Genomic DNA, 132,500 nt, shown 5'->3' on the forward strand with positions numbered 1-132,500 from the left:
CACATTTAGCGCCCAGGAAACCCTTCTGCCAAGTCTGGGGTTTAGGTAGTGATAAGCACATAAGATAACATCATAGAATAGACATGAAATAAAAGGATCAAATTGCAAATAAAAACAAAATATCAATTATCTTATGCTTCATAAGACAGATAACAGATACGGCCAGCGTCAGAACATGGTTAAATAGTTTAATAGTTAAAATGATATCTAGTATATTGAAAAAGCATTCAAATATTACCTCCGGCAAGTAATTTATGTTTTTGTTTACAATGTATTTATTTCAGCTCAGCCTTGGCTTTGAGCAATTCAACACGGACGATTTGACGCATTTGATTATTTTTTGACACCACTGCCCAAACCATCCGAGGCCAGACTAATGCCAATCAGTCACGCCTCAACACATCTGACATCTGCAGCCCAGTTAAATACGACACGCCATGTGATTGTCTTCCATGCGGAGCGTGTAAAAACAGCCCAACACCTGGGCACAACCTTGTGTCATGAACCAATTTTCACCGTCTCTGCACTTGACAGAGCTACGCAGACATCTGATACAGTCCATGGCACTCACAATCATGCGACTACTACATTTGTGTGTCACGATATCAGTCTCCATGTCAAGCCGTGTTTGTGTCTATATCAGTGTCTTTTGCTTTCTCCTGCGACTCAAAGCTATAGTCAGAAAACATGTTACGCAACAGGTGCCCTTTCGCTAAACACTCACAGCAACGGGGTCACGTGAGATATGTGAGGGGTCACGGTTAATGAGACTCTGCCTGAGGTCTTTAAGGGGCACTTTAACTGGGGTGGGTTGGCGTCACGCGGGGCGAGGAATGTCCATCTCTGGCGCTGATTTACGCACCTTTTACAAGGACCTTGGGGACTTTGGTGTGGCTGGCGCAGAAGGCGCTGTAGATCTTGAAGCGGTCGGCGTAGTAGAGGAAGGAGCCTCCCAGCGAGAAAAGGATTTTCTGAGAAAAGGGAGAAAAAGAAGAGGATAGGAGAGAGGGTGGGGGGAAAAGGGAGAAGAGAGAACAAGTTTAAAGGAGGAGTTCCATCTGCCAAAGGGTTGAGTAACACAGAACATATCCAGATGTCCACAACAGTGTCCCAATGTGATGCTCTGTTGTTCTGGACGGCATTTTCCGGTCTGTGGGTCATGTCGCGGGATTTGCGGTTACCTTGAACTGGTCTACCCGCTCCAGCTTCTCCAGGTCTGGGACCAGTCGGGTTCCGTCCTCCAAGGTTTTCAGGAACTCCACCTGGAACTCGATCATCTCGAGCAGGTTTCCAAAGAGCACATCCAGCTGTACAACAAAAAAAGGCAGAGACGTTTTAACCAGAGCAAGAATCCAGCAACCCACACTAGGAGGATGCATTTGTCATCCAGAATGTTGGATGACAAAGAGGAAATAATAGCTCTGTCAGTCTAGCCATGGATCCCTTCAAATCATCAATCATCAGTTTATTAATATATCAGCCAGGCAGAGAAATGAGTACATCGGCACATTGTTTGGAAATCCATCTCAATTACTAAAGCTAATGCCTTCACCACTACCATACACACACGCATTCAGACAGACACACACACCAGACACACACACTCACACACACACACACACACACACACACACACACACACACACACACACACACACACTCACACACCCAGTCATGCACACACCGACACACTAAAACCAACATCCACAGTGCCAGTGGCCAAAGAACAATACATGGCATGACTTTAAATAGAAGCCTCCTCTTGTGTGAATAATAAACATATTGTTCAGTGTGTGTGTGTGTGTGTGTGTCCGTGTGTTATAGCTGGCGCTGGTGCTAGTTTGATTTGCGGTGTGGGAGCCTCTCCTCTCCTCTGTGCGAACATGAAAGAGCTCCATCAGAAGAGTGCATGGAAACATCTGTCTTTTATTACAGCCATGCCTCTCGAGCGGCAGAGCTGGACACTCAACAGCTCTTTCCTCCCACACACACACGCACACACATGCGCGCGCGCACACACACACACACACACACACACACACACACACACGCGCACGCACGCACGCACACACACGCGCACACACACACACACACACATACATACACTCACATAAGCACACACATAAACAGCCTCCCTGACACACACACATGTATAAGCACCCATATACTTACTCACACATACACACACAGTTGCCTGCGTGCTCACACACACACACATACATACATACACACATACACACACACACACACACACACACACAGTCTATTCTGCCTTGGCACCTGATGCTCTATTATGCAATGCAGTTTCACACAGAAAAGGGATGAGCGTTCAGAACAATGCTGCAATTTCATTTGTTCCGCCCTCCCTCGTTCTGTCATGGCCTCCCTCACTCTCTCTCTCCCTCCCTCTCTTCCTTCATCCCTCCATCCCCCACCTGGACTCAAAGGCTTAGAGAGCAAGAATGATATTTGACATACCTCATCCTGCGTAAGGAAGGTCTCTTTCTGCAGCGGGGTTAAGTACCTCCCGATGAGACAATTAAGATCCTGGAGGATAAGAGCAGGGCAGAATGGTGTCACAGCATTGACAGTTTACACAGAGCAGAGGCAAACATCACGCGCGCACACACACACACACACACACACACACACACACACACACACACACAGAAAGAACCACACACACACACACACACACACAGTGAGACACGAATCCAATCGCCCCCACAGCAGTGTGGAGTCTTGGCATTAGTGCTTATTACCATGTCAGCTCCCAAGCATTTGGGCTGAGAGCAATAAGCAAGTTTGAGAGGCATTTAGACGATGATGAGATGGATGTTGCCTTTACATGAAATGTTTAAGCTTGAATTTCAGTAGAAGATTCAGTACTCACTTTGAAAAGAAGGCATCAATAATAGAATATTTTGAGGAGCTGAATAGTTGTCACATGTAACCCATTTTTACCCACTGATTTGAGGAATTGAAGCCTTAGAGACATTCAAAGAATAACTGTCACACACAAGCTAGTTTTAGTGTCATCGCTTGCCTGACAGTGGCAGGCCTTTTAATTATTGACCTCAACTCTCCTGCCTCTGTGGAATCAGCTCCTTCTGGGACCTTCTGTGTGCACTATTGTAGTCACAGTGAGTTTGTGTTTGTGGGTGTGTGAGCCCCAGTTCGGAGAGATTCACTGGGGGCCTTGATAAAGTTTGGGCACCCCAATGGCGCGCATGTGGCCTGTGCATATACCTAACCGTACACACACACACACACACACACACACAGCCTAATTCCATCCCACAGACCACAAGAGTAAACTAATACACGACGAGAGAGTTTACGTAAAGGTGGAGCAGCCACAAACAGATACACACTGTTGGGGGACAGACACAGAAACTGGACACAGGCCACGCAGAGACAGGCGGAGATAGGGCTACTTACTTTGACGTAGGTGCGCTCCGTCTCCACCAGCTCGCAGATGACCTTTCGGAGTTTGTCAGCATCGGAGAGTTGGCGGGCTGTGGCACTGGCGTTGGCACCGGGCGCCGGGCACAGCGCATCCGGGCTGGGCGAGGAGGAGGTGGCGGCACACTCGGACGGATTCATGTCATGGAGACTGCGGCAGAAAGCGGCGACTTGTTCCGTACTCTATGATGAGGAAGGACAGAAGGAGAAAAATGACAGCGAGAGATTAGACAGAGAGCAAGAAAACAAGCAGGACGACAGGAGAGAGGAGAAGAGAAGTCGAGGGAGAGAGAGCCGTCAACGAGAGTTCGTCATCACTTTTTCATGCCAGCGGATGAGAGGAGAAAAGAGAGAAACAGAGACAAGAGGAGAAGAGTGAGATTAATTAGGACAGCGGCATCTGCTCGGAAGAGTCAGCTCTCCCCCTTCAGCGTGAAACCGGAGGTGACTTACTGCACCACACACCCCGGCTGGCTCTCCTCTTCTCTCCTCTCCCTTCCTCTGCTTCTGGTTCGGCTTGATGGGGATTAATAAGCCAGGCTTCTAATGTCAGAGCCCCTCCAGCATCAGGACGGGGAGCGCTCGGAGGGAGATCTGAGCCAGAGCCATTTGCACTCACTTCTGCTATTCTGAGCTTCTGACAAATCACTCACTTCTCTCTTCACTTTTTCTTTTACTCTCTCACATTCCAACTGTCTTGCGCTCTCTCTCTCTCTCTCTCTCTCTATCTCTCCTTCCCTTCCACCTGCCGGGTGTTTTACCCAACTGTGACAGCTGGGAGGTGTACTGATCTGTTCGTCCATCTCTTTGCTCAGTTTCACATCAAAACATGAGGACTTGTCCGTGGTAAAGTGTTGCCTTGGAAACAGCAGAAGCAATTGACAGATCTGTTGTTGTTTCCAAAGCATTAACTGTCAAAACAGTGTATGACCATTGGGTCTGTGTGTATGGAGGGGGGGCTGCTTTGAAGCCACCTTCTCCTGGCTGGTTGAATCAGGAGGGCTCATCATGTTGTGATGGTTAATCTGGAAACCTCTCTGAAAGACGCTTTCAAGTACTTGGGAAACTCAGATTACAGTCCCCCTACAGTTGGGAACAGTCAGGTGCTTCAGCAGCCAGACTTGCTATTTTCATCTCCCCCAAGACAAATGATGAAAAACAAGAGAGCGGTTTAAGAGGTATCCCGTTTCTCAGTACACCAGGAGGACAAACAAACCGTACAAAAAATGAGAACACAATTAAAAGGGCTGAACGGACATGCTAGTTGTGTTGTTTTTAAATCTAAGGCTGTGGTTGGATAGACCAAAACCATGTTAATTCCAAACCACTTGACTGACTGCACTTACACTAAGCTACGTAATTATTGGACGGCAGATGTTATTGATGTGGGTCTTTAAATGTTGCTTGACACAAGCAATTGTTGGACAGCATTATGTCCTTTATCTCCAAAAGGATGGTTCGGTGTACCCTATATGCTCAAGGAGATAGAAAATAGAGGTATTAAGGCACCTTAGCTTAGCATTTAGAGAATTCATCCAGCTCTTGTCATGGCTGCCACTTAGATACTTCCAGGTCATTTCACTCAGTTAGGAACCTCCCAAAACAAAAAAGTCCATCTGACTGCAGTCTAAGACTCACTGATTTATAAATCTAATTAAGATGCCTAAACTGTTCCGCTTACTATGTGAGACCAACAACGTGTGAACAATACCACTGCAGTCATTAGATTTGGCTGTCTTCAAGAATATGCCAGAAGTCACTTCCCTTCCCACAGAAACTTCATAATCATGAGAGCGAGAAACAGTCCTCTCTCACTCTCTCTCTTGCATCAACGCTAAAGCCTTGAGCAAAGTCGGGGAGAAAGTCTAAAGAAAGAGAGAGAGTGAGAGCGAGGGAGGGAGAGGGAGAGGGGGAGAGAGAGAGAGAGAGAGAGAGGGAAAAGGGATGGATCACATAAAGAGAGACTCAGATCAAGGTAACAGTAGCCATCCTACACAAACAGCCTATAAATAGACCACAGCACTAGCCTGCCTGTCTGTTTTTCTTTCTTAGTGGAGGAGTCAGATTGAAATGCCCAATTTCACTGAGCAAAAACTGCAGTGGGAAGAACTGAAGAAGAAAGGAAAGCGCCTGAATGGCCAGACCACTTCATCACATTAAAAGTGAATAAGTCTTTTTGCCCACGTCTCTTTTAAATGAAGCCGTGAACAATACATGGAGGGGCACTTTCCCTTTTTCATTCATCTCAGGTTCAAAAGGACGTGTTGTTCGTTCGAGGCTGATTTCAGGGTGTGTTTCCTTGTTCCTTGCTCTTCCAGAAGTATACGCTTGAAGAGATTTAGAAGAAGTGAAAATAATAACTTTTTGTTGATTAATCAGTATTAGACAAAGAAGCTGCCAGTCAGCACTCTAGACGGCAATTCATCTGAAATGTTTCTAACTGGGCCACTGAATGTTTTTCTGAAATGTTTCTAATAAGGCCACTGAATGGTTTCAAATTATTGTCGCTCTCTGTGATTGTCAGCATAACGAAGTGACAAAAATACACATTATGGTGATAAGACAGTGATAAAAGTGATATGCCAGAGTCTTAGGAAACAGCTAGGGATTTCCACCAGTTACACAATCAACAGCCCAAGGGCTAAAAAATTAATATAGATTCGGAGTCCATGGTAAGAGTGTGGTGCACAACATGTGCACAACATGTGCACACACACATACACACACACACACACACACAGACACAGACACACACATTTGCACACGCACGCACACACGCACACACCCAAACAAACAAATATAAACACACACACACACACACACTTGTACATGCATCTACATACACACATACATATGCATCTGCATGCACACACCCACACAACACACAAAACGCAAACATTTCATCACACATTACGCATTCCTGGCACATACCTTTGTTTGCAATGGACTATAAATATTTGCTGAGATATTGATCTGAATTGACCTGATGACACAACAATTACATGACTGATGGACAGGGTTCTCTGACCACCACGCTGCTGCTAGTGTGCCCTACAGTAGCCTAGCATCACAAACACACACTCCCGGAACAGAGCAACTTCACACCACTGTCAGAGAGAAAGACACAAAGCAGAGCTCCACGACAGCCAAATGAGCTTAAAGTCTCAGCAGTTCAGAAGAGTCAGAGAGAGAGAAAGGGAGGGATAGTGAGAAACAGAGAGAGAGAGAGAGAGAGAGAGAGAGAAAGAGAGGCTCACCAAGTGCAGCATGTCATAGATGGACTCAGAGGAGCGCTTGCTGTGCCTGCTTCTCTTCAGGACGGACATGGCTTACTGACTACAGGAACGGCGGACGGAAGAAGAGTGAAGGGTGTGTGTATGTGTGTGTGTGTGAGAGAGAGAAAGAGAGATAGAGAGAGAGAGAGAAAGAGAAAAGAGGAAGACAGAGGAGGAGGAGGACAGGAGTCAACAGATAAAGTGGAAGAGCCAGCAGAGACTGATGAGGATGCGAATCGAGAAAGAAAAAAAAGGAAGAACCGCTGCCGTCTGCATTGAGCGCAGTCTCCACAGTTGTCACGCAGGAAGGAAGGAAAGCAGAAGGAATACAAAAAAGGCAAATCAAGCAGCCAACAGTCGTGACAAGGTATGGCAGCCAGCAGAAGTGGATAAGCCTCTTTTTCTCTCTCTCTCTCTCTTTCTCTCTCTGTTCGCCCACAACCACTTCCAACCCATCCAACTCCGTCTTCAGATGGGTTGAGAGACGCTATCGCTCTCTGCCTCCCTCCCTCGCTCCATCTCTCCTTCCCTCCCCTCTCCCTCTCTCCCTCCCTCCCTCACTGGCTGAGGGGCTGATGCTAGGTGCTGATGAGAGAGCGTGGGGGTGGCAGAGTCCAGCAGCGACTATAAACAAGGCATGAGAGAGAGAGAGCAAGAGAGAGAGAGAGAGGGAGGGAAGGAGAGAGGGGGGGGAAACAGAGAGAGAGAGAGAGAATGACAGACAGGGACCACAAACACACTAAGTGAACGAAGGGATGAAGAGAGGAAGACAGTGAGAGCAGAGAGAAACAGGGAGGAGAGGAAAGCATCCAGCAAGAGAGTGAGAGGCAGAGGGAGAGGGGGAGAGAAAAGGAGAGGGGGGTGGAGACTCCTCTCCTTTCCTTTCCTCTTCCTTCCACACACAAGGTTGCTGCTGCTGCTGTGTGCGACTGGCCGGGGTGAGGCACTCTGCAGCGGAATATCAATGCAGCCTTTGGAGGAGAGGAGGGGAGGAGAGGAGGAGAGAGAGAGGCTGCAGTAGTGGTGGGGGGAGATGGAGTGAAGTGGACAGGGGGGGTCTGCACAACACTGCAAAGCGGTGCCGAGGAAACGCATGAACTCCAAAACCGAGAGCTTAAACACGAGACTAGCGTAAACAACACCGGCCATCGCATCACTTTCTGCTTCTCAGCTTGCCCCACTTTTCACCCCCCCACCCCCCCGGCCCACACCTCTTCTCTCCCTCCTGGGGCATTCAGAAATGTGATCACAAGCTTTGAGTGAGCAGGTATCTCAGGCTGAAAACTCTCTGTGTTTCTGCTCAGTGCCCTAACAGACACGGCCCTATCTGGAGCCATGAGGGGTTCAATCCGGCGTCAGCTGGACGGGAGGCCCCCCGACAAACGGCTGCAAAGCCGATCCATAAGCTGTGAGCTGACATGCGAGGAATGCTTGAACCGTCCTCCAGACTGCTTGGGTCCTGTCCAGCCCTCAGGCCTCCATGCTGTGGATTCATGGCACTAAGAGCCTCCTTTGACAGTAAGGTGGTTACCAAGTGAGGTCATGGTTCAGTCATTTCCCCATTCATTGAAAATACAGACGTACAAGAACTAAAGAACTACGAGAACTAAATTGAGCTGTTAAGGCAAGATTAAATCCTGCTGACAGGCGCCTTCTTGTGTTCCCACAAGTTCTGTTCTAAATCTAATATTCCCTTTCTTGCAGCATAAGTCATAAATCTTCTCAAAGACAGCCACAGGATTGCTTTAGATCTCAAATCTAGATTTAACACAAAGTGGTGATACAAAATGTACACGGATAGGTTGAGAGGAGACACACACACACACACACGCATGCGCGCACAAACACACACACACAAGCACACACACACACTCGTGTCTCTGCACACAATGTCAAAACTAATGAAACGCTCTCCATCAGAGACCAGTTTTAACATGCAGCATTTTTACTGGCATGATGGCATTCAGGGATTACAGCCCTCCTCAAAAAACCATAACCGCACAAGCACACACACACACACACACACACACAATGAGAGCTGACAGGACAGCTTTGAAGGCATAACAAGCTCTTCACCAGCTTCCCACTCACCAGCATGTTCATTAGTGCATTTGTGTGGTCTGATATGAGCATTGCTCTCCGCTTCTACAGTCCACATAGTCCGTCCACTGACCCCGGCGCTGATCCTGGCCCTGTTGACTGTCACTCAAAGCAGCTGCATTTTAGGAAAGCTACACCTCTTTGACTAACTCCAGTCAGTGGTAAAGGCGCACACCGAGGGGAACAAAAGAGGCAGCTCTAATCTCACGGCAGTCTAATCTCACTAAAGTCACTGCATCGGCCTTTGGGGTTGAGCGAGGGCCTTTCTACGAATGCCAGCGAGACAGATCTGTGGCGGGTCAGACCTAAATCCCATTAGCTGCTGGATGGCGTGACATGTTATGTCAGAAGAGTAGAAGACTAAATGTTTGGTTGTTGCGCTGCATCTTTCTAAACGCGCTCCTAGCCGAGGGCTAGCTGTCGAGGTTCTAAGTCCGTGTAAAATTATCTCTCTCCAAAAGCCTGTCGCAGAAGCAAAACGACACATTTCTGAAATAAACATGTCACAGACACTTCGGTTAAAGGGAGCAGTGCACAGCTGAGGGTGAATTTTTATTTCATTAAAAAAAAATCCTTTTAAGAATCAGAATCTGGTCAGACAGTTGCTGCGCTTTTTTTTAATGTGTGGATGGTGCCACCGGCCCAGGGCAAGCTGCCCACCCCAGGGCTGACTGGGCATTCTGCACAAGACTCTGGCTGCTCTCCACATCTCTGACACAGCCTCCCTCCCCTCCCCTCCCCTCTTCTCTTCTCTTCTCTTCTCTTCTCTTCTCTTCTCTTCTCTTCTCTTCTCTTCTCTCCTCTCCTCTCCTCTCCTCTCCTCTCCTCTCCTCTCATCTCATCTCATCTCATCTCCTCTCCTCTTCTCTCTTCTCTTCTCTTCTCTTCTCTTCTCTATTCTCCTCTCCTCTCCTCTCCTCTCCTCTCCTCACCCTCTCTCCTCACCCTCTCTCCTCTCCTCTCCTCTCCTCCCCCCTCCTGTCCTCTCTCCTCTCCCTCTCTCCTCCCCCCTCCTGTCCTCTCCTCTCCTCTCCTCTCCTCTCCTCTCCTCTCCTGTCCTCTCTCCTCTCCTCTCCTCTCCTCTCCTCCCTCTCCTCCCCCCTCCTGTCCTCTCTACCCTCCTCCATTCCCTCAGACTACATGATTAGAGGGAAGGAAAGAGACAGCAGGTCTGCGGATGAGAGTGGGAACGTGTATGCCAATAATCAATCCTGTCCTACCCTAGGAGCTTGGAGTGCCCCATCTGTCCGATGACTGGCCCCAGCTCAGGCCCCAGACCTGGGTTGACGGACTGCCAATGGTTGGGAGAAGCGACCCTTGCCAGCTGTAATCTTGTTTAGCACATTGGTCCTCCCAGGGCCTTGTCATAGAGGGAGTCGAGAGATCAGTCAACTCCCCATTATCTGCAGACCCCGATCGGCCATTTTAACCAGCACACACATGTGGTTCTCAGTTACAGTTTGTGGTTGTTTCCGAAACACTTTTCTTTTTCTTTCTGATGTGCTCAAATCTGTTGAACCTCACATCTCCAGTCTCAACTCAACAATATGCATTTTACTCAGATGAATGAACACAATATCCATATTCTTCTCGATGTTATTTCATCACAGCGGTCTCTGGCCGGTCCAAAATATTCCTTTAGTGTCCGTTGGGGTCAGAGCAAACATCTGTCTAGATGACAATCTTAATTACCACATATTATCAACCAATAAGTAGACAGGCCTAATCAAAGTGGCAAGCAATTATTTTAGCTGATTGCTTCAAACTCTGTCATTATCCTGTTCTCTCTCCCCCCCTCGGTTTTGATATGAAGTGCTCAGACAGATGCAACGTGTGCCGCAGTCTCCGACTCCTGCCAATGCAGAGCCTGCTGCGGAGAGATGCGACTGAAGATGAGACCGAGCGAGCGAGACGCACAGAGGCTCACTGTGCTCTGAGACACTCGGAAATCGAGATTGTCAACACGAGGCGTTCCGCTCCGCTCTGCCAATATGCCAACATGCGCTTGGCAGATGGCATGATTCCTGGAGGGCAGAGCAGAGGGGTTGAAGGAGGAGGGGAAGATGGTGGCACCCTAGACCCTGTGAAAACCCCAACAACCGGAGTCGTTCCAAGCTTGGGATTCAGATGAGGTGACGTGCTCGGAAATTCCTTACCTTTCCAAAGTCGTCGGATTCGCTGAAGATCTCGGAGTCGTCGTCCAGGCTGTCTCCGGAGGTCTCTAGAATAAGGCCGACTCCATCGTCGAGGATTTCCTCTGCGAGAGGCAAACAAAAAGGAGTGAGTGAAAAAATATCGAGCCGTGATCTCTTAAAACCCTCTTCAAACAGCACATAAGACCCCATAAACCACTGCTGTCATCCCAACTCTAACACTGTGCGTCAGGCTGTGTTTCAGCACATGAAACAATAAACCCAAAATATGTAAAAGGGGGTCAATTTACTGATGTAGGAGTCATTTAAATATTTTGGCAGGCACATTCAACTCAAGTCAGAAGAGATGGTGGGTGGACAATGAACCCTCTCTCAAACCTATCATTTAGAATATGATCTAAATTGATATAGTTAAACTCTCCTTAACTAAAGACCATGGGCCTGATGGAGGATTGTCAGTGGGGAGAGGTTTCATTCAGATTTATATAAATCTTCCAACCACAAAATGAATGGTTATTATGATAATCAGCCAATTAACATCTGACTGGGTGGGTCAAATTTAGGGATTTAGATGTTATTCAAAAGATCCAACTCGGACTCACTGCTATGACAGAGGCAGCTTAGCGGGCAATTTGACAAACCTCAGAAATGGACCTCAGACCTGAGCTCCAAGCACTGTATTCTACTCGTACTACTTAACGGCCATATTGTGGTATACCAGAGCATTTTCATAAAACATAGTCTCTAGGCACCACTAGACCAGCTCCCTTTCGCCCATGGCGTCAGACTCACCCTGGCTCTGCGAGAAGATGTCGGTGTAGAGTTCCTCGGCAGCATCGGAGCGCCGTGGCGGCAGGTAGCAGAGCTGTCGGCGCTCCACGGGGGGCAGGGCGCTGACAGTCAGCGCCAGTGAGGCCTGCGAGAAGGCCACCTTCATGTCGGCGAAGGTCAGGCTGCTGGAGGGCTTCCCGTTCAGCTGCAGGATCTCATCTCCCGCATTCAGACCTGCAGCGGGGAGCGAGGGAAGATGCATGAGGATCCACACAAGGTCATACCCAGCATAGAGGAAGCATAGCAAGCATTGCTTAAAAGAAATAACCAAATACAGTTCATCCAAGTAGGACTGTCTCAAAAGACCAAACTAAATCCTGACAAGAATGTGGATCATTATGAGTCTATGAGTAAACTTCCACCAACGCTTTGGAGGGCAAACAGCCCTTTCAAATCTCTAGGAAAACCTCTGAGGTTTCTTTCTAAGGTCTAAATAGACTAATAATGGATGCTGTATGCTTTGTGAGCTGTCACAACATGCTAGCACAGCCTCGATAAGGTACTGAGGTGATTAAATGAAGCATAAAGCAGTCCTTTAATATATAATACAATATGGGAATCGATAAAACAGAATACTAAAACTTAATATGGTACACAAACCTTTTCAATAGCTAGTGAGACTATACTAGTTATATTAGTAGTAGGACGTCAGAATGTGACGTTGATATGTGTACATTTGAAAAGCAAATGATGTCATTTTTAAGGTGAAAGTAAAGTTAAACGTCTCAGAGACCTAGCAGCAATTGAAAAAGGTCCTTGACTAGAAATGGAATAGCAGCAGATCAATTTTTCTCTTTTTATTCTCCCCCCTCCACCCCTCTCTCTCTTTTTCTTATTAATCTTTCATCAAACCCACTGTTTCTCCCTTGCTTTGGGGCGATCGTCAAATCTTTCTCATCAGTCAGAATCGCAGAGGCCTGCGCATCAATTCTAACCCAATTAGAGCGCCGTCAGACACCAAAGCAAAACATCACCAGGAACGTGACCTTGCGCTGAACCGAATACTGCGCACACACACACACACACACACACACACACACACACACACACACACAGACACACACAGACACACACAGACACACACACACACACACAAACACACACACACACACACACACACACACACACACAAACACACACACACACAACACACACACACACACACACACACACACACACACACACACACACACACACACACACACACACACACACTCCACTGCTGCAGCCCACCTTCTGCCTCACTGCTGCTCACATCACAGCAGAAAGCATGCAGGCAACACTCACAGGCCTCGGCCCCCCCTGCGAAATGGCAAGCATGGCGAGGGTGGCATCGCGTGGCCTCACGCTTGCCAGCAAATCACATCGGCCAGCGCCACCGTGCATACAATTTGAGGATTTTGGCAGCTGGGCCAACATCTTATGGCAGGCAAACTCAATGTGCAGGGGTTGACCACTTGGAAGAGCACGTATGGCAACATGGGCATGAACAAGCGGGTGCCTCGTACGGCAGGGCTGTTGAGCAACACCAGTGGCTCTAAGGAACACAAAGCAGAATGCTAGCCGTGCCGGGCCCCTCCAGCATCACACACACTACCGGAAGACAGAAGGCCCGGTTCTCCAGTGGTGTCTCCCTCGTTTCCCAGCCCTCTCCGCCTCTCTGGTCCTCTCTCCTTCCGCTGCTCCTGCCTCCACAGTTCAGCATTAGTCACCGCGCCTTTCTAATTCCAGACTCCAGGAAGGCACTGCAGGGGCGCCTCGCTCAGCTCAGCTCAGCTGTTGTGTAACACGGAGCTGGGAAGCAGGCAGCACCACAAATAACTGGAGGGGGGAGCCGCCTAATAGATGGGAGCCTGATTCTGTCTCCTGCAGCGCTTTACACTTCAGAAGAAAAAAGGGGGGAAGAAACGAGAGAGAGAGAAAGGGATGGAGGGAGACTTTCAAGGGCTAATAGAGAAGGAGCCTTAGATGGACTTTTCCTTCCCACCTTACTACACAGAGAGAGGAAGAAAGAGACTGAGAGAGAGAGAGAGAGAGAGAGAGAGAGAGAGAGAGAGAAAAAATGTCATTAAGAGGAGGCTAATTAGACAGGTGGGAGAGGTAATATACCTTTGGCAAATGCTAATCCTCCCGCCCTCACATCAGTGATATAGAGCTGCTGCACGCCGTCCTCCTCCACCACAGAGATAGAGAAACCTGGTGGAGAGAGAGAGAGAGGGAGAGGGGGGGAGGACGACAGGAGATAGAGAGACAGTGAGATGGAAGTGAAATGTGAGAAAGGAATAAGGTACAGAGGTTAGTAATTGTGGGTGAGGAAATGGAGAGATATGGAGAATGGCAAACGTAAGACAGCAGTCAGAGTTGAGCCAAAAGAAAGGATGCATTCGATTTTAGATGAAGAAACTCAACAGGAATTCAAGAGAAATACACTTATTGTAAAATATAAAGCCAGTTATGAATTTGGAGCTCACCATAGCCGATCATGCAGGACTCGTCACGGTCAAACTGCACAACCTTTTTGATTTTGGAGCAGAGCTCAATCTCCTTGTAGAGCTGTGGATGGATATATGAAATCATTCAATGATAATTCGTTCACACACCAAACAGAAAGTAAGACTCATTTATATTCTAGCAAGGAGGCTACTGACAGTCTGAACCAAGCCTTTGATTTCTCTGCATTCAAAACATGCAAACTGGAGGATGACCTCAAAACATTTCGAAAGCAAGGCAATTACCACTGAGTAGCTCTGGCTGAATAACCCAAGTCTGTTTTAATTTTGCTAATTAAAACAGCACAAGATGAGCCCTAACGAATGAAGATATGTAACATACGTACCAGACCGAGTTAAAAAACACAGTTTGGTTTATCAGTCAGCTCACTAATCAGACCCTGTAAATGGCTCATAAAGCATACTAAAAGACCACTTAGTCATAGCACTGGAGGTTAAAATGTGTCCTCGAACTGAGAATCACACTCGGCTCTTAAGAAAAAAGTGATGTAAGGGACTGAACGTGTTGGCACGATGCTCGCTAGCCGGAATAGAGAGGCAGATCTTTGAGCGTGTGAAAATGCAGCTCGAAGCTCAAAGCTGACAGTTAGGAATTGGGTTAAGGAGCACAGTAGGGGGGAGCATCGAAGGAGAGATCAGCCAGGGCGGTTTCCCAAAAAATCTGGTCTCACACTCACCAGGTCGTACACGTCCTCCTCTGGTTTGGGAATGTAGAACTGCACTTGGTTCTCTATTAGGAACTTGAGGCGCAGATAATGCTTGGTGGCATCCAGCTGGTGGGCCTATGGTGGTGACAAAGAGAGATGGAGAGAGGTTTAGGAGTTCTCATCCGAACTTCCATCAAACCAGACGGATATGATTTAAGATTTACAACTTTTCAAAACATGCAATCATACGCCTTATTACGTCAACCTCTTAAGATTAATAAGAGGGCGCCGCGTGCATTTTAAAGTTTTGGTCTGATCCTTAAAGCATCCTGAAACTTCCTTGCCTTACTTAATGCCCTTTAACTCAGTCTCAAAGCACATTTCATGTGAGCAGAAAGCAAAAAAGTGTTTGACTGTCAGCTGTAATGTAGGAGCAGTTCTGGTAGCTGCCTCCAGCTTGCAGTATTACCTTGCAGATGGATTCGAGGGCATCCAGGACGGACTCGCCCGGCTGGATGATGGCTAGCACCGGCTGGTCGTTTGGCAGGCAGACCCAGGAGGGCGTGAGGTGGTCTGAGGCCCAGATGTCATGCTCTGTGTTGTGCCTCGGAAGGCTCTTCGCAGGTACCTCATCATCCTTCTGCGGGATACAACAGACAGGAAATGAGACATAGTACTGGAGGAAAAAGGACTATTTCATCATGTCTTTCTGTTCTGAAGTTCTGAAGAATAATTCTTAATATGGCAAAAAGGGACCCTTTTGAGTTTGACATATAAGTACCGTCTGTGCATTCAAACTCCTGAATGGCCAAGCCTGAAACTATCATTAACTTTATGGTCCAGTTAATAGGAAGGGAAATCCAACCCGCATATATTACTTTTTATATTCTCTGACATTTTATTGGCACAAAGGGAACTATAATTAGCCAAATATGGCCAATAAATGCCATGACATTTATAGCCAGCCTCTGGGTAGCCTATGGGGGGGTGGGACAGAGTGGTGGGGTTTCTGTACGCTTTTTCTTGGGGTTGCATGTTACGAGGAAAACCAACTGTTTCTCTTCTCTTTATAATTTTAGGGGCTGCTCAACAGGTGAAAGCGTCCATGATGATTTGTCCTACGCGTTACATCACAATTCTCTACAACAGAGAGGACCCGCTATTCCAATATGGCCATGTGCCCATTTAATCTATTCTAATCACTAAGCCAACCCCAGCGGCAGGTAAATGTGAAACGAGTCCGGCCCTTATCTGGCACTGATGAACCGCATCCATGCCACGTAAGGGCCAGACCCGTGCCACGGGCTGCTGCTCTCTTTAGGGAAATCACCCTCCCAGATGCCAACAAAACAAAGCCCCATTCCATTAATCCAGAGCTTGGGTACCACCCCTGATCGGAGCAGCTATTTCTGCCGCCGAGACCGCCTCACGCCCTCATCCTGTGATGGATGCATGGGTGACTGTTTTACGGGTGGAAAGATTGATCGCCTCCCACTTACCGCGGCCTCCCGCACTGCGTCCTCAAACATGCCGTCCAGAGGCTTCTTAGCTGGCTCCTCTCCATCTGCAAACACCTGCCAAAGGGAAGGAAGATAAATAGACTGCACTCGCTTAAATATCTGGGCTTCCACACAGCTTGTGGGCAGCTCAGGCGTTCGGCAGTTACACCGAATAAAAATAAGTACGACAAAATTGAATACGTTCGAAAAGAACATCGCAACTGATGGCAGGGCACAAGACAGTTTTTTTTCATGGAAGTTGTATATTTATTGCAAAAGGATTTGTGGCCTGCTAAATGTTTCAGTAAATCACATCGTCTGGACTCAAGTTTTAAAAAAGATATAAGGGATATTCTGTGATTATGTCCTTAAAACTAAATGTAGTGAATAGTCTCTGTCAGGTGTGGCTGGCTGTCTTCGTATGGAAACCCAAAACAAACAGTAGCATGGCTGGAAGCTCTGTCTCAACTCCGAGACCCATTCAGCAGCAGTGGTGTTTCTGTCTGTTTGTTTTTTGCTTGATCTTTTGTCTTTCATATTTTTTCTTTTGTGTTGTTTGCTTGCCTTCTGTAAAGCCTCTTTGGGTACTACAAAAAGTGCTATAGAAATTCGAATTATTATCATTATTAGTAACAGTAGCAGACCTGGTTGATGCTGGGGTGTCCTTTTGTCTTCTTCTTTGAGGTGGTGTCCAGGCCCCAGAGGGAGGAGAACCTGCTCTTGCGCTTACTGGCCGAGCGCGACATGGCGTTGGTGCGTCTCCTCACACCGCTCTCTGTGCGAGCTGCGACCTATAGGAACCAAAACACACCAAAACTGAGAACTGAGGGGAAAAAAGGGTGGCTTAATAGTTCTGTTTCTACTGAAAGCAGAAGGGGTCCCTAGGCTGATAAAATGGTTCTCAGTGGAATGGATCCTCTATGATTTCAGAGTTCATGTCCCCAGCCCGACCATAGGGAGCTGGATGTTCTGGAGCGTTTTAATTTAGTTAACGTGTAGCCCGGCGTAATACGCATTAGTGCAAGTGACATGGGGGTGTTTACAGCTGCAGTGGCTCTTTCAGGCATGAAGCAACCTTGCAAGATGAAACGCTGTGGCAAGAAAACGACATAAACACATTTTGTAAACTTAATTATAAATCACACTATGCATCTATCAAACATCTTCAATCAGCCGAGGCAACACACATTCAAGGCGCTCCAAATGATATAAATTAGAGCAGGCTGGTAATGCCATTCAGATGAGCTCGGCAGAAATGAAAACACAGGGCAATAAATACAAAACGCAGTATGGCTGCTGCCCTGTCACTCTCACACTGCATAACGCCTGCAGATGTTAATAGACTCTGGCAGCTCTAGGCTACCACTCAAACGAGTGCAAAGAGGCCCTTTCCTCTCGATCAGATAGCGTCTTGGCCCGTATTTGAAGGCATACAGTGTTGTTGCGAAACTGAGTGCATTAGGCGACGGCACTTAAGGGAGCACAGACAGGGACAGACCTGTCCAAATAAGAGTCCTCCAGTTCACTGAGAGAGAGCTCTGCTTCAGTCTCTCCCTTCCTGCTGATTTTACTAAAGCACCCTCATTTTCTTTAATTTTATGAGAGGGAGGGAGAGCGGGGGGTGGAGAGAGAGAGAGAGAGAGAGGGGGAGAAAGAGAGGGAGAGGGAGGGAGTGCACAAAAGGGAGGGAGAGAGAGAAAGAGAAAGAAAGGGAAATTGTTCGAGATAGAGACTGAGTAGAGATCAGACAAAGACAGAAAATTAAAAAGCAGAGATAGAGAGAGAAAGAGGGATTAACAGAGAGAGACATACAGAGAAAGGCAATGACTAATGGAATCATTTAAATGGCAAATTCAGAGAGAACCTAAAAAGCTGCTTGTGGTTGCTTTTCAGTAGGCGAGTCCAATCCAGCATCCTCAAATGCCCACGCCGGCAGAAGCCTACGCATGTGCCCTCCTTCATAAATATACAACTCCTATTGATCCGTGAACGAAATATATCCTGGCAACCAACGCTTCAGGACTCAGAATCAATTATCTAATCTGTCTAGAGGCTGCCAAACCTGACTGGGCGTAAAGCAACAGGTGTCCTCAGATAGCAAGAGTTTAAAAATAGACAAAATATCTGCTGACCTACTTTGGTGAAGACTTAATACATGCTTCACTTATTTTCTAGAGATGGATCTATATGATGCAGAGTCTGTCTATGTCTATCTACATGATGCCAGTGTATGTAGTGTCATGATCATGGCTAGTACATGCTACGGTATAATAATTTGGTGACATGTCTTACCAGGGCGTGGAAGGAGGACACGGAGAAGATGCCCAGGCGGCCCATGGCCAGTTTGGTGGGACGGGAGGCGAAGGCCAGCAGGCGTTTGGGGTTGGGAAGCTCGCCGCCCTGCAGGCTGGCCAGGTAACAGCGGAAGCGGAACAGGTCCATGTGGAACTGCTCCAGGTTCTGTTCCCACAGGAAGATCTGCACGGAGAGAGGAAGAAGAATGGTGAGTGTGTATGAGATAGAAGGTGGGAGACAGAGAGCGAGAGGAGAGACAGAATTAGAGAAACAGCCACTGCCAAAGTCCACACAGCAGGCACTAAGGGGGGGTGGGGGGGGGGGGGTTACACAGGGTTTGCTCTGCCAAGTGTGATAACATTGTATGGGGCCACACAACCCTCCAGGAACAATGTTGTTTGTTTGGGGTTTTAAGGGCAGAGGGACAGAGGCCAGGCCTTTTGTATCCATCCTTCTCTTTCTCACACTCACTCTCTCTTTCTTTCTTTCTGTCTTTGTCTTTCTTTTTTTCTCCTCTGCTCACTCTAGAAACCCTCAGCTCCACTTCCCAGTAGACGCTGGCGACCGGCTCTCCACCTGTCCTGCATGTTCTTCAGGGGCAGTGGGGCAGAGGCACCACGCAGCCAGTCACTGGGCCTCCTTCCCTCCCCTCCCTACGTCCTCCTCCTCCTCCTCCTCTTTCCCTCTCTCTTACTCCCTCCATCCCTCCCCTCCCTACGTCCTCGTCCTCCTCCTCTTTCCCACTCCCTTACTCCCTCCATCCACCTCTCCCCTCCCCTCTGCCCTACACCACATTTTATTTTTTTCCTCCTTTTCGAAAGGAACCAGAGGGGCAAGCTCCCGTCGCCTGTTGCCAAGAAGCCCAGAGAAGAGGAGGTGAGGGGAGTGGGGTGTGGGGTGTGGGGGGACGAGGACAATGGCACGGCATTCCTCTTGGCCGTGCCGCGCTGGGAGTGCCGAGGCTTGCTCTAGCTAGCGAGGTGAAAGAGAGAGAGAGAGAGAGCGCCAGAGAGCCACCAGCGCCCCCCCCCCCCCACCCCCACCCCCACCTCTAGGTCCCATTCAGCGGCGGCACAATGTGAAACCCGAGACTGTCAAACACACTGGGGCCGCCGAGCTGCCACTACCTTCCAGCGCCACAAACAAAGGCCATTTGATCGGCCTTTCATGTAAACAGCCATTAACCAGAATATGAACTTCGCAATTAATTATGGCGGCAGGGAGGAGAAATAAAGGGAGCCTCCATCAGCGCCGGCAAACACAAGCAGCGCCCGAGACAATGAAAAGAGACAAGAGACTGTGCAGAAACAGGACAGAATTACAATTTCAAATATGGGGAAGGTATTGAAATCTTCTAAAGCGCCCTGCATGCTCTGCTGGTTCATTAGCATCCATACTACATGGCTGGGAAAGGCAATCAAATGGAGAATGGACAAACACACATACACACACATAGATACACAAAAACTCACGTGCACACACACACACACACACACACAGACATAGATACACAAAAACCCCCGTGCGCACACACACACACATAGATACTCAAAAACTCACGTGCACAGACACACACACACACACACAAACAAACCCACGTGCGCACACACACACACATAGATACTCAAAAACTCACGTGCACACACACTACTAAAATTCATTTAGATTAGCTTATTGTACTACATATGCTCACACACCACACACACACACATACACATACACATACACACACACAGACACACTAACACACACAAACACACTCACACACTAACACAAAAAGAAATACACGCACACACACACACATCCTCCACAAATACTTCTTTCACAGTAACCACACCATTATGATTCCAGTTATCATCATTGTCCCTCACCTGTTCCAGGATGGTCTTCCTCTTCTTGGTGTCGGAGACAGCGGACAGCTGCATCTCACCCATCTTCTTCATCTTCTCGTCCATGTCGATCTTCTGCTCCAGCTTCTTGATCTCGGCGCGCAGCAGGCGCACCGTGTCCTCGCGGTGGTGCTGCCGGGCCACGGCGGTGGCGCAGGCCGAGTGGATGGCCGTGATCCAGTTCTCCAGCTCGGTCTGGCTGCTCGTCTGCAAAAGGGGAGGACAGGTCAAGGGGTCGAAGGTCACGAGAGAGGTCAAGAGCCCTGTGGTGGCTGGTCACCTGTACGTGACCCTTTCTCAGCTAAACTCATGTTATGGCTGGTGAGGACAGTGGATACCCTCAGCAGGACACACATGACAGCGTGATTTGTGAATTCTAGCCCTGAGGAATGATGAAAATCTTTGTTACGAATGAGCTAAACTGACATGGGGATACTAATCTGGCCAAAACAAAGCCAAAGAAGTCCACCTGAGATCACTGAGCTGCAAGTGTGTAAGTGCATACGACGTGAGTGCATACTTCAGGCCTCTGGCATTCCTGATTACAATGAAAATACTAAGAATACGACGAGAGAGAGAGAGAGAGAGAGAGGGAGGGAGAGAGAGAGAGAGAGAGAGAGAGAAAGAGAGAGAGAGAGAGAAAGAGAGATAGGGGGAAACAAGATACTTTAAAAGTAGGGCAAAATCTGGCCCACATGCATGAGTGGTTCAGGAGAAGAGGCCCAGTGCTCCCAGTGTTTCCACTCACCTGGAACAGAAAGGAGTCTCCGAGGGAGTTGCTGAGGCAGAAGACAAAGTCCTTCTTTGGGTGTTCGGGCACGGCCTGCACGATGCTGCTCTCCGCCCACACGGCGTGCTTTGGGATGCTGTTGTGGTCGATCCCGGAACGGCCGTCCGTCTCATAGAAGAACAGCGTGCATCCTGGGAAAGTTTAAACAACGACAAAGGAAATCAGGCAGGCCTGAATCGAAACTTCACTGGTTGTAAACTTTTACTATGAAAGATTTAAACTGCTCTCACAGGTGTAATTTGAATCATTTTCACTGTATGTAGTGGAGTAGAATGGATATGGCCTTTAGGGCCACACAGCCAAAACATTTACACAGCAATGCACACTGGGTAAATGAATGAGTGCCATGTCCGCTTTAAGCGTAAAGCATTATTGAGCAACATGTCCACTTTATTTGAATTGATACGGTCCACCTGCGCTAGATCTGCGGGGAATAATTTCTCTGCATTATGGCACAAATAAAATAAATAAACAGTTTTATTGATTTCACTCTGCTCTCCAGTGGCCATCATTAAGAAGTGCAGGTCTGCATACCCAATGAGAAGCGCTGGTGCCAGACTACTGATTCGATTACAAAGCCCTATCAAGTGGAATTAGTGGTGATACATAGCACTCAAAATTCGATTACCAACCCTACACTAGCTGGATTTTACTATTTCAAAAGCAGCGTTTGCAACAGATCGGGAACAGACAGACTAGTGATTCTACAGAGCTGGGAAAATGAAAGCAGGCTTAAAAAAAAATGGCTAATTCAGAGGGTTAAAATCTATTTTAAGACACTAAATGTCCTAAAAGTAGATCTAATAAGAGAAATAATCTGAATAATTTCATGGGTGGGAAAGACGTATGCAAAGTCTTCCTGAACTCTCTTACTATGCCATTGAATTACGTTATCTGAAGAGAGTTCTAATCCTCAACCTCTTGAAAGTCTTCCTGATATCTGAATATTCTAACTAAGATTTTGACTACCGAGCCCAAAAACACACCGACCAGCTCCAAGGCGTCTTCACTCACCTTTGAGGGAGACCCAGTAGCTCTTCCACTTGCGGCGGGTGGCCGGCTCCACCTTCTTGTTCTTCTTGTGGACCAGGAAGTTCTTGACAGCGAGCCGCCCGGCCTTGCGCACGGTACCCTGGGCGACAGCGAGCAGCGGGTCGACCTGGTAGGCGGAGCCTATGGTGCCGCTGCTCTGCTCGTCGCTGAGGGCCGAGGCCGCCTCCTCGGGGCCGTCGCCCTGGCAACGGTTCATCTCCAGCTCCTGACGGAAGTTCTCGTAAACGCCCTGGGCGCCGCCGCCCATGCTCCTGCCCCTGCTCCTGCAGCCGCTGCTCCCGCCTGTGTCCCCTCCCGGACCCCCGCTGCCACCGCCGCTGCTGGAGCTGGCGCTGTCGCTCCCGGCGAAAGCACTGCGGCCCGGCACGGAGTACAGGGAGAAGGAGGCCGACATGGTCTTGTAGCGGCGAGACTGGTGCTGGTGCTGCTGCTGCTCTGGGTCGGCCGTCACCGTGTCGATGCCGCTGTCATCGTACTCGCTTCCCTCCCCTGTAACATCCTGGAATGGAGTGTGTGTGTGTGTGTGTGTGTGTGTGTGTGTGTGTGTGAGTGGGTAAACAAGATACACAAAAGACAAAAGTCAAACACACGCTCAGAATCTATGTTTCAACTCACAGCAACTCACCTCTAGGTACCCTCCTACCTGAGAAGACAACACCATCTTTAAACGACACAGCGGTGTAGATCTGAAGATCAATCTACCCAAAACATGGCAGGGCTCCTCTGTCCATGTTATGGGAGTTGTATGAAGCCCCTAAGAGGAAACAACCCATGGGTCCAGCCTGAAGCAGGTCTGTGGGCCTGATGTACCGCAGTGGCTCACTGGGAGTGCGTGATTGAGCTCGTACAATGCCACTCTGTATCCCTGGCATGATCCTACTAACATGGGTAGTGTGGGGGTGGGGTGGGGTGAGGGGCTGATGGGGTGGGAGATTAAGGAGGTCCCATCACAGGGGGGGGATCTACGGCAGCCCGGTCACATGACAGCACCGGGGCGCCCCAGCGTTCCATTCATCAGCCCTGATGGCGCTTCACAGGGAGAGGGCCCATTCTCTCTCTCTCTCTCTCTCTCTCTCTCTCTCTCTCTCTCTCTCTCTCTCTCTCTCTCTCTGTCACACACACGCAAGGGAATGCAAATACACACACAAGCATACTGTCACAGAGGCACACAGGCAGCCATGGAGACACAAAAACATTCTCACACACATATACACGTTAAAATGTCCCTTTCCCTTATTGTCTCTCTCTTTCTCACACATACATACACACACACACACACAAACACACACACACTCACACAAACACTCACACACACACACACACACACACACACACACACACACACACACACACACACACACACACACACACACACACACACACAAACACACACACTCTCCCAAGTGTCACACACATACACAAATCTCCCATTTTTCCAAGCAGAAACTGACACACAGACATACAAACACGTATCCCATTCCCAGAGTTCTCCACACACACACACACACACACACACACACACACACACACACACACACACACACACACACACACACACACACACACACACACACAAACTCCTCTTTTCGGCTCCATCTCATTATCACAACAAAAGAGCTCCACATTTCACGCTGTGGATGACTTTAGAGCATGTAAATCCCTCCAGCATTAAAAACATCACACACACACACACACATGGCTATGAGGAAAAGCCTTGCAACAACACAACCAGCGCCTGTCACCAGCTTTCCTTCCATTGCTCCCCCTTATTGATATGCCAATGACATCGCATTAGCGGGGGCAAGGCTCCACAGGTACTGTAGATCAATAATTCACCACCTTCATCCAGAACGTAAAGCCTTGGACCTCATTATAGAGTGTGGGGGGATTTTTTCTTTGTATTCAAAGGTCTTTGCTGTGCTCCTAACCCAGGAGTTCCAGGAAAGAGGCACTAGAGGGTAGGCAAGCCAGATCTGTGTCCTGTGTGGCATTCACAACACATATGCATAGGCAGGGCCGCTCACATCTCCATGCAGAGGAGAGAATGGAAAATGCGCTGTGGGTGGTGCAACAGCCACAGAGGAAAAACTGAGTGAATAAATGTATTAATTTGTTTTGGTTCGGGGGGGGAGAAATGCAGCACTGTGGATGGGAGCTCTGTTCATCTAAAAAGAAAAGCACATTCTCAGCAGCTTCACTGTTTCTGATTTGAATAGTGGGAGGGGTTCTTTGGTAGCGATTGTTTTTGTTTTGTAGAAGTGAACTTCCTGATTATGCAGTGATGTTTCAGCAGCAACACACTGAGAAACTCTCAAGGGGTATCTATAATTTACATAAAACAAGCTTATATAATAGTTCACACACAAGAAAATCAAACTTAACTTTCAACTTTAACTTCAAGGCCACAGCTACATAGACCAATAGCTTTACAGGTTTAAAAGGTAAGCTAAACAAACGCTAATTGAAGTAGCATTTGTATAACATTACTAGACTAAGTAGTCACCCCTCTTACCTGTATGGTTTGTGCTCTGCGTCTAGCAGACATAGCCGCCTGGTGACTGGTCAGTCCTTCAGACAGGCAGTGTGAGCGTCGACACGGCAGGGTGTAGGCGCCGTAGGCACTCCCATCATCCTCGGCAGGCGAGATCATCTTATCGTCCTCGCTTTCGCCGCCAGGTGTCACGGCGACCTTGTGCCACTTGGCGAAGCGCCTGCTTGTCTGCCGGCAGCCAGGGCTCTTGGGCCCGTAGAGCTCGTCTAGCGAGTTGGCGCGGTCGGCAGGATCCAGCAGTTCCAGGCCGCGAGGGCTGGACTGGAGCCGATCATCACAGTGAGTGAAGTCCCTCTCGTCAGCCGTGTCCACGATCTCCTCTGTGCTGGTCAGGTGCGCCTGGCTGAGGTCAGACAGCGAGAGCTCCAGGCTGTCCTCCCGCCACATGTCCGCAGACTTGGAGCGCCGCTTCTTGAAAGTGGCCGCCCCTGACTCCCGAGGTCCGTCCCGGGTCCTCAGGACGTAGGTGGGTGCATCGGCCTCCCCGCCTCCCCCCTGAAAGGGGCCTCCAGCCGGGCTGCTCGCCTCACCGCCTCCCCCGTACTCTGTGGGGCTGGCTAGGTCGTTGTGGAAGGACATGGGCCTGAGGTTCATGGCCACGCGGTCCACCCATATGGAGCTGCTGAAGTCGGAGAGCGCGTTGGTGTCGTTGAAAGGCTCCAGGCCGTTCTCGGCCAGCGACTGCGGGATGCTGGGCGTGCTGCTGGAGCGCGTGCTCGTCTCGGAGTTGCGGTGCTCCATCTTGCCCGAGCAGGGGTGGTGGGGGTGGCGTGATTGCTTGTTAGAGATGCGCAAAGAGCGGGACATGTGCTTGCGGGACAAGTGGCCGTGTCCGCCCCTGTAGTAAGCATGGTCCCCGTTTTGGCTTTCAACATTCCCCATGATTCAGCATCTACACCGGCAGAGAGGAAGAAAAGAAGAAACAACACAGTGTGAGACCACACACAATGTTCTGAATAAAAATGAAAAATGAATGGCCTTAACTGGATAAAGGCGGAACTGGCACCACTGCATTCATGTTAGGACAGCAACGTTGACAGGACAGGAAATTATTTTTTAGGCGCAAGGCTTTCATCAGTTGTCTGTTTGTCTAAAGATATTCTTTACTGCCAGCAGAGATGTAAAGCTGCCTATTGTAGCATTACCAAATAAAAGGTAAACAAACAAGTCAGCAAAGTAAAATAACAACACACACACACCAATCAATGGCACATGGAGCTCCCACTGGAATCAAACAAACACTGAAATACACTTGAATCACATGTACACACAACATCAATGAATAGCTGTTCATTTGAAATACTACTGAAAGCTGACAAATCTTTTTTCTTCTCCACCTCACAAAGGACAAATCTGAAGATGGAGATTTTTTCTGAGTCAGTATGCCTTATGTCTGATTGTAGGCTGGAATAAATCTGTCTGATTATTCAGAAGGAATATTTAAATGGCACATTAATATGCATCTCAGCTGTAAATGTTATTTACGTACAAACCAGCAGAAAAGCAATGAGGTCACTGGCATGTCGAATCAAGCTGAAGATGAGTCCACTGAAAAGACATGGCACAGGGGCTGTGGGGTTGAATGGACTGCAAAGCTCTAGAGGAGACAGAGAGAGAGAAAGAAAAAGAGAGAGAGAGAGAGAGAGAGAGAGAGAGAAAAAAAGAGAGAAAATCATGTTACTTTTGAGGAAACCCAAAACACTGGGGCAATAACTCCAAGCGGATTCAGTGAATATGTCTTGTTAAAACGCACTCAGGCGTGCACTATTTCTATGCACATAATTACCATGAGGTCTACTCTGGGATGAATGCAAAATCAGAAATGTGTGTGTGCGTGTCAGTGTGTGTGTGTGTGTGTGTGTGTGTGTGTGTGTGTGTCTAGAGGGTGGCGCTGTAGTCGTCCTTAGAAAGAATTAAGAACACTTTGTAGCAAACTGAAAGATTAAAGAGCTGAGCGTGGAGCTGTGGCGAGGACCACACACATGAAGGAGCCCTGAGCTCCTTAACCCAATGAAACATGATGGTGCCAGCTTACCCAAACCCTCCCACAAGGCCCTGTGTCAGCCAGAGCGCGGTTTCCAATATGGAGATCTGTGGTTACTACAACTCAGAACACACACACCCACAGACACACACACACACACACACAGACATACTCAGACACACAGACACACACACACACACACACTACTACTCAGAACACACACACACACAAAGACATACTACTACTCAGAACACACACACCCACAGACACAGACACACACACACACACACACACACACACTACTACTCAAAACACACACACACACACACACACACACCCAAAGCAACAATTGGAACCACATGTTGCCTTTGCAACTTTCCTTCCACTCACTGGTGTGATGAGCTTCAGTGGTTGCACAGCATAGATGTCAATGGCGTTCATCTGATACATGCACCCGGCTAATGTCACTCCTGACAACGCGTCACTAATAAGGTCAGAGAATCTTCCGGAGCAGAAGCGCTCTGTCCCGACTCCACAGTAACACTGCAGTACGAGTTCAGTTTAATCAGCTTTGCTGTATAAAATGCCATAATGCAGCACCCTTCTTTATCTTAATCCTATTATGTTGTACGCATCCATTGGCATTCCTTCAGAGATAGGGGGAGAGTGAGTGAGGGCGAGAGAGAGAGAGATAGGGTAGACTGAGTGAGAGAGAGAGAGCGCAAGAGAGTGAGAGATAGGGGGAGAGTGAGTGAAAGAGAGAGTAAGAGAGAGAGAGCGAGAGATAGGGGGAGAGTGAGTGAGAGAGAGCGGGGGCCGAGTGAGAGAGAGACGGGGGGAAGTACAGAGAGAAGATTCTTTTCTGTAAGGCAGCTAGAAGACTGAGAAGAAGAGCGTAGTGTGATCATGACAAGTGTTAGGTTCATTCGGTCACAGCCGTCTATGCCTCGTTCCCTCTGAGCATGCCCAACCCCCAACCCCCCCCCTTCTCCCCGGTGTCAGTGGTAAATGGTCAGCATGGAGGGCGTGTAGTGAATGCAGTGGCCACGCTGGGGCCTCCGTCACAGGCCTGCTCCTGTCACTCCAGCTCTCCAACCAGCCAGGCCTGATTAGGGCTCGCAGATAAACAGGCCCTTTGCTTCTGACAGGGCAAGCAGCCTCTCAGCAGGGAGTAGGTATGGAGACAGGGAGAGGAGCTGCACAAGTGTCAGGCTATGGAGGATGTCAAAATGTGAGTGTATGTGTGTGAGTGTGTGTGTGTGTTTGTGTGTTTGTGTGTTTGTGTGTTTGTGTGTTTGTGTGTGTGTGTGTGTGTGTGTGTGTGTGTGTGTGTGTGTGTGTGTGTGAGAGAGAGAGAGAGATGCTTTTTTCCGTGTTGCCTGTAACAATAGCATCTTACCCAGATGTTTTTACATGGATACAGTGCTGCATTGCTTGCATTAAGGACAAGGTCAGGGTTCTGCCTCCCACACGCTGTCTGCCTTGTGACACACTTTGAAATCATCTAAAAATGGGTCATATTTTGCTGAGTGAGCAGAAACAAATGCAAAAACAGCGAGCTCCACTACAAGAGCGATGACTTGCGTGCTAAAGAGAAATGGGCTCTTTGGTCAAGTTAGTGCCATGGTGAGCATTTGGGTTACCCCCAGGCTCTGCAAGCTCTGCTTTTCTCTCAAGATCTCACAAATCGTACGCTGCTCCTCTGGGCAATGCCAACCACAGCACAGCTGGAATCTGATTGGTCCAGATGATGGAGTGGCAATGATGCAGTGGATGTTTCATTCTGTCTCTTGTCTTTCTTGTTTCATGCGGATGGTTTGTTTCTATTTTTCAGGGACAGGCCCTCGGGAGCATTGTCTGTCTCTGCGTGTAGCCGAGGCGGGATGAGAGAGCAAGAGACAGAAAGAGAGAGAGAGAGAGGGAGAGCAATAGAACGAGAGAGAGAGAGAAAAAGAGAAAGAGGGAGAGCGAGAGAGAAAGAGAGAGAGGAAGAGAGAGAGAGAGGAAGACTGAGAGAAAGAGAGAGAGAGAGCGAGAGAGAGAGAGAGAGAGAGAGAGAGAGAGAGAGAGAGAGAGAGAGAGTGAGAGGGAGAGCAGGAGCGGGAGCGAGAGAGAGAGAGAGAGAGTGGGAGCAGGGTCCTGCTCTTCTGCATATGCACTCAAGCTTGCATTGAAGTGGGGAGCTGTTATGTAAGCCCCAAGAGCTGACCCGTTTTTTTTTCCCCCCTTCACTCCCTGCTTCGCCTCTCTGAGGGCCAGTCATTCCACAACAACCTCTCCCCAGCACTACCACCATCACAACCTCTCCCCAGCACTACCACCATCACAACCTCTCCCCAGCACTACCACCATCACAACCTCTCCCCAGCACTACCACCATCACAACCACCCCCAAGCCCCTCCAGGTACCGCAGCACTAAAACTTTAATGTTGAACCAGGTCCACTTCACTCCACCCACAGAGGGTATTTTTTTTTCTTCTGGCACTAAGACAAAACTAAAAAAGGGTTTGGGCACCACTGCACTCACATACCAGTGCAATCATTTACAAACATGTCAAATTGGCCCACAGTCATTGGGGGGAGAAGTCATGCTTACTAAAAGGGAGGCAGGCAGAGAGACAGAGAGAGGCAGCGGAACCGAACTGACTTGGAGTAAAAGGGACCACCTGCACCTACTGTCCCTTGGGGGACAATGACTTCATTTATGGTTTCCTTGTCTGCTCACGTGACTCTTTTTGTCTCCGAGAATGGGGAGTACTGTCCTTCGCTGGAAGAGAAACAGTAAAGGGTGTGTGTGTGTGTGTGTGTGTGTGTGTATGGTTGGGGCTACATGGACCTGCAGGAATTTAAGAAAAGTGCAAATACAGAGAAATTCTCAAATGGTTGCCTGGGCAACAAGGCAAACTCTTTTGTGGGACAGGGGGTGATGAACAGCAAGTGGAAGCGCAGTGGTGGGAAAAGAGGAGCCACAGAAAGAGAGAGTGAGAGCGGGAGAGAGAGAGAGAGAGAGAGGGAGTAGGGAGAGAGAGAGCTGTGAGGGGTGAAAAGGTGGTCAAGATGAGGCGTGGTTCTTGGGAGAAAAAAAAAGCGGTCAGCCATTTAGAGGTTTGGGAGGAAACTGACACTCTTTCCCAGTTATGGCGGGTGACAGCCTGAGAGCGACCCACTGTGCTGAGCAGCTGGCTTTCATTTCAGAAGAGCTGGTGTGCTCAAGCTGTGTTGACTGTAATAACCCCTCTCTATCGCTCTCTCTCTCTCTCTCTCTCTCTGTCTCTCTCTCTCTCTCTCTCTCTCTCTCTCTCTCTATCTATCTCTCTCTCTCTCTCTCTCTCTGTCTCTCTCTCTCTCTCTCTCTCTCTCTCTCTCTCTGTCTTTCTCCCTTTCTCTTGCGTGTACGCACGTGCCATTTCTCCACCATTATCTCCTTTCTATCAATAAATGAAACAAGAAAGTTCACATAGCGCGAGAGAAAATTCTGCGGTGAATTTAATCGGTTTGACCTACCTCAAGCGATGCAAAGTATCATTCTAAGCACACCATCCTAGATTATTCAAAATGGCTGAAAATCTGCAAAGTCACTCTCTCTGGCTCTCTCTCCAAATAAGAACAGCCACGCTCGAGGCATGTGAAAGAGGAGGATAATGGTCCCAATCATACGGCATAATACTGAGATAAGAGGCCTTTTCATTAGCTAATCTTTTATCTCCTGAACCTTCTCCTGAACCTTAGGGGCATAGAAAAAAAATGGCCACCAGCCTATGTGATTCTTACTGCAAGCAGGAGGCTTCAGCTAATGACATTACCAACCAGGGGAGCATTCCTGCCACCCACTCCTGCAGGGGAAGAATGGGCTTTTTGTGGGCCGGTGGAGACCACATTGTGGCATCATGGTGACAGTTGGCATTCAGGAGATGCCACCAGACCATTTATGCCACCCCTAAGTGGGGTCGTAAAACACGCGGGGGTCGCCCTTACAGGGCCAGTCAAACCATACAGCCCTTGTGGATGGAAAACAAACTACCATCAATGTGCCAAATGACTGCCATACATTACAAGGACCCTGCAACAATGCCCCCATTTTATGTGGCGGCTGAAAAATGCGTTGGCCGAGACCTGATGGAAATAATAAATGATTTGAGAGGTAGAACAGAGCGGTGCTGCATGCGCTCGTTTGAATGAGCGCCTCTGAAGTGCACTGTGGGACAGATGAGTGTTGTTTTCCGCCCAGGGTCTCCTCTCAAGTGTCTCGCCCTCTCTATCACTCTCTTTCATGCGCTCTCTTTCTCTCTCTCTCTCTCTCTCTCTCTCTCCGCCCGAGGCGCGTGTGAGGACGGGACGTGGCGGCAGTGGAACACAAGCTCTCGTGGAGAACAGCTGCGGGGGAAGAGAGCGAGGGAGGCAGCTGGGCTCCTGCCTCACCATCCCACGGATCATCTGCTAAGCACCGCAAGACATTTTAGCAAGGGTTGCTCTTTTCGCACTTTACCCTTCACAAAACATGTTTCTTTTTTTTTAATCTCCGGCACTTCTACCTGGTTTTCCTTTCCTTTCTTTTCTGCATGCAAGGGTTGAATGACAAACCAACTTGCATCGGAATGCCTTGCCATGATTTTAAAATAGGCGTGTAAAGTTGTAGAGTTGTACAGTTGTAGAAGAAGAAAAACAACCTTAAAAAAACCTCCATGAGATCCACGGTGAAACACTGAATGTAGGGCACGCTTTCCTGAAAGAGGAACAAGAAAACATGGACTCCCCTGTGGATGGCAAAGGCGTCAGGTGGTGCTTTGGTGATTTCGCTGTGTTTTCATGCAGGTTTCCACGACACCCCAGTCGTCCTTGTTCATACATTTTGCTCTAAAAACCAGACCGCACGCCACAAGATGAGATGTTTGCACCACGGTATTTATGTGGTCATCCACAAAGAAATCTCTGAAGGGGTGAGCAGAGCTGTGTTATTAGGGGGCTCAACACGCTCTCTGTCTCTATTTGACGAATACCTGGGCCTGCTGGAACACGAAAGGGAGACTCAAGTGGCCCCAGGGCTGCGACCTGCCTCCCCCTCCCTGCCCCCCTCCCCCAGATCTCCAAGGACAAGGAATGTCAAGATGAGGCTACAGTTTGAGGAGAGGAAAATTAACACTTTGGCCCACCAGCCAAAACCTCACTTATGGATTTTCGGTGAAAGAGCTTACCGACAACACAAACCACCTGGAAAATCATTCCAGAAAGTGTGTTATGAGGTTTTTTTTGTGAGAGTAGAGACAATAGAATCTTTTTCCCACTCTTGAGAAACCTGCATTATAAATAGTTGCACTGAAATGCCAAACTAAATAACCATATGTGCAGAAATGTCTGCAAGACTCTTGTGAATGTCTGAAAATATAATGGCAGCCAAACAGCACGTCATGAGTATATCCCCCTAAAGTGACTTCACAAACATGACAAAATGATTCATTTTTGTGTCATACAGGATTAAAAATATGAAAACAACATGAGTAATTAATGATGAAAAGAAGTCTAATTATGCATGGAAAACGGCTCCTAGCCTTAAATGCATGTTCCTTGTAAACTTTTTCCACTTCTTCCTCACTATGGCACAGGAACTTATCCCAGTGGAAATAAAAGTTAACAGCCTTACAGTAGGTATTCCTCTTTGGTGCTTTCTGACTTTAAAAACGTTGCTTGGTGTATTTTTTTTTACGACGAATGCAACGCCCACAGTTATGTAATGCTAGGAGCTTTTTGTCCTTTCACAAGAATGGGATTAATTCATCCTTGGAGAAGATAATTGTGCACATCCTGTTATTTTTGCCTCAATTCCAGTTGTACCCATAGAGGCGGAATAAAAGGAAGAAGTGTTCACCACTCAGAAGGCCCAGAATGAGCAAAGAGTGAGCCTTGGCTCCGAGGACACACAAGCCCTGCTCAAGTTAGTTAACACCTTGGAGGCAGCATGTCTAATACAAGTTGAAGCTTTGATTCACTTGAGTTACTAAACATTTAAACAGTGTCTGGTAAAAAAACTAAAGGTCAATGAAAGTCATTCAAACTGACTGCAGATCAGACCAAGACAAATTCCTCCTTTCTCTGCCTCTCTTTTCAAATCACAGCATATGACATTGCCCTGGCAGGAGACGCCAGCCGATGTGAGAAGGACGTGACAACAGCTGCGTTTGGGGAGCTTGTCATGCCAGCATATTTGCATGAGACAACACCGGCAGTGCAGGGACCCAGGTCGAGGACGGTCCCCTGCGTGCAAATGAACCTGGCCAAGACGGGCTTGAAATTTGCCTTTATTTTTGCTTTTCTCGATCCATCATGCAATCCTTTACAAAGCATTCCAAAGCGTCCCGGTCCGGCTACCTCTGTGGTGCGGCTTTCTCTCTCTTTTTCCCTGTTTACGGAAGGGGGGTGATCTGCCTTCTAAATTTGATCCGTAACCCTAGAAACCTTGAATGACAAACAGCTGGGGGCTTTCGGTGATGGTGAAAACGGCACAAGTTGACTATTAAGGTGCCTGCAGGAGAAGGCAAAATGAAAGGAGAGGGACCCACTGGCACTGCAGTTACGGCTGCTTCAGCTACTGCTGCAGTCACTGGAGCATCCTGGCCCCATGCAAATCCATTTGGCTCAATTCATAATTCATCTCCAGCAGCATCGGGAAAGTAATGTGGTTTAAATACTGACAGCCTGACTGCTTGCATGCTGGGAGTTTGGCTTCTCCCTAAAGCGTATCAATTATATCACCATTTGAAATGGCTCCCTCAGAAGACATTTTTTGAATTGTGCTGCTGACTTATGGCTAAGGTTTCATGTCTTCTTTCTCCCCCTGATATTCGGAAGGCTTGTCATTTCTAAAGCCATTTCACTGACCTGAAAAGGATGTGAGCACAAATAACACGAGGATGTGAGCAGAGCAAAACATGAACCAAAGCTAAGGTTTATTTGAGACGTCCGTAACAAAGCCTGATTGACGATGGGTCACCATTATCAGCTGGAGTTCTGTTTGTGAGGTGCTAATGCCCCTCCATGTAGAAGGAGTCCTCCATAAAAACCTGTCTGAAAAGACAAAGGCACCTCAGGAGGCTTCCAGTCATGTTTCCTCCAACACCCCACCTACAGCTCAATTGGACATGCTTGTTATCAGCTCCACCACCCCCTCTCCCCTCCCCCGTAAATAACTGAACACAGCTCATTCAAGGCCCTAGAAGAAACATATATTCACTTCACACCTTCACCCTTGTAACCTTCTGAAATGACCTAGTCTTGTACCACCCAGGCAATGTTCACACATGGAGGAACACGATTGAGATCTCTGGATGGTGGTCCACTGGCCTTGCTGACCTCATCTCAGTGTTCCCAGGTGGCTGCAGAAAGTCACTGTTTACTGAAGCAACAACCCAGTGCCCAGCCTTGACCTGCCAACCTTATATCCCATAACGACCACCACCACACATATCACATAATGTCAACCTGACTGCTCTGCTTGGGTGTAGCTGTGAAACTTTGCGCTAGCAGGGATTAGGTTGATGACCAGTGGCGTAGAGAAGGGGGGGGGTTGTCTTCCAATCATCTCAATGCAATCACAAGTGCACACCAGCTAGTTTACTGAGCTGAGGCTGACTGCCTGGTCTTTGAAGTCCTTAAAAAGACACTAATGGGACGTGCAGACAAGCCCAAGCACCTCCTGGGAAACAACAGGGGGATGGAAAGTGCTTTCATGCCCCCCCTTCCCCTCTTCCTCTCCCCCCCTCCCCAAAATGTGAGTATAGGGCTTGGGGAAGTGAAGTGAAGAGAGGAGAAGTGAAGGGGGGCTGGGGGAGAAGTGGACCGAAGAATGAGAAGCGGCTCACAGTGTGGTTGAGGGGGAGGGGGTTGGGCTGGGTAGGGAAGTTCCACACCTGGGACAACAACACAATGGCTCCCTGACAACAAGGGGGACCTCCAAGACGATGCATCAGTTTTCATTTAATGCTAGGCAGACAGGACTCCGCTGTCAGACAAGAATGTCCCACTCGAGCGACCGAACGCACTCAGATTAAAGCATGGCTGACAGGTACCCCCGCCCTTCCAACGGTTTGGGGAAGTTTTTGTTTAATTCACAGTGCTCCACTCATCACGGAGTTGAAGAGATAAGTAGAGCCTTTGTAGCACAAGAATGACAGCGAAAAACACTTTTGTCACAACTTATGCGTTAATTATCCTTATGTCTGGTTTTTATTTCCTCTTGTATATTAGTCTAGCCTAATCGCCACAACCATACACAAACTGGCTTGTTTTGCCTCCATATGTGAAGTGTTCCTACATCAGTTGTATAATTCAATTACCTTGCTCATCTGGCAGCATAAATAACTGAGTGCAAGACTTCATACTGTGAGGCCACCAAAGTCTGCAGTGAATAAGGAAATGAAGGGTCAACAGCTCGAGCTAAGAAAAACAAGAGTGGAGAGCAAAAACAACAACGCCATGATCTATGCCTAAACTTTCTCCTTGTCTTTCAGGGTCTTACAGATAACGCTTTTCAATAAGGAGACTATAATACAAAATTAAACAAAAACAAACCAAATTGAATTACACAGCAGCAACCATTAGGCCACCAGTGTAACTTCCAGCTGCCATTCAACTACTAGCTACCAGAGTGGATATGGCAACATGAAGTCACCCACTACCATATACAGTATGTGTTGGCTATACAGATCACAGGAATGACTTAGCAAACACTGTACTATACTATACTATACTTCACACTAAATTGCATGATCTAGCTAATGAAAGTGACACATTGGATCCAAAGCAGTAAATGCTGAGGGGAAAAAAAAGTTTCATTTAGTAATAATGTGTTTTCACTGATGTGAGTGTGCAGGGCTTCCCAGTCCCAGGGATCCGTTGCTTCCAGGTCAGTGAGTAGGGAATATCCAGCCGACCCCATCTGTGTACTGCTGTGACAAACGGCGGTTATTTTACGCAACCATTTGCAGGAACCACCATAGAGATAATGCACATCTGGGTCAAATTTAAGTACACCTTTAAACAACAAAAACAAGTATTTCCAACTTGGATGGTCATGTTATGGATTCACGCTAACATAAGGGATAACACAATGCAAGTGTTTAGTTAATATTGCTTAACAAAAAAATGTGAGAATTATCACTACCACATTCTCCCAACTCAAAAAAAACGTAATTACACCATAATTAAAGGGGCACTTGATATGTTAGGGCATCCTTTTCATCTGAACACAGTCTCAAAGTAGCATGCATGCCTTCTTAGAAGAGAGACTACATCATCTCTTCTTTCTACTCTCAAATTGCTATGATTTAAAGCACAGGAAGTTATGGGCACAAAACAAATCTTCAAGCGTGCGTTGCCAAGTTTCCTAGCCTGACAACAACTTCTCTCTTTAAGTGTGTGTGTGTGTGTGTGTGTGTGTGTGTGTGTGTGTGTGTGTTTCACTCCAGAGCACGAGCACACCGTCTCTGTGGTAACATCTGCTGTTTTTATTACCTGCATGATGGAAGGGGAAGCAAACTAAAGAGATTAGGTAAATCAAATACCCAGAAAGAACCCACCAAATTCACAGAGACTTCCCCTGCGCAACCTCCAAGCACGCTAACCCGAGGGAGCTCCCCCAGTTCTCCAAGACGGGGGGTGTGCAGCAAGGCGTGACCAGGCTGGGTCTCTGCACACATGACTACACAAAGCCGCGTGGAAATGTGTCTGAGCGCTCCGAACAGCCCTGATCACAGCCTTCTTGGAGCAGCACAGCCTCTCATATCCACTGCCCCCAGCCCTGGCACAATGACACCCCCTGTTCTCTCTCTGATATAAAGTCACACTGCCCTAAAGCAACACCTTGCATCATCCTCTTTAGCTGAAATCCGCCATTGGAAACATTCTGTAGATGTCAACATGCATGTGTGTGTGTGTATGTGTATTCTTTGTCACATAGCATTGGAATTGAGATACACAACAAAAAAAAGGATTTGGAGAGAGAAATGAAGATTGGCAGAGGCAATTATTTGCTGAAGTGGAAGTCTGGCCTGGAAAACACAGCCTTTGTTTCTGTTTTCTACATCAAATTTTCATCAAGTCCAACCAGAGTATAATAGAGGAGACCGCTGAGGAAGAAGGGGGAAAAAAAACAAGTGAAAACAAACACGAGCGCATCGTGTGGTTATCCGTGCACCTCAGCGCCTCCTCACCACAGCTGGAGTGTTAACACATCACTCACAGCTGTTGACAAGCAAATATGCCAGGAATGGCCACACGGTCATAAAACTTCAAGTAAGATAAGTAAGGAAGGAGCCAACTGAAAAACAATAGGGAGGGCAAAGACAGGGACTGGGGGGGTTTGGAACAATGCAGGTTTTCACTCGTCACAATAGCTGGTGCTAACTAGTTGCTACCGCTGTAATGGCGTTACACTATTAGCTGGGAAGAGAAAAAGACTGAGGCATTGTTTACAGGAATACAGAACTGATTTAGTCAAGAAGAGGAAGGACACACACAGAGATAGGCCGAGTCCAAGACAGACATGGGCCACATCCAGCGGCTATCTGGCCCCAACTTATAAAGTAAATCCCAGAAAGTTTTATCATGAACTTTCTGACTGTCTTATTCATCTTTAAATAACTTATCTTATCAACCACGCTCCTGGCCCCTGGAAGCTTTGTGTTTCTGATTATACACACTTAAGCGTTTTACAAAAATAGTGAATCACAAGTGAAGCATTGTGGATGTGATTATTCTTCTTTCTAATTAGATCAAGATTAAGAAGAGGGCAACCAGGGGCAGGTTGCATTTAAACCAAGTATCTTTCTTTCTGTCAAAGAAGTCATTGTGTCAGGAAAATAACAGTGAAAATCGCCTGCCTGTTGTTTGGCAACAACCATACTTGTTTTTAGCTTCTGGATTTCAAAATCTGACCTCTTACCCAAGAGCACTGTGGTTCTCCCCCTCCGCTTGCTTATTATAAGAACCACGCAGCTGAGGCCACAGGCTCTAACCCTGTGGCCTGCTAAGCCACGGATGGCCGGGACATTTCCATGACTATGGAACCACCAGATGATCAAATTCTACAGCCCCCCAGCCCCCCACACACACCTCCCCAACCCCATCTTCACAGCCCATTCACACCAATACAACCATCAGACGTAGAGAATTAATTCCACCCCTCCCTCCTCCTTCTCCTCCATTTGTAAAGTCTTTCACCCCCCTCCCCCTCACCCATTCTCTCCCACCAGGACATGCTTTAGGGATTCTCCTTGACTTTGACCATCTCGCTTATTTGCAATTCATCATCCCTCTCCCATGGCTCCACAATGGCCCCACACTCCTGGCACATTGTCATTACAACGACACACACTCACACACATGCACACACACAAGCTGTGTTTGCACCGTCTGACACAATGCGAGCACTGATACACATGAATCATTCTGCATACCCATCATTAACTGTCTACCATTAAGACAAACAAAAAAAAAAAAAAAGTACTATGTGCCTACTTGCCGTGTTAAATAAAACCTCCACAGGCACCTCAATGTAAACTTGAGCATGACCAGAGCATTGCCATAAACTGATGAGCCTTGAAAGCCTCACAAACTTTCATAGATAGCAGTCAGATTAAACAGCGTGCTAAAGGACACTGAATGCATCCATATATAAGCAAGAAAAAAGCTAAAGATCTTATAGAGGCAGAGAGGAAATCACAGCTGCTGTGAAAAACCTCTTTTATCTTGTCTTGTCTCTTAACACCTCCTTGGAGAATGAGGGGTTTTGAAGCCAAGGAGCCATTTGTTTCCGACAAGCACTGACACACACACACACAGAGACTCTGACACAGGAAATCATCCAGCAGAAGCATGAAACAGGCTGATAAACAGATGAAAACAATGCACGCAGTGACACAGAGAGAGCGGGAGCCTTACCTTTCTAGCAGAGGTGCGTGGTGCTTTCCATGGTGCTATGAGAGAAATCCAAAGGTGGGTGAACGGTAGATCTCAAGCCCCATACTGGTCTGAGGCAGCAGCAGCAGCAGACCACAGTCCTCTCCCTCACACAACTCTACCGCACACTGACTCCGGCGAGAGAGGGAGGATGAGTTCAGGAACTGAGGGAGAGAGGGGGGTGTGCCTGTTAGTGATCTCTCTCTCTCTCTCTTTCTCTGAGTCGCTCCCTGTTTCTCTCTCTCTCCTTCTCTCTCTCACTGCACACCTCCCTGTATCCCTTCGTCTTCCCTGTCTGATTCAACCTCCTTCAACAGAGGAATAATACAAAAATCTTGAAAAAGTGACCGCCAACAGGAATGTCTACTCCTCTGCTCCTCTGAACACCAGGACCTTCTGCCCGTATGCCATTTAATTGCCTCAACACTCCCCGGTGGGAAGGAGCTTTGCATTTGCACAAAACAAAAAAACCTTCCTTGTTACCCTCCCAGTTTACACACCTATGAGGAAGCCCAGCCCCCTGATACACACACACACAAACACACACACACACACACACACACACACACACACACACACACACTGCTTGTAAGTTTCTTTTATATATTATTGTTATAACTATTTGTATTTGCTACCAATAAGATTCAACCAAATTAACCAACCCCCTTATACAGGTCTGCATTATATTACATGTCATGTGTGCGTTGTTGCCTTCATGTTTAGGTTCTGCATGAAATCACAGCAACTATAGGGTTAAATCACACTCTGCAGGTAGTCTAGTCACCTTATGAGAAAGCAAGGAGGATAGCCACTCAAACAGAGCAGCAGCATGTTTTTAAGGCAGAATTTACTCTCTACCTATTTGCAGCTTCGTGCAAAAAGCTCTAAAAAAGGAACTGTGAATGGAGATGAGGCTGAAGCATTGTTGTCATAGCACCAGTGATGTCGGCGGAGACCTACGTCAATGATGACAGGTCTGGCCAGATCATTTCGAGAGACGCGCAAAAAAAGAGCACAGAAACAGAGCGCTGGAGACAGCGCACAAGACAGAGAGGGGCGTGCTCCAAGTCTGCTTGCCTTGATTCCGCCGCTCAGATCATGTGTTCCGCACAGGCAGCTTTGCATACATACCAATGTTAAAAAAACGCCCCGAGGCTAGAATGGGATTGGACTCTCCCTGATAAGTAAGCAGCCTGCGCTATGTCTGTGACGGAGAATGAAGAAAAAGAGCGCGTTCCACACTCCACGTCTAGACTTTATGAGTAAGGCAGCCCTAAAATAAGACCATCGGTATGGCGGTTGCACTGGCTGCATCCCCGACAGCCTGCATCACTTGCCAAGGTTGTGACCTGAAACGCTGTTGATTCAGTGGCTGCATTTTCGCATGGCGATACAGGGATTTGAGAGACTACACATGAGAGAGGAAGGACTAAAACTGTATTGAGTCACTGTACTGTAGCAACAGTTTTATTCAATTATTATTGAGGCGCAAGACGACCCCTTTACTTCCGTTCAGAGCCCCCAAGCATGTGTATCTTTGTTTTGCAAGTGGAAATGTGAGGAAATTGCATTCTAAACAGAACAGCATGTGTTATAAATCCCAGTAAGTGGCAATGACGACTGTGTGTCTCTCCACAACCACAAATATTTCTGTAAGGAGACTCAAATGCGCTGCGTTATATGAATTATCATCGCTTGCCAGTGACAGAAACAGCCTACATGGAAGAACGTTGCCATATCAACATCCACTTCAGCCTATATTAATGTCAAACAAGAGGCTACAATGCTTGAAATAATTTTACAGCACAGCCAGTTTTCCCTTGAGCCTCCATTACACGCTCACCTTTCCAACATTCAAGGTATGACACCAATAACCACATTTGAGACAGTCTGCATCTCAGTAGGCTGTCTATTTTCTCCAGTCTCAATATTGAACCCTATTCAACCCAGTGCCCTCAGTGCTACAGCTGTTCCACTGCAGTTCAATAACCCAGTGTTATTATAGCATTACCCATCACTGACAGTGATGTCGGAGCCGAGACGGAGAGTAAACAGCACACTCATGGAATGCAAGCTCTGCATGTTCCACACAAAAAAACAGCTCTCCACGTGCCTGCGCTCCAAATGACCATCTCCACTTGTTTAGCCCGGGTCTTAAGGAAATCTACTCATCGCAAAATGCAATAAAGCCATCGCCAGCTGAGTAAAGAGATGCACATTACATTGAATGCAGTGCCAGCTGGGGCGATCCAGTGTGTGTTGCAGTCAGCGGCACTCTTGTGTGTCCTTGGGTGTTATTAAATTCAATATTCAGTCAGGCCTGTAGCTCTCAGGGATCACTCATAGGGGGGCTGGCTTTTCTGGGGGAATAGCCAGAATCTCCACCTGACAGAGAATTCTATGGCATAATGCCAACCAGTTGTAATATGGACAGAGTCCATTACAGGGTTTGTTGCCATATATACCTGTAAAGTATATGCAGTGTGATTGCACAAATCCCCAAACCCGTGAGACATTGTGAGCACCACTTCCTGTCTATATAACATGGATGTGTGTGTGTGTGTGTGTGGGGGGGGGGGGTTGCAAATGCAATTGATCTCTCAAAGTCAGAAGGGTTAAATGAGTGCGAATGGGGCAATTGACAGTGTATACTCTCCTTGGTCCAACTGTAATATCTGTCTCCATTTACATGATGATTGGAGACTGCCCCTGCCACCTCCCATCCCCACCCTTTGACAAACAACCCTAATTACCTGGACATGGCTTTGTGCAAGCATGAAGTGGCACTGGCTGCAATTTGATCTCATTCTGCTGCTCCGTCTGCATGCAGAGTATCACATATGAACATACGGCAAATACAGCGAGCTCTTCATATCACAGCACAAAAGAACCGGAGAAAATAGACGGCTCTAGTTCTCTCTTTTGTGCGCAAGACACTGAAGAGCGAAAACATGCAGGCATGGCACTGAGGATGAAAGCTGTAGTCGTTGCTGGGGATCATTAGTGTGGAGCATCGGAGGTCTCTCTCTGCGCCGAGGCCTCTCCAAAGTCTCCATTCAACAACCTGTACAGCCAGAATGTCCACATGAAAGAGTAAGGAGGGAATCTTGTTAGTTGTAGGGATTTGATGTGCTGTGTTGTTGCGCTGGCAACGGAACCCTACACTAGCTAGATGTTTCTCTTTCATATATGATAACACATCAGGTTGGCAATATTATTGTGCAGCTGAAATTTCTTTTGAATCTCATCTCACATCAATTATTGATTATACCTCCTCGAGTATTATTACACGGAGGCTGTGAGGGATTTTATTAAGAGAAAATAAATGTGTATTATTGAAGTGCTTCATAGTTCATCTCTTAGAGGTCTTAGATATATAGGCATATTATATCATTAAGCACCAAAATAAGGTTTTGTAGACGGTTTCAGCTGACTGTTGTATCTCCCACAAGGCCTTCCCTCACCAGTGCAGGCCTTGAGTTCTATTCTACAAAATGTATTTATAATCAAGGAGTCCCCAAGACACACATAACTTGACTCAGGATTCAAAAATCCCAAGCACCCCCTTTAAAAATCTTTGCAGGTATTCAAGGACATCACTGAGTTCAGGACATGTAGTCATGCCCTTATCTTCAGACTTCACCGCCACAAAAAAACTCCAATCAATGAGTCACTTTTTTTCCCTGTGATTTTGTGATGCAGTTTTCTATTTTGATTGAGGCTCTTGGCCTAGTGATAGCTAACACACTTTCACCACTCCCTGGGCCACTTCGCTCTTTATATCCAAATTGCAACTTCAGCATCATGGAGCACAGGCGAAACACTCACTCACCACCCTCATAACTAGAACACACACACACACTCACCTTAACACATATTCAAGGCCATTTTGAAGCTGGACCACAGCAAACTTCACTAGTGTTTCCCTCAGCAACTTTGAGCACTTAACCATCTATAATTTATCTTTAACACCAAAGCTCTGGCAGTCTTGCCAATGCAAAGATCCCCACTTTCACTGACAGCTGGGCATGAAGTTCTGTTGGCTCGCCACTTACAGTTGGTCTCTCACGTGCTTTTATCCTCACTAAATGTCATTGCTTTCCTTTTTTCCCCAGCAAACACTCTCCTGGACACTATGGGGTAAAAGCAATGGCGGACCGTGGATCAAGCAGCCACTTTGAATGTGTGGTGTCCTTTCAAAGAGACACAGCTAAGAGAGTGGGGGAACTGGATCTCCATCTTTGAAGAATTCATCTTCCCTTTGAAACCAAAGGCAGCACTTAAGATTCATTAGAACTCTTTTGCTTCACAGCAAACTTTTTAATCACATTTCTCATGTCATCATGATGGTGATTAAATGTGTCATGAAACATTACTCCACGAAAAAAAAAAAAAAAAACGTTCTCACAGACAGCCCATCTGAGCTATGTGGACTGCTGTGTCAGAGCGAACTGAGCCAAAAAGACGCAGTGTAACAGTTAAGTGGGTCATTCTTCTGCCCCAAGTTATCTGGGACAAGCTGCCCAGAACATGAGTTTGAAATCTAACTCTGTGCTATTTAGACACAGGCGTAGAATGAAAGATTTATTGAAAGTGCACTATGGCAGCCAGCTCTCAAGGCACCTGCTTCAGGATATGATTTTTTCCACGTGTTTGAATTATCAGTTGTGACTCTCATTGTGCAAATTATTCATGGCATCATTCTCTTTAAGGACTGCTGGTATATGTAAAGAAGATGCAGGCCCACAGGATATGGCCTATATTACACTGAGTTCAGATCGTGAAGGGTTAAAGGAGGCAATGAATCATCAGGACCTGAGGGTTTGGCCTCCTCCCTCCATTAAAAACTGCTCTCAGGCGAGATAACGCCCCTGCAGAGATTGGATGATATGAAGACTACATGTCACCATTCCGATACCCAAAATGATGATTATTTACATTATAATAGTGGTGCTTTCTGAAAAACAGTGGTGATATAGTGGTATAAATCAATAGTGATAATAGAGTGAAATGTTTAAGAAATAATTTATTTATAAATGAGTTATTACATAAATAGACATTTGTTTCATCCACATATCAAAACGATCAGTACAATGGAGATAAATATGAAATCATTAATACTGCTGTGACTGAGCAATCGTGCATGGAACAACCACATCAGCCACACATGCAACCTATCTTTGAAGGTGACTGCTAACACGCTGTTTCGCTTAAACTCCAACAGACACTAATCATTTGTGATTATCGTAATTAATACAATTTGAAATGGAATGATTATCATATTGTTATTGTAGTACATTATAGTCAGTAACTGTCCCATGCCTGCACCGCATAAGTGGAGTGAAAATCAAGAATTCCTCTTCATGTTTGTACTTCATCAGCATAAAAATGCAGAGATGTTTCAGATTTGAATCTTGCCAGATAAGTTTGTGCATCTTTCAGAAGCTATGTGGAATCAGGAAATGAACAGCTGTGAGTCTTGCTGTCCAACAAATCGAATCATATTGATATGGATTGGTGCCCTTTAGAGGGTGTGTAGTCTGTTTCTTGGTATGTAAAAGGAGATGTGTTTTTTCTCTCTAGTCAAGTAAGATTTTGTCTGTGCTGGAGACCGAACAAATCTGCCTAGGAGCCAACAGCACACGGCTGAGCCACAAAATCAGCATCCTAAGTAATATCACACCAAAACGGCAACAAAGCAATTACATTACGTATTTTGTTTCATATGCTTGAGGGGAAATCCCCCCACGCCATACAAACAAATCACCAGATTACCCGACATATATTTTGTTAAGGGGAGTGCAACAACGATTAAATAAACCAACTTGTTGCATGGCGAGCCAGTGAGGATACTGTACACTTTGTTCTTGCATGGCAGTGAGAGAAGAAAGAATGCCTTGTTCTCCATGGCAGACTAGATCATTCTCACAAGACAAACCTGGATATCAGCCAGCCCAGCGTGCAGACAACACCAGTGTCTGGACCAAGTATGCTCTTTACCATTTCAAGAAAAGTGAAAATGGACCAAACTCTTACGTAACTTGGCTCTATGACACAGGTTTTATTAAGTTCCAATCTGCTGGTTTCTACTTGAGCTGTAAATCCCAGTGTATAACAATTGAAGTGTTGGCTACAGCTATAAATCTAATGATGAGGAGGAATTGGACCACACATTTAAAATGAATGTAATAATATACTTGAACAGTATAATTTTATTATTGAATGCAAATTATTTGAAAAAAGCAGAAGTTTATTCCTGAAATTCAAATGTAGACCGTCTGCTTAAGACAAAGACAGAAAAAGAACGATGCATGTAGGACAAAAAAACAAATCTTCCTTTCATCAGAACTGTGTCAAACTAATAACACGGCAGTAATTACAGGAGAACAGGCACCAAAGCTTTACTTCAACACCACAGAGCAAATGAATCCTCACAACTCTGCTGAAAAATGAACACCGCTGTGGAGCTCTTGAAGCTCTGGAAGCTCTGGAGAAGAGGATAAACTTTGATTCCATTATAGAGGGAGAGGAGAAAATACAAGCCACTGCGTAAACAGTACACCATTTACAGGATCCCATCTGAGAGCTGAATGCAGCATTATGTGAATGTGGGTTAAAAAAATGAATAATTCACATTGGGCACTTAAAAGATTCAAAATATGCGCATTTTGAGCCATCGTCTGAGCCTCAAATGACAAGGTCCTTTTTTTATAACGCACCAACTTAGAAACACAAGTCAAGCACTGTACAAACAGTCCCAGCAATTATCATTTGAATCTGCCTACATCGCTACATGCACGGCTGGGAAAGTTTTGAAGACATGCCTCCCCCCCTCCGACTAGCATGGCAAGGCAGGCTTAAGAGATCCCATCAGTCAGTCACCTGATTCGGGTGGACCGTGAGGTCATGGGCCCATGCTTCCTCGAGGTTATCAGTCACCCAGGAGCCCGTAGAGGCCCATGCAGATCCAAGCCAGGGAGAGAGACAGAGGCAGAGACCGAGACCAAAAGAACCTCCCTCCCACCCCAGAAGAGCACTCAGATGATATCAGCTTTCCAGCCCCAGGGACACACTACATCTGCCTTCAAAAGCCCCCCAGCAAAAAAACACTGAAGATGGTGCTCTGACGACATGTCTAACTTTTGGCCTCGGATAGACTGGCAGACAAGAGCTCGGCTCAGCATTCTCAGGCCAGCATAAAGAAATCAATAGGCCCAGCTGAGGCTTCCAGAGAACAGAAGTAAAGTTCAGGGCCCCAGGCAGGAGGCTATAATGTAGGAATTTAGGCCAACCAGTTTGGTTTTGTGTTTTTGTCTTCCAAAAGTGATCGCTGCTTAGTAACGGAATACCAAATGCAGTAGGAAGACTGAAATTAAATATACTGGGCTTCTTTTTTCATTCCACCGAGAGCAAGAAAAATATGCATATCGTGAAATACTTGTACAACTCAAGGGATTCTATTAAAAGCACACCCTTTTTAAGAATCAGCATTTTTTTTTACAGCCTTGATGTTATTCTGCTTCATAGAGGACATACCAATGTGTAATTACAACAAGATTATAGACCCAGCTTTGAGCAAAGATGAGTGATCAAATTTAAGTTTAATTCATGTTTAAGGGAGGGAATATCATTCCCATCGTAAATTTCTGAACCGTACCATCTGAGTGATGACCTGTCAGATCCAGCTATCTGAGACACCAACGTTCGGTTACAAATCTATGCCCCTGTGACAGGGGATTACCTCCAACCAGTTCACCTCCTGGGAACTGTGCAGACACATCATATCTAATGACAGAATACCTTGAAATCTATGGCCACAGGCAACAAAATGAAAAACCATGAACATGCAATGCCACTGGCTGAAAGGGACTCAGCTGACCTTTCTGTCTTTGAAAAGGTCTGAAAGCGTGTCAAGTAGAATAAGCTCATTCCCAAGGAGGTTTCAACTGTCTGGGGGAGGGGTATTTGGATATTTTGAGGATGCAGTACAGTACAAACATCTGTTTATATATCATCTGTATATGAATACTATGAAGCAATTGATCTAATAACCAATACTGGTTATAAAACACAAATTTCCAGTTCATCATTCAAATACCAACTCACACAGTGTTGCATCTATGGTATATTTATCAGGATCCGTCTTAGTCTGCTACAGATGTATACAGAAGGCTAACATCACTAGACAAATTAATTAATTACCATACATCAGTGAGAACGCCTGACTGCAATAACAGGAAACTGCGATGAACAATCAGTTTGTTTGTTTTTGAGTATGAAACCTATTCCGATTACTCAATAGGAGTCATAAGATTGTCTGACAAGAATAAGGACAGACTAGGTGAAGCCCTCGCCATGATCGGAATGAAGCTACTGACCGGTGAATGATAAACTGGACAGCTCGACAGACGGACAATCAATACGAAGGTCGGGTGGTATAGCACGTCGTCAGAGCAAGTTCGACTTTATTTTTGCCTGTGCAGGTGACCAAATAGGAAATCCAATAAAATGTGGGGCTATGGTCTAAATCGATTTAAAATTGACCCCATGTAAAACAGATGGGAGGTTATGCAAGCAACGACACAAAAAGCATGCTGTCATATCTATCTCAACTACCATATGTAAAACAAAATACAATTTGTGACCAAATAAACATACAACGTAAGTGCACTGCATCAAATGACACGCAGATTGTGCTTCCAACTTACGGTTTTAGGTGACGGTCACAGGTATTCCATACGGTCACTAGGACCTGGGGGAGACGTCTTCTCGCGTCTAATCAAGCTAATTCATTTGCACATGATGGTACCAAAACCAAAATAACGGTATTGTCACATGAAACCAGTAATTCGTGGTTATCAGTTTCTATCGCGGTCAACCTATTGATAAGCCATGTTCTATTACACTCCCGAAAATGATAGCCTCTGCATTGCTGGCACTACACAGACGATGCATAGGCGCTACCATGTTGTTTCTACACTGCTGTGAAGGGAGGAGCACACAGCCCTTGGAGACGGAGCGGGAGTGGACCGCAAGAGTGCCACTAACTCCGTATACGAGCCAATCCCAGCCTTCACACTTGTAGACACTTTTGTAACTGGGAGAGAAGCCAAAAACGATGCTGCCAGATATAAACCTACTACTGCCTCTCCATCCTCTCTCATTCATGTCTGTCACGTAGCCTACGTGAAGGTGAAACACTGAATAAAAAAAAAAAACATGGGTAATGTCATGAACAACTGAAGCGTATGTAACCGATCTGAAATCACATTTGCCAGGAGACTTGAATCTGAATAGCTTAATTTGTACTCAGACTTAAATGCCGAACAATTTAAGCACATTATTCTTGTGCATCATAGGGACTGGTGTATGCAGAGCTCGCGCTAGTTATATGACGATGTAAGAAACAGGCCTAGTGTTAGAAACATTATAACACAGTGTAATTTAAACACACAAGCTTACAAAGACACATTTTTAGGCAAATAACCAAATATATAGCTTGCCCTTGGCTAGCATTGATTTTCAATGGAACCCACTCTTGATTTCATTGGGTCCTAATTTTGATAAAAACTCTAATATAGCGCCCTCTATCGCAATAAAGTTGGAATATGATGTGATTCCACAGCACAAATAAGATGCGCATCTGAACTAACTATCTGCCATCTACATTTGATACAAGTCTTCCATTGATGTACATCTGAAAATGACTGACCCATGACAAAACTGATACAAAAATAGTTTACTAAAAACAGATGCCAAAGATGAAAAGTACTGTGCAACACATCTTCATGTTTGTACCTTACTGTTCAATAAAAATGTCATCGCTCTTCAGGTCAAAACCGAGAAAGAAAGAAAAAAAACCTACATCTGGGCACACACTCTTCAAAGGGTTTTACAACAACCTCCTGCTCTGACAGAAACATAGTACAGTCTGAACAAAGTTCTATTTCAAAATATACAAAAGGATTGAGCAGTGTGTTTATATGTACAGAAACGTTTTCCTATCTCTTTTTAGACAATACTCAAGCTTACATAATGGAAAAAGCACAGTGGTTTCAACGGACAGGCGAACTCAGGTTCGCTCCTTCATACAAGCAATGTGTTAGTGTTCCTCAGGCTGGAAGGAATTTGGGGAAATCTAAAGTTAGAAGGCCTGGTGATATCTTTTTTTTTTAATATATTCTGGGGATATCTGGTGATCATCACTGAACTGTTGGCACTGATTTAATCTATGATGTCACCCTGTAGTAACGTCTTCCAAAAATATAGTCCCACTATTCCCCACACGTTCAAAATAATACGTGGTTCAGTGTCCCAACAGTTACACTAATGAGCCTAGGCTCAGTATGCTAGTCAAACCCTTCATGGCGATTCATGAAGCGTCCCGGACCCCCGGGCCCTGGTCTGTCCCGTCCCCAACCACGCCTGCCCCTCCCCCTGTGCGGGGGCTGATCCCTGTACCAGCCTGGCTCCCTGTGCCAATCGTTGCCGAACGGCGGCGGTGGACCCTCCCAGTCATCCATGTCCTCAGGACCCATGTGCGGCCCGTGAGGAGGTGGGAAGTCGTCCATCTGCGGGGGGAAATCTTCTGGGGGTGGGTGGAAGTCGTCTCTTGGGGGATGGGGCATCGGCATTCGGAACCGCCCAGGTGGAGGCTCCCGGTACATCATGGGGTTTGGGCCCCGGGGCATCATGGGAGGATGCATGGGAGGCATGTTTGGGGGGGGCATATCGTGGGGGAAATGGGGCATGAACGGGGGCGGTCCTGGAGGACGCTGCAGGGGCATCATGCCGGGCCTGGCCCCGAGGAGGCCTACTGTTGGTGGGGGACTCATGGACTCATGGATTCCTAGAGCATCGGACGGAGTATTCTCTGAAGCCATCTTGTCTTTCAGTGGCTTCTCCACAGAATTTCCTGGTACTGACACTAAGTGACGGGAGAAGCAAAACAAAATAATCAATAACATTTTATTGATAAGGGCCAGCACTATGTGGAAAATGTAGTCGAATTGTGAAGTTATTAGACATGGTATTACATTTAAACATGTTGAGATAATTAAAACGAGATGAAAGATTGTGCTTACATAAAAGTATAATTAATTTCGATTCAAAAGGTAGCCAAGTATTCGTTTGTTCATCTAGCTCTGATAAAAAGACAAAGAAAAAGGCAACAAAAGATCAAGCTAAAGTACTTACTTGGTGGCCTGTTCATCGGAGGGCCAGCTGGCATAGGTCCAGTAGCAGGCATAGCACCAGGCAGAGGAAATCCTGAATGAAACAAACCACACAAAAACTGTAAGGATCACCACAACATGTTGAAACACACAGTGTGCAGTCCATGTATGCTCACAGAGATAGGGCATGATATAGGGAAGGAACCGTTCTTTCTTAGCGAATGTATGATGGGCACAAAGCGCTAGTGGCTTACCTGGGGGAATCTGGCCAGGGTCAAAGCCTGGAGGTAAGAAGGGAGGAGGGGGACCCCCTGGCATCATGGCTGGAGGTGGAAGACCCATGGGTGGGTGGAAAGAAGGATTCCCTGCTGAGGCTACGGGCGGGGTAGGCGGCACCTAACAGAAACACACAAACAAACAGCACGTTTCAAAACACATGCTTCAACAAGTCTTTCCTTGGAGTTCTCATGAGTATAGATGCTTTGCTGTGCTGTGAAGCACAAATCAAATTAGAGCTGCAAATCAATTTGTCTCTGCTAAGGTGACTTTAGCATGCTAAAAAGCAACTTGCCATCTACAATTACTTTTGAAATCACAGCAAAAATCAAACATATTACAACTGATGTGCACTGAGGCTCCTCATTTGTAGTTTAAAACATAGCTTTTAGGCACTGAAGCTTTTCATATCAACATTAAATGATATATGCATGTGTGACATAGAAACATGCAAGTGTGGACATATGATTTCCATCATATTCCATACATCATCTTAAATTCATTTTCATTGGTCTGTATTATCCAGTCTTCATTCATTCTTTCATCTTCAAATATATGGTCATACACACATGGTCACACACTGTACTTGTTTCTAATTGTAGAATTTAAAAACATAGTTGGTCGAATACTGATCAAGGCCTCCTGGTAGTTAGGGGTCAAGTGTTGACCCATTTTGTTCTTATTATGTACAGTGCCCTCCACAATTATTGGCACCCTTAATGAATATGGGTAAAACAGGCTATGAAAAAATGTTTCTTTGCTGTTTATCTTCTTGGTCTTTCACTCAAAATCACAAAATTATTACCTTTTTCATTAAGTAAAATTATTGAAAGAATATATATTTTTTTTACATTATATAAAATATATTTCTCCAACACATTGGTGCCACAATTATTGGTACCCTTAGAAAATCTTATAATTAAAATCTAACTGAAGTATATTACTAGTCATGTTTTACATTTTTAAGTTCTCCTGTTTGTTTAGGAACTATTGAGCGGTCAACCATGACTTCCTGTTTCACTCGGGTGTAAATATGAGGTGACACAGGGCGAATGCCCTAAGTCATTCATCAAGATGGGAAAGACAAAAGAACAAAGTAACGAAGTGCGACCAAAAGTTGTTGAGCTGCAGATATCTGGAGAAGGTTAAAAGAAAATATCCAAACAGTTGAAAATACTTATTTTCACAATCAGGGCAATAGTTAAGCAGTTCAAAGCGACAGGAGATGTAAGGAATCAGCCTGGAAGAGGACCTGTCTGTAACTTGACCCCACGCACCGTGAGAAGGATGGTTTGACTGGCAAAAGAATCTCCAAGGATCACAGCTGGAGAATTATAGAGGTAAATTGAGTCCTGGGGTCAGAAAGTCTCCAGAACTACCATCAGACGCCACCTACATCACCACCAACCTAACAGCCCCCTCTAGAAAGCTTAAAATGGGCCGTGGTTGGACCTTCCAGCAGGACAGTGATCTGAAGCACACCTCAAAATCAACACGAAAATTGTCACTGACCGCGGAATAAAGGTTGACATGGCCATCACAGTCCCCCGACCCAAACCCCATAGAAAATCTGTGGAAAGAGCTGAAGCCGAGTATACAAGTGTTCACCTAAGAATCTGAAGGATCTGGAGAGATACTGTATGTAGGAATGCTCTCATATCCCGTGCCATGTGTTCACCAACCTCATCACGCAGTAAAGGAGAAGACTCAGAGCTGTTATCTTGGCAAAGGAAGGCTGCACAAAACATTTAATTAAGGGGTGCCAATAAATGTGGCACACCTGTTTTGGAGAATAATATTTATTTAAATGCTAAAACATTTTTTTTTTACTTTCAATAATTTTACTTCAATGAAAAGGTTAGCTTTTTGTGAATATTTTGAGTGAAAAACCCTAAAGGATGAACAGCAAAGACATATTTTTTTCATAGCACTGTACTTGACATAATTCAAACATGTTCTACAACTCACTTAGTTCCACCAACTTTCAGGTAATGGCATTTGCCTTGTATCTTTCAAGGGGCGGGAACCCCATATGCATTGATGACTCATGTGAAAACTTGATATTGAATGAATAAGGGCAAATACTAATCCATCAGCTGTCCTTAAATGACAGGTAACGATTCAGTGATGTGTGGGTACGTTTATTGTCCGTGTACAGATACACAGTTTGGGCTCTCTATTCAACGCAGTATGCCTCTTCATATAATGTAGAGAGATTTTTTCCCCGTTTTAGTTGATCATCATTATTTGAATTTCCAGAGGTGCATGAATGTCATACTTCTTCTACTACAATAGTGTGTGCCGTGATCTGAAGCACACCTCAAAATCAACACGAAAATTGTCAGTGACCGCGGAATAAAGGTTTTGACATGGCCATCACAGTCCCCCGACCTAAACCCCATAGAAAATCTGTGGAAAGAGCTGAAGCCGAGTCTACAAGTGTTGACCTAAGAATCTGAAGGATCTGGAGAGATACTGTATGTAGGAATGCTCTCATATCCCGTGCCATGTGTTCACCAACCTCATCACGCAGTAAAGGAGAAGACTCAGAGCTGTTATCTTGTCAAAGGGTGGCTGCACAAAACATTAAATTAAGGGGTGCCAATAAATGTTGCACACCTGTTTTGGAGAATAATATTTATTTAAATGCTAACATTTTTATTTTACTTTAAATAATTTTACTTAAATGAAAAGGTAAGCTTTTTGTGAATATTTTGAGTGAACAACCAAAAGGATATACAGCAAAGACAATTTTTTTTCATAGCACTGTACTTGACATAATTCAAACATGTTCTACAACTCACTCCACCAACTTTCAAGTAATGGCATTTGCCTTGTATCTTTCAAGGGGCGGGAACCCCATATGCATTGATGAATGTGAAAACTTGATATTGAATGAATAAGGGCAAATACTAATCCATCAGCTGTCCTTAAATGACAGGCAACGATTAAGTGATGTGTGGGTAACATTTTATTGTCTGTGTAGTTACACAGTTTGGGCTCTCTATTCAACGCAGTATGCCTCTTCATATAATGTAGAGAGATTGTTTCCCCGTTTTAGTTTTTATGCATGAATGTCATACTTATTCTACTACAATAGTGTGTGCCATGAAAGTCTAGGAGAACACACCATAGATAGAGCCATATATAAGTGGCTGTAAAAATAACTGAAGCACTGGTCACTTATCAGAAACTTCTTTTGCATGGCAGTTGGCTACAGTACATGACAACCTCTAGTCTTTTACATCCTTACCTTCTGGCATTTGAAACAAAGGAAACCTACTAGTCAAATGTATGTGGCTCTCAGAAAAAATGGAGAGTATCACAGACTAGTATGAATATTTAAGTGATCACTTCACATCTTGATAAACATGTCATCACACTTAGGTGTATTTTGTTCAGGGCTAATTCCTATGTAGTCTTATATTTCCCACATCGCTGCTATTGAAGCAAAACTTAATTGATTAGATAGGTGTTATAATGACACGTCCATTGCTGTTGAATGCATAGTGCAAGTTCTTTTAAAATGTGTTCAAAATGGATAACAAATATATTGTGAAAAGCCCGGCATAGTGTCTACCTGAACCAGGTTTGAGTATGTGAAGTTGTGATCAAAATAATACTCCACTGACAGTACAAGCTTGGTAGCAATAATGTAGAGAATGTCATTATATCTTAATGTAGGAGTAATACACAGGTGCAAATGTATAATTGATAGATACATTTAATACATTGTAATTCTATTTTAATCTGAATGCTTATACTGTTTTACTGAGGCATACAACCTGTTTTTACTGATAGTCATACATACTGTCTTCTTTCAAGGACATGTTTAAGAGCACTTCTGTAGTGATCTGAAACAGACATATTAACATCCTGGGACAGAATAACGCCCTGTGTCTGCTCAAGAAACATGTTTTTTACACTCATATATAGGCTGGCTGCACCCAGCTCATCTTTGGAGTTTGTTCATGATATTTGGTTGTGACAGTCTCCCTCTATTGCAAAAGATAAAGCGCTGATATAATTCTGATGGCTGGTCTCTGTCTCATTTATATTGTCATCTTTACATTAATTTATGTAACAATAATACAATATATAATGAAAATAATATATACTATAATAAAGACTCAAGAAATGGTACATCATGTGGTGCCAACTTATAGTGTTTAGACTTTTGAGGGCCTATAAAAGAGTCGGTAGGACATATTTTTTAAACAAAAGATGTTAGGTATATGAGAGCACCAACACATAATACCACTACTGGTAGTCAAAAAGGCTTGGTCATATGCTCACATCTCCCATATAATGTCTCACTGTTTAATGTGTAAAACAAGCTAGATGTTTGATGGATTTAGCCTTAGTAGCGTGGGGACCAAGGACTTTGTAAACATTGAACAGACAATCAATATTTAGTCAAAAGAAATATAGTGACTGACCAGGCGCTTGCAGGTCCGCTCAATATAGTCAGAAAGTTGCTGAGTATTAGTAAATAGTGTTAACATTAAAACTGATTTGTGATTTGGTGGAAAAGGAAAAGCTGCTGACTCCAAAACCAACTGGTAAGCTTAGTGAAACATGGAAATACACATAGTGACAGTGAGAAACAAGAAACCTGTGACAGAGAGAGGGGAAAACACCATGATTCAGAAGAAACCATTTGTAGACAAAGGAAATTTGAAAGGTTTATAACAGCACCTCACTTTAGTGGTAGCCTGAGAGATCCTCAATGTCCACACTCATACGAAAATGACGCAATACTCCTCAATATGTGAGCTTTATTTGAGGAAGACACTGATGCAATACGTGGACACCATTTGAACTGAGGCATCTGTGGGGCTGCATTTGGAGGAAGCAGAACTCAACCTCTTAGGATGATCTGTCAACAAACTGAGAACAAGTTCTAACTTTTCTCTATATGAAATGTCCTGAATTGCAGTCAGTTTATAATTACCTACAACACTATAGTACATTACCCTCTGCAGTACATTGTATACCTATTTTGGGATTAGAATTTTGCTTTGTCTTAGTGGCCTGTTCTTACATGTGTTTACACTAGTAAAAAAAGAGGCAGCAATCATTTCCTAACTTGAGCACAATGGACTATAGAGGTTATTACAACAGCTGGGGAGTGAACTCATTAACAATTTGAGCATTCCATTTTATAGTCTCAGGGATTATAAACATTAGGCAATTATTTTGATTGTCAGTATCTCTGTTATGTTGACTTTAGTATAACAGTATTTATCTGCCCTGTTACACATTTCCTATTGTCATAGGATTTATTTTCTTTGCGAGGTAAGGTTCCCCTAAATTAGCATTGCAGATAAATGTGGGCTTCATTCTTTAAACATACTCTGTTCATTGTGATTTTTTGTTTTGCTAAAGTGCTTTAAGACAGATTAAATATAATGTCTAATACAGTTTTACCACTATCAATAATGAAAATGTCTTTAGTGGACACATTTCATACTGTGAATGTGATCAATCTGAGATGAGAAATCTTGCATTTGCAATACAAAGTGCAATATGGGAATAGCATGCTTTCTGTGGGGTAATACTACTAAATGTAACATTTGCAGGTAAATGCCCTGTGATTACTATCATCATTGTGATTGATTGCCTGAATGACCTCTAAAATACTAGGTGTAAGTTAGATGCTAGTTAGTATTTTTGGGACTTCATTTTCCAAATTAACTGTAGCATTTAATTCACTTTTCAGGAACACGTGTGTAAATTGCACAGAAAGGCATTTTCATCTAAATGACTTTCAACAGAAATAACAGACAATAACAAAAGGCTACACTTACCCCTCCTAATGTACCTATCCACTCCACGAGGGTCCATGCCTTAACCAGGCCTCTCTAAGTTCAAAACCCTTTACTTAACCATCTGCTAAATCAGCCTGCTTACGTCCAGTTTCACATTTTGATATTGTGAACATCTACTTTCATTTAGGACCCATAGAGATCATTTCACTCATGCTGCCAAAACTGAAAAGGTTCTGGAATGAACACCAGATAGTATACAGTTAAATAAATCACCTTCTAGACTCAGTTTGACAGTGGTAAATATTCCAATATAGGATTCTGGATGATCAGACATGCCAGCCATCATAAAAAGTTTCTAAATTCCAAATCGCTAAGCATATCGGATTTTAGTGTTCAAAGTGCAAATTTCGTTTGAAATCAAAACATAGCTAATAACATTTTCAATGTTCACATATCTTTGCTACCAATTATTTGTACAGGTATGTGTGAGTACATATGTATCACAATACACATGCTGTCTCTCTCCACTAGATGGCATTCATCAGCAACAAACCTCATATTTAGTGCTTAAACACTTGTCAATTCAGTAGAATGTAGGTGCATTTACTATGTACCACCATAACGATGACCTCTACTGCCTGCCTTTTTCAATTGTTTCCAGATGGACTCTGGATTCTCAGTATAGGCGGGGTGATGTCTACTCTTACCCTCACCTCTGCATCCAACCTGGAACAAGGGGCAGTAGATCCAGAGCAGACATATATAAAGGTGGTCCTGCCAGCAGTGAAGCCCAAGCAAAGCCTATTGGCTGCTTCCTGGGTGTTGGATGGGGGGGCTCACAGATCAAGTGTTCCATTTCCTCCACTATGCAGTGTGCACATTTTTGAAATACGCCAGAATGACTGTATCTGGTAGTCAGGTAACTTTCTGCCCAGATGGGTTCAAATTCAAATTATGAGCTTTTCAAACACAGATTGCATAAAACAAGACACAAACCCTTTCTAACTTGAATTTTAAACCACCACTGCAGACTAGCAGATTGTGTACTAAATGAGATTTCCTCTAAATAACTGCTGACAGTGTGTCATCTACTAAAACCTAATGCATTCAACACAACACAATTGCCTGACACAACTATAAACTAAATAAATAAATGCCTTAGTATATAAAAGTTTGCTCTACACCTCAGATGCACCAATGCAAAATGTCTGTGCCAATGTTGAGGGTGACCCCAGTTGAATTCGGATTTCATCAGAGCTATTCATCGATTACCTCTTGAACACTGAAGTTTGCCAGCGATTCCAAAGTGAGGACACATCCGATATCCACGCGCCATAACATCCACAATGACTCACCTTGGTGAGGCCCTGGCGGATTCTCACGCCCACGTTCTAGAATCTCACTCCTGGAAATGGTCAGGCCAATGACAGCTAAGGGAGTTTTAGTCTGGTGTATGAAATCTGTACTTTGTCATTAAACTTTTTTTTAAATATATAATACACGGTCACATTCTGTCAAGGAAATCTACCACAATCTTTGTGGCTTGTAAATTTTTTTTTTCCAAACAATTTGAGTCATTTATTTGCACTTGTGTTGCGATTTGTGAACAAGGAAGCACTTTCCTTCAGGGTATGCATAAACATTTAGGATTTTTAAGAAAATATTGGTCATTTTGCTTTTACGTGCATATATTTACATTTTAAATCCTATCCTCTGTTTACCGAAACTTAAAAGTTCAAAACAGAAAGTCCTCGGAAGTGACACTGGTACAAACAGGAAAGGAGAGTTTTAAAGCTCTACATTCATAGCATATATTGTGCCATAATTAAACTGGAACGCATCATACCGCTAGTAAATTGCAAGTTTAAGTCAAGAATGTATATGCATGTCCATTTTAATTTGCAGGCGTGTTTTCTTGTATCAGAGTCCTGGAGTGACATCTTAATAAAAAGTAGATAATGCTTCACGATGGAAGAGTATTAACAATAAGGGTGGATCCCTTCCCAGATTATGAGTATTATATAAACGGGTCATTAAATTCGAACCATCACATTCCAGTCAAGCGGTGTGTGTTTTATCAGTTTTCATCATGACATCTACTTTGTGAATGGAATGTTGACCAAAGTCAGTGAGTTATTCACACCGCTTCCACATACAGACGTAAAGATGGCACCTTACACTTCCCCCAGGATATGCATGCAATTAATGCAGCCACACAGGAATGGAATTTGAGCAGTTTTGAAAAAGGGAGGAAAGGGAGGAAATGACTAACAAAATCAGTTTTCTCTGTTTCTGAATTAGTTTTTTTAGAAACCATTTAAATACTCGTCGATCGAGTACATCATTTTTTTTCTTGGAGTCGTCTTAATTAATGCCTGATCAGCCGCACAGAGGCAATGAAAGACCACACTAAACACCAACATCATGGACTGGCCTAAAAATGCATAAATGCCATAATTAAACTGGAACGCATCATACCACGGGTTTACGCAATAATTCAAATCGCCAGTTTGAGCCAAGAATGTATATGCATGTCCATTTTAATTTGCTGGCAGGTTTTCTTGTATCAGAGTCCTGGAGTGACATCTTAAAAGTGGATAATGCTTCACGATGGAAGAGTATTAACAATAAGGGTGGATGCCTTCCCAGATTGTGAGTATTATGTAAACGGTCATTAAGTTCGAACCATCACATTCCAGTCAAGCGGTGTGTGTTTTATCAGTTTTCATCATGACATCTACTTTGTGAATGGAATGTTGATCAAAGTCAGTGAGTTATTCACACCGCTTCCACATACAGACGTAAAGATGGCACCTTACACTTCCCCCTGGATATGCATGCAATTAATGCAGCCACACAGGAATGGAATTTGAGCAGTTTTGAAAAAGGGAGGAAATAACTAACAAAATCAGTTTTCTCTGTTTCTGAACTAGTCAAGAAATCATTTAAATACTTGTCGATCGAGTACATAATCTTTTTTCTTGGAGTCGTCTTAATTAATGCCTGATCAGCGACACAGAGGCAATGAAAGAGCACACTAAACACCAACATCATGGACTGGCCTAAAAATGTACTCTTAAAACCCATCACACCCAACACAACTCACCGATCTCATTAAGCGTCCACAAAGAGGAAGAGACACATCCATGTGTACTCACACAGACAGATTAAGGTTTTCCGTTTCTCAGTCGTCTTCTCACATTTCAGCCAAGGGACAATCACATCCACGATTTTCATTTGTGTTCCAGAACACCATTGCACGGCACTGGAAAAAACGTTACCCCCATGCCTACGACGCTCGTCACCATCTCAAACTGTTATTCTGGTCGATGAATGGGACTGAAGAACGCATATCTCACGTGCGCAATAGACGTAAAGATCTCGTAAATTAACAAGGTAATTGGCATGTTAAATGATTACTGTGATGTTTTTTTTTCCAAATGAAATTACACAATTGTTATTTTTGTGAGAAGCCAAGAACATTCTGTACTATGTTCCGAACAATATTTAAGGATATTTGACACATGTTCTCTCTAATAGTATGTATTCTGTCAATCTGATGTGAAACTGATACTTGTGGATAAGTCAAAGTACTTCAGGTAGATTTGGCCGCTACACACTGGGATGATCACAAATAGCATTCTTTTGGTGGTTTTGTAAAAGGCTATGCATTAGTAGTCAGCTTTTACCCAGCAAGTTTTACAAACTCAATATGAAAATTGACAAGGGGATATCAATACCTACATTGAAGGTACATAAATTATTTTTGTTTGGGTGTCCAATTACACGGACACGTGCCGTTTTAAAGTTGCCTACTTAAAAAAAAAAAAAAAAACATTGGAGTTCCATTGGTAGGTGGCTTGTGCATCACCCAAGACTTCTTAAACTGATGTATGCACTAAAATTCAAAATAGCATCTGTTCTTATACAGACTTTACACTTCAAACAGTTTGGTAGCCTTTAGCTTTTCTGGAATATCTACCAACACAAATAAATTGTCTTGCAATAGATGAAACTAGTTCACCAGATGTATCAGTGTTTAGTTTTGGAGAAGAGTAGTTGTATGCTTCTTGCTGGCTGCATTTTTTTTTTTAAATTTAAGACAGTAAACTATGTTTCTAATGCAATCTAATTTCTTTGTTCTTCTGCTCAAAATGTCTCTGTAGCAACTGTTCTGTTGCATTAAATGCAGAGAGGCACAGATGCTGTGCACCACTTAACTGATGTGCAAAGGGAACAGTTGTGGACTAAAACATCGACTAAATAGAACTAACTGGCCTTTTTTTATAGTTTCCTCAACCTAAGGTATAAGCAACAAGTAAACGTATTTGTAATGTCAGATAAATTAAATTACCAGTTAAGCCAGTTCAAGCTAATAAAACCTTGTTCGTCTGACTACACTAGCCAATAACCGTCCAAAATGTTAATATACAACTGGCTACAAGCTGCTTATGGCCATCTCCAGACATAGGTTGTGTATATCCATAGGGTAAAAATGTCTATACCTAATGACAGTCAACGGAAACCTAGAAAAGCATAGCATCAAAGGGAATGCTCCTTACCATCACCAAAGGGCCTTCAAGTGCATTGCACCGGTGGAGCAAAAGATCCTCAAATGTCCTTCAAGTGTCCACCTGACACCATTCAGTGTCTGAAGATATCCTCTGCTCTTACTTTACCCAGCAGACGCTTTTTTTCCACATTCATGAGCCATCGATAATATTCCAGTATGTGGAGCCACGCCCAGATTGGTATCTTCCCTCTTGTGTCCTACCTGATGTTGAGGACTCCAACCGTACATCTCGTTACTGTTAGTACAAGCCTGAAGTCGCAAAAGTGTGTCCAAAAAGATGTCCAGCAGCGCATATGGCGTGCAAAATGTGCACGTTCCTATTGCAACATGTCACCAAAGGCCCGAGATAGGTGTGGTCAGGCAGAAAACCAGCGTTTCCAGACACTCATGATCACTGCGTTTGTTTTCTTCTTTTGGTTGACAGGTTGGTGTGCGATAATCGTTTCTTAAGTTTCACCAACACATAATTAACCAGTTAAATCTGTGTATCTGTGTATAGCAGTCTGTGTGGTGCTAAGGTACCGTTTCACTGACCCTCCTCCAGCATTACACAGGTGACACAAAATGCAGAGAGAACGTGTTTCACTGGCAGACAGTCGGAGGACCAATTATCCAAACTCAGTTAAAAACTTTATTGGAATTTTTATGCCACGTTCCTCACCCCCCCCAGGCCTCATCATAAAAACAAAAGATAGATACAAAACTGACTTTGCTCATGATGATTAAAGTGCATAAAGGCTTCAAAAGTGGCTTTAGGATTCGACGGTTGTCTATTCAGAGAGTTCTCACTGTCTCTGGCATAGGACTTAACTGCCTGACAGGATTTAAAGAACACATGATACATCAAGCAAATACATAGATGTCCTGCAAGAGTTGTGTGCGCTTGTCTTACCAGCAGTTCTAATTGAAACTGAGAAATTGACACCAAAGTATCATCCCTCCGTTGAATAGTACAGCAGCTGTGGTCTAAATTGTTGAAACGATTTAACCCCCCCCCCCCCTTTTTTTTTAAATCATCTAATTTCCTAGTTCAACTACTTCAATTGGTGTATTTTTATTGCAGCTGTTGTGTTGTTAGACAACAAACAAAGTAAGTAGGAGGAAAGACTTCCGCTTTAATAAATCCTGAGGACGCAACTCACAGCCATGGCATAGTACCTTCAAACAAACTTCAAGTGCCACACACAAAAGATGAGAAAGAACTAGACAGTAAATAAGGACAAAACATTGACAATTCCTGAGGAGTTCCATTTGAAACCCGCCAGCTTTTACCTGTACCGTAGACATTGAGTGGTCCTCTGACCGGCGTCCTTCCTGACCCCCACTTCCTGCTCCAGGCTTCACCAGGTCCTTCACAGAGCCTTCCCAGTCTAAACACAGCCAAGCCAGGTAACACACATTACTATCCAATGACCCTCTTACAACTACATATTTTGAATAGTGACAGTTGGTAAAATCATATTAAAGGCAACATAACTACTAACAATCACACATTTGAGGTGATCATTTCTTGAAATAAATAAATAAACGACTGCTTTGTCAATTGTAGGACAACCTCTGGTGTTTACCTGGACAAAGAGTCTCAGCGTCCAGCATGCCTCCTTCCCGATAGGTCTCCAGGACCTCCACTTTGACCTTGCTCCAGGGGATGTATGTGACCCCACGCTCCACATCCCACAGCTTCTTCATATCGGGCTTTATGCCCTTGTTCAACGCCCAAGCAATCTATCCAAGAGGGTGTCAGTCACAGCCCAACCAGGTTCAAAACTTACAAGGCATCTCTTAAAAACTTAGCTCAAAAGTCATAAACTAAACCCCTAGTCAGTTTTAACTACTTATAATTCAGATCCCCTTTTGCTGTATACTCATTTATTAAAGTAACTTTTGGTGGAGCATCATAAAACATCAAAACGTGCCTTTAAGCTTGAGACTTCATTTTTTGTGGATGGTGACACACATCATTTGGACACAGGGAGCATACCTTGATGGGCTTCTGGTTGACCTTGACTGTGCCCCTGCTGAGGCTGGTGAGGGCCCTGTAGGCATCCTGCCTGTGCACCATGACGATGTAGGCACAGCCCCTGGGGGGAATCATCTGATGAGGCACGGTAGCGACAGGGAGAGAGAGAGAGAGAATGATAAATGGTTATCAAGCCTTATTTAAAACAACTCTCAAGAAACAAAACAACGGTTGTTATTCTTCTGGTTAGCACTGTTAGCGAGAAGGAAGTTGGCATTGCTAGGGACGCTAGGGATAATACTGGCACACCATCAGGTGTCAGCTGATGAAGGCTTAAAAATTATTTTTCGGCATTGGCCTGATATGAATGTTCCTGCTGATGAAAATGTCTGCTTGTCTGATGAGATGCTGCATTCATTATGTAAATGTTGACGAGTGTGTGCAACAAGATTGGTTATGGCGGCTATGTGAAAGTACTTTATGCAACACCGATAGCAAATGTATTTAAAGATAAAGCATTAATCATGTGAGGGGTATATGCAATCTCCTTTAACACAAGAAAGGACAAAACCATGTCTCTATATAAATCTCGATATTGGCCATGAGCCAGAATGAGTTGGAAAGTATCGGCATAAATCCAATATCATGAATCCCTGAAAAGTACTATAATAATCCCTCAAAAGTACTATAATAATCCATTTGCCTTCATGTTGAACATCACACGTAGCCACAGCATACAGCACAATAAAACACACAAATAAGAGCCAGGAATTTTCCCCATGTGGCTGAAGGCAAACCACTCCGGATTAGTAGTTAAGATAATGGTACATACAATCCTAGTAGTAATGTTTAAAAAAAAATGCTGATATAAATACAAATATGGTGGTCAATATATCGCCCCAGCTGATATAAATTCATGCAGACAGCCTCCCAGAACTGTTGGTGGGTCCTGTAACTGATGAGTTTGACAACCAGCTTTAGTCAGCATCACAACACATCCATTTGGGAAAACAAACCAACATAATTTTTTCTTTTTTCAACCACAACGAAACAAGGTCAATGGGGATTAAGGCTATAACCTGCAGTTAAAAGCTAATGCCGCAAATGTTACTAAGAAATCTAACTGTCACTAATGTGTAATATAACATTTCCACAGCAAAACCACAGACTCAAACCTTGGAAGCTGCACCATATATTTCTCCTGGATTCTCAACCAATGTGAGACGTTATGATATTGCATAATTAAACAACAACTCAACAGCTTTAAAAAAAAAAAAAAAAAAAAACACAGTACATCACAGTATTAAAACCTTAAAGGGATAGTTCGGCTTTTAAGACATGAATCTGTATGGCTTCCCCGTCACCAGTGTCATGCAATCATGCATCACTTACCCCCGACAGCGTCCTGTGAGCAGAGTTCTCGTCCAGTTTTGGTCAAACCGAAAGTAGTCCGGCAGGTTTGCTAGACCCAGCAAAATAAAAAGTGTCTCTTCCCAAAACATTATGTGTTCAAAAGAGTGATATATTTGCATCCCAAAAACATTGTAGTGGAAAAAGTCACACCTCATTATCACTTGGCCCTATTTTCAATACGCTCGATAATGCAATCTCACAGCTAGAGTCTACCTGTTTGATTCTCGAAAGTTGATTCGCGAAAGTTTGATTCACCAAAGTTGCCTGAGAGACATCACAGGAAAACGATGCTTTATGTCAATTTTATCAAATGTTGTCTCAGTTTTCATCGTTTTCCTGTGATGGACGTTTCTCTCAGGCAACTTTGGTGAATCAAACTTTCGCGAATCAACTTTCGAGAATCAAACAGGTAGACTCTAGCTGTGAGATTGCATTATCGAGCGTATTGAAAATAGGGCCAAGTGATAACGAGGTGTGACTTTTTCCACTACAATGTTTTTGGGACTTTTTCCACTACAATGTTTTTGGGATGCAAATATATCACTCTTTTGAACACATAATGTTTTGGGAAGAGACACTTTTTATTTTGCTGGGTCTAGCAAACCTGCCGGACTACTTTCGGTTTGACCAAAACTGGACGAGAACTCTGCTCACAGGACGCTGTCGGGGGTAAGTGATGCATGATTGCATGACACTGGTGACGGGGAAGCCATACAGATTCATGTCTTAAAAACCGAACTATCCCTTTAAGCACATGATCAAAACCACACACACTAACCTAAATCCAACAGCCAACATTGTATGCAAATATATCATTTTTGGAGTTACAAACTCCATGAACCTCAGATCAGACTAAAGCAGAATCTTTAACCACTTAGTATCATTATTAATTAGTATTTCAACCTTGTCAAAAGTGTTCCAAAAGTACATGTAGGTTCAGTCATAACCAGTAATTCCATTAACAAAGCAAATGGGAATTCCAGAGTACACGGGAGGGGACGTGTTTGCCTAATCAGCAATCAGATAATGATATTTTTGTGTTAAAGCTGAGTACCTCCCTCTAGGGTACTTCCCTCCAGAATTCAAATGACAAACCACACAAGCATATGAGTTTCTTCTGATAGCAGCATCAGCAGCAGCACCCATTGAAATGTCACTGTTTTGATCTGTGGCCATCACAGCTTATGCATAAAGCTCACAAGAACAGGGATTTATCCACTCTATTCTCAAACCTCACTTTTCTAAAGTGGTAAAATAAATAAACATCTTTCAATTGTTGATGCCATCCAGCTTAAGCCTGATTTATGGTCATAGACTTGCGCCATTTTTTACACAAGCTTTTACGCAAGCCTCGCAGCCTGCAAGGCTGTGATTGGTCTGCTGGTCTGTTGACAACATCCTTTCTGGAGTCTCACATTTCCTGTTTTCATACCGCCATTTTTAAAAGCCAGTATAGCCCAGAAGATGTTTTAAAGATGAATGCTCTTGAAGAGCGTTTGACCGAAGAAGCTAGAAACTATGAGCAATTATATAACCCATTGTAATGAATCGAAGCCACTTGTAATGAACCGAAGTTTGTTCCAATTGTTTACTTTGAAGAATATGCTAGCTGCTAGCGTGATCTCAATGGAATTTGCCCTATACGTTAGCATTAAGCTAACGTAGGTTCTATCAACTAATGTTACGAGATTAGGTTACTAAAATATTCTGCATGTCTACTCAGTTTTACAGTGCTTCCCAAGTAAAGGTTTGAAAAGAACTTCAAGCTTCAGACTTTCTGTTAGGGAACCTGTTATCTATCTGCCGAGCAAATGTCAGGCCTATACAATAACATAAACGTAAATTAATTGATGCTAATACCTAGCACGGTGTCTATGGGATTTCCCATATACGTTAGCAAATAATGCTATCACAGTAAACAAGCGATACTATGTGATTGTTTTTGGAAACGAATGTTACGTGATGAGATTACTAAAATATATTCTGCATGTCTGTTCAGTTTAACAGTGCTACCCAAGCAACGTTTTGAAAAGAACATCAAGCTTCAGACTTTCTGTTAGAGAAACGGTTTTCTATCTGCCGAGCAAATTACAGGCTCATATACGTGAATTAAACTTTGCTCCACCTATTATTCTGGCGGTGAATTGCTTGGCAACACGCACAACCTTAAGGGAGCATGAATTGCTATGAGTAAATTTTACGCAACAATGTGACACCAACGCAGAACCAAGTGCAGGCCTTTAGTTAAACCGACAGTAAAGACTCACATTTATGGACTCAATCTGACCGAACTCCTCCAGTAGTGATGATATGTCTTGTTGTGAAGTTTTCTTGTCCAGCTGGCCAACCCACAGTGTAGTGCTGCACACTACCGGATAACAACAAACAACAGCATTCAAAATTAGCTTAAACAACAACCACAGTTTTTAAAACAACAAACTTTGATATTGAATAAAATTGATTGAAGTTTGCTTGCTGAAAGTACCCACCACTCAGTGTTTTGCTCTTTAAAAGGGGCAGTCCCTTCTGCCTCCGCTCGCGTTCCCTCTCTCTCTCCCTCCTCTCCTCTGATCGGGAACGGGGCGAGCGCAAGTCTCGGGACCGCCTGTCCCTGGAGCGAGAGCGCGAGCGATGGAACCGTGAGCGGCGGGAGCGAGAGCCGGAGCGTGACTTGCGGGAGCGTGAGGGCGAATGCCTTCTGGGCGATCTGTAGTAAGAGAGATGCAGAAATGGGAAATCAGAATGGTACTTTCAAGTGCATTCAAAAGACATAGTAGGGCTAGGGGAAATGATAATTGCATTGCGATGCTAAAGTGAAAGATTCTGCATTGATGCAGGGAAATTAAATGGTTGGGTCTTGTGATGCGGCCAGGTACAGTTAAACTTTAGTTTGATCATATTTTAAATGCATTTTACCGCAACGGTGCGGCCATTATATCAATGAATGAACACAGCTGTTTTAAAGCTCTGCTACTTAGCTTTATGCTAGTAGCCTACGTGCTAGTACTTCTCGGGTGTCATGTTAGCCAAATACAATATCCTTTGGGCCTAACAGAAGGGCAGAATTTATTTTAATGGCAAATCTTTAAAGAAGTTGTATTTACAATGCAGTAGGCTGCAAACTATTTAGTATTTAGACACAGGCCTACTGCTGGGTAATCTAATCTTCCTTAAAAAAAAAAAAGAAGACATCTTTTTATGTAATGAGAGTCTTTCTTATCTTCTGATCTATAAACCAGATAAAAGGCTTAAAGGGAGTTCAGATTGGAGTGCTTCTATTTATGAATAAAAAGCATGAAAGGCAAGCTGCATCTTGATGCATAGAGAATCATTTTATAATCCAATTGTTACCCTTTGAATCATTAAGATAGCGGATTGTGAGGCCAGTCAACATTCAGAGCCACCTCTATGGCAGGCCTATGCATATTCACAAAGAATCATTCCCATAAGCATCATTGTGGAATGAAACATGATTGTGTGCATCTGATTGGCAGTATGGCAAACAGAGTAAATGATTAAAACCTGGATCGTGATCTCCTGCCTCGTGCGTCATCCTTTCTGTCTGGCTTCCCTGATGGATCGACCTCCACAGCCACCTGAGAGAACAGCCAGCAACAGCAATCATGCATTAATAACAATATAGTTCAGGCTGGAAAAATACATTATTCATTAGATTTGCTGACAGCACAGGAATGTACTTTTAAGAGCATGGTTTTAAGATATTTTTAAAAGAAAAGTCAGACTACACAAAGTTTCCAGTTCTTAAATTTTACTGGACTGCATTCAAACCTACTGAAAAGCTCAAATGGAACTGTAACTCTCCCAAAGCTGAAGCGAGTGGCTTTTATTAACAAACGGCACAAAAAATGCAAAACTCATCCTTCAAAAAAAGCACACTTTACATTCAAAGTCATTCGTATTTGTGCCTGTCGTACCTGATGAGAGGCAGGAGGGGCGCTGGCCTCCATCTGGGGCATGTAGGACATGGCACCCATCTGCTGGTTCATGAGCGGCTGGCCCATCACCTGCATCTGCCCTGGGCCAGGCTGTGGAGACACACGAAACTGGTGTGAGCTTTTACATATGACTAGTTAATATCTACGGTGTAGAAGCGTAGACGTGGGCAACATAGGGTATACAACGGTCATGGGTGTCATTTTGGCTGGGGACACATATGGCCATCCTACCGGTCACTGGTCAATAGTGTGGTCTACCTCTGCTATTACGATGAGCAAATCTGAATACAAATGCACCAAACTTCATAGATGGGATTTTGAAGGGCTTTTAAACTAAAATGTTAAAACATGCTTAGAAGTATCTATGTCAATTAGCAGCCCGCTGATACACAACTCAGCAGTTGGAAGAGAGGTTCTAAAGACAAATCTAGCACCCTCACTTCTGGTGTCCGAGGGTGCGTGGTGGATAGTGTGGGACTGTGCACAAGACAAGTTTCAAAAACCACAAGACGCCAAGTCCTGGCACCTCACAACTGAGACTCTTACTTTACAGTTCATGAGCTTAGCAACAGAATAACAATTGCAGCATGTGTTCAACTAATTTAGCAGAAACTAGTTTGCTATGCACACTTAATCATACTAAACATCATACTTTTATACAGTCCAATAAAGTTATCAACATATCAGAGTTAATTCCACTGTTATTTCAGACATGAGGAGCTGGAGATTAGCCTAGTATCATTTTACCAAATCAAACAAAAATTGCAAAGGTGCCCAGTGTAAAAGAGGCCTATGACAATGGTAGAGCATACAATCAAAGACAATACATTGTGGTATCAATGCTTTCTCATGTATCCATAGGTGTTGACATACAAATAAGCTAATTATACTAATGAAAAAGATAAGCAGTCAATCATCACTCCACCATAATGAGCATTTGAGCTAATGCATGTGCATGGCCGAGCGCACCTGAAGTGGATTCAGACACCACACAAGACTGGCTTTGTATTAAAACATTAATTACTCACTTAAATGTAGAGCAAAATAACCTGTGACATCTAAATGAAAACAACTGAAGTGAATGGCCTACAGGCAAAATGTAACCCTACATTAAACACTACACATTCAGTGCTCATACCAGATAATTATGCCTAATTATACAAAGGTTATTTCAGACTTTTTGCCTTCCCTTGAAATTAGTCAATAACCATAGAGGAACTAATTACATACCTGGTTGGGCATCGCGGCAGCAAACTGAGCGTACATCATCTGTTGCTGCATATTTGGTTGCATATTTCTACATCAAAACAGAAAAGATTATTTCACACACACAATCTACCAGAATGTGTTTATTCACACACACAGTAAAAGAGGTTATGGGAGGTTTTACATAAATCAAAAGAGACTTGAGAGTTAACTCCATGACTTACGGAGCCAAGACGTCCTTCACATCCTCAGCAGCCTCTGGTTCATCATCATAGTCAAAACGGTCAAGAAGTTTCTAAATCCGAGGAGAAAAAAAAAAAAAAAAAAAGAAGCATATTGAAGAAACTCCTACTCCACTTAGCAACAACGTAAATACATCAATGAATCTCCATGGAACTAGACTGGGGGATCTGGATGCTCTGCTCTACCTTAGCAAAGGAGTTCTTCTGCTCTGTATGGGAAAGACTGTGAGGGACGGGCTGGGACGAAGCCATTGGTGGTCCAGCTGCTGCTACTCCAGCTGAGCTCTCAATCACAGAAACCTTGGGCTGCTGAAGATTCTGTAGAATTTGCTGCAACTGCGCACACACACATAATAGAAAAAAAAAAACACACATGTTGAATAAAAACGATTTTCTTAAAGGCAAACGAGGTAGTAACATTCCTGGGAAATACGCGGCAGGAAAGGTAAGTTAGAGGAAATACAACCATCAGTACTAGCATAGGTAACGTCATCCCAGCTCACCTCTTGACCCTGTGAGGACTGGAAGAGCTGAGCCACTGCTGCAAGGGCCCCGGAGTTCTGGAGCTGGGGCAGCGCCTGCACGATGGAGGCACTGGTGACGGGCAGTGAGATCTCCGCCGGCACAACTGGGGCTGGGGAGGCTGAGGGAAGGGGTATGCACATGTCAGTCACCCACATCAGGGGGCCTTAAACTACATGCACATTCAAATGCATCACCCACGGATGTTTTTGTTCATGACCTCATTTGTACACGTCAAAGTAGATTTACAATGGTACACCTGAATGCAGAACATATCCTCTTTTGTAAATATTTGTAATACCTGCAGCTGGAAGGCCATTTTCCACTATAGGCATCATAGTAGCTGAGGCCATGTCCAACAGAGGCTGAATGATGTCCATAGTGAAAACCCCATTCTTTTGCCACAGGTTCAACACACGCAGTATCTTACACTAAATAGGGAGAAATGCACACAAGGTCATGAATTTAATCAAGATTCACATTGTACATTTTGTGTTGTGTTGAAGTGCCCTTGACTGAGCAACGCACCTTGTCATCAGTTGGACACATATAAAGGTTCTGAAAGGTTGCAGTGAAGTTCTTCAAGAACCTAGGCCCAAACACATCCTTGTCCATACCGAACTGATGACGAGACTGACGTACAATGGAATCCACTACGTAAAGGCCTGGGATCTTCAACTCAGGCTTGCACTTCGGAGGTAATACAAAAACAAATAGAACATGAGGACATTTGGAAGATATAGAGGGATTCAAAAAAATACAGAACTACATATTAATCCGATTCATGAAGTCACACTAATAGGCTAACACTTAAAATGAGTCAGTGACATACCTTCTTGACGAATTTCTCAACAATCTGAACAACATGCTTGTATAACTGGCAAAAATGAGAAATAGAGAGGAAGACATTTAAGAGCAGAACTTTTGCATCACATGAACAAAACAATTACTGGAATTTCTATTTGACCTACCTTAATGGCCTTTATGGCGGACTTAGTTATAGACATCATTTTTGCCCGAGATATAGGGGGCTTCATGTCTATCATGGAGAATAACTGTAAGAAGGAAGACAGAACAGCAAGACATAAAGAAGAGGCAAGACAAAGAGTTGAAGTGGTGATTTTTGGAAAAAGTCACAAGGACCATTTTTACAAGGACAATTTACATCTTCATTGACAAGTCAGTACACTCAGTTAATGATTATGAAAAGATGGCAGGGTGCCGGCCCCTGGATATGACAGCACTCTGTTGCCCCAGTTTCAACCACTCTAAACAAACTTGATAGTATTTAATGTATAGAAGTTCAACATCTTGACCCCTTTTTTTTCCAGACAATGTGCAAACCAGCACAAAAATGAGAATGGTAACTTTGTCAAAATTATTCTGTTTATAGAAGGTGGTTAAGATGCAGTTACCAGTTACTTGCCAGAGTGTAAACAACATCTTTATTTTATTCCACCAGAAAATAAACTTCAGATAACATTACTCAAGACTGAAATATGGATTCAATAGATGAAACCCATTACGTTAAAAGCTGACCAGCTTGACAGCTAATTTCCCTACAGAAGAGTCATACAAACCTGTTGAAGTAGGATGAGAGTTACATTTTTATATGAATATGTAAGTAAACAAATACATTTGACATATTTTGCATCATGTCCAAGTCGCAATTATTAACTAATTGTTTTTGAGTGAATATCTACACATGTCAAAGGATACATTCAGGGTAATGCTAGAATCAAAGGAAATGTTTTATATCGGTTTCTTTAACAGTAACAGTAATGGGTTAAAGTTGTTACAGGAGACGCGGAAAAAAGACTGTTTTGCTGGTTGGTACAAAGTGGTTGCATATATTGGTAGCGCCATTGGCAATTGACCTGAACGCAGGTTAGAAAATAGCGGCATATCGAATAATGATTACTAGAACATTGCAAAATCTTTGGAAAAACTGTACATTAACCAATGCAATAAAAAAAATGCGCCGTCAAATCACAAAGCCAGATAACGTTTATTTGGCCACCATAATATTGCGACAGTTAGCTTGAAGTAGTGTACTTTGTACACATGCGGATCTGCCCAGCGGCCGTTTTCTTATACATAGGTAACAGCTAGCCAAACTGCTGTTGTTTTGCTAACGTAGCTAATGCCAATGTTCGCTTCAGCAGGTCAGCTAATCAGCAAATACGTGGCACAAGAAGATTGCACAAACATTTAAGTTACCTCACACTACCCATCACACGGGTAACTGCCCCTCGTCAACGCCTAGTACAAGTTATAGGTGGTAGCTAGCACCACACCACTTCACTAGAAAAAAGTCTTTGCTAGCCAACCAGCCAGCAACTAACCAAACCCACTTCAATCGCTAGCTTGTCACTCGAATAGATAGTAGTTCGCTAACAGCAGATAGCTAAGTTTTTAAGCTAGCTAAATCACGTTAGCTTAGTATCGATAACGCTTGACAGTTCAGCTTGTTATATGTGTTGCAATAATTAAAAAACGGACACACAGACATTAAGTAACGTTATATGGACACTTATACATTCGATTTATTTAACTTTCAATAATATAGCTTCGAAATTCCCAGAGTTGAGCTGGTCCATGGCAATAATTTACGTTAGCTAGCGACCTACCAAAGGCCTTTCCTCTAAATGTGTCAGCTTTCTGCGACAGCTAACGTTAGCTAGCTAACAGAAATAGCAACGCCACTCAGAACAACTCAAGAAAAAGAAATACCAACCTCCATGTTAAAAGCGTTGACTGCATCCATAGTCACCTTGAAGGTGCTTTTCGGAAGCGTATCCTATAATCCCGATCAACTTTAGTTTGAGCTGTATTACGTTTGGTCAAAGTATATGGTCGTACCGTCGATGCGACGGTTTTCGCATGTCCGTCCTCCAAAACGGGGTGTGTTCAGAAACGCAGTAAAGCGGCGGATAGCGGAGGAACTGCACCAGACGTGGTCGTCGTGAGCGTGTTATATTTCGAAAATTATTTTAAAAGTTTATTTTGTTGACTTTATCCACGCAAAACACTGTAATCAGGATACATACATGTTTTGAGCGAAAATGCAATTGGCGTAATTAGTTAACAAATACAACTAATTTCTATAATCACTGTGTAAAACTGTAAAGATCTGTGAACTGTGAAATCAAAGGCCAATTTTACTTTTCGAAGAAATAATTAGATATAACATTACATTTAATTTTCATTAAGTGCCTCATAGCCCGTCTATGGCCATAACATTTGACCCTGACACACACACCGAGTGATGTTCTAACAACATGGGCTGGTCTGACTCATTTGCATCATCTGTGAGAAAAGAGACCTAACTTTCAGATCACTGGAATCATGGTTAACTCAACGAACTCCACCGAATACATATGGGCTTATGAGTACTATTATGACTACCTGGACCCAGTTCCTGTGGATGCGAATAAACTGAAATACAACAAATGTGAGTTACGTGTATGACGTAGGCAGTCAGAAGAGAATAAACCATTTGTGTTGCATCTAGGTCAGACATACCAGCGAGATGCTAAGTACAAATATGGATTTATTTTTTCAGACTCGATTGTGATATTAATGTGGATCGTTATTGCAACTTTCATTGGAACCTTCTTCTTTGTGTTGTCATATATGTCCCGATATGACAACCTGCCCAGGTACGTGAAACAAAGTTTTTGTTTCTTGTAGATTATGTAGAACATCAAAACTGTAAGCAGTACAGAAAAATGTATAACCTACTACAGTGTAAACTACAATTTCCTCTAGTGACTCCTGTCACAAATGCTGAGGCCTGAGAGCGGTTGTTAACAAGATAATCCTGAAGAAAGTAACACCTCTTCGATTAAAGGCAATGTGCTACTTTTATGTTTTTGAAAGATGTGTTTATCTTTTCTTTATTGTAGGGGTCACAGACAATCCAGAAAACGTAGCTCCTCTGACTGCAGGAGAAGCCACAGCTCACTGTCATCCAAATCCCTTGTGTAAACAATATAAAATATTTGTACTGTTTTGCAGAAAACCTACATTCAAAACTACAATTGAGTTGTATTCTTTCAAAATTCTGTTACATTTTAGGTTTTCAAATGCAAAAAGAAGTAGCAATGTGTAAAAAAAACTGTGTTAATATAATTCTTCTCTGTGAGGTTATACATCAGATCACACACAGAAGGCAAAAAGTGATCATCATACCTTTATGTAAAGAAATACAGTACATAATTGTTCAGAATAAAAAATAAAAATACACAAGTTGAATATGTTTTTTATGTACATTCAAAACAAATGCATCATGTTGACATGCTTGAGTCCAGGGTTGTGAGGATTCCTCTGCAGATGTCCACTACTGACGATTTGAACTCCTTTACTTTTCCTTGGTCCGACATCACCAGTCTGACATGTGACAGAAAGAGCTCAGCAGACTCTACCCCGCTCCACAGCTCATGGATGTACAGAGATAGCAGCAGCAGTCCAGCCTCTGTGGGGTCAGTCAGAGTTCAGAGGTCAGACGACAGTATCTCTTGTGACAGTATAAATCCTCTCTCAGGGCCATTTAATATTTAACACTGACAAGATAACAAGTAAAGCAGTTGTTAAGCAATTTCTGTGTCAGTCTTCAATCTTTAGATATCTTGAGTGCTCCAAAAAAAATATTTTGATAAGAACACACTAAGAGCTAAAAAGTAACAGCTAAATTCTGCCACTGGCTCAGTAATGAATTCTGTTCGGTACAGATTATCATGCATAAGACTCACCCCTTCCTCTATAGTCATCTGTGGACGTTGGTAGACAGGCAGTGACAACTGTCTGATGCAGAGGTCCCAGGGGAACACCTTGTGCCTCCAGCAGTGGTAGCATGATGCTGGTGAAGAGGCTGAGAGTTTCTGGTCGGCTGGAGCCCTGCGCTGGATCTCCACACTCACAGACCTGGTGGTAGAGCCTGAGGAAGGCCATTTTTATGGCTATGTCAGCCATCAGAGCATCGATTATGCCTTTGTGGGGCAACACCACTACACGCACCCATTTCAAGAAGCTCAGCACACTACTACCATCATATGGTGCTAAAGCTAAAGTCTGCAGCGTCCATTTGATGAGCAGACTGGCTGTTGCGCGAGAGATGCAGGCAGGGTCATGGCTGTCAGTTTCTGGCACTTCAGGGTTGGTTTTTAGGGAAGAAGAGGGAACAGCCTGAGTCTCAGGCTCCCAGTGTGTGAAGATGTGCCTCAAGTGGGGTTTGCACTCGTCCAGGAGGCTCTGATCGCGCTTCTCAGACTCTCCGTCTGTCTCCGCCTGCTCTTCCCCACGAGAGCGCAAGGCCTGCTGATACGTGGAGCCTTTGGCTCGGCCTCTTTCTCTTCCAGCACCTGTAGAAGAAATCATCATCATGATCACCATCTCTCTTTGCTGCATACAACCAGCTTTCTGTGTCTGAAGACAGACACATGAAAACAGCCAGACAATGTACCATCATCTCTGCCCCTTGTGTGCATTGCGTGCTCATAATATACTTCACATCACCAAGGACAAGAACCCTATAGGGTGCCCTAAGCTGCCTCAGTCATTCTATGGATGTACAGACTTAACTACTCAAGGATATTCGGTTTCACTTTTTTCACTCCACTCATTTGGAACAACGAGTTTGATCCCATTTCAGTCAGAAATAAAAGAGAGAGATCTCACCAAGAAGGTCTTTGAGTTGGCAGGTGGTGGCCAGGCCTTGCAGAGAAGCGATCAGAGCGGTGTCATGTGCTAACGCTCCCCAGCGATGGAGCAGGGAGAGGACATCCGAGCTGGAGAGAAGTGGGGGTTTCAGAGTAAGCCAGCCCGCTTCGGAATGAACTCCTAGAGCTATCCCACGATGCATCAGAACAGAGGATAGAGTCTGTAGGAACGGTTTCAGCTGAGGGGCCTTCACACCTGCAGTCCTGATGCGTGAAGAGAGAGACACACACACACACACACACACACACACACACACACACACACACACACACACACAAAAATTATTTAAATGTCTTTCCGAGAAACTGTACAATCTCTGACCAAATAAGTTTATATTTTCAAATTAAGAAGGACAAGGTCGTTTACTTTTACAGATGTTAGAATTTGGCTACGACTTAAAAAAAAAAAAACTCAAATCCATCTGACCCATGATGTCAGTTATTACAACATGCTATATGAGAATAAGTCTTACTTGAGGTGTTTGATGACACCCAAGAGCAGACAGAGGAACTCGTTTATCAGTGGTAGGGGAAGGCACTTGACAGCAGGTTGAGGTTTGTCTTTATCTTCTGCTGCAGAACTTATCTGCTCTGCCCTGCTTTCTTTTTGGCCCAAATTAGTGAACCATAGCGTGTGTGCTAGTTCCACAACAGCACTCAGTAGCCTGGGATCCACAAACCTACGGAAGAACATAAATTGGTATCATAGTGAAACAAGGATATGTTTATATTTTCATTAAACACATTGAGGATGCATATGGAAACCTAGAGTGGCTCATCTATGCTTTACCTCCTCTCCAGCAACTGCAGCAGCCACATCAAAAGGCCATGAGCCTTAGTGAGATTATAGGCTCCTTTGGTTACATGGGCAGTTTTCCTCAGGACATTTATAATCAGAATCTGGTGAAAATAAAATGAAATGAATGAATGGATGGATGGATGGATTAATGAATGAATAAATTAATTAATTCATGAATAAGACAACACAAATCAGGTGCTGTAAGATAAGGCTTATGGATAGACAGTGGATATGGTATTGTTAAAGCTGCAAAGTTAATACAATTTTTTTTTTTTTAATATTTAAAAGCTTACTAATGTACTGTACATAAACGAGAGATGGCTAGAGATAATCAATCTCGTCTTTGGGAACAGTTTTGCCTCGGATTATATTCAGTGTGTGTTTGTGAGTTTGTAAGGGTTGTACCTGAGTGGACTCCTCACACAGCGGACTGCTGCAGAAGCCCAGTAAGGTGAAGTAGAGGCCCTGCTGGTCACACAGCTCGTAGCAGTGTCTGTCCGTCACACCCTCCTCCAGCACGCTTAACATCCACTCCCGTTCCACTTTGTGCTGAGCGAGGGGGGGGAAATAAACAGGCAATCCATCACCCACACAAAACCACACACACTCAAAGATAGAGTGCTCAACACGTCTCTTTCTGTTGATAACATCGCAAGAACAACATGCTCGGATGGCAAGGGCGACAAGTCTCCTTCACCTCTCTTAATAAGAAAACACAGATGTAACTGAGACTTTCCAACTGTCGCGTAGTCATGGATAAGCGCATGACTGAGACGAAGGACAGTATCAACTGGAAATATAAACATACATGCTTTCTGGACAACACAGAAGAGTTACAGGGGTCCTTCACTTACCTCTAAATCAAAGCTGTAGAAGAGTTTGAAGAATTCAGGGACACGCTTAAAGTCCAGATACTGGTGTCCCAGGAGGAACTTGTTGACAACTATGTACATGTGTTCCTCTGGATCACAGAACACACACACACACATAAATACGCTTGTAAACATACATGTACATTATGACTGACAGATACTGACTTAATGTAAACATTTTTCCATCTGTATGAATTAAGACCAGGACTAGCTGAAGCAGCACTGCTTTCTGGGTAATAATATACCCACCAGGTCTGAGCATCTGCTGGGCCACTTTGGCCACATAGGTGGTCATCACGAAAGGCACTCGGAGGTTCTGCTGCCTGATCCCATTCTTCACTGTGTCCAGCAAATACAGAAGCTGCAACATATGGTGACTATTCAGACTTGGGAAAGTATCTAATATATTTTCATTTTATTTCATATTGAACACCTCCAATGTTTTGGGAAAGAATGTTAGCACTAACCATCAGTAAATAACAGTGAAATTTGATTTGAAGCGATGTGACCAATTAAATCCCATATAAAAGAAACAACAATCCCGAACAATCATAACTGATCAGCCGCAATAGTTCTTTAGAGTATATTAACTAATTATTTTTGCATGTCAAGTTGCTAGTATGGGTAATCATTATTATTATTATTTATTTTGTGTTATAATTCGATTGTTTTAGATGAAATTATACATATATTTATTTATTTTTCCTACTCCCAAATCTTTTGTTTGTTTCTCTTTTATTAATCCCATATTAATATCAGACATTTCCTCTGTATCTTTCTTCTATGTACCTGTCTCTTCTCTTTGAAGCGAGCTCCCTCCAGATGCTGATAGAATGAGCCCAGCACCTGGTAGGCAGCCGCCCTCAGCTTGGGGTCATAGCTGCTCAGGGCAGAGACAGTCACCCCGAGGGCATCGCTGGACACAAACTTCAGGCAGTCAATTACAGACTCTGAAAGAGATTAAAGCACATCGAAAGAAAGTCAGTGCACACTCTCAAACGGGAAGTGAGTTTATGTGAGCCTGAAAAAAAATATTTAAAAAAGCACAAAATCTAATGGCCTTTATATTTATATAAGGAAATGTGGGTGTGACAGCCTTTAGTTCAACAAAATCTGCACACCACCTGCAGGCGAACTCACCTGGCCTCAACATGGCACTGAAGAGAGGCAACAGGAAGCAGGGGTCATACAGGTCAGCTAGGTCCTGTTCCCCTTCTCCTTTATAGATCAGCTCCTTCCCATCCTACAAGAGAGCAGCCAGTCATTCTGAGAAACTGTGTTGAGTGGGTAGATGTATGTGTGGTTCTGTGTGTGTTCTGTGTGTGTTCTGTGTGCGTTCTGTGTGTGTTCTGTGTGGTTCTGTGTGTGTTCTGTGTGTGTTCTGTGTGTTTTCTGTGTGTGTTCTGTGTGTGTTCTCCGGCCCCAGGGAGTACCTGTGGGAGGATGCGACGCTGCTGGGGGAAGTGACTGACGGTTTGAAGCATCCTGGCGGGGTTAAGCAGCGCCAGCAGCTCCTCTGAGCTGGGCTGCTGCCACAGGGACGGCCCCATGCTCTTACGGGTCTTATGGTGCTCCACGGCAGCAGAGCCCCACAGCATAGACCTGAAGTTCACCAACACACACACACAAGTTTAGTAGACAACACACACATGCACGTGTACACACACACTCAAAAAAAGCACAGACAATGTACATTTAAAATGCACCACATTTGAAACTAACTAGTATAATCCAAAAAAACTGAAAACACAGACGAACGCCTTGCATGCCATGGACCCATGTGTACTTACTGGAACTCCACAAGACTGAAGTCATTCTTCTCATATTCTTGAAGAAGGAGCAGCAGCTTCTGATCTGCACACATGACACCAACCGTGCACACATTAGCCAAGGCTAAACACAGGGCTTAAGACAGATTCATAACCACAGGAAATCTCAGGGAATCAGTGACAGACCTGCCGTGCTCAGCGTGGCTCCATAGGCCCCCAGCAGCACCACAAAGTGCCGCATCTCACACAGCGATGGGCACTTCTTCACCAGAGCGAGCGAGAGAGAGATGAGAGCCTCTGGAGGAGTACACAAAGGAGGACACAGCTCAAATACGGTATAAAAGCATCACATATAAAGAGGATTTCTACTGAGAGAAAAAAAAAAAAAAACAATAACTCTTCCAAAGCTTAGAGAGGAATCCAGCCACAACCCTAAATTCAAACCGTCCATAAAGATCGAAACTGGATGATCTAGACTTGGACATTTGAGATTTGAGATGTAAATCTACAGATGGGCTCTTCAGCTGTAGGCTTTCTGCAGCCCATCAACCCATGCAGTTAGCCACATACAGTTATTATTTTTGTTACGGTCTCTGGGCCTTTACGTCCACTGTCACCAGTCAGAATGATGGCAATATTCTGATGCTTTTGGCCGTCTGGCAAGTCAACCACCGTGCACAAGACCGCTGGCCAACCTGATGCATGGTGCTTAAATCATCCTTACATAAACCAGTGAAGCATGACTTACCACAGCTTCGGTCTGTTATAACAGTCATAATGTAATACTTTCAGTCCTGATCTGCAGGCTGACGCTATATGAGCGACATCAGCAGTCCAGTCAGCCACTGTACCTTTAGTCTGAGCGCTACTGCACGGCTCGTCCTCCGTCCCCAACATGGCGGGCAGGAAGAGGGAGTGGCTGCTGGACATCATGTGGATGGTGGCCAGAGGCAGCAGGGCGTTAGGGGGGTCAGGGTCCCCGTACAGCAGGTCCACTATGCTGGTTAACGTACTCAGCAGGGCATGGTGTGTGTAACGATATCTGGAGAGGAGAAAGTGACATGGTTATATAACTGTCCATGGACGGGAATTCTTAATGAAAGGTTAAAATGCAAACTAGAAATTACGGAACTAGGACCTATGCAATACAGCAATTTATTATGAATTATACAGGTGAAATGTAACATTTTCTTATTCTATTTCTTTCACACGGTTATACAATATTAGACTGCAATCGCTGTTTATGCCTTGGTATTACAACGTAAGCCTTCAATAATACACTTACTTTAGCCCCGACTTCACAAAGCTGTTCCAGTCAGATGCTGCCACATGTTCTGGAGACATCTTCTGCAAGACGCAAGTTATTCATGGTGTTATTAGCAAGACGTTACACAAACATACCACGAATACTACGCGTCTTCATTATATTATTACAAATCGCTTCTCAGTTTTCGTATTTACCGCAAGCCCCTCCAGTCTCTGTAGAACGCTCTCCTCCTGATCTAAATGTGCACTCTCCTTCTCTTTGCAGCTGCTGTATGAAGCAACCAGCCACCGGAGGGCAGCACTGAGCTGGGACTTCCTCCAGGACTCCAGCAGCTCAGGATTGTCCTCCAGCTTAGTGCTAATAGCATCTGCTAGCTGCCACCTGCAATGAGAAACAGCAAAAATAAACTAAGCTTGCTTTCTGACGGTTTGATGTTATTTCAGTGAATCACTTAATAGAGTATATGAGAATACTTAATCACTGTATCAGTTCAGTACCGAGTAACGCACTTAACACTAAATGCTTGTGGCTGGAGAGTTACCTCGCATAGCTCTGTGGTTTCTGGAGGATGGCGATGAGGTCTGGCATCAGTGAGAGGACATCACTGGCCTCGGCTGCCAGTTTGATGAGATTAGTGAGGACCTCCACGAGCAGGCCCAGCGTCTCGCCCTCCTCAGCCCCCAGCATGGCACTCCACAGGGGGCCCAGCAGAGTCTTCTTCAGAGCCGTGAGCACTGCTGTGCGCACTGCAGGACACAATTAGGGTTCATTATAACACACAATGTAACAACAAAGGAATTTAACAACCTAATAGTGTAAAAATGTGCAGATGCACGTACACACCAAGTTGACATACCAACCATAAACATATTATATCTATATTATTTAGGTCCACTAAATGAGCTTATATCCACTAAATGAGCTAACTTTCGCTCGCATTTGTACTTAGTCTATAAAAAATGTGTGTCCACTATATCACCGCCATTGTCGTTTCACCTTTTAGTAAATTCAGACTAAAATTGTCCAAACATTCTGGCAGTCACCACAATGAATACATGTTTAGTGAATAACAAAACAAACGGAGGTTCCTTTGTTCACCTTCAAAGGGTCTGGCAGGGTCTTCTCTGGCAGCCACCTTCAGATATGAAGACAGCAGGGTGAGAACCGCCTGGCTGTGAGGAGCCTCCTCCCATAGGCCTTCAGTCTCCAAGCACCACAGCTCAAAGCGCAGCCTGTGGGTGGAGCAGTTCTGGAGCAGCAGCGAGCCTACAGCCTGCGTGGAGCTGCTGTCAGCGCCCCCACCTGTCTGGGCACAGTACAGCAGCACGTCCGTCTGCACCAGCTTGCCACTGCCCGGGTCGGAGGTCAGGGCCTGGAGGAAGAAGTCCTCCAGGGCGGCGCTGCGGCAGGACGTGAGCAGCGTGGCCAGGCCGCAGAGGTGCGCCCGTGACAGGTAGAGGGCGCCGTCCTGCGAGAGGCTTTCCGTCAGCACCTGCAGCGCCACGGCTCCGTACACACTTAGCTGTGACCGAGACTGTTCCATTGTTCCATCGCCATTGCTCGTGGCAACAGTTGCCACAACCAGGCTCTCTTTGGGCAAAAGAAGCAGAGCGGAGACGACCTCTTTCAGCCCTGCCACCTCCATGTGTTTGTGTAATGCCAACAGGGCTTTCAGTGCCAAGGACTCCTCGGCATGGCACTTGGCATCAGGCTTCTCCGTCACCCCCTCCAGCTCCTTAAGCAATGCCCGCTGGGCAGCTGAAAGGTACCCTCTGATGAGGTCCAGTGCGCCCAGCTGGCTCAGGGTGCCAATTGTGGCCTGGAGCAGAGAGAGAATGCCACCGCTGAACTGGGCACACAGGCGCTTCAGCTGCACAGGGTTGAGGGAGTGGGCAGGCAGGGTGCCCAGCTCCAGGGCTAAGAACCACTGCTCCAGACACGGGTGCTTAAAGATGGACTTCAGCACAGTCAGGTACACCTATTATACCAAAGACGGGATATGAGAACAAATACCACATACAGAAAAATAAATTAAATAAAAACAATCATCAGACTGCATCTGCATCTTCTTGACCATAAACATTATTTGTGCTAGAAAAGAGGAGAACAATTTTAAAGAACTAAAATGCGAAATGTCCTTTTCCTTCAAACATGCACAGCATGTCTTGCCAAAGGGGCACGACACAAACAAGCAAATGAACTCCATTCTGTATTACTAGATAATAATTTGTTTGCGCCAGATTGTCATCAGCATCACACCTCATCTTTATTGTCCTTTCCTCCCGCGCTGACCTCCAGGAAGAGGTCTTCCCCCTCCTGACCCTCCATGGCTTTCGGCTCCACCACCTCGAAGCTCTGCAGTTTCAGCACCACAGCCTTCAGCACCTCCATCAGTCTCTCCACCACAGACACGCCTGTGCCTTTCGGAAGCTGAGGATCAACAATTACAATTGACACTGCAGCAGGAAACACACCAGAGAACATAGAGTTTAAACAGTATAAACAGTACAGTTAATCACCAGCACTAGTTTATCATGGGAATTGAAGTTCTATTTCTAAGGTAACAACATGATCCACCAGATAAGCAACAGAAGTTGCTACAACTGTAGACTAATAATTATTACTGAATTGTGGAGCTTTTTTCATTCCTTTAAGAGGACCTACCGAGGCGAGGGACTCCACGGTGGACCTGATGTAGAGCAGGAGCTGACAGACGGTGTTAGGGAAGCACGAGAGCTCCAGAGAGGACAGAGACTCCTCCGCACTCTGCCTGAGGGTGTCCTGGAGCAGCGCAGTGGGCCCCTGACTGTAGGCAGCCCTCATCACAGCAGAGAAGCCAGCAGGGGATGGAGCACCACTGTCCGTTTCAGAGGACGGGAACTACAACACAAGAGACGTATTAATGTTACGAGACTACGGCAGGAAAAACTACTTTTTGTTTGATGACTAACATACACTGTGTTTAGTTTTTATCATCAAAAGGAAAATGTCTCTAGACGTACAACAATGACACAGAAACATAGACTCCAGTTTTCAGGGCCGAAATCTCACCAGTGTTTCCTGGGATTGTTGTGGCAGCCATTTAGTGTAATAATGATGGAGCTCCACAACAGAGGGATGAGGGGGTCCTTTGGCCTCGGCGTTTGAGTGCAGCTCTTTGTCATACTGCTGCAGGGTCAGACAGAGGGGCAGGGGGTCTCGCTGCCAGTGGAGGACGTCACAGAGTACCGCTGACAGGTACTCATACAGCACACCTGCGGGACAGAACAGCTAACTCAACACTGGACCCAGAGAACAACACCACACAGACAACTCATTAGCACACACAGGTACTCCTACAGGACAGATCAGCTAACTCAACACTGGACCCAGACAGCTTAACACCACACACACAACTCATTATCACAGACTAGTACTCATACAGACTATTCAAGCAGAGAGGCAAACGCAACATCACTCAACTCAACTCAACTCAACTCAACTCAACTCAACTCAACTCAACTCAACTCAACTCAACTCAACTCAACTCAACTCAACTCAACTCAACGCTATTCATTACTGATAATTCTATTACTGATATTGTATTTCTATTCTATTTCCATAACCATAGATGTTCATATATCATTCTATGGAAAACAAAAGCACTTTTGAAACTCAATGGCCTACCCTCATGAAAGATAATAGCTTACTGACAAACCCGGTGGATACTAATTCACACGTGGCTTATTCAATAGAAGCATAAGCATTGAGTCATTCTGCTGTGCATTAATGTGGAGGTAGAAAAATACCTTTTTCCTCTTTGAATGTTGCAGGGAGGTCATTCCGAGCCTCGAGAACAGCCGGCACTATGGCACTGAAGGGGAAGCTCTGCATGATGAGATCATCAGTAAGCGCTGGGCCCAGCTGCTCGATCTCACCCTCACTGCCCTCCATGATGACATCAACCATGTCCAGTACATCTGAAAAGACAACATTTAAATTAATATTTAATGCCATTAAATCATGCAGCGATGTAGCAAGAAAATAACACAATTCCCATCAATACGATTCAAAATGCTAATGCTAATAATAATATATATAATATATATAATAATATCTAATAATAATTAGATAGTTAGCCATGTAGCAGCAGGGCCTCACCGTCTATATGCGAGATGGGGATGCTGACGGCATCTCCATCCTGGCCACTCAGGCTGGCCTGCAGGTAGGCAGCCTCCTGCACCAGGCCGGCTGCTTTATCAGTGTATTTGTGTGGGTTACACAGCAGTTTCACCAACACCTGAGTGCATACACACAGCTCAATGAACATACAGGTTCAAACAGACAAGCACAGTCACACATTCATCTCATATTCACAGAAACCGAATGGGCTTTACTTTCGTTGATGATTTAAGTAAAGGCACAAAATGAGGTAATTCAATCCACAACAATTAGAGACCGTTGACAAAAATGACACCCAGTTCCGTTTATAATGGGCATGTACCTGAAAAAGTGGCTAGTCATGATGCTTCACTAGGCATGACGTTTGCCCACTATGAAACATGTAGACAGAGGGACTCACCCTATCCAGGAACTGGATGATTGGTTCCTGGTCTGATGGCTCCAGACAGGCCAGGTGATCCAGCCACAAGTCCAGCTCTCTCCAGGTGTGCTCAAACACACCACTGTCCTTCAGAACCTGCAACACAAACACACACCTATGTCAACACAACTCTCCGCCACACACTCACTTCAATACCATGCACTCACCCACACATGTGTACACACAAATGTGTACACACACCTGCACACGCGCGCACGCACACACACACACACACACACACACACACACACACACACACACACACACACACACACACACACACACACACACACACACACACACACACACACACACACACACACACACACAGACAGTTAACCAAAACGCACTTTTAGGACGAGCATTCTGGTGGAGATCTTGAGGTGGCTGGTGTTGCTACTTGCAAACATCTTCAGAAGCAGATAAAAGACAGACTTCTCCCCACCAACAGACTCTGACTCGGATGTGTCCTGTGAAGAAGTGGCATAGAGAATCGTTTATTCAGGATATCATGGTACATGACCTTTGACATGGAAATGGAATATATCGTAAATCCTCAAATAAAGGCCGGGATTCAATTAGAAGCCGGGCTTCAGATAGTAGCCGGGGTCGTGGTCCATACGGACAAATAAAGGCCGGGCCCCGAATACAAGCCGGGGGTAAAATAAAGTAGCCTACCGGTATATTACTGTAGCCTACCAGCATCAGTCCGTCGGCTCAAAGTAGGCATCACAATTGAATTGAATGCATTTCACAAATACATGTTCTCCTCATGTTTAATATTTATATTATATAATATTGTTGGCTAATCTCATGGGCTGTTTCCAATAAAAAAAGAAATTTCCCCACGTAGGACTAGGCGAATGTTTAGCCTAAATGCACGTATCGTATAGCCTACTGTTGTTTATCTGTAACGTTTTAGTTGGCTAGGTTACTTTTTCCAGAAGGGATCATCAGTAGTAGACTTACGTAACTTTGATATTAAATTCAAAGAGATGGTGTATGCTGATTGCTGAAGAACATTCGGGAGAAAAAGCAGCAAAGAAGTTTGACATTGACCGAGACGAATGCGATAGGCTATACGACTAGCAGGTGGAGGTAGAAAGAAAGTTAGGCTGGATATCAAACCAGCTCGTTGAATAAATGTTTTCAGTCCGCGATAAGCATAATATAGTGTCTAGAAAAATGATTAAATTCAAGGCTTTGGAAATCTTTTCTTCCGTGACTGACAGTGGAGACCATAACTCCGATGTTTATTTTTTACGTTGACACCCCGACCTAAAGCGCTAAGCGATGTGCAGGAAGTATTGAACGCATATGCAATGAATTATATTAGCCTACTGCAATGCCCATTATTTAAATAATACAATTCTATAACAGAAGATAAGTAAGAAATAAAGGCCTGCCCCTAATACAAGCCTGCCCCAAATAAAGGCCGGTGCGCTGTGCAGCCTAAGTAAATACAAGCCCCGGCCACTATTTGAGGATTTACGGTAAGTTTCAAGAAATTAAATATAATTTCATGGAAATTAAATATAAGAAAAATAAGGCATTTAGGAACAACTGGCATGCATCTCCTATACGGACACCATTATCTCATTGCTAACCTGCTTGCAAGCTGGCAATTATTGAATTCCTACCTGAACACGGAACCAGGAGAACTTGCTGGCGGGAAGTTCTAAAGCCAGCTGTAGGATCTGGTACTGCAGGATAGGAGGGACCTCTTCCTTCATGCCCTTTTCTGTGACAATACCTGAAAATTAAAAAAAATGTAAAAAAAAAAAAAAAATTAGATGCAGTGAACCATACATAAAGTGAACACTTTAGTGAACACACTGGTGACTTTTTCACTATTCATACATGCAGCTGCATTCAGGAACATTTCCCTCTAGCGCATTTTCACACATGCCATGGCCATGCTGGCAGAGAAGGGGCAAGGGACAGACCAGCAGATGGCGCTATTGTAACACTTTATGAATGCCAACTGCCATTAAAACTCAACAGGAAAGGAAGATGGGGCCTGTAACTAAGACGCCTCTTGTTATTTTCAGGAACATGGCGGAAGAGAGCTGTTTTTGTCCGGTGTTTACGTTCTTGCAATGTTTTGAATATTCAACAAGTTTGCAAGTCAAGTTCCGTTTTTTCATACCGTATGAATCACATGGCAACCGTAAACACATCGCTAAATCAAATATGTAGCGGAGTCCTGTGATTGGTTTGCTTGCTCCATGTGAAAAACATCTTACATCAGACAGATGTAACCCTTTACATGCTTGGCCTTGCAATGTTACTGCTTTCATTCACAACACAGCCATACAGGATTTTTCGTTCAAATGTCAAGAGGTCGGAAACTGGGGGAAGAGATTTCCCCGAATATAGATTTGTGTCCCCATGTAGGAAATGTTCAGGAATATTTCAGTGTCAGTCTGCATGTGTGAAACACATTTCAATATATCCAAGTCCTTCTCAGCTTGCATTGATATTAGTCCCTAAAAAAGCTAGACTCTCAATTGTCCATCAGATTCCAGCAGTTCTGTTTCAGTACCTTTCAGGAGTTTACTGAAGTCAAAGCGGCTCTGACTGACCAGGTGGGGCACCACCCTCTGGTACAGACACATGACCTGGAGGATAACCGCCTTCAGCAGGATGACCTGGGTCTCATCTCCACCTGAGAGAGAAGGAGACAGTGAGAGTTTGCGAAAAACATTCAATAACTACAATCGTGGACAAAAGTTAACGACCATTCTCGAGAAGATTCACTTTTTTCCAACTGAATGCAGCAATTGCATTAGAAATGGGTCATCCTTACGTCAGCCTATTGTAGTCACTTCAATTGACCATCATCACACGGTAAACAAGTCATTACATTGCATTTCAATGTGTTTGCCATTTCTAAAAACCTGTGAAAACAGGTAAACAGCACCCCTCATGGAGGTCCATGGAGTAACACTCAAATTGAATATTGCGTGAACACAGAGGTTTATGCTTACCATGGCTTTCTGTCAACATTTCCTCTGATTCTTCTTTCTTCTCTTCTTCTTTCACTTTTCCACCGTCTCCCGCACCCTTTTCCTTTTTTGTCAATAACTGCCACTGGTACACAACGCTCGTCATATCTGGAAGAACCTAGAAATGTACCCAGAATATTACGTTTCCATACAATAAATGAATGTGGCAGGAAAAGCACATGCCTATATAAAACATGTTTAACATTAAAAAACACCCAATGCAACATTTAGGAATTATTATAAACACTTGATGAATTAATGTATCCAAAAAGGCCACATCCAGTCTTGGCCCTTTAATGAAAATTGTAGATGGTTTCCAGTCATGATTTAAAGTAGACTTTATAGAATTAATTCCACCTTTACCTTGCTTAGAGCTTCCCTGTAGAGCTGCACGAAGTCCTCCATGATGGCAGGGGTGTATATGTCTGAGCACTGCCACACGCTCTTATCCAGACAGTGCTCGACATTTTTGAGAGCCCTCTTCAGGATGAAGGATGCCATAGAGAGGGCAGTGTGCTGAACAACTGTGTTTTTACACTGTCGAGAGTAAGAGCCAATACATGACACATGAACGCACAGACGAAAGCTTTTCATCAACAGCCAGAGCACTTCAAACATACTACAACAGTCACTGGTGGCAGACGTCCACACAGACCCAGGTCAATGTGGTCAAAATAAAATACACCGCAAACTGATGGTGGCATATGGCGCCTACGCAAGCTAAAGCAAATCCAAGTGCAGTTGAGAAGTTAATGAGAGTTTTGAGCATCCAGGGGAATCAAATCATACTGGCATACTGGCAAATTATACTGCTTCCCTAACTGCTGCCCTAATGGTCCACCACAGTCGCAGGACAAGTATGTCGCTGCCAGGACCCTCTTGTCAAGGGCAAACTTGTTGTTTAAATAATGTGGCGTGCTGTATTAAAGTGTGGGAAGCAAATATATGATGACACTGCAGGAGGACTCACATTCAGGCCCTGAGTGAAGAAGGCTTTGTTGCAGACGGTGGGGAGTGATGTCACCATCACCATGGTGAGCAGACGAGGAAGTGGAATGAACTCTCGTGTTTGGAAGGCTTTCGACACCTCTGGCTGTGCCTCATAGATCTGTGGCAACACAACAAGCAGAGAACCCAGGCTTAATGTTCCCAGTGCACCTACTTACAAGCAAGTACATTTCCATTACGAACTACAATTCTTTTTATCCACAGTATTTAAGATGAGTGAAATGCTGGCTTATAAAAGCCATGAAATTTGTGTTCTTGCTTTCCATGACAGAACGTTTGGAACAATACATAATGCAGAATTTCCCCACAGGATTAATAAAGTATGTATCTATCTATCTAATGTTATAACTGGAAGGTTACCACGACTAGCCTACACTTTCTATTCCAATACAAAGTAAGAAAAAAATTCCCAGAAGTCTTTGCAGCTCACCTTCTTGAGAAGGCTGATGTTGTCTTGCCACGCACTCTTAGGGCGGGGTATGAAGGAGTGCACGCTCTCTTTCAGGTAGCGGGCCAACACATCAGGGCTGCTCTTCAGGATGCTCACCACCAGCTCCGAGAGCAGCTCGTCCTTGGTTGAGTCCTTCAGCCCCACCAGGAACTGCAGCAGCACTATGTTCCCTGCCCTGGATCCCAGAACACAAATCATTGTAAAATAAATAAACAGATAAATATCACATAAGTATTAAAGGATGACTAGAAATGGTTTTTACACACTGAATATTGGCAAAATGGTTTGTCACTTACCGTCCAACTGTTCCAAGGCTTGGGTCATGGAAACTGAGTCCGTGTTTGCGTGAGCAGCACAGGTCCAGCAGGAAGCTGTGAACTTTCTCTCGGACCACAATCTTCCCTGCCTCCTCAGGAGTTCTGGACTGTTACACATAAACGCAACTAGTCAACTATGACACAAATCAATACAACTTGTAAAGTAAAGAGCAAAAATAACATTTCTCTCATCAGTGAAGATACTACAAACTGAACATATGACCTCTGTCTTTGTCAGAAACTATGTTTTTAAAAACAAAATGCTTATTGTGCCTTTAATTCCCAAAGGGAGGTAATGGTATATACCTCATGACCATCAATTTCTGAGTCCACTATTCCATTCCATCGGTAAAGAGAGGCAATGTTAGATAGGAGGGCCGGAGTGAAGAAGCGCACTTTCTGGGTTTTACTGATGGCCTTGTTTTGCACCACCTGAGAAGACAGAGGCAAAAATTAGCCCAGTAGACTTACCGTTACAGAATTAGAATATACAGTGATTATGGTATTCATGTGAGGGTGTTGTAATGCACACAGCCGACGGAAAAACATCTGACCTTTGACTGCAGAGTGGCTAAAATCAAATTCACGAGAGAAATCCGATCTTCTTTGATGCCAGAGCTTAAAATGTTCGCAAGAAAGTCTAAAAAGCAGAGAAAAGTTAGTGTCTGAGACATGGCGGCTCAGCGAAAAATGAGACTCAGTGAGATTATGAACACAGTTCCTACTTTCCTGTACCTTTTGTTTCAAGCAGCTGTCCAATGGTAGAATTATCTCCTGAGAGCAGAAAGGAAATTGAAAACTGTATGTACACCATGCGAACGTCAGGTCGTCCCTGCATAAAAGAAATGGGAAGACAATTCATGAGATTCTGTATGCCTTTCCAGAAATATGCCATAAAATATACGCTATAAAATAAGTACAAATCCTATAAGTTACATCATACACAGAATTTGTCTGTGTTGATATAGAGGACAGCGCAATTGATGAAGGACATACCATCAATGCTTACATTTTCATGAACAGCCTATGGATCGCATGATCTGTGGCACTCAGAGTTTGAAACTAAATTAGCTTTTTCACATCACAGAAACTGGATTTTCTGTTCATCACTGAGGGTGATGCACCTTCACTATCTGAGCTTTGTCAATCTGACCATCATGTTTATAGTTCACCCAGATCATCTGGTCTTGGCGGAGGTCTTGCAACTTGCAACACAAACACATTAGGTGCTGTCAATTAACTGCCACCTCTTTCATTAGCTTTGAACACCAGCTGTTGAAAGTTGAACTATAAGACTGCAAACCTTGGGACTGTGTTTAAGTGTATAGGCTTCCCGAGGCAACCCAAAACTTCACTGAGGAGATCACAGACATCCTGGTTCCTACATGCGGCTTCCTAACATTTCTATACTGATAAAACTTAAATGCATTTCCCTCATAAGTATGGACATGACAGTTTTATTTACTCATGCATCTCTTTTAATTTTGTTCTTCTATTTACTTTCATTTGTTTTAGTTGTTTACTTCCTATACACCTCCTATTGATTTAAAATGTGCTATAAGTAGCTGGAGAATGAATATCTGAAGGGGTAGGCTACTGGACTGTAAAAAGTTTGGGAATCACTATACAAATAAAGTTTAAATGACTTAAATGAGTGTAAGCACACTACCAAATGCAGTACTACTCACCGTCTTGTCTCTTCTTTGTGCCAGTCCAGACAAAGCTTTACCAAAATGTAACTGGCTGAAGACCTCTCTTGCTGACTCGGGGCCCTGCGACACCATAGCAGCCATGAAGGTGAGACACTGGCGGACAAACCTGCCACAGATACGGAAAGAGGATTACACATAAAATACTCAACGCATCTATAAGGAAGTCATGACAAATGCAAGACATACCGTGAGTTCTCCGAATGCAAGAATGTCTGCAGTAGTTTCATATGAGTAGATGCAATCTTTTTGACAATAGTGGAGCCCACCATACTGAAGTGGGAGAGATCACTCGCTATCCGCAGGAGGATGACCTCCAGGCTTTGCAGCACCAGCACCATCTGGAGATGCACAAACGTGAAGGGTTGATGTCTGTGCAATAACAACACGCTACTGCTATCCTCATGCGTTGGGTTGTGTCATAATCGTGCCATACTCACTTTGTGTTCCACTTTATTTTCTTCTTCGAACAATTTCAGGATTTCGGTGCACTCGGCGGAAATTCGGATGTAGCCTTCAACAACATCAAAGATGTCTGCACACGGTAACTTCTGGGCAGTTTTTATGAAAGTGTCCAAGCCTGTATGACATATCAACAACTTTTAGGGACACAGAAGTATAAGACTGACAACTGCGTATCGTCTAATCATTGTGAATAAGTAACAGCATATGGCTAAATTGTGAAAACATTATCCTAATTGTTCGCTAAAGATGTGTTCAACCGAGTCCGATGCAGAACTGAGCTTATCTGCACAACTCTGGTTCCTGTTGCACGTACCTTTCTTTACTGTTGTAGGATCCTTTAGCATGGTTTTAAAAACTGTACCATTAAATTCCAGGGGATCCTTTTTGGCCACCTTGGTCGGCGTTTGAGGGACACCTTTATCTTTAATCTGGCGTTTCTTCGACATTGTTCTGTTCTATCCTTTACGTATCATTAAAGAATGATATTCCCTGTAGCATTCCCTGCACAACTACTCTTCCCCCGGCTTCACTGACACCACACCAAAAGATGCACCACACGTGTGTTCCCAAACAGGAAGCTGTCCGTTTGTGTGTAATACCGGGTAGTTCTTTGCCCGTACTAGAGTTCCGGATTTGTCCTGGTGAGTGTGCGAGAAGTGTGTTGTGTTGGCAGTTGCCATCCATCGTTGCTATCATTGCTGAAGTTGTGAAGCAGAAGGTGACGTTCCCCTAAGCAGTTTGAGTTGCAATAGTCTGGAAGGCTAAAAAGGTGTGGGTTATGATTTAATTTACTTGATTTTTCAGTCGTCTGATGAAGTATCAAGGTCTTTTTTTTTTTTTTTTTTTTAATGTTGCCAGTAATGCTATGCAAGCAATTCTTTGTAGTCTCAGTTTCCTATTTTAGTGGTAAAAGCATAAGCCATTTGTAAGTGCGGCCAATTGACATTATTCTCTAACTAAACAGCATAGCTCCAGAAAGTCCACAGACCACAAATAGAGAGGCTAAGGAAAAATGGCCTGCTGTTATAACTGCATGAAACTGCATGAATGAGCATCCCTGTTGGATGTCTGGATATTGGTAGTTTATGTTAGAACAGCCAGTGGTCATACAATAAGTGGTTTAACTACAGAGCCAGTTGAATATTCGTACAGAGAACAATTTGTTAGAATCTCTGACCAAAGTCATTAAAAAAATAACAGAGGCAGGCTATATCAACTGCCACCATTGACAGCCCCGCCGTCAGACTCACATTCCAGGCAGTTTGAGACGTAAAATAAATACATCCTCCAGTACGGTCACTGACATAAATGATGAATTGTCGTGAACAGATAGTGCCTAAAAATACAGCTGAGGCTGCAGACACACTCTGCTCTTTGCTCCAGATAGTAATCTGTTTTTCAAAATGTAACAACAACCCATAATCTCCTCGCTCTGTCAGGAATGCCATGTAAAGCCACAAACATGCCAAATTTGCAAAGCCACAGTTTCATGAAGCTGTCTCTCTTGCCCCCCAAGCCTCCGTTTAATGTCCATTATCACATTTCTGGGGGCAGATTGCTGACTCACCACAGGTCCGTTTCTATTTCTGGGGCAGCAGGGGCTTCGCCATCCTGATGTGACAACAAAACCCAGTCTACACTTACAGGGACGGAGCTTACACCCAAGACAGGATCCTGTCCAATGATTTAAAACTGGGGATTTTCAGAATGGACTTGGCAAAGTGTTCCTCCCGCTGAGGCCAGCAGTGGGAATACTTGCGGGTTAAAATAGCATGTTTTTTTTTTTTTTTTTTAAGAGGACCAGCCTGAAAATCAAAGTATTTTAAGATCACAGTTATTCTTTTCCACTGAAAAGACTGTACTGGGAAAGTCGCAATTAAGCAGCCGTTGAATATCACTCACTGCTTCCTGCCAGGGAAAGAATGTCAGTGTCAGTGTTTCCCTAAAGTATATTTTTGGTGCAGAATGGTGCATGGTTTGGGGCAGTTCGATGGTGAAATGCAAGAGCAGTTTTTGTAAAAAAAATAAATAAAAAAATATTTTCTGTTCTATGCACATATTTTTAACTGAAGGTTTATATTTGGCTAGTAGTTATATGATGAGGTAAACAAAGTACATTTAGTCTGAAGTTTATGACACATGCTGTCTATTGTGTTCATGTAGATGGCTGTGCTTTATAAACATACAAATGTTAGTATTGTGAGTGTCCATCATACAGTGGGGCCACCACAGGATTTCCTCAGTCACATATCCTGCATTTGGTTTGTCCTAACATGTTTAGCCAATTGGTTCTTTCATACTCAATAAAGCCCACTAGAGGGCGTATTTTGCCATAGCACATCTTTGAGCTTGTGTTGCTGTTCTGCCAAAGGTGATGGGACCAAAAGTGCGCTCAAACATGCTCATGAGTCACGACCAAGACTAAGGAGATGCAACTTATGAGTTTGCACCAAAACTACACCCATGACATAGCATATTCACACGTCCATTGTAGTATTGCATTTTAACAATATCAATCTTTTGTAAGCTTCGGCACAAAATATCTCAAAATAGGCTATGCTTAATGTGTGTCCTTGTGTGGCAGTCTTTATTACTTTTTTAAGTCTTTCCGCTCTTGAGTCTGTGGCCTCCTCCTTATGCCCTATTATTACTGGTGGCAAAAAATGACACTCAGTCAGCCAAAGCACTGAGCCCCTGCTAGACTCTTTATCATAATATGGAGCCAAGGACATTTCCATCCCATTTGATCTACCCTAATACACATGCTTAGTCCAACCCCAGCCAGCCTGTCCAGCAGGACTCTATGTGAATGAATGGGAGCCCCCAAACGGCAGGTTTTCTTTATTGGGCGGGGGGGGGGGGGGGAGAAAACTTGAGCTGGGGGACTCGAAGGGTGTGTGTGTGGGGAGGGGGTGGGGTGGTTAATGTGTTGGGAGTGGACACCTGATAGCCCTCTATCCTCTAGGCAACCTTACCATGATGGAGGAATTTAAGAGTGTCGTTCGGTCATCGCAGTGGGCCGCCAGGTCCCTCCACCGTGATTTATGTCAGGTTCCTTATCTAATAACTACTACAACAGGACCTGCAGGCCTGAGCTCTGTTTAACAGCCGCTGTAAAACAACATAGTAAAAACACCAGTCCCTCTCTCGCTCTGGCTCGCTCTCTCTCCCTCTCTCTCTCTCTCACTCACTCTTTCTCATTCTGTTTCTCCTCATTCGCTCGTTCTCAAAGCAACAAGAAAAAGAACCAGAGAGAAAGAAAAATAGAATCAAATGGGCCTCGCCTGGGATGTGCTGGGAATGTCATGCCGTTGAGAATGCTGCTTTTGTTCCAGGAGACAGGAGCCCGTGAGGCTTTGATCTGGATAGGGCACAGAGCATCACTCATGTCCACTGCTGGAATGCCTCACTGGGGGTTGGCAGGGTGTGGTGGGGGGGGGCATAGCAAGAGCCAGTGGTGGGCCCGGGCGGTGCGTTGTCATTGGTGTTGTTATTGTGAAACATAGCTTTTGCTGAGTGCAGGCTCAGAGAGCAGCTTTGCTTAATTAGACGCCATGAATCTTCATTTGGCGCTGTTGCACTTTGCGATTTGTTTTGACGGACACGTCCGACACACGTGTTTGCAACTAAGGTTCATAGCTGTGGTCTCTGTTTTCCTGTCTGTGTTTAAAACGCTGAGAAATACTTTTCAAAGGGTGCGGTCGAAGGGCGACCAGACCACGCTAAGCCAGTTATGAAAGAGGGAAAAACATTTAAAGACACTTCACAAGCACCAATAAATAATCAAAAGGCACGAGCCAGTGTTTTTCTTTTTTCTCTCTTTTCTCTATTGGTACGCTTTATTTTGTTTTACGGTCCTTGGGACAATGGACCTGAGCCCTGTGCTCGCTCTGGCTACCTGGCCACATCTGGTCCTGACCTTTCACGCTCTCAGTTTGGCCCGGAGCTGCATGTGCTCCCCACACACTCCTTATTTAATTTCCATCTCTCCCTTCAATCACTCACTTTCTCTCTCTCCTTCTCTCTCTCTCTCTCCCTCCCTCTCATCTCCCTCGGCGCCCTCCCCCTGCTTACTTGCGCTGCAAATGGACTTCGCAGGCAGCTGACCCCTCAGGACCTTCAACACCTGAGGTCCGGCCCACGAGACCCTGCTGGACGACCTGGGGAGCAGACCCCCGCAGTAAATCTCTCTAGTCTCACACGGACTCTTTCAGCGGTCTCTTCTGAAATCATGTCTAGCTCACTCTCTTTCTGCCTCTTTATGTCTCTCGTCTTTTCGCCATTTGTAACTGCTCCATTGACTTATTTGTCATTTCTTAGTTTCTCCTTCATTTGCTCTCTGTCAGCCCTGTCTCCCCCCCTCTTCCTCTGCTATCCTCCATCTGTGTTGTCTCTGCACTTGCTCTCTGCGTCTCTCTCGCTCACTCCCTCACTTCCTCTCTCGCTACATCACCCCACCTGCCTTTGTTTTCATTATTAATCTCATGAACATGCGGGTCAGATGGGAGCTACATGTGGCGATAGATAAGGAGCCTGGGATTTGGTGGCTAGCTAAGTTTAATTGCTAGTTTTTTTGTATGTTTTTGCAGAGGGAGAAAAAGACTCCTGGATTTGATTCGGTATGTACAGGCACTTGGGTGATGAAGTGAACATTGACTCAGGGTAGACTATAGACTCTGGAATAGACCTCACAACACGTCTGTTTGTGAGTAATTTAGGCATCATGACAGTAATGAAATGTGGTTGGACAGAGAGAGGCTTTCTTCTCCCATCACCATTCATTTACTCTCCCTAAGCGTGCTTTGTGTCTATAATTAAATGGTTCAGATGGGTTTGTATAGGAAACATTGCTAAACAGTATGCATAGGAACCTGTAATCAGTCCCTGCTTATGACTATTTAGAGGAAAACATCATTTCAACTAATGAGCTCCATCGCTCCATTGGCTATCAGTGGTAGATGCAGACCTATTGACAATGTTGTTATAGCAGAAATGTTAAGGGCTAACCAAGCAAATTAGCAAGCATAAAATGGCATTAGCACATGTAAGCCTTTGCCATAACGTATGTAACTGGCCTCTGTTTTGGTTGTGCATATGTGAAATCCATTTTCTGCCGTTCTACTGAGTCAAGCTAATCTGTCTCTTAGTCAACCTCTGTCTGGGCCTGGGTTCGTCCTAACAATGGCCCCGTTCATGAACCACCCATCCGACTGCCAGGGGACTCTCTCCTAATCCAAACACCCTCACGCTGCCCTTAAACATTCCCCGTCCCGGGTGGAGGTCCATCCATTACGTCGCTGCTTGATACGTCTGCTTTTGCAGCTGAGTGGTACCTGGGGGAGAAGGTGTATAAAGATTAAATTGGCGTTGGCTTTCCGGTCTCAGGAAGTCCGGCTAAGTCCTCCCCCCGGAATCCCCTCTTATTTACTCCCTGACAAAAGGCTCCAATTCGGGTTTCGTCCATTGACTCTATTTTTCCTCTTTCTCTTCTTTTTTTTTTTCATGTCCCCACCACCTCTCCTCCTTCCACCCCTTCTCTGGTGTCAACAGGTTGCTCTTAGAGTTGTTTCCCAGTCTGTCTCTCCTCCTCTTCCTCCGGTGCCTAATTGAATGAAGTATTCCCTGTTTGCTGTGGGCGAGCGAGTGGTGTGTGGTTGCGGTTGCTGAACCCTTGTGAAGTCCGCCTGATCTGGATCCAGAGCGTGACTGGGAGAGAGCTGCTGGTGTCAACAGGAGTGGCAGGGCAGGGTAACTACTCTCTCATTATGGCCTCTGGGCTCCGGAAGAACGTGTGCGGCCGAACAGAACAACACTCCAACAACTAATTTATAGATTAAAGCGAGATACAAGAACCTGGGCCTCCGTAATAAGTAAAGGTTAAGCACTGGGAACTGCCTGTGCCTTTGGATGTTTGTTCCACATTAGCAGAATGGCTCTGTACAGTATTCAGTCTAGTTTTCTCATTTTCATCCTGATATAGTAAATTCATCTGACAAGTAATGAAGGGAGTACAGCAGTACCAACACCATTGTTTTTCAAAAAGATCTGATGTACTGTGTACCTTGGCTGTACATGTAATGAACTTGGACTGTATAAGCATCTGCTAAGAGACTAAATGTAAATTTGTGAATGATTTTATGATGACTTCAAATCAAGGTCTAAAAACCACATATCCATAGCTATAACGACAGACTGTCTACTGTCATCAACCCAAATGGGCCACATCGGCCTACTGTCTGCAGTGACTGTCCTCTCCGCAGCCTCTCTGAGAGAGTCCGGTCCCACGAGAGTCTCCAGTCTGTTTGTCTTCCGAAAGCCTCCTGTGCTTCAGGAGCTGCAGCAACGCTTAACAGATACACCACTTCACCATCTTTTGCCTTGTCGCCTCATTACAACCTTTCTCCCTTTCTCCCTCTCTCTTCCTCTGTTTCTTTCCTTTTCTCTCTTTTCCCCGATCAGGGCCCTTGGGTGCCTATCGGTCCCAGGAGCTCTCAGGAAGCCAGGAACAGCGTGGCTTGCAAAGCCCTTTTCCAGCTCATAAACTCTGGATTTATTTTTGCAGTTCTGCCCCGGTGTCTACCAGTTCCTCACAAACTCAAACACGCCCTCTGTCCCGCGGACTGAAAAATGCAATTCAGTGGGGAAAGGCACTACACACACTTCCCCCAAATCTGCCTGCATGCTGGCCTGTCTTTCTGGATAAGATCAGGGTGCAGTGGCCGTCCTGATCTCTGGAAGTTGTTGGCTGTATGTGGCCTTTTGCTCAGGATGCCTCAGACAACTAAACAGGAAGCCTGGAGCATCACGTTCCCCTCTTCCCTTTCTCAGGGGAAGGAAGGATGGAAAATTCATATTTATGAGGTGATGCCTTCCTATGATACAGTGAGCTGCACCGCTCCACGTTGATATACGGACTTGGGTGATATTTCACTGTGGAACTGGAGCAGAGCTCTGTCTTGTTACAGTAAATACATCACTGTCACACACACAGCTTTTTTTTGTCTGCGGTTGTGATCATTGTAAAATATATTTACTGGCGGCCACGGGTTTATATGTCAACGCACTGTAAATACCACAAATATGCACTGTCCTTCGTTTTTCTGTCTTTCGGTAGGAATGGAATATGTCTGCAGTACAGGATTTCTCTCTCTTCACAGACTCGTCCACGCTTGATTGAGCTCTCACAAACATGGTGGGACAGATGGGGGGGGTATTCCAAAATGTCTAACCTCTGCCACTTAAGCGCTTAAGACGAGCCCAACCAAAAATGAAATATCTGAAAGACAGACTGTTTGGACAGTCCCAAATGCACCACTGAACCTTTGGGGTGTACCGGAACGTTAAGAGTGATATTCGTCTGGTTTTAAGCAATGCTCCAGCTCGAGTCATTGCCTGAGTTTTCATAGTCTGCCTGAACTTGTTACCTTACCCTGTGCTTTTCTTTGATCAGGATGGCTTTATTCATGAGAACACATGCACCAGAGGATTAAACTTTAAAAAGGTGTGACGTATTATTTATAAGTTACAATTCCCAGTATATACAGCCTTCTGATCACTTCATATTTTTGCACCATTCGGGTTGACATAGAAGTACCTTGTTTTCCAATTATATTCGGTCTTCAAAGCAACTAAACCACAAATTGCTCACACATACCTTGAGCGTGGATCATCCACCTCCCCCACAGGCTGTTTTTGTCATATTTTTTACTTTAGTTAGTTTACCAAACAAAGTTTGGTTCTCCATTTTAGTCATGTGGTATTTGTTTGTCCCTATCTGTTTTGATCGCGCGCACACGCAACTGTGGGAAGCAAATGCCAAAGTGATAAATGCATTCAGATGGTGACACTTCAGAGAACATTCTGGCAAAGATTGTTGCTTGAGAGTCTCTTAGAGTCATAGACCTACAACCCATATCCCACACCTATAAGGAGTAAACATCACACGCATGGATGAAAGGCTTCATATTCATGTATTTTTCCTCTTATTTAAGAAACATCTTACAGCAGTCATTTGTTATTACACAGCTTCAGTATGCAGCTTCGCAATCGCAGAACTGACTGAAAACACGCCAGTAACACGCCTAGACCTGGCTCCTGAAAACAATATGTTGCCTACAGTGCATGACATAGCGTGCTCTCAGATCTGCCTGCATCCCGATGTCTGACATCCGTTTGCGTTTAATGTTCGAGTGGATCCACAAGCGCAAACAGCACACTTGTTTATCTCTTTTTTGTCAGCAGCTCAAATAACTTTGAAATGAATGAAATACCACAGACCCTGACCTCTGAAAGAGTTCAGTATAAAAACCGTACGGGCATGAAACAGCGGTAAACACTCTCAATCAGCACGCCCACAACATGTGTGTGTGTGGGTCCGGAGTCTGACTGCTAACAAACGGCCAGTCTGGCGGCTGACGCCAGGGTGCCGTGCCGTGCCTGTCTGGGGCCCCGTGGCTCTCTGCTGCCCGGCTCCCTGTGTGATTGTTACACTTCCGCCACGCGTGCAGGCCAGAGCCCTTGTCACGATAACCCAGGAGCCAGCAGCACCGCATGTATATATGTGTGTCTGTACGTGTGTCTGTGTGTGTGTGTGTGTGCGTGGGTGTGTTTGTGTGTGTGTGGGTGGGTGTGTGTGTGTGTGTTTGTGTGTGCGTGTGCGTGTGCGTATGTTTGTGTGTGTGTGGCTGGGTGTGTGTGTGTGCGTGCGTTGGCGTGTGTGTGTGTATGTGTGTGTGCGTGTGTGCGTGCGTTGGCGTGTGTGTGTGTGTGCTGGCGGGATCAAACAGTGCGGACCATGCGTCTTACAAACATCCAGACACTTCTCCAATAGCCAACATCTGGGAGCGGTTGAGCTGCAGCTGTTGGTCGGGCCGTGCCCACACCCCCCGAAACAGCCATTGAGGGTCTCGCCCCAGATGTGCGGCGGCTCCCCCTCTCATGTAACCAACAGATGGGTCCATTTTTGCACGGATCTCCATCGAAGGGGAGAAGTGGGAGACGCCGTCCTGGTGTCCCGTTATTATTATTTTATTTTGTGTTTGTGCCACACCCACCTCCATTTTAAGAGCCACGAGACAAGCTTGCAAAACACCCACCAACCATGTGCCGCGCCTCCAAGCCACCGGGGTCGTCGGAAATAGCAACCGCTTTTGGAAATCGTGCTTCCTGGCCTTGCAACGGGTGTTCCTCCTCTTCTGGTAATATTGGTTAAGGATGAAAATTAAATGGCATGAATGAAAGAAAAACAGACACATCTTTTTTTTTTAAGTTCGTTTTCTTTTTTTCGGGCCTGGTAATCCAAAATGGCACAGAAGTTTTTAAATCAGTGGTCGGGAATCGCTTTTTCAGATGCCGTAGCACCCTGAGCACTGTCCCAGTGTGTGGTCAAAAAGTGACAGGAGATAGAGATGCTGCTGCCTCCACATTTAGGGGAGGGCATTTAGAGGAACGCTCGCTTTCTGTCTCTCTTCCCTTTTTCGCGGTCGAAGGAATCCTAAACTTGGTCCTTGGCACTTTCCATATATAATTTCTACCGGGCCTGTTTTCTATTTGGCTAATGCCTTGACAGAGGGTGACTATTTTGTCCCACACTCATGCCGCAATTGCAGTCTTTGTGTCTCTCGCGTTGGACTGAAAAAGTGTCTGCATGAACAGAAACTTCCACAAAAGGTTTAGTGACAATACTCCCTTTTTGTTGTTCGTTTTTATAATGTATTGTAAAATAATGCTATAACTTTATCATTTACTTGCTCAGTAGATGCTTGGAGAGCAACGAACAAGTAGGGAAACAAATGATAGAATAACACAAGGAAGAGAAACCATTAATCTGGCCTGTGTGTCCCTGAGTGGATCAGATCGCATTTAAATTGGATTAATGCGAAGAGGAAATCTCCCCAGCGCGCTGGGAATCTGATGAAGGTCAGGTGAAAAAGGGAAGAATTCCCCCAAACCCACCTCCACAAATCCCCCCTCCCCAACCACCTATACAAATGAAAAAGCCCTCAGGACATCTCAGTCTGCGAGCTTGTTGGTGTCTGAGACTGCTGACATCAGCATCTTGTCACCACATTAAAGAAATCACCAGAAAGAAATGTCTGCAAGTGTCCCTGGCGGATGCCGATGCAAGACATTTCAATTAGTCTTCTTGTCTGGCTCGCTGCAGGCATCGGTACAGTGCACCTCCAACTCACATTCATCCAGCTCCCAGATAACACGAATCCTTGGATTCTTTCAGCCAGCAGATGTGTCTGGTACAGGGGAAAGGATGTTATTTCAGTTCTATACTGTTAATATCAGGCACCTGCAAGCTCCCTTAAGAGGATGGTTATTAAGCACCGAGCCTCAGCACATCTTTTGTTATCCTCCCTTTCTCTTGAGAAAAAAAATGAGTTTTCTGGCAGTGAACGCACCAAGAAAGTCACCGTCATTTAATCACAAATGTGCTTGAACTCCCAAAGAAGGCAAAGACGCCACTCATACGGCTTATGCAAAGTGACTGGAGAGATTTCACCCACTATTTCACACTAATGTCATTATTACTATATTACTAATGTGATATAAACAGGTTATGACACTGTGAAATTAAATGAATCACTAAACAGCAGAATTAAATAGGATGAAATAGATAGGAGACGGTACTAAAAGAGAACAGAGTTAAACAAAGGGGAAATTGAACTGACAAAAAAGAATGAGAAGAGAACAATAGAAAGAGTCACATTTGCAGCTACAGAGAGCGAGAGGTTAGTAAGAGCTTAGAGGGGAGAATGCAAAATGAGTTATCCTTCCTACGACACTTAAATACGGTGAATCTGAATAAATTGAACACCAGCCCTGAAACAGGCAAGAGAGAAAAAAGAGAGAGCGAGGGAGAGCGAAACAGAGAGCAGGGGAGAGAGAGAGAGACAGGAGGAAAGGAGGAAGTCTTCTGACTCCCCGCAGTGATTAGAAAAACACTTTTCAGTGGATATTACAACCCTGTTATTCTTTCCCTCTGCTGTCGCTTCTCTGCTCTCTCTCTCTCTCCCTTTTTTGCCCCATCTCCATACCACCCCCCCTCCCTCGCTCTCTGCACACCATTAAACAACAGCTCAGGGCCAGGTTCAGGGCCAGGCCAGTGTTATCGGAAGCTGCACTTTCTCTCAAGAACAACATTAATGCAAGACTTTCTTTTTGCTCTGCCATATTTTCAGATTTAATTTTTTACCATATTCACTTAAAATTGTTGGTCTGCTCTTATTTGCATCATGTAGTATGCGTGTGTGTGTCTGTGTGTGTGTGGGTGTGTTTTTTATTGCATTGGGTTATTGGGGCCATGCTTGGAAGATCAAAAGAGATCAGCACAAGGCTTTCATAGTAAACCCCAACCCTGACACGCCAACACATGCACACATGCACTTACACACCCTCACACACAAACACTCACACACACACACACACACACACATACACACACACACACACATATTGACTCAATTGCCACAGCCCTGGTGAGAAGATGAGGACTGTTAATTCCAGATTAAAGGCGAGAATGACACATGTTGCTTTTAGTCCACCTCAGCCACCCCGCTCCAGCTCCAGCTCCGGCTCCCGATCCCCTCCTCAGCCACCCGTCCCCACATCCTCCGCTCCCGCTCCCCTGCCCACTTCAAACGGTGTTTTTGATATGGAGCCCACGCCCCGGCCTTCTGCACCAGCTCCCCTGTCAGCCTCCTGTCCTGGTTCACAAGGCAGTGGGGCTTTGTGTCTGCTTCTGTCAGTGTTGCTGTGTCCCGCCACCCTTACCTCAGAAGTATTCACTCTAGAGGCATGAGCCCATCCTGAATCCACACGCTTGGGATTGACATTCTGTACTCACACGCGAATAACTGAGCCTGACCTTTGGTCAGCTACCAGCAGATGGGAACAATCCTAATGCACGTATTATTGGTTCTTTCGAATGGAACCTTGGAACTGTCTTTGTAAAGGTTGCCATGGTTATGAGTGATGTGTGACCTTGGACACGCAATAATAATCATTTTCAGTGGTACTCTGCTGTCACTTTTGCTGTAAGAGTTTATGGCTGTCTACTGTGCTGAATAGAGATTTTAGTTCCACAGCCATGAAGTGACTCACAAGTAAAAAAAAAAAAAAAAAATCTGATTGCCCAAGAGCATTTGAGTAGTCCTTCAAATGGACCTCCAGAAATCGAGTATGCCCTCACACTGATGTCCTGGGTTCTTGGAAATGACTGAAGACTGATAGTATGCTAGCTAGCACAACATATATTGCTCTTGGTGTAAATGGTCTGTCATAGAGACATGCCATGAATCTGATGGGCATTAATGTTTGTTTGGCTGCACACAATGTGCTCATGTTTGGCTGCTCATACTGTTTCTGCTACTGTGCTTAAAGTCCAGCACCACACCCATGAGGGAAATCAACTTGTGAACTGGAGCTTTCAGGAACCTTCTCAATCTGTGAACCTGAACCCCACGATTCACAGCCCAGAGGGCCTTTTGGACAGCTCAGTGTCAACATAGCACACCGCTCAGAGACAGCACAGAGATAAGGAGAAATGATTGAATGGACTTTTAAGAGATCTTTCACTCTATATCCCAGTGTGATTTAGGAGACCTCTGAGATGCTGATGGATTGCCATGACCTCATTTTTGGGGATAGCACACTGTTTTGATTATGGAGCTGTTCCTGCACTATTGGAAAGTTGCTGTTTTTTTCGACTCGGCGGAAATGAAGGAACACGATTAGAATGCTGCCCCACTGTCTTCACGGCTTTCTGCTACACTCCAATAAATCTGCTCCCTCTGAGAGACGACCACATCTTTTAAACGAAATAGATTTATGCCGATGCTGCTTCGATTATTGTACACACACATCGACTCCTCCTCGTGTCATGGAAAAAGTCATTTGGCAAGACGTGAACTAAAAACTTTCCAGATGATGGTTTCTCGGTCATGTTTGAGTTGCATGCCAACCTATTAAACAGTGCCTTGATAGACATTGAGTGTTGGGTCCATTCCGTGTGTATTGATAGGTTGCCACGCTATGGGAAAAGTCACCTTATGCAACAATGAGGAGAGGACCTTCCGTCTACCTCTACATAACCCCCGTGCGCACACCTTTGATCTCAGGGCTAGTTTATCTCTATTACAACTCCGGCTCCTTTTCTGTTTATGTCTTGGCTTTGACCGCCTCGCTATTTTTCCAAAGCAGTGAGTCACATCGTCAAACGAATCCCTCCCTCTTCCACTCTCCAAGAGTAACATCCTAAGCCCAGATGATTGGGAGGGGGAAAAAAGTATAGCTCCTTCATCAAAGAACCAAAGATGGCCTGATTTACAGTTTCCACATTTATGGCTCTCATCATTCTCAATGACCATTAAAGCGATCATATATTTATGTTTAATCCGGTCCGATCTACGAACCATGCAAACCGGAGTATTTTTAGCCGCGGCCCGGGCAAGCTGTGTGTTATTGAGTGCTACTGATTATAGTGTTTATGCCGGCCAGCGTGGAAGTGTGGCCTTGACGGTATCGTAACGGCCGTGTTCACAAGCCCATCTGTGCATGACTAATGCCTGTTCGTGATGTGATGACGTGAGGTGTAGCCGGGGGGGGGTGAGGGGGATTTATTAGATTTATTCTAAAACCTGCACCCTGTCTGAGTTTCCGGCGTAGTACACTGCACCTCACTATTCTCTTCATCTCTGAAGAAAAAAAAGTCCTGCCGCTCATCGATCATGGATTTCAGAATAGTGGTATTTTTCCCTCCCATTACACAATACATGAATACATTCAAAATCACAACCACATTTTCACCAAAAGGTGAATTCAGGTCAGTCCAGGACGATATCATTGCAATTAGAAGCTGATAGTTTGCATGCCTCTCCCAGAGCATAACAACAGCACAAACAAAAATGCCAAATAAATGCCTCCCGTGAAATGACTGGGCACGACTCAAACATCACTTGATTGCTTCGAAAAAAATTGGCACTCTGGACAGTGAGGAAAGAGGACATCTGATTGTTGTTTCAAAAAATGTGTTTATTCCCCAATCCAAAGTATTACAGACATTCTAGAACATCCTATGGTCACCCGGCAACAGAGCCTTGACATGTCCCATTGGCCCTGTGCTGCAGTGCTGAAAGAAAGCTGGAACAGCGGAAGGTCTTGCTCGCCTCTTCTCAGCCCAGGTCAGGCAACCATTAAACAAGGGAGACATTGTGATCTCAATAAGACTCATTTATTTTCTTAAGAGTCATGAAATGTAAATGTTCCCCCCATTTAAAGCACATGGGAGAGAGAGAGAGAGGGTGGCTAGTGGCTGCTAATATGGCTTAGTAAACATTTCCTGTTGGTTTCCTCAGTTGTGACTGGATGTTTTCTTTCTGCAGAGCCCTTCGCAGAGGTCAAATTTGAAAAAAAGGCCTTCATTCAGATTTATTATGGGAAGAAATTCGAACCATGCTTTTGGCTTTGTGTGTGTGTGTGTGGGTATGTGTGTGTGTGTGGGGGGGGGGGGGGGGAGGGGGCTTCTTAGGGAAAAACAATGAAATGAAATTGTCCACAGAGAGATTTAAGACTGCAAAGTCCCATTCACAACACAAACGCTCTGCGAATGCTTCAGCGTATTGCGTGCTTGCTTGAAATTTCATTTCAAATAAACTGTATTCTACTCAGTGCCCATGCAGACCTCCCCAAGAGCAGTAAAACTGAACCCTCTGAATCCCAGACTTATCTTAAAGCACAGCTGATTTAAAGCGCAGATTGTGGACTGTGCACCGGTCCACCTGATACACCTATAGAGTCCGGCTTGATTTAATAGTGCTCTTAATGCGATGAATATTCGGAATTGAGGGGTCCGTCTGTAACCAAGCGCACATGAGGGAGAGCTCAAGTGGTGTTGAGGGAAGTAGAGTTACTAGGTGGATGTTAAAGGAGCCTGTGTGTGTGTGTGTGCACGTGTGTGTGTTTATGTGTGTGTGGTTGTGTGTGTGAGTGTGCGTGAGTGTTTGTGTGTGTGTGCATGCATGAGTGTGTGTGTGTGTGCATGTGAGTGTGTGTGTGTGTGTGCATGTGTGTGTGAGTGTGTGTGTGTGTGTGTGTGTGTGTGTGTGTTTGCGTGTGTGTTCACGTGTGTGTTCACGTATGTGTGTGTGTGTGTGTGTGTGCTTGTGCTTGTGCTTGTGCGTATGTGGGTGTCTGTGTGTGTGCAGGGCGGGGGGGGGGGGGGGCGATGGGCTTGGATTAGCTATTAACATTGGTTGGGTTTCAGGAAGGCTTCCAGCCACTCTCATGCTCTCCCCCATACATTCACCTTTCCTCGGAGCACACACATGTCTGCTCACCTTCCTCCTGGAGGAGTCAGCCAAGAACACGCCAGTCAAAGCCAGTCCCCGAGGCACACACACATCACAACTCAGTCGGCCACGTAGACTAGATGTGGTTACTATATAGCATGTGTGTGTGTGTGTGTGTGTGTGTGTGTGTGTGTGTGTGTGTGTGTGTGTGTGTGTGTGTGTGTGTGTGTGTGTGTGTGTGTGTGTATATAAGTGGGTCTAATTCTGATTACCTGTATTAACAATACTAGAAAATGACTATGCCTCATGTAGTGGGGTTACATGGAGGTTGAAAGCGCAACACAAAGAATCATTTACACTTACATCAACGTCAGCCTCTCAGTCTCACACACACACACACACACACACACCATTTTCCCTTTCATCTTCCAAGGAGATGAAGACATCATTCATACCCAGGCTAAAGCTTATTTGACTTTCCATCACTTGTTTTATAGGAGTGCCAATAAAAGCAGTGAGCAGCTGATCTTTGTCAATCCCCACATCTTGGCTCACATGTGTGTGAGGAGAACAGGCCCGGGAGAGGAGCATCTCCACAGAGCAGCATCCACCAAGAGCCGACTTGGCACCGACATCACAATAGCCCGCGATGATGTATGCTAATCAAATTTCGCCGTCCATGTCCGTTCTCACAAGTGTCGTGTACGCAGACCGGAGAAAGTGTTCTCTCTCTCTTTTTCTCTCTCTCTCTCTCTCACTCTCACTGTGTGTGTGTGGTAAGACGAATCCATAAGCTAACAATGTATGTAACTCCAATTATTTTTAACTCTTTGCCCAGATATCTTGATTTTAATCTGATATGCATAGTTTCAATAGATTCCCCTTCAATATGTAGTGTGTGTGTATGCGCAGTATCTGAAGATATCTACAGGTCAACTTTCCATGAAGCAGGAACATTTTGATTTGGATTAAACCCCTATTTTTTTTTTATTTAAAAAAAATTGTGAAACCATACTTTGGAGCCTCCCACACAGAAATAGGTTAGTGGTTGACCAAATGGAATCACAGGAAGGAAACAGGCATGTTCAGCAGGGTGTAATAACAGTTCCACTCTGTAAGAAAATACTATAACTTTTTATGGGCCACGATTATTCATTGATGTGTGAACTGGATGTTCCCTTCCTGATAGGGACAGTGACTGACAACAATCCGCAAGATGTATGAGATATAAATGGGAAACACCTGTGGCAACACAACACTTGCAGAATGAAAAAAACAAATGGTAAACTCTATGAGACCTACCGTACTGTACATTCTTATTTCAGTTCGTAACTTAAGGAATCAAAAAAATATTTATTTATAAATATTTAAAAAATACTTTTATTAATGCACGCTCTAGATATTCCAGGAATTAGCGATGCATTGCCAAGCTGCATTGGAATCAGCAGAGAATGAAATCCTGATTTGCTGAAGCCTGTGACCATGATAATAGGCACAGCTTTCCCACTGATCTAGAGCCAGCACTTGGTCACTGCTTTCGGAAATCCCAAGCGATTAATACGCTTCTTCAACTTCTCTCTGTCTCTTTGTCTCCTCACATGCGGACAGCTGTACATGTGGGGACATTTTTCTTCTCCTCCACACAGAGACACGCAGCGCATGTTTCCTGTCAAGAAAAGCCACTTGACTAGTTTCACTTGACCCTCTTGTTGGCCCTCGGCGCAAGCGATCCTTCTCGAGAGAGAGAAAAAAACCTCCTCTGACGGCCGCTCATCTGCAGCGAGCAGCTGGGGTCCTCACTTGTTATGCATGGACACATGGCCAGATATGATGGAGAATATGGAAGGGATACATTCTCACCCAATGTTTGTTCAGGGACGCATGAAATCCCCCACACTTTTAATGGAGCCGATTGGATTCTGTCAGAGCCATAGTGACATCCATCTTTCACCCCCTTTTTTTTCACGGCACCAGTAGAAATGAGATACAGGGCTCTGGCAGGATATCAAAGGAATCCCATTTATTTTCTGAGATATCACCCCAGCATGGCTCGCTGCTTTTACAAGTAACAGTGACCAGGCTCAGACATCTGTTTAACCCCAGCTTGCGAGATATTAAAACTGGCCGAGTCAATATCTCAAAACAGGGAGTGCCTTCACACACACGCACATGCACACACACACACACATACAGACAGGCACACACATACAACACATGGAAGGGCGAACCCACGGTTTATCTATTGCAACTATGCATATCAGATTATAATCACGTTTTCTAGGCAAAGAGTTAGAAATAATGAGTTTTTTCTGTTAGCTTTCGATGCATCATACTACTATCAGTTCTTCCTTTGTAAAATGCGTTTTAATTGTGAGCGCGCTGAGCATTCCAATACCCTCAGAGGATTCTGTTGAAAAAAGTCCATAATAGTATCAAATTAGTGGTGTGCCGGAGGGTGACTATACGCAATTATTTTATCTCTACTTAACCTTCATACTGTGTTCGCAATATGGTTACACTTCTTGTGGCTCCAGTCAGAATTGACCTGCCTGACATAAACATTAATAATGCTTTTTGTAAACATTTAATTTTGATCCATGTTTGACCGGAACACAACAAGAGGGATAATGAGCCATACTTAAACAACTCCATTGACTCTTGCTGTTATGTTTGTGCAATTTGAATCCAAATTGCAAACTCTGCCCACATCACATACTTTACGGCAATCAAAACGAGTTTATCTCTGATTGATTTTGATGGTTCCTATCAGACTGGCCTTTACGCTGAGAGCAGGAGCAGTTAAAAACTCCACAGGGACCACTTAACACACACACACACACCCAAGCACAAAGACCCACACAGACACACCCTCACTGAAAAATCTGTTGACATTATGTTAGTTTGCAAGTGTTGAGCAGAGCATGAGTAATGTAATTAGTCACTTCCGCTTCCACACATGTATGTAGCATCTTTGCCCGCCGGAGTGTTACCTCAGCATTCCCCCGTGATGGGACTGAGGGAGTGAAGGAACAAAAGCCTCTGATGCTGTTTAACTCCCCCACACGGCTATCAAAGGCTTCCCTCCCAGAATCTCTGTGGTCCTCTCTCTGTTGTAAACCCAGACGTGAATCTATTTGAGTGGGAGGAACCCATTGTGTAAGTCTTGCTCTAAGGACTAAGGGGGGATCGGGTCTGTCTTGCGGGAATGTCGGCCTGTATTGCGTAGCTGTATGTGTGTGTGGTTAGGCGGGGGGGGTCAGAGGGCCTTGCTGGTTATTGTCATGAAGCATTTGCGTTGAATGAATGAAGCGTCTTACAACAGAAGGGAATGCGGATCGCATGCTGGATGGATTAGAGACATTTCAGGTTATCGCTATGGCATCCAGGACCAAACAGGCTGCTAAAACCCAGATGGGAACGTTATGTGAATCCATTGGGGCCTTGCCCATCTGCCTGGCAGACAGACCTGTTTGACATATCTTATTATACACCTCTTTCATGTGCTGTGTTCCTTGTTATGTAAATATATGCGCAGAGAGACCGTGCATGGTCATGTGATTCTGAGACATTGTGCCGGCTGGCTGGCACGCAAAAAACAAAGCTGGTCCTCGTGAGAGTTGATTCCCAACTGACTACATTGGCGGGGACGTCACCCCAAATAAACAGAGAGACACATACACACCAACACGTGCATGCACACACATACACACACGCACACATGTAAACAAACACACACACACACACATGCATACCCAGACATTAGGAAACATATCTGCCAAATTAAAAAGAGTAATGAGAAAAAAAGACGTTTCAAAAACAAACAGATTTGCTCAATCGAGATGTCCACGTCCAGCTGGTACAACGGCCTTTGCTCAGAGGAATCTTGGCAACCGCACAGGTCCGTGCCAAGGCTGAATGGGACTGTCACATCAGACGGGCTTGCGAGGGACCCAGGCCGCGTGGGAGCCCACGCTGTTGCACCGAGCTGCCATATGGGCTTAATTTTGACGAGGTTAACCAGACAATTATTTATGTTTCTGCTTCAGCCCATTGTTTACGAAGGGTAAAGTAGAAACCGAGGTGCTTTTTTCATGGCGCACCCAAAGCCAAACAGGGGCCCCGTGTGGAAAACACACTTCAACTTCTTTCGCTGCCTCAAAACTATTTAGTACACGGAATTATTAAAGGCACAAATCCCCGATAATGATGATAGCCGTGGCTAAATAAAAGCTGGGGGCTGGTCATTTGGGCTGAGCTGATGAAGGGGGCAAATGAGGTAACGCAAACCGCTTCCTTTTGTTTAAATGCTTGGAGAGGCTGGGGCCCCTCAAAGCAAGAGAAGGGATTAAAGAAGGGTGGAGCGCAAACTTAGCTCTGTTTTCATGGCATCACCCTGGACAAGTCCGCTGACCTGATTCTAGTTTGCTGTAAAAACACACTCGTTGGGGAGGAGGGGTGAGGGGATATTAGGGCTGTGCCAGAGCCTGTTGATGATGTTGATGACTGAGCAATATGAAGCCCTGGTATTCCAGCTCATTCAGGCAATTGTGATCCAGTACTAGATTTGTTTAAAACCATGTGTGTGGCCAAGGCGGTGTGCTGGGTAGGCGAAAGGGCTGCAAGGGACACGGATTCCTTGAGTTGCCAGAGAGATTGAATAATTGGCCCAGGAGTCTTCACTCGCTGACCCTGTGACCCTGAGAGTGGGCGTGAATCACCATGCCCAACATTGGAATTCCCATTAGGCCCAGGCATATCAGATGGTACAAAGGACCTCATGCAAACCTCATCCAGAATGTGCAGAGTCAAGCCCCGGCACTCACCTTACAAATAAATACAAGGCGCAAAGAGGGAAATCCTATCTAAATACGACGTAATGTGAGCTTATTGGTTCACTGTACTGGGTTCTTAACCCTTATTTCTTACCCCTGTTTGGGTTATTTAAGAATGGCAATGACCTCAATTTATTTTGATTCAGGAAGTGCAGGGTCTAAAGTGTCATAGCATGGGTCAGTGGGTTGGAATATGGAGTTTGTGAACATTTAAACATAAAAAAGATTAAATTGTACAATGATGTTTTTCTGATTGGTGTATTTGGAGTCTGAGTGTATAATAGGTCTCGATAAGAGTCAAGATTTGTCTCGTCAGCAGAAAAGGGAAACATTTTTGGGGACCTTGTGACAAGGCCCAGATATTTAGCCAAACAATTGTATTGTTCTAAGAACAACAAGCGCTTTGGTGTTTTCAAAGAAGTGCATTCTTAACCTTTGACACAGGAGGCATTCCAGTGATTCCTTAATGATGTGAAAGTGAATCCAAACCAAAGAGAAAAAATCTCTGACCAAAATGTTCTTTTTTATCTAATTACAGCAGAGAAAGGCATTTAAAGGGCAGGCCGAATTAATACAAGCTCAAATGATCTTTCAGTCCAGACTAATAGGGGTTTCCAATTAAGAATGTCAGGGCAGACTGACATGCCAGGGAGCCACTGACACGGCAAATCAAGGACTCCATCGGGACTATTCAGACACCGAGGAGGGAGTGACTGATGGCTTTCGCATCTGGCTGCATTGTCTGCTCGTCCATTCCTTCAACATCCAAACGATCCTCTGGTCACTGGATTGCCGTAATACCCTCTTTTTCGGCTTGGCCTGGAAGACTGCACGGATAGCTGTCCCCGCGCTTCTGCCAAGACTGTAAGGGGCCAAGAGCAGAGGACGCTTCTTCCCAAATGACACACAGATGTTGCCTTAAGAGTCCTTGAGGACGGCGGATAAACAAGTGTGCTTGAGGGCTTGGCAATGCGCTGGTTCTCCACTTATAATGTGCCACCTCTGTGCCCCCTACAGTACCAAGATGGCAGCCCCTTCAGTGCTACCAGATGCTGGTGGGCTGTAGCTTCTTCTTTGCTGTAAACAGCTCACTCGAAGGACAGCCATACTTGATCAATAACTCATCCGCCATGAGTGCCGTATCAATCAAACCAGGAGTGAGGTGTTGAACACATACTGATCAATATGTAGCGTATGTCCAAACAGCATGATTAAGTGTAACATTCAACCTGCTGTTAATAATGATTTATTGACACTGACCATCGTCACCCTAATGACCCTAAAATGAAACCTTGCAGTTCCTCAATCAGGAAATGACATCTGTGTGGGTTTGAATTTTAGATTTAGAATTTTAAATGTAGAGCTTCCTCCTGTTATCTGGTTATAGTGCAGTGTCTTTGTTTGTGAATCAGTAATCCACTGGCGCCATCCGAACATCTGCCACCACTGCCTCACTGTAGGGGTTGGTACCCTTCCACTGTGCCAAGTGCTGCTGGGAAAACATCCACAGTCCTCCGAAGATGGCCATGTGTGATCAATTGCCTAGACTCCTCTCCCACTGCAAGTCCAATGCGATACCAGAGAGAAGTTGATGACAGGTGGTGATAAATTGTTGCGGTGCACTCATCTAATGCATCGTATCCTGCCCGGCATCTGCGTCTCTTCCCTGTACTTTGTCTCTTGATTTAGTTTTACCGGAAGAAGAATGAGCGAGTGAATGGGTTTGACTGATACAATGACTTATGATATCCAAGATTACACGGGGAGAGAAGGGAACCTGCCGCCGTTTACAAAAGCAGTCACATGTTTCGCACATGAGGAGCTGTTATAAGTAAGCTGAAAGTAAATGTTTGTAATGCAGTTATTGAAAAAGCAACCGTAGAACTGACTGTTTACAAAAAGAGCGTCTATACTTGCGGTCCATTAATCTGCATCTTGTGAAAACAAGGAAGGAGCTGTTTGATGGGGGAGTCCGATAGCCGGCCTCCCTTTGATGCTGTGCAGGCCCCTTCACAGAACATCGGTGCGCTTTAGAAGGGGGGGAAAGATCGCCATCTATGTGCTGGTGAAACCCAACCCTGCTTTGGCACACGCGGAGGAAACGATCATTTTCCTTTTTTTCAGCATCCCAAGATAACAACAAGGGGTAACGAAGTTAGGCAGTAAGTTGGAATTGGGGGGACGTTGAAGACTGAAAGGGGGGGGGGGGATTGTTTCTCTAGGATGAATGTTGAGCGCCTTTCATGCACCGGAGTCTTCGGCAGCTTTGGCAGCCCAGGAGAATGACATAATTTCTTATTCACTCATGAAATTAAAGGAAAATATACTGGTCTTTGATTGAGGCCGACAATGGGGCCTTTCTCCAGTTGGATGTTTAAAATGCGGTTCAGAGCACCAATAAGAAATACTGGCTCCTGATGGTAGACTGAAAGTCCTTTGTGCTGGTATTTTTCCTCAAGTCACTGATCCTTGTAACATTGTGGGACCCTAATGTATGGATGATTTCCTCAGAGCGGTTTCCAAATCACCCATGAATCTTTCTTATAAATATGCAAGAGGAACACAAATTTGCCAGTCTCTTAAGTGCAATGGTTGACAAAGGGTAGCATTTTAGATGTTCAGTTTTGAGAGGTAAGGAACACAAAACAGTGGCCCAATAAAAGTGTGCTTTTGTCTAAAGATGAGGAACAAGGAGATGACAAAGAGGTTAGCATGAAATGGCTCCCCTAATAGGAACCATCTGTGAACCCTGCTGAAGCCCCTCTCTCCCCCCTCTAGGATATCCAATCCTGCAACCCACTATTTGATACAACACACAGACAGATCCTGACCCCCCCCCCCCCCCTCCTCCTCTCTGTCCGTGGCCCGCACTCTGACTCTCTCACCCTGTCTCTTCTCTTAACATTCCCTTTCTCACACACACACACACACACACACACACACACTTTTTTCAGAACTTGACGGTCTTAACACTCCACAACCTTGCACTACGTACACGCGATGCCACATGCATTACAGTCGCCATATTTCTGGATAATGTGAGCCTTCATCATCTTTGGTTTATCGCTGTGGAGAGTGTAGCCGGTCCAATGTTTATATATCACCTCAAACCCAACACAAAGATAAAAGAGCAGGTGTGCCTCGTATGCGTCCGCCCTGACCGCCTCACCAACACCACACAGGCTCTCCTCACAGCTATTAAACATAATAATAACAAGGCTGGGCTCGTGTTTCCCCCTCATAAATAGTACCAGGGGTTCAAAATGTGTGCCCGCAACCTATAGGTTCGTGTTTTGTCTTTCTTAATAAAAGTGCAGACCAGACTTCTGGCTACACAGAGGCCACTTCACTGCCCCCCCCCCCCCCCCCACACCCCCCCCCCCCCCCCCTCTATGTGCAGCGGCACCCCATGCGAAATTCGTCAAGGGGACCATGGTGGCCTTACATATCTCCAATATGAGAAAACCAGAGCTTTAAAAGAGGGCTCTGTTTTAGTGCATATGATTTTGATTTAAGTGGGAGTGGCAACAGTGTTTAGATCAAATAGGTTCATACAAATGTATTTGTACATGTGACGAGTTACTCCCCAACCCTGTTTGGCGATGATCACATAAAAGGTCTAAAGGTTTATGAGTTCAGTGTTTGTGAGCGTAAGCCATCCAAACTAGTTTGTCATCAGAGTCAATCATGCATGAGAAGTCCCCCCCCCCAAAGGAGAAAATGACACAGAGGCATCTCTGTTGTGTGTCCCCATCAGTGTGTCCCCAAGGAAACTGACAAAGCACTGTAAACAGCATAATGGTATTCTCAAAACAATGCAAAAATAAACCGCATGAAGCCAGTCGATTTGAATTTCAAAGTGACATCTGAAGTTGCAGCTATTCCACTCTGGCAATGCTGTAGACAATGATCATATGATGCATAATGCTCTGGAGAAGAACTTAAATCTTGTTTGACTACATCAATAAAAGAAGCGACAGAACCACAAACATTTACAAAGTCACGGGAGAGAGGGGACATTTAAAAGGCTTTGATAGGTTTAGGTTAAAGTCAAATAGGACAATTTAATGGTCTTCACATTCTGTGAGGGAATGCTTTTCAGGAGAGATAGTCATCTTAGTCATGCTTAATTTTCTCTGACAATTATGTTGTATTGCACCAGTTGCAGAGTTAATTGCCATTACTGTAACTTGCTTACTGATGCGAGTAATTAAAATGACTTGTTTGCATACTGTATCCACAGCACAGAGAGGATGCCAGCCTCCTTGTTGTGCTGTAACCTCCGTACTGCAAGAGCAGGGCCATGATTTGATGATTTGTTTTAGAACCCTGAAGGTGTGGCTGTACGCTTTCTGAATGTGCTGTTGGGTTCATCCATGGCAGAGTTTGCTCTGCTTGTAAAGACAGTTTTCACAGGTGATCTCATTGAGTAGATAAGAATCAGAATCAGATGTATTGGCCAAGTATGTTTACTCTCAAGCAATACAGACAATATAAAGACAATATAAATACTATTTACAGACAATACACAACAATGCAAACAACAATAATGTGCATCACATGTTAGAATGAAATTATGACGTATGAGTGCTCAATACAGTTTTTTTTTTTTAGATGTGACGCAGGTTGTCAGAACTAGAAGAACCCTGAAGAGACCAGAGTAGCTATGGCATAGCAGATGACACTGGTCAGCTATTTATGCTGGTGGTGGCATGAGGAAGGAGACTGCTCCTGTGTCTGGTAGTTTGGTATACAGCGTTCTGTAGTGGCTGCCGGAGAGAGGAGGAGTTGAAAAAGTTTGTATCCAGGGTGTGAGGAATCTGTAATGATTTTGCCTACCCGTTTCCTAGTTCTTGAAGAGTAACTAGTCCTGGAGGGCAGGGGAGTGCAGGGGAGCACCAATAATTATTTTCTGTTCCTACTGTTTGCTGAAGTCTGTTTTTATCCTGCTTTGTGGCTGCTCTGAACCAGGCCATGATGGCAGTGCACAGGATGGTTTTGATGACTACGGTGTAGAGCTGGCTCAACTGCTCCTGTGGTAGACCGTACTTCCTTCATTGAGACAGAAAGGATATATCTTCTGCGTGGCTTTTTATGGATGGAGTGGATTGAAATGGTAGTTCCCAAGAACTTGAAGGTCCTGGGGGGGGGGGGGGGGGGTCTTCTCAAGTCTACTGTCATGCACACTCCATCAATAAAAGAAGTGACAGAACCTAAAACATTTACAAAGTCACGGGAGAGAGGGGACATTTAAAAGGCTTTGATGTGTTTAGGTTAAAGTCAAATAGGACAATTGAATGGTTTTCACATTCTTTGAGGGAATGCTTTGCAGGAGAGATGGGTTGATTTTAATTTTTAGTCATCTCAAGGGGGGGTCTTCTCAAGTCTACTGTCTTTCCCACAGTCTTGAGCATCTTCAACTCCAAGTTGTTCTAACTGCACCAGGGCACATCCCTGGGGAGTACTGACTGTCCATGTACCAGAAATGACTGTTTCCTACCTGTCAGGAAGGTGATGATCCACTGACAGATGGCAGGGAGACGGTGTGCTAGTAGAGTTCGAAGGAGAGGATTCCTGGAATTTGGTGTTGAACGCCGAGCTGAAGTCCACAAACAGGATCCTTGTATATGTGCCTGGACAATAAAGGTGGTGCATGATGCAGTGCAGTCCCGTGTGGTACTGCATCATCTACTTACCTGTTTGCCCCCATAGGCACACTGCAGGTGGTCCAGCAAGTGTCCTGTGACGTTCTTCGGGTGGGCCAACACCAGTTGTTCAAAGGACTTTGTGACCACAGACATCAGGGCGACAGGCCTGTAGTCATTTAGTCCTGTGAAGAGGGTTTATAGCGTGAGGATGGAGCGTTTGAAGCAAAAGGGGACTTAACACAGCTCCACAGAACTCCTAAAGATCGGTGTGGAGATTGGAGCCAGCACAGGTATAGTCAGCACAGGCTTTAAGACAGGAGGGGGAGACACCTGCTGCTTTCCTGGTTTTCTGTCTCTGGAAGAGCTGGCTCACATCCTCTTCACCTATCTTAAATGCAGCCTGAGTATCAGGGTGTCAGAGGAATTATGCAATACACACGTGTTCACTGTTAGACAATTATCTTAACAAACTATATCCAAGTTATTGAATTCCACTTTATCACCAATGAGGAAACACAACCCATTCAACACGATTACAAAAGAACTTTGAGTTTCTGTGATTGCTAGCATCTAACTAATTGCCTAGGTTACCAGCACTGGCTAGCAGTAACCCAATGTGAATGGTAACTGATAACAGTAGTGCTAATAAAGAACTAGTCCAAACGTTTTATGAAAATGTCTGAAGACAGCTTTAGCAGAATGCTGCTGCTTTTTTAATGAAATGCTTTTTCATTCGGCATTATGAATGAGAGAAAGAAGAGAGAAAAATGTGTAAGTTTATCACAAGGTCATTTGGTATTTTCTTTCTTGTGAACTACAGTGCTTATTTTAATACATGGCTAGTAAATGACATAATTCTTATCCTAGTACCTCATGTTTCTTATCTCATGAAGAAATGACTTACAATAACTGGTTACATCATTTTCTCTAGATAATTAGATTTAGATCAAAAGATAGCGAACCTGCCCATAAACACCCGATGTGAGACACCATGCTGACAGAGTCACCCATGTCACACACAAATGACTGATAACAATGGATCCAATTTCTTAATTATTTTATAGGATGGTATACTGTACTGAACTTCTGTTTGGAATTTATTTATACATATATCCTAAATCTACAGTCTACTCTTTTTCTTTTCTTCTTTAAAAGTTATTTTCATATTCACAGTGTCTATGGTTTCATTACAATTCTAGAACACAGAGACTAGACTCTCAAAGTAACAGCCTGCAGTCTACAACCTCAAAAGTGAAGGCTACAACACTAACAGTAACAGCAATTCAATTTGATTAATTTATATAGCAGCGTTAATCATTTAAAAAAAAAGTGATTATAACTTCAATAATTCATGGTTTATAGTTTGTTATTGTGTGTGTGTGTGAGACATAGAGTGAGAAACATAGGGAGAGAGAGAGAGGGAGAGAAAGAGAGAGAGAGAGAGAGAGAGAGAGAGAGAGAGAGAGAGTGAGAGTGAGGAAAGGTCTTCTTCCAAAACTATTACTGCAGACTGCAACATGTATTGCAGTAACATGTAACTATATGCACTGCTTAACTGGTCTGTCCAGTCCTCTCCATAGTTAGTTGCTCTCTCATGAAGGTCACCAAACACCCACGTTAGCAAAAAGCAAAAACTCTGCAGTCTCACTCTCTATTTATGACCCTAGCCCACATCAGATTAATGATTCATAAATTCACCGCATAACACACGCAGTAAAAAGTAAAAAGTTGGCAATGCCTGTGTGCTCGGCACTCGTTCAAATCAACCTGCGTTGCTACATTACTGCACCATATTCCTGCGACGGGGTCACGGCACCTATTGGGATACTTGTTTATTATTTATTTACTGGGCTTCCAGCAGCACCATGGCAACCAGGGCGCGCTGGTTTGCGGACCCATCCGTGGTAGAATATCACCAAAATAGCCATCGCGCTGAGTAATTACAAAGGCCGTGGCTCTTGTGATGTGGATTGCAGGCCGACCTCAAAGTAGTATAGCAGATCCCTCTGCCATCACGGCACCTTGCTTTTCCATCTGGAGTCGCCGGCGCTGCTGCTGGTCTGAAATGATGCGAAGTCCAGGGCCACGGAGCCGGCAGAGCGCACAACATAGAACCTTTCATCTGAAGGGGCCGGGGAAAGGTTGTGGGATAAAAACGGACCGTTTAGCTCTAATGTGTAAAATAAATAGGCTCATTACCAAGTATAGCCAACACCGTATTAGTCCTGACAGGGAGAATGTGTGGACAGAGAAGAAGCACAAGCTTGTAGCTGTCTTGTGTTTTCAAACTGTCTAAATAAGACATACATCTTCTTTTAAATGATGTAGCTGGAAAGTTTCTGGAACTCTTCTAATTAGATAAACACTCCCTGTGCCAACTCTATTGCTTATCACTTCTAATAAGGTATGACAGACTCTAAGAACCCAACAGCACTCCCCCAGCAGGGTGTCTCTGACTTGACTGGCGGGGAAGGATGGTGTGGGTTTGAGCAGCCATTTCAGTTTGGTTTAAAATTATCCAGCTATTACAAACTTCAGACTTGACAAATAAGGTTAAAGCTATAATATGGAGGTAAAGTCTGAGGGCAAGAGCTTAAACTGTGTTCTTCGCTGTTTCTTGCTAGCAGCAGTGTTGGCCTCATATTGTCTGCATATGTTCCCCTGGTAGATTTCCTTAATCAGGGAGTAACCAGGAGGCCAACTGTAAACACGCCATATATGATATCTATCTCACAGCAATTAGCTTCAAGCACTGGTTTACATGCAATTAAGAGTCAGGACAGCATCAGTCATTTTTAAAGACTTTGCAAGGAGTGTCTTTTCCAGTGGGTACACAACCGGGCTGGACTGATTATGGGTCTGTTTTAAATACAGTACCGCCAGGCCACCGGCGGGCCGCTGGAAGAGGCTTATAAAAGAACTTGGCTGGACACTGTGCACTCCAAAATGGATAATGTAATAGAGCAAATATGTAATGATGCGTGTTGGCTTATAGCGAAAAACATTCAGGGTGAATTTTTTCTCCAAGTAGCCTAGTCTTTAAAAAGTATCCTGACTGTGAGAACAGACAATTTTGAGGGAAGCTCAGCGCAAACAGGCCAAGCCATGACATGTCTGGTTTGTCCTTTGGCTGGAATCGCACAGCTTCACTGTGCTGGACAATGAGGGCAATACTTCTCCTGCCGCGCAGAGCGGTTTATAGGGAGCGAGCTTCAGCCCTGGGTCACTGCTCTTAAATACTGTAGACCCACAGTGTCCACACTTAGGATAACAGATGGGGAGTCTTAATGAACTGATGACCAGCCTCATCAAATAGAATAATTGACTCTGTATTTAATGAGTAACACAGTAAGGTGCTAGAGAATTGAAATAATGAGGTCATTTTCTGTGCTACGAAGAGGGAAAGAAATAAAAGGAGTTCTTTTCTATCTATATTTAGTAATGATTAAAAGTATGAGACTGTCTGGGTTTCCATGGTGCTTTCCATGGTGTCTCCATTATGGGTAGCCTCCCCAGTTAGTCACTAACTATGAAAGGGATCGGGTGCAGTTATATCATGGCCAGACCTGTTCCAGACTGTCTATGTTACAAACAACAATACTTATTGTTTGTACATTTTTTTTACAGATTTACACAGAATTCATCCTGACGGTGTAGCTCAGTGACAATGGAAGGGGAAATTGCAGTCTTGGATGATGATTTTATCCTGCACTGTCATTGCTTTCCTATTCATTATGGCTTGCAATTCACAGCGCTGGCTCGTTTTGTATAAGGGCAGACATAGGGTTGCAGAAAATAGTTCAGGATATTTTTGGATGAAGCAATTTATATTCTGTGTTAGTGGGAATTAATGATCTTATCTTGCAGAGAAATGAAAACCATCAGCATATCTGCTGCCAGAGAGAGAGAGAGAAATGAGAGCGCCAGAGAGATGCGTGCCACGACCTTCATATTTTTTTTCCAGGAGTTTTCAGACAGAAGGACTTTAACATTATAAAATGATGCATTTCCTCTTCTGCAGAGAGGGGATCCAAAAAGAATAGATCATTTTAAGTCTGTCCAAATGTGCAACTCATGAGAACATTTCAGTGATGCTGATGGTTCCTGTGTGTGAGAGAAATCACTTCCTTTTTCCTCCCATTCTCCTGTTGCTAGTTCTGTCGATCCTCTGAGCATTACTGGTATAAATAAACAATATGGTGTGTTTTTCAGGATGGCCCCATGTACGGTCGTAACATCCTAAACCATATGAAACATCTCAATCTCTCGAATCAGTTGTGACGCGCCCTCCTGATCCCTGTGGTGCTGCGCTTAAACATAGTTACCATATGCAGGCCGACCATGAAGACGGCAGTAATCATTGTTTGACTGGTTATTCTGCAAAACTGGCCCGGGTCCAAGTGATCTTTGGTTTCTGTTTCTTAATTTCTGGATTGCTGCAATTTCTAAGACAATGGCTATGTCCGTCAGTGGAAGTTTTTGCTGTGCAGGCTACCTGCCTGTTATTATTTCTTGTATGCAGAAAAGTATTTTCATTATTCGTAACATTTCAGGGGCATTTTATACAGTCGAACTTTTACTGTAAAGTAATGTATTCTTGCCAAATATGTTTACAGAAATGCATAGGAATGAAGTTGTTTCTAGGCTGCTTGGTGTCGGGTTTGTGTGTAAAACCTCCCTAATCACCCTAAGACGTTAAAAAATACTAAAATCCTGCCTTCCCCCCTCCCGTTCCCTTTACTTGATCTGCTTGGCCCTCACATTCTGATGTTTGCTGAAATATTTTATGAGTGCTGCGTCCTCCTCTGTTTGGACCTGCACCTCTCTTTCCACAAAATCCTAACGATGGACGGCACTTAAGTTGGAGTCCTGCAAGGCCCAGACAGGATGGGGAAGAAACGAAAACAAAACGCTCAGACAATTTATCATATCAGATGTTTTTTTTTCTCCCCTGGACATGGATGGTCTTACAAAAACAATCAACAGCAAAGGGGGATGAGGTCTCTGTCTTGTTTTGTGTACTTGTATTCTGCATGCTCTCGTGTCCCTGACATCCTTGCTCTACTGCGCCAGGATTTGGATGTCCACAGGCAGGGAGTGTTTTTAAGGGGGTTGACATATCCGCTAGAGTTATCGACTGTTAAAATGATACCAGTGCCCTACAGGTTCCCTTCAGTGAATTGTTCGCCAATGTACAGTCTACACAAGAGCTTGATAGAAGGAGTAGGACGTGAATGTTGCTCTTGATCATGTAAGGGAAGTTAAGTGCACCCATCCTTATTACTGTATTTGCACCACCACAGACACACCCAGCATCTATCAGTCCTTCTGACCCCCATCCTCTACCACAACTGAAGCTGAAATAAAAACTCCAGTGCACCCTTGGGACTTGGCCTCTGAGACAGCGATACCTTGACGATTGGCCTTGCATTCACAGCCAGCAGTTGGCAGACAGGCCTGGCCAGGGGGAAAGGAACGGAACGTGGGAAGCCTACCTGCCTCGTCTTGGCAAGGGCATTGGCCAGGCCTCGGCCTTCCATTTCTCTATCCTCCAGAGGGCCAAAGACGTGGCTCCCACTATAAATACTTTGCATCGAAATTGAAAGCATCCGCATATTTGCACATGGCCAAGCCACATAATTGGAGGTGCCGGGACTCTCGCGGAGACCTTCTGCTGGATTTATGGAAACGGCAGCTGAGAACAAACAGAGGCCTGTGTAACATAAAAACAGCCCCAACGTCTCTCTGGGCAACCCAGGCTTTAAATGTGCTCTATGTGGTGCCGGTCAAATGCTGGTGCTGACCGATTTTAATGCCATTAAAGGTTTTGATGAACTGCTCCCATTACGAGAAATGACTGCTCTCAAAGTTTCCGCTCGCCTCTTTAGCACTTCACGAAACATCACGACTGTAAATGTCAATATGGGTTTGCGGAGCCTAGCTGTGGTGTATCGGAGGTTTTTGGAAGCTTGAGAGGCATCTGAAAAAAGGCGATGTGCTGACAAATCACGCACATTTAGCAAAAATCTACAGCGACAGCGAAACGCACAACTGAGAACAAGGGGGGGAAGTAAAAGAAAAAAAGTGAAAGTGACTTTATGGCAGAGGTGGTGTAGACACACACACACTCTGAATTCCACCTCTGCATTTGACCCATCCAGGGTAGTGACACACACAGCACCCAGTGAACACACACAGTGAGGTTATGGACACTAACCCGGAGCAGTGAGTTGCCTTTGGCGGCCTTGCCTTAAGGGCACTTCAGCCGTGGGGTGTGGGCATGGGAGAGCAGTGCTCTACCACTTTACTACCAGCTGGGTAGTTCACAGTGACAGGATAGGCTTCTCTTACCAGCATCGCAGCCTAAACCATATGAAACATCTCAATCTCTCGAATCAGTTGTGACGCGCCCTCCTGATCCCTGTGGTGCTGCGCTTAAACATAGTTACCATATGCAGGCCGACCATGAAGACAGCAGTAATCATTGTTTGACTGGCTATTCTGGAATACTGGCCCGGGTCCAAGTGATTTTGGGTCTCTGTTTCCTAATTTCTGGATTGCTAACTACAGACTGCTGCAATTTCTTAGACAATGGCTATGTCCGTCAGTGGGAGTTTTTTTGCTGTGCAGGCTACCTGCCTGTCATTATTTCTTGTATGCAGAAAAGTATTTTTATTTTTCATAACATTTTAGGGGCATTTTATGTGTTTTTCTTCACATAGCAATTTAAATGCAAATACCTTAAACAGCAGCTGGCCGTCTTCAGATGTAAAAAGTTGTACTTGTTTAATGCTCAGAAATTATTCACTTTCACAGAGGAAAGAAGTAAGGTAATTGGGGAGTGCCCTAGTTACAGGCTACTGCAATACATGTTTCAGTCTGCAGCCATAGTTTGGAAGAAGTCTCTCTCTCTCTCTCTCTCTCTCTCTCTCTCTCTTCCTTTTACTCTCCCTAACAATATATCAGAGCACAGTGTCCGTCCCCTTTCATTTTCCTTCTGATTAATTCTTTGAAACTATATAGTACAGTATAGCACAAGTTATTGGCAGCACTTTATATGTAGTGTATATGTATCCTAGATCTGCACAAAAATTCAAATAAACTTTGCTTCCCATGAATTAAGCTTGGTGGCACCAGAGCCTCATGTCAAAAGTAAACCCTCAACGTGGCTCTGCTTGAGCGCCCCCCTCTGTTCTCGGTTACTCACTGTTCACTTACACGTGGTGAATAAATTATCCAAATGAGATTGGGGGACGGGTCCAGGACTGGTGTCAGATTGCACTCACAGAGGTGCAATGAGTGCGCCTGAATACGAGACTGGTACAGTGGATGCTGCTGCCGATGCCGACGAGGTGGTTGTTTGCCGTTCGCAACACTGAGACCAGAGTAAGATACCCAAGGAAGGAGGGCAAGTCAGTCACTTTACGTTGTACTGTTGTACTACATTACTCACACCTTTTAAAGGCAGAAAGTCAACGGATTCAAAAGCACAACTTCCCGGGAATATCTAACGGATACAGAACTCCAGTCACTCTGAAATGGATATAATTTAACGGGAGAGTTGGACTTCAATATTGTCTGCAGACAAGCAAGGGGATCGTCTTGGATTTCTGTGCAGTTTGGGATTCTTTCAGCGGACGCATACCTTGGCCAAAGCAGGAACAGATGAATGTAAGTGGCCGTTACATTTGCCTGTCAGTGTGCGCGCTGATACATTGCAGATGCAGACCACTCAGACTTGATAATCAAGCGTAATTATCTGTGAGAAGCGCGTGTTGACGCCCTGCATCATAAAGTTACCGCAGTTCTTTAGGAACCGTTTGTTTTGTAACATTTTGTTATTGTTATTGTAAAGAAATAAGAGCAAACCAACACGTTGTAGCCTACGGATATAACCAGAACTTTATGTCTGGACGTTAATTAAGTATGCCGTTGTAAAACGGAGCGGAGACGATACCCACATGTCCCAGTCAAGCCAGAGATATGAGTATTGTTGGAAGAATGAAATGATGATGGATATGCCTCGGGACGCATTCGTTCTTCAAATGCAAAATGTTTATTAATGTTGACCTTTTGATCATAGGGAAACAATAATCTTGGATTTAAATTGTATTGCATTTCATTTCGTCTTATATCGGTTAAAATGTGTCTCCAAAGTTACCCAGTTTGGCGATTTATATATCACAAGCATTCGAAGTCTACATATCTCACATACAAACATGGAAGCTATAAGATGCCACCATTCGGACAGATTGAACTCATTGTTTGATTTGCCTCTGTGGTTGAAGGGAGGGGAGAGCTCTCGGTCTACCTCTGCTAGATGAGACTGGGGAAACTGTTGTGGCCGTAGCCTACGTTTAGAAGCACCGCCTGGGTGACAAAAGATACAGCTGGACATGTTGTTATTAGCATACCACAAGTATTGAATGACACACTGATTAACCATATGAAAGTATATACGTGTATTGCCCAAACGTTCAGTGAATGCCTTTTTATTTCTCCCAGAACTAATCAGTCTTGTCAATACCCAACTTGGGGGGGGGGGGGGGGGTCTGTGCAGTGGTCAGTCCGTCTGCATATAGTGCAGTGAAGCACTTGATTGAGTTGTTTGTGCAAGCATACGGGAGATTTGAACCTCTTTGGCAGGAGACATGGGCATTTCATTTAGAGAACCGCTGGAAAATCACAAGTAGGGACCTTGGAGTCAGGCCAAGACACCCTGTTATAATTTAAATTCACATGTTCAGCACTGTTTATATGACTTTCCTCCTTTGTTTCTCTATAATACGGTTTCCCAAACGTTTATGTGGAGATAAGTGACTGAGAACAGATAAGACACAGTAACCCCTTAATTCGTTGTTCAAATAAAGTGTAAATCATGCTGTGCATCGGTAGGAAGTGACCTGAATCTGTCTCTTAAGACTCATGAAACTGGAGCTTTATTGCGTGGCTGCCATTATAACCCCATATCCTTATAATCATTAACATCATGAAATTAATTAAATTAACTGTAAATAAAAGCATTCAAATGTTTAGATTATCTGCAGACGATTGCAATCATTCAAATGAAATCGAGTCAATATTTAGATTGAAACTCATGCTTTATGGCCAAGAGGAGTTGAGGTGACTTTTTTTGGCTCAGTCAACTCAGTCCATTTCAAAGGAAATGGCTACAAAATATCATTAATGAAAGCACATTACTATTACTCAGTGGTCAATTATTGCTCTTGGATGACACATTGGTGCGTATAGATCTTCAGTTCCCTGGCTAAGACATTCCTTCCTAAATTGGTTTATCAGAGGAATTCTTTTGTTAAGGAAGTGGAATGCTGTGCTATTGTGTCCCCTTGACCACATTCCAAATGATTCTCAGAAGGTGGTGATAATTAATATTCACTGTGATAGGCCAGGCCTGTGCCCACCAAGCGTGAAGTAGCCTTCCTTTCGTCTTGACAAATCCATTCCAACTCAATTGGGTGTTATTCCTCTCTTTCTTCCCTCTCTTTCTTTCTTCTCTCTTTTCTCTCTCTCTTTTCTCTCTCTCTTTTTCTCTCTCTCACCCAAACACCCACACATACACACACAAACACACACACACTTGGTGGCTTTGTGGAAGGGTTGCCATGGTTGAGACGCCGCATTCGCTCAGCTCGGGGTCTCCACTTCTCCTTGTGTTTGTCTTCCTCAGGGATACGAATGTAGTGCCCCTCCCATCTTTGCCCCTGAGTCCATTCATCAAATATCTGACAGCGTCACATGCTCATTTTCACTGCTGTCAGTTTCTTTTCCCTCCGACCAGTTGAACACACACACACACACACACACACACACACACACACACACACACACACACACTCACTCACACCCGTTTCAACACAATTATCGGCAAACCCTTTAAAAGTCACGACTGTGTTATCGCTGCCTGACCAACGTTTATGTTTTGACATTCCTGGGTTAGGTTTGTAGTTCATGGGGTTTTTGAGTTTATTTCCATAGCATCAAGACACTGGAGAGGAGATGGTCATAGATGTTTAGAAATGTCACTGAAGAACTCTGTTGCAGCCTCACTCGTCGGTTAGCATGACTGCGTAGCTTAAGTCTTTAGCTTAAGTCTCCGGAGGGCAAACAGAGGCGTTCATTTCCCCAGCGGTGTGGAGTGGGTTTCAGGAAGGGGAGTTTAAGGTGCATCCAGACATGGAGGAAGAGCCCACACAACTCTTTTGCACTGACCAGGGGAGTACACCATCACAGAGCCTTTATACTTGAGACATTTGTTTGGTTGGGTACCACACTTGGGGGAATTTATGGAGTTTGCAGAGAAAATAGTAAAAGGAATTACTGGACAGAGCTTTTGTCCAGTGCCGAGAGAGCTTTCATGGCATTCCAAGGATTACGTCACTGGTCTGTCGTCTCGTTGAATAAGTAATTCCTCAAGTCTGTCCCTGCCCTCCTATTCCCTTCGGTGATCTCGACCTCTTTTTAACCGAAAGACCAAGGTCATTTGTCAACGACAGTTGCTGAGGTATTGGAGTCCAAACTAGTTCTCTCTATCATCTATCAAAGGTCCCATTGTGATTGATCTAGCAATCCTGGGGTCTCGGACTGGCCTACCTTTCAGTGGAACAGTAGTTTGAACCATCTGTGTTTCACATAGCTAGTGAATGAACACACAGACATACACACACACACACACACACATACATACACACACACAAACACACATGTACACACTCTCTCATACAAACAGTGGTCCATGCACACATGTGCACATTTGTGCCTATGCACAGGCAGCATCAAACACACAGCAGCATGCAAACACACACACACACACAAACACACACACACACACACACACACACACACACACACACACACACACACACACACACACACACACACGTGCATATACACTCAATCCTTTTAGACCTGCGTGCTTCAGGATGATGGCTTTGAGTCTGTGTTTCCCATTACAGCGAGAGTAGAGGTGCGTCCACATCCATGCACACACACACACACACACACACACACACACACACACACACACACACACACACACACACACACACACACACACACACACACATTTTAAACAGCTGCGCTGATCAATGGCCAGTGTCCCGGGGATGATGTTTTCACCTGGACACAGGCATTTACGAGTCCACCATTGTATAAGAGGATCCTCGTTGTCCCCGGAGACCTCTTCAATCTGTCTCCAAGATACCATTTCCTCAGTGAAGGAACAACTCAAAAGTTCTCTCCACAACTGCATTTTCTTGGTCAGAGATGAAGTTTTTCCTGGAGTGCAACGCAGCCTAGTTAAAAGTTCAAGTGTTTGTTCTGGAGTTGCAACTTAAACCGAGGCAACATAGACTGGCTTGCATCTCTCAAGCCCCTGTCTCCCAAAAAAAGCCCTCTCATTGTTTCAGTAGACATCTTAAAACAGTCATTTTATACAGTGCGGTGCAGTAAAGCCTAAAAGTGTGTTGTCCGGCATGCAACACATTGAGTTTGAACCCCCCCCCCCCCCCCCCCCCCTTCCCGTTCCAGCTCCCTGGCTTTGTTGAAACCATGTGTTTCCAATGACTCTACTGTAACTGAAGCTATGTCAGCTGGTGTCATGTTCAAAGGCGCCAGGAGCTCTTGTACCTCACTGTTTGATGCGCGGGCCCTCCCTCCACAAACACTCAGACACACGCCATGGATCCGACCCAGCTGGGATGAGCCGATTCTATGTGTGTGTGTGTGTGTGTGTGTGTGTGTGTGTGTGTGTGTGTGTGTGTGTGTGAGTGTGTGTGTGTGTGTGTGTGTGTGTGTGTGTGTGTGTGTGTGTGTGTGTGTGTGTGTGTGTGTGTGTGTGTGTGAGTGTGAGTGTGAGTGTGAGTGTGAGTGTGAGTGTGAGTGTGAGTATGTGTGTATGTGTGTATGTGTGTGTGTGTGTGTGTGTGTGTGTGTGCCCACTCTCTGGCAATAACAAACATGCATGAGAAAAACATGGAATCTTCCTTTCACATGTCCAGCCCATGGGATGCTGTGTGGTTATGGATGTAGAAGGGGGGTACATGCACACACACACACACACACACACACACACACACACACACACACACACACATACATGTGAGTGCCTCTTAATGGCTTTTCCTGGTGTTCCATACCTGCCCCACCACCTCCACCCCCCGGCAGGGAGCAGCTGTGATTCCCTGGACACTTGAGCCAGACTCGTTAGGGCCCACAGATGTTATCGCTTCCGGCATGTGGAGGCTGCACCCTTGAACTCCTGTACGCCGAGGGGCATTTGTGTTTGCACCGATGCCCCCGCAATGCGACGTGCAATCGCCGCAGATAAACAACTCAATATGTTTCGTGGATGTGTTGTTTCCTTTAAGTCTGAGGCTCCTTGGTTTGTTTAATCTTTTGTGCTTGGGGGCGTACTTGTTAACTTGGAGGTACCATTGGGCATGGCTGTTTGAGCTAATGCAATCCTTATGCAACTTATCAAGACTTGGACGACATGAGGCATCATGCAACGGCGGATCATAATTGCACTTTAATCGTTTAGTAAATGGAATACCTGATGCTTGAGAAGTAGTTGCAAGTAGAAGTAGGTGAATGTTTGCACCAGGTCACGTGTTAGCCGTTCAGGAGTATTGTGGATTTATACTTTGTAATTGTAATTTGCATGATGCAATGCCAAGAGGGTTGTGCTATTGTCAATCTTATCCTTGTCTTCACCTAGACCCAGAAGTTTTATTGGAATTAGCTGGAACTGTGATATGGAATTTGAAGCTCAATTGGTGCGATTCATGGCCTGCCCCGGCAAGCGCAAGGCTTTGATTTCTGTGTGCGGAGCACCACAAGGAACTTCTCCTTTCGACCGAGAGATGTTTTAAAAGTATCCCTGCCCGGGAGAGAGTGTTTTCACGAGATGGAGTGATAATCTCGAAGATACAAATATGGCAACTGGCTCGTCCAGACAGTTTGTATATGCTTGTCTCTGTCTCTCTCTAAAAATGTTTCACATTTATATCGAAATATTTACATAATTCAGCAATGAAAGTGCTAATGTTTCCCTGCGGTTTGTGAGGTCAGATTTGCATCAGAGAGTCTACGGTTCCTATTTCGCCGCACTGTTTTGGCTGCACTTGCGCTATTTGGTCTTCGCCATTCTCATTGTAGTCGACCCCATATTCTGCACTGAAATATGAAGCACTAGTTCCCTCTGCGAGTATGAATCACAGCCAGGGCTGAGAATCTTCCAAACTCAAAAATGCCTTAGCTCGGTGTTGGCTGCAGCCAGGGGTGTTGATTAACAAAGGGGCCACTTCTATGAATGGCGACAAGGACCAGGATGTGATTTGATAAATGAATGGAGCCTCCTAGGCCATCTGGGGCTGTTTCATCTCTGGCAGCTCCTTGGGGTAATGCTTATGATGTTTGACAGTGGCTTTTATTTTGGGTTGTTTAGCTCCCAATTTTTTTTGCAGTGTCAGAACTTTGGCACCCTTCTGTGAAGTGGAGGCTGTGGCTAATAGAATAAGGCAGAGGTATTTGTTCAGGGGTATTGTCTTAGAATTTGCCGGCCCACAATCCCTCTCTCTGCACTCCATGCACACTCCGACCCCCCCCCCCCCCCCCCCCACACACACACACCACACACACACCACTCACACACACACACCTCATTCCTTCAAGACAGCAAAAGGGACTAACTGACCAAAGACTCTGTGAAGTTGTTTCCTTCGAAGCTAGGTCAGTGAGCAAAAAAAAAACTTGCAAGCAGTGAGCCATCGGAAACCTTTTGGAAATGTTTCGGAAATGCTTTCGAATAAACACACTGGGGGCATGTTTTGAATTTAGGAGTCTGACCTCATCAGAGCAGATATTGTGCCACCGATGTAACGCCAGTGTTTTCTTTTCCCCTTGAACTGGGCAATTTTGTGTAATTAGACGCCATATGTGCTTTGTCAGCTTTTGGTTTGGAAGGTCAGAATACACGCCACGACTTAAAGATACAGGGAGCAAAATGGAGCAAGATGCTTAGAGGAGAAAACATTTCTGAAGTGCAACCAATAAAATGCTTCCACGGTCGAGCAAGGTGAACTTGACCTTCGTGGAACAAGCTAATATATCTCTGGGCATTACTTTGTGTGCTGTTACACTACCTTTTAAAGCTAGTCCGGATAAAAACTGACTGTTTTTCTCTTTGATCGGAGCCTCTGGCTCGTTTCCATCTGATTAGAGGGAATTGTAAAGCCGATTGAAGTAATTCTTACACAGTAACAAATCTCCACTTGTGTTGTTGCTATACCCCAATGAATGGGATCTTGTTACACCCTGGTGTCGTTTTTTTTTACTGGGTTATAAGGAAAGTGGGTTAAGCCAGGCATGCAGCTAGAGTTGTAAAGAGTAAATCACATACATGGCAAAAAACAATCTTGGTGACCCTCTGGCGTCCGTATGAATGCACCACAAAACATGGCCACGAAAAAAAGGAAGATGAATGGGCTTGAGTCACCACAGTCAGTCTACATTCAGTTGAGAATAGTTAAATGGTTAAATTATTTGCTTCTCCCTCGTCTCAATGACACACTCTCCCCGCAAGATTTAAAACCAAACAGAGGAGACTCGGAAAAGTTTTTTTTTTTCAAGCATTACTTTGGGGCATCATAAAA

General features: G+C 44.6%; 3 protein-coding genes across 4 annotated transcripts in view; all 3 read right to left on the reverse strand.

Moving 5' to 3' along the window:
• The window catches only part of tiam1b (TIAM Rac1 associated GEF 1b), a gene marked incomplete at its 3' end in the record, with an annotated part of 31,812 nt that extends 5,245 nt beyond the window's left edge, over positions 1-26,567 (reverse strand). The window contains exons 1-18 of the mRNA XM_080845381.1: positions 26,548-26,567; positions 25,020-25,950; positions 22,469-23,006; positions 21,413-21,585; positions 20,647-20,871; positions 18,773-18,958; positions 17,125-17,271; positions 16,481-16,555; positions 15,451-15,621; positions 15,012-15,116; positions 14,296-14,377; positions 13,934-14,020; positions 11,786-11,998; positions 10,997-11,097; positions 3,442-3,648; positions 2,479-2,547; positions 1,182-1,307; positions 863-971 (exon numbers count right to left, since the gene is read on the reverse strand). Of these exons, the coding sequence (XP_080701507.1) occupies positions 863-971; positions 1,182-1,307; positions 2,479-2,547; positions 3,442-3,648; positions 10,997-11,097; positions 11,786-11,998; positions 13,934-14,020; positions 14,296-14,377; positions 15,012-15,116; positions 15,451-15,621; positions 16,481-16,555; positions 17,125-17,271; positions 18,773-18,958; positions 20,647-20,871; positions 21,413-21,585; positions 22,469-23,006; positions 25,020-25,940 (3,535 nt within the window). The 5' untranslated portion in view covers positions 25,941-25,950; positions 26,548-26,567. The remainder of the gene's footprint in view (positions 1-862; positions 972-1,181; positions 1,308-2,478; positions 2,548-3,441; positions 3,649-10,996; positions 11,098-11,785; positions 11,999-13,933; positions 14,021-14,295; positions 14,378-15,011; positions 15,117-15,450; positions 15,622-16,480; positions 16,556-17,124; positions 17,272-18,772; positions 18,959-20,646; positions 20,872-21,412; positions 21,586-22,468; positions 23,007-25,019; positions 25,951-26,547) is intronic.
• A 22,149-nt stretch (positions 26,568-48,716) lies between these two features.
• scaf4b (SR-related CTD-associated factor 4b) lies at positions 48,717-72,962 on the reverse strand. 2 transcript variants are annotated; one of them, XM_080844365.1, is made up of 19 exons: positions 72,823-72,962; positions 71,057-71,140; positions 70,918-70,962; positions 70,614-70,775; positions 70,387-70,516; positions 70,067-70,206; positions 69,750-69,899; positions 69,546-69,616; positions 69,346-69,412; positions 68,095-68,205; positions 67,682-67,755; positions 66,649-66,866; positions 66,427-66,527; positions 62,768-62,881; positions 62,355-62,511; positions 62,065-62,156; positions 50,421-50,562; positions 50,189-50,260; positions 48,717-49,919 (listed from the first exon to the last, which is right to left on the reverse strand). In XM_080844365.1, the coding sequence occupies exons 1-19, from the start codon at positions 72,850-72,852 to the stop codon at positions 49,342-49,344; spliced, it is 2,538 nt and encodes an 845-aa protein (XP_080700491.1). In that variant the 5' UTR covers positions 72,853-72,962; the 3' UTR covers positions 48,717-49,341. The 2 variants fall into 2 exon arrangements, with proteins under 2 accessions (XP_080700491.1, XP_080700490.1); XM_080844364.1 differs by having other exon boundaries at positions 62,059-62,156.
• Positions 72,963-74,265: 1,303 nt separating this feature from the next.
• On the reverse strand, positions 74,266-92,550 carry urb1 (URB1 ribosome biogenesis homolog). Its single transcript, XM_080844201.1, has 39 exons — positions 92,366-92,550; positions 92,028-92,167; positions 91,777-91,928; positions 91,567-91,696; positions 90,614-90,710; positions 90,433-90,518; positions 90,185-90,310; positions 89,858-89,985; positions 89,541-89,736; positions 89,073-89,210; positions 88,466-88,639; positions 88,085-88,220; positions 87,640-87,762; positions 86,735-86,847; positions 85,445-85,564; positions 85,074-85,190; positions 84,653-84,791; positions 84,301-84,471; positions 83,564-83,766; positions 83,177-83,392; positions 82,772-82,942; positions 81,611-82,490; positions 81,054-81,258; positions 80,707-80,893; positions 80,531-80,592; positions 80,097-80,287; positions 79,432-79,542; positions 79,267-79,330; positions 78,910-79,078; positions 78,617-78,719; positions 78,266-78,426; positions 77,726-77,837; positions 77,459-77,565; positions 77,010-77,153; positions 76,596-76,705; positions 76,279-76,485; positions 75,765-76,009; positions 74,840-75,448; positions 74,266-74,562 (listed from the first exon to the last, which is right to left on the reverse strand). Exons 1-39 carry the CDS (start codon positions 92,496-92,498, stop codon positions 74,375-74,377), a joined length of 6,864 nt encoding a protein of 2,287 aa, XP_080700327.1. The 5' UTR covers positions 92,499-92,550; the 3' UTR covers positions 74,266-74,374.
• Positions 92,551-132,500: the final 39,950 nt, after the last annotated feature.

This window comes from Sprattus sprattus, assembly GCF_963457725.1.
Source record: "Sprattus sprattus genome assembly, chromosome: 9".
NCBI classification, from domain to species: Eukaryota; Metazoa; Chordata; class Actinopteri; order Clupeiformes; family Clupeidae; genus Sprattus; species Sprattus sprattus.

What these genes read in the sequence shown, in the direction of transcription:
- scaf4b (XM_080844364.1), bottom strand. Translation starts at nt 72,852, where the DNA reads ATGGATGCAGTCAACGCTTTTAACATGGAG. An exon ending in CCCCTCCTGCCTCTCATCAG is followed by an intron (nt 67,756 to 68,094) that starts GTACGACAGGCA and finishes CTGTTCTCTCAG; the next exon opens with GTGGCTGTGGAGGTCGATCC. An exon ending in CCCTGGCCAGATTCCCCCAG is followed by an intron (nt 50,261 to 50,420) that starts GTAAGCCACTAG and finishes TGTTTCATTCAG; the next exon opens with GATTTCCTCTGCCTGGTGCT.
- urb1 (XM_080844201.1), bottom strand. Translation starts at nt 92,498, where the DNA reads ATGTCGAAGAAACGCCAGATTAAAGATAAAGGTGTCCCTCAAACGCCG. An exon ending in CAGAAATTGATGGTCATGAG is followed by an intron (nt 89,986 to 90,184) that starts GTATATACCATT and finishes TATGTGTAACAG; the next exon opens with TCCAGAACTCCTGAGGAGGC. An exon ending in TGTGTGAGGAGTCCACTCAG is followed by an intron (nt 76,706 to 77,009) that starts GTACAACCCTTA and finishes TATTTTCACCAG; the next exon opens with ATTCTGATTATAAATGTCCT.